At 39.7% G+C, this 119,594-nt stretch overlaps 2 protein-coding genes across 3 annotated transcripts; both read left to right on the plus strand.

Moving 5' to 3' along the window:
* Positions 1 to 16,001: 16,001 nt before the first annotated feature.
* On the plus strand, positions 16,002 to 113,763 carry LOC134640112 (cGMP-dependent protein kinase 1). Of its 2 annotated transcripts, none has more exons than XM_063491719.1 (18): positions 16,002 to 16,463; positions 26,866 to 27,032; positions 54,403 to 54,516; positions 80,344 to 80,449; positions 85,519 to 85,582; positions 90,281 to 90,358; positions 91,957 to 92,051; positions 100,460 to 100,525; positions 103,237 to 103,311; positions 107,722 to 107,818; positions 107,920 to 108,059; positions 109,152 to 109,241; positions 109,454 to 109,595; positions 110,060 to 110,223; positions 110,451 to 110,573; positions 110,662 to 110,724; positions 110,809 to 110,875; positions 110,968 to 113,763. In XM_063491719.1, the coding sequence occupies exons 1-18, from the start codon at positions 16,207 to 16,209 to the stop codon at positions 111,064 to 111,066; spliced, it is 2,007 nt and encodes a 668-aa protein (XP_063347789.1). In that variant the 5' UTR covers positions 16,002 to 16,206; the 3' UTR covers positions 111,067 to 113,763. The 2 variants fall into 2 exon arrangements, with proteins under 2 accessions (XP_063347789.1, XP_063347788.1); XM_063491718.1 differs by lacking the exon at positions 16,002 to 16,463 and adding an exon at positions 19,844 to 20,407.
* A 1,760-nt stretch (positions 113,764 to 115,523) lies between these two features.
* Positions 115,524 to 117,574, plus strand: LOC134640047 (dickkopf-related protein 1-like). Its single transcript, XM_063491621.1, has 4 exons — positions 115,524 to 116,032; positions 116,152 to 116,296; positions 116,475 to 116,609; positions 116,736 to 117,574. The coding sequence occupies exons 1-4, from the start codon at positions 115,817 to 115,819 to the stop codon at positions 116,999 to 117,001; spliced, it is 762 nt and encodes a 253-aa protein (XP_063347691.1). The 5' UTR covers positions 115,524 to 115,816; the 3' UTR covers positions 117,002 to 117,574.
* Positions 117,575 to 119,594: the final 2,020 nt, after the last annotated feature.

Below are 119,594 nucleotides of genomic sequence, written 5' to 3' on the forward strand. Positions count from 1 at the left end.
TTTAGAGCTTCATGACATCTCCATCAAAAAACACCATCTACTATGTTACCCTAACCTCCCTTGATGACATTGAGCCAAGAGAAACAACAGTTTGATTCATGGGTTCACAGGCAAATTCTATTCTATTCTCAGCAGTGCTGTGGTCTTTCACCATAATACCATACTTAGTCTGTGAAGATAATGTTATTGGATTGTAAATAGAGTTTTGTCTATTAATGGATGGCTTGGAAAGTGGGTGGTATGAGAAAAAAAATGATAATAAAACTGCCACGGTAGATATAAAAATATTTAAGACTGCAGTCAACAGGGAGACAGATGCACACACCCCTCTGTTTTTATTTCTCTAGGCCCTAATGTTTTCACACTGCATCTGAATACCAATGCCTGTGCTTTGCACAGTTTGGATTTTCATTTCGAGTTTCAATCTCAGGAATCTAGATGTCATCAATGCCCTTCAGGTCCAGATCAAGCTAGTCATACTTGTAATAACAGTACTTTTCGTCATCACAGACACCATTATCACTGCTGGCGAGATGTAATGTCATTCACTCCACCGTCAGGCCTCCGCTCTTGTCTCAAGAGGCCAAGGTGACCTGTGCTTAAAAAGACGACCTTATCGGACCTCCGCTTCCCTGCTAAGGTTTATCCTCGGTTCAGAGCATGCTCATTTCGCCACGGTCTGTCGGCTCTCCCAACACCCCCCGAAGACTCTGAACACTTGAAATTGCATTTTCAGTTGCTCTGCCATCGGAGAGGTGACTCAGTAACTGGCAGTCATTACGAGCAATATGACAAAGTGGTGATTTTCAGTGGTGAGGCTCCTGCCACTCTCTGTGGAGGTCTGAGGCTGGAAATCCAAATCCTGCTAGACTCTGTTGTTAAGTCGAGATATCCAATGTGACTTTGTTTCCTCTACCTTCTGCAATCTTGGCTGATCTGGAGTTGTCTCAGAGAATGACATACTGTGTTATGTAACAAGTCAAAAGTCAGTTCACACCAACTGAGGACACACACTCATGACTGATGGAAACAGTTTTTGTGCCATCTGTGAACAATCCTCAGCATAGCAGACTGAACAAATACAGACATCCTCAGCCATCTTGCCACTTTACCTGGGAGGCCGATTTTGATGCATCATCCTCGAGCTGACACTTTGATCTCTGGCTGCTGACTAGTTTGTTTTTATTGAGGGATTTTGGAAGTGGGCCATGTATAGCGGACACGTTTGGGTGAGCAGATGGCAGACAGAGTCCTGTCAGGTCCTTTTAGCCATTTAGCCGCTGAGACAGAGATCATACTGCTGTTGGATTGCTGGTGATTCTACTAATGATTATCGATCACTGTCGTTTGGATTTACTGTTTTGTCCTCTTTTAAACACTCTACTGACATGACATCTCACTTTGAACCTGCTTCAAATGATTTTGTTTGACTTATTTTTACCCCATAAATTTGCCACCGTAAATGCGATTGTGTTAGCAAACAGTTGGGCCCTACATATTTTCACACCCAGCAGAGACGGAGCAGTATTATCACACATTTGAAGTTGTTTTTCTGGCCACCTGTTGAATGCAATATCCATTCTCTAGTCCTCTAGGTCAGCCTGTTTTCCACCCTAGGTATAATGTATTTACCAATCACAGGGTTTTTAAGATTGTAGAACATACTAAACACATATTTTTGGACTTCAAAAAATCTAGATCCTATATGAAAGGCATTACTAATCAAAAATGACAATACCATACTGTCCACTATAAGACTACAGTTAATAACAAGATATTATGAGGGCCTAAATAACTATCATACAGTAGTTTGTGTAACTCTGGGATTGTTTGTTGTTTGTTATTTATGCATAAACACATAGAAGGATGGAGGAGCATGTTGCGCTCGATTTAAAAGCTTAGAAAGCTTGAAAGGAGTGTAGTGAAAGCAATGATCACACTGGTTTCCACTGGTAAAACAGTACCATATTTCTTTAATAGTAAACCAAAAAGAGTGCTGGGTTCAGGGTTTAATGGAATTCCAAACATCGTAGTAAAGGCTTACAAAAAAAACCCCACTTCGAACTTTAGAACGTCGAGAGCTTCGGGAGCAGCCAGCAGATCAGTTATTAAGTCACACATTAAGAGTGCTGGCCTCTACACTGAGCACAACATGGCTCAAGGTTCTTCCCAGTGTAGCATTAGTGAAATGAACTCTGTACACCACTTTTTCCTGCACAAAAGCATGTTTACTGTGCAAAGATAATGTGTGTACAAAGAGTCCCACTGATCATCTATGACATCTCCGACGAGATCCAAGGATGATTTTTTTAGGTTTATTTGAAAATGGAGATTTTTTTGAACATTTTTTGTTTGGTAGGTACCAAAAGAAATGATCCTTGGTAAGTAGTCATAGTTCTTGAGAGAAAGTGGCTAATGTATAAAGCGTGGTCTTTTATCCCTCTGTCAAACCAAAAAGTAAAGGTTTACACAGAAGGGAATAAACATTTTACTGGACTCATTGGAGAAAGAGCCTGTAAACTCTTTTAATTTAAACCTGTAACCTTATCACGTGACCAAGTGTTACATTTTGGATCAAATTATTACACTAAAAACCCCTGAGCTCGAATTGTTATGCCACAATGAGAATTCTCATTAGACCCTATGTGCAAAGCTAGACCTCCAGTCCTTTGGTCTTCAGAGCTGGGTCCTGCTAATCCGAACAGATTTATTCCCTCTATATGAAAAGGATAACAGTGTTATGAAGCGTGTTAAAAGAGGACTTCTTAATTGCAATGTGAATATTGTGGAAAATATATAAAACCTTTGGCAACATAATGATTTAATAGGGTTGATGGGCCCCACTAATGATAGGCCCACTGCAAAGACCATCGAAGTTTGTCCTAAGGGTTTTGGGGAGAGTGACCTCTGTGCTGAAAGCAACTTTACGGGTAAATTAGTAGGAAGAAGTGAATCTTCTTCAAAGTTTAGAGTAAAAAATGTGTGTGTTTGCTCAGTTGATGAGTATAACAAGAATTCAGGAGAATGATAAAGTTGCATCAGAGGCATAGTGAAGCAGGATATCTGACTTTACCCATACAAGTCCTTTTGAGTGGCATTACCATCACTAGAGGCTTAATCGGCATAGAAAACATACAAGGAAGCAGCCAAGAAATCAAGAGATATCAGTACCTTTGGGCCTTTTAACTAGTGTGCTCATCTGTTTAATCACTAAAAAAAGCAGGGTGTTGAAATAACCTGTTGGATTTACCAGATGCTACACGCAGGCCATCCTTGAATAGTATCCAGCTCTCCTTAGCACATCCACGCTCGGAGTATTATGAGAAACTAATATTGGCCTTTGTGCAATGTCCTGCTTGCAGGGTCAGGACTTCCTGTAAATGCTCACTGCCAAAAAATTGAATGCATCTAAATCTAGAAAATGTTCCTTTTCCATCAGTTTATGTTGAGTCAGAATTCAATCCCTGCTTTGAAAGGTCCATCAGCAGGAAATCAATACAGAATGATTTTGAAGTATGGCAGCCAACTGCAACATAAACAGAAAGCTGCTACTGTAGCTCCGCTGTTCCTTTCTCCTGATGATTCTCAGCAGGCTGGTGAGTTGTGTATATAAGGAGATTCTTGGCAGTTGCTTTTCATCAAGCCCACATATCAGACTGAATACTACACATGGATCATTTTGAAACACCAAAAAACCCTTAAATAAACCACACACCCAGTAGAGAGGGAGAGAGCTTGCTTTGATCCAAGATGACTGTGACTTTTTAGCTTCAGGATGGCATTTGGACACTATAAAGGAGATGCAGAGCTTTGGTCAGCAGACAGCTAAACGTGGAAATGTCAGCAATAAGCAGAGACTCCACAAAGTCTTATGTAACACTGAATGTGACTGTCATGTTCAGTAAGAAGCATCATTGCAGAGACAATGTAATGCCCATATATAGAGACTGCTGAGGCTTTAAAAGCAACTAAGCATCTGCTGTTTGCGCTTCACGTCATGTGGCTCTGCAGTTTAGAAGAGCACCAAAGCACACGGCTAAGGGAATCTAAACCCAATGTGCACTCTTTAAATCTTCACGTTGTTATGTTAGTTTTAGTAAATCATCTGATATTAAAGACAACACCGTTTTGATGTTTTCTTGCAGCACAACTTGAGGTTTTAAAAATTCCCTCAGGTCCAATGTGTTACCTGTTTTTTGTGGCTGTGGAAACTTTACTTTTTCCTTAGCTACATAAAAATAGTAGAAAGCAGTAGAAACAAGAGCACTCAGAAAGAGCAACTCCCCCGAAGTGCGAGGGCTCGACTAAAACTTTGATGTTTTGTGATATTTTTATTACAAACGGCTGACATCAGGCTCTATTGTCATTTCGTCAATTGACCTTGGGTGCTAACAATGAAGGTCAAGATCAAAAGCTTAGCCAACTTAGGTAGTCATGTCTCTCAAGGTCTAAAGTTTGAAGATGATCCATAAAAACTGAAGATAATATAAACTTTTTGCTCATTTTCACATTGACCTGATTTTCTGAAAGTTAAATCAGCTCGAGCTGTTATTCATGTCTACCATCAGACTGAATTTGGAAGTGATATCTTGAAAACTTTGGGCTCTAAACTGCGAACACAACGTTTATTATTATCTTCAGTTTTTATGGATCATCTTCGAACTTTAGACCTTGAGAAGGAGCTGGCTCATTGCTGATTACGTACAAAATGCAATTTCTGTATTTGCATAACAAAGACAAGAATGATACCACCCTTAGAGGGGAGAAGAACCAAATAATGAAGATCAAACAAAGAAAAATCACGTCGTATGAGGAAATATTAGTAGAAAAAGAGAGAAACACCTATACTACCGTGTGATGCTGTTTGTCTTGATGAGCATATTCGGGGTCATATGGTTGCCAGAATGGAAACCTACACGGTTGATTTGTCGCAGTACACACAAATCACGTTGTCATGTTCCAGGTGATCACGCCTGGAACATGACGACTTGGAAGGTTTCCCAGCAGCCATGTCTGACTTTTAAGTAGAAATGTCCCGGCACTCCATCAGGCTGACTCATCGACCATTTATTTTTTCAGCCATCATTTTCTACTGATAAACGTTGTGTTCACACCAGAGAAACATGGTCAGGTTTTCACTGCGTGTGCGGAGTCATAGACGTCTCTCTCGACTAACGCAGAATGAAGGCACACTGCTATTGGCACCGATTCATCCAAGCACCCATAAAGAGGAAGAAAATGCCCCTGTGTTTCTGTTAATATCACACATCTGAAAAATACATGGCTACTCAGCTTGTGCATGTTACATTAGTGAGGAGTTGCCTCTGGAAGCCTGTCCAGTTATCCTGGGCGAGCTCCTCTGGCGCCATGTGATGTCAATTGGAAATAAAGAGGGTATCGCTGTGGCTACTAGGCAACTGCAGTTCAGGGCAAACAAGCAACAAACTCAAGAGGAGCCTCAGATAAGATCTATCAGTCTTGTCTTTGTTATGCAAATGCAGAAATTGCATTTTGTACGTAATCAGCAATGAGCCAGCTCCTTCTTGATGAAGGATGGGTTTCTTAAATCAGACATCAAAGCAGATCGGTGCATTCAGCCACCAAAGTAAATTGACAATGTTTTTTTAATTAGTCACTCTGTCTTTTCAACAAGAGAACTTTGGAAAACACTCAAACTCCTTATGGCCACGCAATGACTTATGCCAGTCTGAAGATGACAACAATAGGAAGGAAACAAAGCCATGGAGAAAAACAAAAGATGTTCCAGTGCGGTTTTTAGAAAGATGGCGCAGCAGTCGCAGCATGTGGATGAGCCTGAGAGGCACAGTGTGGGCAGTTTTCCCACCACATGCTCACAAGTGACAGCTGAGACAAGACACCATGTCTCTACTTTCCCCACTGTTAACACACAGAGCCACAGGCAAATGTCAAGCAAATCTGTCTGTTGTTTAGAACTTTAACTTGTTATTCATATCTTTAACCTCTTAACACCCACCACGAAGCCAAGCTAATGAGTATTTTTCTTTTGAATGAAATATTTTGACACTTCCAAATGGAAAGCTTTGAGGACAAAATATATGTTATATATGCAAATTACATATAAAATGTGCTTGTTTAACTTGTACCTCTGGTGAATTTTAAGAAGATCATAAAACATCTCTACCTTCACATTTTCTGTAAGCTGTCTTTCTGTTTTTCCAATATATTTCTTAATGCCCCATCAACAAGTCCCGTAAGTAATTTCAGGCACTATTTTTACAGCACCTTCCAGTTAGGGGTGAGAGTAAATGGTTTTAAGGGGGGTGGGGGAGTTGTTAAGTCTGTGTAGTGTGTTGACATGCTGCAGGTGGTGGCCTGCTGAATGTCCAGCTGAGCCAGGAATGTGGAGGCCCTTTGGGCGCAAAGCAGCCATGATTGCCCATGCAGGCTGTGGAGGGGTTCTCTGACTAATAGTAGCACTACAAGACAGCTATGACAAATCATTGTCTAGAGCATCAAAGGACTATAGTCTGCATCAGAGCCTCAGACTGCAAAGCAAAACACTACACAGCCAGGTCTGTAGGTCACAGAACATGTCACAAGAGGGGTTTAACTCAATGACAGACTGAGGATCAACATAATGGAAGCAGGCTAAGCTATACCATCTGAGGACCCTTTCTCATAAAGCCCCCCGGGGGTCTCCTACCGATTTATTGCTGTCAATGCGATCGTCTGTGTCTATCTTTAGCCGCCCTGACTTTTATGAGCATGTTGAAGTGAAGGCATGCCGGGACACTGCTGACTGCCGTCATGATTTCACGTTATCTCCTTCCTTAGGTTAGTCTGAAGTTTGTTTAGTTTTCTGGGTACCCTGCAGAGATAGGCATGCGCCAGAGGAATTTAAGGTTTCAGAAACTGTCTTTAAGACTGCCATAGGCCACAAGTGCTACTATTCTACTCAGTGGAGCAAAATGTACTTATGCCACGTGCTATGTGAGTATTTGTACTTGATTACTTAATTGTACAAATCAAATATATACAAAATTCAAATCAGAAGAGAAATATTGCAAGTGTTACTTCACATTTCTTTGACAGATCTGGTTAATGCAGCTTAAAGACAAGGATATTTCTCACAAGACATGATGAGCTTCTAGTATATTTATTTATTTTTTTGTTGTTGAACTTTTTATCTTGTATTTCATTAAAAGAAACAATAGAATTGTAGTTTGGGTATTTGGTTTGACAAGAAAACAATTTGAAGGTATCACTTTGGCTGTTGTAGATTGGGTGATGGCCATTTTTCACACCACTGACCGCAAACCAAAAATTGAATCAGTAGATTTATCAGTGATTAAATAATAAATAAATCATTAAAAAATATTTGGTATGAAATAGTTCACCAAATCATTATAACATTTTAAAAATGATAACTCTACCGACTACCAAAGGTAGCTACAGACACCTTTGCCTTCTTCACATGTTAATCTAAACATAATACAAGGTATCAACATGCTGATGCAATCCTCTTGTAATCACAGAGGACGTTTGCTTTCAAGCTCATGTCAGGTGAGGATTAATAAATATTCTGAGAAAGTATTCACGCTGCTCTGGAAGCTTTGAAGTAGTGCAGTAATGTTTTCAGAGCAAGAAGGATCTATAGGAGCACACAAAACCTTTTATCTCACTGAAAACGTGTGACACACTCTTTCTGATGCTGTCAGTGGACAGAGATCAGCCTCCTGTTCATATATTAGAAGCAGACTGTATTTATACGCAATCTACTTCTAATACAGTAATATTTCATGCTAATAAATACACAATAAAATATCAATTTAGAAATTATGTAACAGGTAGTCATTTGAATATGGGTAACTAGTAATTTGGCCTTATAGGAACTACATATATCACTTTCTGCATTTTAGATGAGATAAGTACCGCCTCTGTGGTGATTTCTAAAATAGCAACAACACAACAAGAGCGAGGCAGTGCACCAACTCACCATTATACTTGATCTAACTGATCTAATCAAAAGCATGTCCGTGGGCCACTGAACAAAAAAGTCAATGTTTGGATTATGACATTTTTTATGAATTTTGAGGAAAACAAATTCAGTTCAATTCAATTTTATTTAACCTCCTAAGACCCGAACTCTTCCATGGCATGCATTTTTAATTTCTTTTTGATATTTGAGCATATTGGGACCTGATGAATGTAAAAACAAAGAATTACCAGATTTTTTTTTTTTTTACCTGATTTTTGTTTCTGAGAGAAATGAGATCCACATATGAGGACATTCTCTTTAAATTTTGATAGAACCGTGGCAGTATAACGTCCTCGTAATTGGATATCAGGCCCTTGTAGAGCAAAATGTATTATTTTGGTCTAGACATCCCAAAATGTGATGTCCACATATGTGGATGCCAGGTCCTAGGAGGTTAAGTTATGAATACTGCCAAATCACAATAGCGGTCATCAGACAACCCCTTCGAACAAACACTTAACCCTTTTCCTGACTTTAATCTCAGAATTATGACTTTTCCCCCTGGAATTAAATTTTTTGTTAGTAATCTGACTTTTTTTTCTTAAAGTATGATTAGGATCAAAGGAAGAAAAAAATACTGCCTTTTTTCTCAGAAGTGTGATTAAAAAAAAGACACAAAAGAGGAGGAGAATGGGACCTGACACTGCTATGAAGCTTTGCTCTTTTGCCTCCAGATACTATCACATGTGTCATGCTGACATGTGTTTATAAGCAGTAGACTGTTTTTTTTTCTTAATGGAGATGCAGATGACATTTCTTTACAAAGTAGCCTGATTTTTGGGGAGGTTGTGAAATCACAGAATTGTGTAATTATTTTATTATTTTTTATATACAAACATACCGAGTGTTGATTTTTCTGCTGCAGAGATGATCAATCTGGTTAATCTAGGTAAAATGTGCCTCATTTTTCAACAAGCTCTCACAGCTTCAAATATACTCTAAGAAATGGGTGAAAGGACTATTAAGGGGATAAGTCAATGCTTTAAATCTCTGGTATTTCACAGTAAATTCAGCTCAGCGCTTGTGAAAGCTTTGTCCACACAGCTGCAGACTTCTTTCCTGACCCTCGAAGAGGATAACAGAGATGGTTTGGCCCAAAGCCTGACATAAAGCCCCCCATATGTTATGGTTTACACTCTGGGCAGAACGTGCTGTCTCTCAAACTAGTTTCCATTAAGCGCATTCCTTGCAAACAGCCTGATAATGGCACTAGTAGGTCCCAGCTCTCCAGCGTTGTGACTCATCACTCAGGTGTGTTTACAGCTTACTCTACAAGAGAAAGAAGCTTCTCTGGAGACAAACTACTGCGCTTTGTAAAACATGTTTCGAGCTCCAAGGAAAAGTCATAGCAAGTCTACCGCTTAGGCATTCATCAACCTCAAATGTGACACAGGTGACGACATTTCCAAACACATACTCAAACAAACACTCAGAAAGACAGGCAAAGGTAAAGAGAGTGAAGCAGAATTTCTGTATGCGAGCTAAGCCGGGGATGTCAGTAGGGTCATTTCATTTCACACAGAGCCATTCATTACATCCCACCTCTGCAATTATATTAGGTTTTCTTTTTTTTATTTTGCTTTAGTGCGAGGAGAAATGATGGACATTGGTTGTTTTACAGCCAAAGACATAAACAGCAGCTTACGTAATATGTCTCCTTTTACTCACTAACAGGCAAATTCATTGGCCATTACTCTAGATGGATATCAGTAATGTGATGAGTGCATGGATTCAGTCCTTCTGGTTTTATAGCGATGACCTTAAAACAATAATAAATTGTTTCATTTGCTCCACATTAAACAGATAAAACCTGCGTATCTGCTTTCTAAACCACCACATGCCTCGATGCAGACAGAAGAAGAAGAAGAAACTCAAAAGTACACAGTCAGTTTTTCTGTAATGACAAGAACTGTTATCACTGCTGCTTAATGTTAAAGGCAGACTGGCACAAAGAGCAATGTGAGAAAGACGCAATAAAACTAACTCCAGTAGTAAATATCTTTGTTTTATGGTGCTTATATGTCACATTGTATGATTTACTCATGAAAGCAGCTCTTGGCTATACTTAAGGTTCTCATTTACGTTGTATGAGAAAAATGCAAAAGGAGTCTCATGTTTTTTTTCCTTCTTTTTCTTTTCAAATAGAGACATGTTAGTGCTACAAGTGGGAATTATTGGAGAAGCAGAAAATAATCGTGTTTTGACTGAGTTAGCAGAGCAGCACAGCAAAGAGAGGCTGACAAAGGAGTCATTTCAAGTGGATTTGGTGAAATGGACCGGTGACAATAGCTGTCTGTATATTTGTATGTCTTCTCCTCGTACCATGTGCCCACTCTGCTCAAGTGAACACTTTTAGAGTCACTTATTTATCACAAATAGAAAACCTAACAGACAGTAAGAGATTGTAACCAGAAGAAATTATTATTATCTTTAGCTTGATGTTTGCTAGTACCACTTCTCATAGATGATGCTCCACTGTCAAGAGGTTTAGGATAGAATGAGCAATGGTCCCCGAACGCGCTCAACAACAAGAAAGCAAATCTGTGTGTAGCAAAACAGATTTGTTACACGGTAGCTGCTGAGTGTGTTATTTTTGTGGTAACTTTTTTCATTAATGACCTTGAAAACACTACATAGAAGTGCTTTTTGATCTCGCTCCTGCATCGGCAGGATGACAAAACTGTTACAAATCACTGCTGGGAATTGATTTTTTTTTCTTCGCAGCAGCAAAATTGTGTGTTTATCTTCCTGAAATGTTTTGGTACTTTGTTAAGTTTAACTGTCTGTCTGTCTTTGTGATTATAAACATACGTTTATGTTTCAGTGACACATGGGGCCAACATTTAAAAACAAATGAGACTGCCTCTGATTATTTTAGGACCTCAGTGGGTTACTCAGTGTTATGCAGCACGTGTGATTGCTTTTCTCTCTTGTGTTTTACTATTTACAGCTGTTCTTTTCCCTCCTGAGCTTCTTCTCTGCATTATCAAACTGGAAATGATGTTTTCTGTCTGTTTGGACAGTGATTTTAAACTCTTAGAGTCATCGTAAATGTGTCTGGGGTCATCAGTATTTACAGTGTTAGTCACCCAGCACACCTGGTAGATCTTGGGAATGCAGCATTCCAGCCAATAACTCCTGACCTGCTGTTCACCTCTCGTACACATTTTTTTCTGTCTGAACACCACACCCAGCACATTGTGACTGTCTTCATGTCAGCACTACAGTTACCTGTTTTTTTAACAGTTTTCAAACTTTATTGGTAGAGAGAGGGAGTGTTCAGAAACAAACTGACAAGCGTAAGAATGTACAGTACCGTGCAGACGTTTTGAACCACCCCTCGTTGCTTTATTTATGTTAATTACAAGGAGCTAGTCCTTGGATCGTCCATTTTTAGGGGAATGTTTTTTTTCCTTCTGTTGAGTCACTTAGACTGACCTATGAATCATTCAAGCATAAAAAAGACACCTAACTCAAGGGATGAACCGGTGCTGTGTCTACACATAATGAGAAGACAACTTAAACAATTATTTACATTTTAAATTGTATTTTGTTACTAAAAGCTGGTTGCAAAGACAGATGACTTGTTCTCATTTCTTTAGTTGGATATATGAAAAATGTCAAATATAACACATTTTGATGGGCATAAAATTGTATTTTTGCACAAACAAGGTGATTTCCAAAGAGCTATTAACAGAAAGCTTGGCGTATCTTAGCATGGTGTGACAGTCTGTCCTTAATTTGAGGAAAAGTGGAGAACAAAAAAGGTGTTGGCATAAACAAATTAAAAAAAACTATCAGCAGATGAAACGTATGCCAAAGTCATGTCCTTAAGAAATATCTGGGTAAGACCTGACATAGGACCCGAGAGATCCCTCTGGCCCTTCAGTTGATCCATCTATTGTGCACTGACGCCTCATCTCAGTGGAAGGGTGCCTATCCAAAAGCCATTCTGGAAGAAGGGAAATGTCAAATTATACAAGAACTTGGAGTTAACAGTTCTGATGGAGTGATGAAGCCAAATTTGAACATTTTGGTTGTAAAAGTGTAAAAGGGAGGTTAGGGGAGGTACAACAGTGAGTGTCTACAGCCATCTGTAAAACGTGCTGGAAGCTCTGTCATAGTTTGGGCCTGTATTGCAGCCAGTGGTGTTGGTGGTCTTCTCAAAACTGGTTGAGTTATGAAGACAGAAAAGTACTGTTAGATTTTGATCTAAGATGCAATACCATCTGGAAAGCTTCTGATTGGCAACAGCTTCATTTGCCAGGATGACAATGATCCCAAACACACTGCCAGTGCAGTAAAAAGCATACCTGGATTGAAAAGCACACAATTGAGCACCATCAGTCATGGATTCGACATTATTAAAGTGGTGTGGGATCATCTTGACTGAGAATAAATGAAGAAACCACCCACATCTAAAGAAGAGCTTTGAATGTCCTTCGAGAGGTCTGGAGAACTATTCCTGAAGACTACTTAAAGAAAGAAATTTAAGATAGTTCAAGCTGTATTGAACAATAAAGGTGGCATTACCAAATATTGACTTCCAGGCTGGTAAGTGTTTTACAAACTCTGTATTAAATAATATTAAATATTAAGTAGTGAGGAAATTTCACGACTGGACTTGTTGCACAGGTGGCATCCTATCACGGTACCAGGCTGGAATTCTCTGAGCTCCTGAGAGTGACCGCTCTTTCACAAATGTATCCGGAAACAGTCTGCATGCCTGGGTGTTTAATTTTTCAGACCTGTGGCTATATAAGTGATTGGAACATCTGAATTCAATGATTTGGATGGGTGAATGAATACTTTTAGCAATATAGTGTACTTTAAAAGATTAACTACACTATTATTTGACTGACAGGTTGATGTCAGAAGTGATTGGACTACTTAAACAAGTAACTGTTTTTTTTTTTCATCTGTGCACTGAAAAGAAGCTGTAGACACAACATGAACTATCTTTACCTATAAGGCTATTTTCAAACAATGATAAGGCACACTTATTCAACACTAGCACCCCATTATAGTTGTCTCTCTGTACACACACAGAGTATAAGCCTGGCTTTAACTCTCTGTAAACTCTGGCTGGTCATATCTGCCGTTTTGGTTGCTTCCTTTTGTGTTGGAAGCAACTGTAAAATGCTCTTGTCTTGTGCTATTTCTCTGTGGGTCGATCACATACAAGTAGTCATGTGATCCACTGTAAATATCAAGTACTGACTGTAACATCTTTAAGAAGTTCTTAAACAAATCACAGCACCTGACTGAGTATACACTGACACACTGATCAATATTAAAAGTAGTCCTTATTTACAGACCTAACAATGATACAAAACCACACAAGAAACACAACTTCTTCTCACCTATCTGATTTTGACAGTACTAATGCAAGAAGGCAGGAAGGAAGTATCACTATTGTGTTTGCTAAGTCAATTTCCTGCGCTCTGGTTCAGTCCATTTCCAGTGTGAGCCGTGCGATCAATCTGCAGCTATGGACATGATATCATGTTACAATGTGATACTACGTTGAATACAGCATGAAGTTGCCATATTGCTGCTGAAGTGTAGGATTTGGCGGGGTATTTTACAGGCCTGGAGATGCTCAGAGAAAGATTGCTCCAGGCTAGCGCATCTCTCCTGTCCTCGGCCCATGATGTCTCACTGTCTTTTATCCTCTCCCTGAGCCTGTGCCACCTCTCACGGGACCGCAGACCCAGGCAGGCGGCCAGCTGGTGGAGGCTCACTGGGACCACCAGCAGAGACACAAACAGCATAAGGGGCTCAAGGGGGAAGACACTCCATGTAACAACATACTGTGCCTACCATTGCACTTAGTAATCACTTCTAAGGTTTCCATACAGGCTGCTGGCATGATCACTTTTGTGTGTCTGCAGGGATTTTAGCTTTGTGAATAGTTACATCAATCTTTTTGTGCAAACGTGTGTGTGTGGGTGATAATGATGTGCAAGCATATGTCTGGATATACCCAAGATGCCTCTTCTCTCGTATTCTTCAATGTGCAAACTATGTGTGTGTGTGTGCATACGAGTGTATTACAGGAAAACAGTGACTAATGTCTGCCCTCTTCTCTTCCGTAAGCTGATCTGTCCCTGAGGCGGACAAGAGGGCACCGGATTTTCTCTTCCAAGAGACGCTTTAGAAACGCTGCAAAGACAGAAGCACATGAACCCTTTATTACTGCGCAGGCACACTCAGCACTCATGAACTCAGTGACGCCCAAGAGCGGCCGTTCTTGTGTGCCGTAAGAGCATCCATCTCCGAGTGCCTTAAGGTCAACTTGGCCTCCATTACCTAAGCCACAGCATCCAAGAGAGATGACCCATGTAGTGCTCAGACAACACAAGCTGAAACTGGTAATGCAGCATTGCTCCCCTCCGTGTAAACATGGAAAAAGTGGCGTTGGGACAAACAAGAAAACCTACACAGTTCAGGCTGATGATGTTCATACACATTAGGTTATGGTAGCAGTATGAGATCAAAGACACTTTAATTAAAAACTAATTGATGATGCTCTGCATATTTCTTTATTTTCAAATGCATGAATGTCCTTTTTTGTGAATAGGAGGTCAGTAGCAGTCTTTCAGTGCAGTCATATTCTCCATTCAGGGGCACGGAAGGTAACACTTAATTTACCACTGTTATAATGGACACAGTATCTGCTGCATACATAATTAATCGATCACTGTTTTCCACATTGATAACAGCATGACCCTGGTCCTCATCTCGTCTTTGCTGCTCACAATTACTGTGAAACATGCGACACACTCACAGAGCTTCAGAATCAGAAGTGCATCATATGTGCTTCGTGGTTAGAACCACTGCAATCGGCCCCGATAACTCTCAGGATAGTTATCAAGCCAGGCAGGACTTACGCGGTTTATCACAACTCTCATGTGGATACATGAGGGTTTGCAACATGTTAATGTGGTTGTTATTCCGCTCCAAGACTCCTTTGAAGAGCTGCAGCTTAGATGGGAAAGTAATTTTTGAATAATGCGCAATAAAACTCCTCAAAAGGTTCTGCAGAGCCACACTTTCCAGCAACAAGCACTCTGCTATAGCCCCTAAGAGCCGTTTGGAATAATAAGAAGGCAAGCAATAGTCAAGGGTGAGACATGTTGAACTGCGCCGGCAAAGTGAAGATCTGTTCGCGCTATTTTTAACTCAGAATCTTAATGAAACAACCCCCTAGCACCCATGAGCTCCCCTCTTCTTTCCCACTCAATGAATCCATTCAGTTGAAACACGCTCAGGCAGTAAGATGAAAAATGGTGCTTAGAAATGGCTGTCCAGCTTCAGTGATTAATATTAGAGTGAGAGAAGTGATGATCTATTATTGAACTCCCGGTCTTCACAGCACAACGAGGATAAAAGTGATAAGCAGTGGTGCCACAGTGTGTAATTACAGATTACTCTCATCATTAGAGTAACCCACTTTGGAATGTATGTTGTAATTAACTTTATTTTAGGTGCAAACTCTTTAAAAAGCCTTTATTCATATCTAACACTGAATCAATTGCTATTTAGATAGATAGATAGATAGATAGATAGATAGATAGATAGATAGATAGATAGATAGATAGATAGATCATACCGATAATACCGAGTCCACTGCCCCATGAAGCGAGTGTGGGACAATTGATTTTTGAAATAGGTTAGGTCAGGGAGGTGATGTGTGCGCTTTTGTCGCGCAAAGGGAGGGTCGGGGTTGTGCAGACAGATGGTAAACAAATATTTGACAGCAGCCAGCAGCAGCACTGGGCTTCCTCTGTGGTGTGTTTGCAGGGTGAGCGGGCTGAACTATACAGGAGTTGTCTCGGCTCTTCAGTGCCCAGTTCTGCGTCCTCTGAGAGGAAGAGCTGCTGTAATTGGTTTCTCAATGAAGGATCATCAGCAGCTCCCCGGAGGCTTGGCGGACTGTAGCGCAGCGCTGCTCCATCAATCGTCCGCTTCCCGGATTTGAACGCTGCTTTGCTCTTTTCTTCTGAAATAAACAAGTGCGCAGTGAAGGGGACTGTCGGAGCATCATTACCCTGCGCGCTTTAGACGGGGATCTTTTGTGATCTCTTTTTTTCCTCCCCCAAACCTGCTGAACGAGTATTGGGGGTTAATCGTTCTGTCCACCTCGGGGAGAATATCGACAAAGTTTAACGCAGATTTTCGCCATGAGTGATCTGGAGGACGACTTTGCCAAGATCCTGCTGCTAAAGGAGGAGAGAATACGGGACTTGGAGAGGCGGCTTGCCGATCGGGAAGACGAGATTCAAGAACTGAAGAGAAAATTACACAAATGTCAGTCTGTTCTGCCAAGCGCTCAACTTATTGGACCCAGGACCCGCAGGGCGCAGGGCATCTCCGCGGAACCTCAAACGCACCAGGACCTGTCAAGGCAGGCGTTTCGGAAATATGCCAAGTCCGACTGGTAAGACAGTTTACGCAGGCGGTGGTACTTTGTAGCTCTGTTATTGCGCCCATGTGTCTGCTTTGTGTCCCGTCTTAAAACATTTTCTGGGTGTTTTTCTTCTGAATTGATTTTTTCTGGTCATAAAAACTATTCATCAGCATTTCGTTACAGCATTTCGTTACGAGGACATACAACTCTGTTTCCAGAGGAGAATACATGTGGTGACAAAAAACAAAAACTAGAGGCTCAAACACACACGGCTCACCGAGGCTCCTCTGTGCTTTGTCTCCACATAGTGTTTCTGTCTCTTTATGATCTTCCTTTTTTCTAAATGGGAGACTCAGAGTTTTGCCATGAATGGACGAGCACTTCCATTCTTGCGGGCCGATGACGCAGCTCCAAGGCAAGCTTTAGAAAGAGCTCCTAATTGATCAGATCCATCATGGCAGCCCCACGGGACACAGACAGGAGGAAGTGCGATGCATTATTGGCTTTTAGTAGCTGGACGCTGAGGACCCGAAGTGCATGTCTGAGGATATTTAATACTCCATTAGAAAACGCTTTGTTTGGCCATATGCTTCCTTCATCACCTTTAGGTGCTCGTTTTAGGTTCACAATCCTTATTTTGAGGGTTTCATCTGAGGTACGATGTCTGTATAGATAAAAGAAACTGCCTTTTTATTTAGTCCTACTCTGCTTAGTTTGGCTTTGCTGTGTTTACTCGAAGAACCAAAAAGTTAGCCAAAGAACTTTTTCTTTTAATTTATTCTCACCTCATTTTCTATCATCAGAACCCCATCAGAATAAATTACTTATTACACTGACATCACACACACGCAGACATCAGCCTGTTGACTCGCTTAGTGCAAGAGACAATGGGGTTAATAATATTAACATGGCTAGACTATTTCCAATCTTCATTTGCATTAATAAACTGCAGGCAGGAAAGTCCTCATTTGCAGTCATCAACGGATGCTCGCTGTGCTTTCAAAGGCAAACAACCGCAGGGAGAGCCCCCAGACAAACAAACAGAAGACAGCCCAACTTTAGAGGGATGAAAAAGTGGCAAACGAGCTACATTAAAGTTAAAAATAAAGTATATCCATCAAATTGTCAGCCTTCCAGTGGAAGCATGGCTCGTTCTCAAAGTGATCAAATTATGAGTTTATTTTCAGCTGCTGAGTAACAGTAAGTGCCACAGTAAAGCTGCAGGAGTTGACAGACGGGAATGTACCCATGCGCTCTGATGATAAACCGGAAGTAAACCTAGAAAACGTGCAAAACGCCAGTGACATGACGTCTCTGTGCTGCCGGGGTCTGGAGGAAGGCGCCCACATGAGCTGCTGACTGTGAGCCGCAGAGGGGTCAGAGACGGTGTGACCCCCCTCATCCACCACCACACACGCACACCCCACTGAATCAGGACGTGGCACCAGGCGGCGGCCCGCCCCGCTCCTCAGATTACTGCAGCATGGAGCTCCGGATCCTATTTCTATTGATCCGCATAGGAAAGGGGCTCACTTGAATGGCTAGAGAGGTGAAATTCAAAGCGCAGAGGTGCTTTGAAGGACAGTGGGAGGGCTTTTTGTTGATGGGAAGATGCGGGGCTCCAACACTGAACCTGAAATCTCCGGACGTCTGCAGTTTCAGATGTTATGAAGCAAACTTTGCTGCTGCTTAAGCTCTGTGGTCTGTCCCCATCCCTTAACAAAGATAATATAAACCATGATTTTTTTTAATTAGCTCAGAGAATACTGCGCTACATTGGCTTATTTGGATGGTTTTCTTTTGTTGTGGTTCAATGAATGACTTAAACAGAAAGTTAGGTTTGCTGGTTGTTGAGCAGGTCTTCCTCTCATGTTCAACTTTCACAGATTACCTCTGTTGTGCTTTGTAGCTTGCTTGGTTCCTTGCTGTGGTTCAGGTAGGAGAGCAGGAAGAGCAGGGTTCACGGTTCACTCCATGGCTTTTCATATCGAGCATCCAGACGATACTTGGATAAGGCACGAGACCCAAAGTTGCTCTCCATGGCAGACGAGCTTCACAGCCTCTGTTTAGCAATTTAAGCACAGTCTGAAGAACATTTTCCATGCTGCTATGGAGTTTCAATACACTTTCATTTGATCTGTGTAAACCCCCATTACCATTAAAAAAATCACAGACCTACATGTTATTACTTTGAGTGATATTACTAATATCAATTCCTCCGATTAATCGCATACATCCCCCAGATCCTACATTTTAATGCTCTCATGATCCAGTATCGCTCACTACATGCTGATTTAATGTCCACAATCATCCTCAGCCTGGAGAGCAGTGCCATGCCTCATTCTTGATTGTCTGCGTTGATCCTTTAAGCCGCCACAAGAGGGCAGCTGAGATCTTTTTATTAGACCATCTGTCTCCATTTCGGTTTGTTTACATGGTTTTTGTCGGGAAAAATATGTCTTAAACCACCGCACCAAAAACACCTATCTCTGCAGTCCGAGAAATCTCCCTGCTTTTGTCCTCACTGTCAGCCGGTGACGCTTCATCCTCTCAGCACAGTAATTGCGATTTCAGCCTCAGTAAGTCCTCATCCTATCAGATTGTCCTTGGCACTTTATCCTCTTCTGAATTTGTCCAGAGAGCACGAGGCCAAATGCTGTTCGCTGAGCTTCGGATGAGTCATTGGGATAATGTGGACAGGCACCAGCGGCGCTCGGAGTGCATACAACACCAGATTAGATGAGAAACGTGGAGCTGCCGCGAAGGAGTCGTGAGCCTCATTAGCTCTGACATTTTTTTTGTGTCTCTGCTGCTGCTGCTGTTTGACACTTTTTTTAAATATGAAATTTGGCAAACTGACTCCATTTTGCAACAAAATTGAATTCAGAAAAGGGTTTGGGGAAAGTTTAATTCTTCACACCCAACACAACATGAAAAGCAACATTCAGATTTAAATGAAATATTGAAAACATCTTCATACATTGACTAATATTTCCACTTTTGCCCTCGTAGACAAAAAGTACTCCAGCAGAATACACGCGTCCATCCTTAATTGAAAACCTCGGTGTTTATTTTTACACCGAGGTTCATTAAGTTTTCCATCACCTTCAACTTCTATTAAGGCTCCTGTGCTCATCTATTTGTTACACGCAGCCTCAGGGTGAGATGCTGAGGTATGATGACATGGTTCTTAGAGCAGTGGCTTTCTCACTGACTCCATTATTCATGGGAGACGAGCGCATCTCTCTCTCTCTCTCGCTCTCTCTCTCTGGAGTGGCAGACTGCACTGTGCTTCAGATTCCTGTAGGCGCCCTTCTCGCCATGCGCTCTCACCGGGTCGCAGCCTGACGCACTCGGGGAGGACGGTCCTCCGCTGTCACAGCACCGTGGGAGAGAGGGAGGGAGCGAGAGAGAGAGTAAACTTTGCATGATTGTGGCTGAGACGCTTTCTGTGCTCACCTTGACGATCGCGTGCCACGTTCTTTTTAATCCCCAAACATCTGCTTCTGACGGACAGAATCAGCCACAGCAGAGACAGGGGTTCCTTCCTCTCAAGCTTTTCATGACGAATAAAGTTTGTGAGCCGCGTGGCAGAGCAGAAAGGATAAAGACTCGGCTGCATACCTTGCGATAAACTTCCTGGGAAGTCGCTCATTGTCGCCGATTAAAATGGGCACCTTGCGCGACCTCCAGTACGCGCTCCAGGAGAAGATTGAGGAGCTGCGCCAAAGGGATGCCCTCATCGACGAGCTGGAGCTGGAGCTCGACCAGAAAGACGAGCTTATACAGAGACTACAGAACGAGCTGGACAAATACCGCTCGGTCATCAAACCGGCGACCCAGCAGGTCCACAAGCAGAACGACTTGCAAGAGCAGCAGCGAACGAAGAGGCAGGCAATTTCGGCCGAACCCACTGCCTTCGACATCCAGGATCTTAGCCATGTCACCCTACCGTTCTACCCCAAAAGCCAGCAGTAGGTGTTCAAATTCTACCCACAGTCTTTATATTTAATATGCTTGATATTTTTGCATTCACTGTTGTGCTTCCGTCTGAATTGATTCAGTCTTTGTTACCTTTCCGATTCTTGTGCGTAATGATGCGTGTGGCGCAGCAGGTACTTCACCTGTAGCGCACACTGGGATAATGAGGCAGTGCTCTCCACGTACTCATGCGCGCGCACCAAGAGGCCCCCCCCCCCCCACACACACACACAAACACAAACACACAGCGGATGTTCTTGCAATGTGACACGATATCTTCAACTATCAAAATGAGACAAATATTAAAACCTCAAGAATCCGTGAATCCATCAGAAGGATTATAAGCAGCATAACGATCAAAAGTTGACTGTATATAAACTTGATCATAGTCAAATATGAGGGAGAATTTGAATGCCATTCAGGTTTGGAGAACTGGTGGTGGGAGCTCTGTGTAATGTACCAGTGCCTGTTTTATACAAGCTGTGATCCTGTGACAGGCAGTCTTAACAGGCTCTCTGTGCATGTTTACCTTATGATTTCTGTCTTTCTCACTCCCTCTGTCTTTCCAAACTCTTACGCAAACACGGCTCTCCTGCTCGACTTGGTCTGAAACAGGAGGTCTGGATCTTAAACGTAGGCTGGCACTAAATTTGCCTTCTGTTGTGAAGTAATCCATCTCTCTGTTGGTTTAAAGGTTGAGCTATTATGAATCAACACTCCCCTGGTTGACAGGGAGAATATTTACCTAACATTTCTTTAAACATATTAAAAACTGCACATATTGAATTTAATGAAAAGAAAATATTGCTCTAAAATGCTTAGCGGGACACTCGAGTTCCCAAAAATAAATAAAAGTGATCATTCCTATGGAAGTGATTGGAATATCACGAGCCCTAGCGTTAAGTTATCTTTTTCTATTCTCATATTGATGTTTTAAGCCTAAGAGGAAAAAAGATTACAGCCTTCAGATTTTGTGGCGAGATCAGTCACATCAGATACGAATGTCATTATTCCACTGACACGCAAACAAACTCAACAACAAAGATTTCATCAAAGAAGATTCAAAAAATGAAGGGATTTATTTATCTGAGCATCAAAAAGCCATTAGTCTTTGTTATACCTGTCAGCTCCCTGGGTTTGTGAAAACACACAAAACGCTCTTTTCTTATGTGTGTTTTTTTGTTTGTCTGAGATCCTGAACACTGGTTTGGAAGGTTAGCTGAGGAAAACACCAGAGTGACCAAATCTTTTGATAACTGGCATCAGTCTGAGACTTTTAATACATATTTCTACTTTCATTAAGTGATTTTCTTGAGACTCTTGTCAAGACTTTTAGCACTTTACTTCAAGAAAGTGGTTGATTACCCCGTGATTTAAGAAAATATCAATTATGATGGGAAAAGACCATTTTAAGATTTCAAAAGAAAGAAAAGATGAGTGGCAGCGGTTTCTTAAATAATTTCTGATGATGATCCTCAAAGGAAAGCTAAAAATTAACTCATTACAATGAGGCTGTTTGAACTTCCATCAAGCCTCTCTCAGCGACAGCTTCAATTTTCCGTTAAGCGTCTGCCACACCTTTTCACACTCCTCATTTGTTAGAGAATGGCATTTTCTCTAATATTGCTCTTCTAATAAGCATAGAGATGAAAAAAAAATTAATTGAAAAACAGCCAGTGTTGAATGCAAATGACTGGAGTGTGTTTGTGCGCTTGTTCTCTTATTAGTTGAGCACTGTTCTAATCTTACTCAAGCAAAGATGTCCAAACTGGTTGCCTGAGTAATTTGGAGAAGTTTATATTTTTCTGTAGAAAAGCAGCTCATTTAGATTGAGTTTTTTGTTGTTGTTTTTTTGTGCATATTAATTTATACTGTGGGCTAAAACAAGTTCACTAACTCTTTATTTTCCTTTGTTACTGAAATTTACTGATAATACCTGTTAGATCTGGCTAAGTGTTTGTGTTTTTCTTTCATTCTCCCCTCTCTTTATCTTCTTTACAAGGCCCATAGAGCACTCTTTACTCGTATGCTATCCATTCTTTTCCCTCTTTCTGACTTTTATTTCTCCTGGCCTCTCCCACTTTTCTGTCATGCCTTTTCTTTTTTTCCTCCTTAAAGAGCATAGTTTCTCCTTTTAAGGAAGACTGAACTTGCTCAGTCTAAACTTCTGTAGTGGATGAAAGAAAGTATATCGCTCTCACAAAGGAGACGGAGGCAGATGTTTTCATAAGGGTTGGATTTGGAAGATGTTGCTCAAGGATGGCCACGATCATGTCTGCCCTAAATCTCCTGGGTGTAAATCTAACAGAAATAGGGTCAATGAGGCACATTTCCAGTGGGCTGGAGGTCAGCCTTGGAAAAAAAAAGATTTCCAGCTTGTTCCTGTTGAGCCTTTTTCACACATGTACTGCAGGCCTGGACTTTTGTAGATGGTAGATGTAATTGACATACACTACAAGTTAAAAGTTTGGATACACCTTCTCATATAATGGTTCTTTATTTTAATGACGATTTATGGTGTAGATTCTCACTGAAGGCATCAAAACTATGAACGAACACATATGCAATTATGTAGCAAACAAAAAAGTGTGAAATAACTCAAAACATGTTTTATATGTTAGGTTCTTCAAAATAGCCACCCTTTACTTTGATTACTACTTTGCACGTTCTTGGCATTCTCTCGATGAGCTTCATGAGGTAGTCACCTGAAATGGTTTTCCAACAGTCTTGAAGGAGTTCCTTGAGATGCTGAGAACTTGTTGGCCCTTTTGCCTTTACTCTGAGGTCCATCTCATCCTTAACCATCTCGATTGGGTTTAGGTCAGGTTACTGTGGAGGCCAGGTCATCTGGCGCAGCACTCCATCTCTTTCCTTCATCGTCAAATAGCCCTTACACAGCCTGGAGGTGTGTTTGGGGTCACTATCCTGTTGAAAAATAAATGATGGTCCAACTAAAAGCAAACCGAATGGGATGGAATCTCGCTGCAGGATGCTGTGGTAGCCATGCTGGTTCAGTGTGGACTCATCAAACCAAAGCTCAGATTTCCACTTGTCTAATGTCCATTCCTTGTGTTTCTTGGCCCAAACAAATCTCTTCTGCTGTTGCTTTTTCTTAGTCGTGGTTTCCTAGCAGCTATTTGACCATAAAGGCCTGATTCACGCAGTCTCCTCTGAACAGCTGATGTACAGATGTGTCTGCTACTGGAACTTTGTGTGACATTTATCTAGCCTCTCATCTGAGGTGCTGTTAACTTGGTATTTCTGAGGCTGTTGACTCGATGAATTTATCCTCAGCAGCAGAGGTGACTCTTGGGCTTCCTTTCCTGGGGCGGTCCTCGCATGAGTTTCAGCATGGTGCATGATGGTTCTTGCGACTTGGGGACACATTGAAAGTTTTCAGATTGACTGACCTCCAGTTCTTAAAGTAATGATGAACTGTCGTTTGTCTTTACTTAGCTGATTGGTTCTTGCCATAATATGAATTCTAACAGTTGTTAGCTGTGTACTAACCTGACTTCTGCACAACACAACTGATGGTCCCAACCCCATTAAGAAGGAAGGAAATTCCAATAATGAACCCTGACAAGGCTCACCTGCGAAGTGAAAACCATTTCAGATGACTGCACCATGAAGCTCATTGAGAGAAGGCCAAGGGTTTGCAGCGCTGTCAACAAAGCAAAGAGTGGCTATTTTGAGGAATTTAAAATATAAGACATATTTACAATTATTTATCATTTTTTGTATGCCACATAATTCCGTATACTGTATCTTGCCTCATATATTTATGTCTTCAGCATCGATCTACAATGTAGAAAGCAGTAAATGAGAAAGTGTGTCCAAACTTTTGACTGGTAAGTGCAGTTGCATGTGTGAGTGAAAATGTCAGATTTAGACCTTAAGTGGTCTCTACCAGCTCACAAAGGCCATGTAGCGTCTAATTGCTCCCAGGTGAGAATAGCTCAGGTCATAGTGAAACCACTGTCATTTGTCATGTGTCCTGCCACCTGCGCACCCTACTCATGCAGCATCCTCACCTAATACAAAGGAGTGCTGCCAGCTGTGAGAAGCAGATCATCTTCTGTTGCATGCTACACGTGAGCTGGACAATATCCTGGCTCGATTCTCCTAAAATTGTTTAAGTTAGTCTGTGAAAATGCCTCGAGTTAATTATGCGTAAAGTGTGCTGTCTTTTCATAAAATGAAATCTATTATGAAGTATCAGTCCAAAAAAAAAACTGCACTTCACACCATTACTATGCTTTATCCTTTCCAACTAATGAGATCTTCTCTTCCTGCAGACAACTCCCCCCCAAAAAATTACAACTGAAGGAGCAAGGAGTCAAATCTGAACATAGATTGTGGAGTGGGAATTAAAAATAAGTGCAACACCTCAATCCTCCCTGTTTAAAATTCCCACAGCAGCATGTTTAGACTCTCAAGGGCAGAAACAACTTCTGGATAATCCAGGTTGCTCAGTTAGAGCAGCTCCATTTACAATTCAGGTCTATTAAAAAATCCAGTGGATTTGGAAGCTTGTTAGCCCGAAGCCTCTCGCTTTGGTTGGTTGCTCTTGTTATTCTGTAAATGATCTAAAATTTGAGAAGAGATGACACGTATAGGGATCATGGAACATCTATAGGAATGCACATACATGATCTTTGTCTTTAAGATGATAGAAATCCAGAAGCCACATGTGAGAATTAAGGTTCTTTTGTGTGCTTTCAAAAAACCCCCAAAACGTTATTTGGGTTTTCCAGTGGAATACGACACGTAGCTAATGTTGTTCTTTGGTAATTTAATTTCTCACGTTTATATGCGAGTGTGAAAAGCATCGCTGGTCAGGATCCACAGGCTTCAGACCCTAATTTGGTATTCATGGCCATGAATGAAAAGCACAATTTATTAGAGGCCCGCTAATAATTCAGCTGGTGTAAAAACAGTGCAATAAAATGTGCAGATGTTGGTGAAAGCTCAAATGGTAGCTGCTTCTGAGAAGAGACTGGCATCGCTCTTTTAAGTGTTTTGGCATTTAAAAAAAGAAAAGAAATTTGAAACAGCACCACTGTCTCATCCCAGACTCAATAATGTGTTTGAGGATTTATTGAAGAAGCGTTTGAGTGACCTTAAAAGTTCAGCATAAAGAGAAGTAAAACACTCATTGTGCAGTGAAACATTGCTTCATATACACATGAATGTGCAGAGGAGCTTTGTAGAGTTTACTATTTGAAAATAACAGTCAGGTTGAAAAACATAAATCTGAAAGAAGTAAAAAAACCCAAAAAGGGCACTGTTGATGTTGTAATTTGAAGTTTTGTTTATGCACTTTTGTTCCTTGGCGAGGACTTTGCTGCAGGCTGGCAGTGGGGAAGAGAAGCCTGCGTGTTGTGGGAGCACTGCTTCATAAATGCCTTCTAGGTTATTTGCCCTTTTAGCAATGAGCTCTCCAGGTGATCAACAATGCACTAAGAAATCCGTTTCTGAAAAGGGCACTGAGCACAAAAAGGCAAGAGGCAGTTCCCCAGTGCCTTTGAATCCTACTTGCGGGGCATAGTGGGCTGCTTTTGGGGATTTTTTTTATGAATTAGGATCTTGGCCTCCATTCTCAGTGTGAGAGGTCTCTTTAATGGTTTAACCCTGGTACATAACCTCATTCATTTAGCTGCCACAGAAGCACATACACAGCGTGCAGCTGAGCAAATGGAACTGTGGCGATGCTTCGGTGAATGAGTGATCTTGACTCGTTGTTCGCGATCTGGCCCGCGTCAGACTTCTTTCAACACGTCTTCCTTTCTCAGACAGTCACACTGATGCTTGCTTTCAGGTTTCAGATTTGCTATCACCTGTTGAACAAATATCTCTACTCTCCTCTGGCGCTGCATCCACTGCATGCTGCTAGATTTAGAAGATAATTTATCAGGTCTCCTTTCATAATGTCGCCTGCCTCTCCGTTTGCCCTGTGTTTCCTTTCAGCCCACCCGACAAGCACTCTTGCACCTTGACAACCACGCGTTAGCTTTGCACTTTATTACATTTTCTCCCGACAGTTGCATAGTTAATGCAGAAACTATTTACCTGCGGAATGCCCTAATGACTCTGCAAACTGAAAGCCGAGTTGGCTTTCAGAAGTAAACCCCTGAATGGAAACAATCTGCATCCATTAGGCATTGATTTAGCTATTTATTGACTTTCCTCAGAATTTTGAGGGGAGGGAGGTGGGTGAGATGGTTTCACCTTGACATCTTTGAATTGAGGATATGTTTTTGAAAAGGCGCCGAGCCGTTAAAGCTAGAATGAAATAGCCTTGGAAATAAGAGACATGCTGAACAGTTTTTATTTGAGATGTGCGCCTGCAAAACCTCTTATTGTGTCTCATTTTGTCATTCTGCAATGAAGAATGCACAAGTCAGTGCTTGTACAGTGACTGTCTCACATTGCTTCGCTTTGCCTCCAGGTCCAAGGAATTGATAAAGGAGGCCATCTTGGACAATGACTTCATGAAGAACCTGGAGCTGTCGCAGATCCAAGAGATCGTGGACTGCATGTATCCTGTCGAGTACGGGAAGGACAGCTGCATCATTAAGGAGGGCGATGTAGGCTCGCTGGTGTACGTCATGGAAGGTAAACGCACACATGCACGCTGCGAAAATGGGTATTCTTAAAAGATGCAAATCGATCTGTGAAACCACAGGTACAATGATTCTAAAAAGACTGTTATTATAAAACTTTGCCTAATCTATGAAGAAGTGTACATCTTATAAACCTCATTATAGCATTCACAGAGGATAAATGAAAGGGACTTATGTTGCATGATTCACTCATGTCACATCGATGTCATTTTGTGTGCTCTGGTGTGCTTGCTGAGTCTGTTTAATTAGGTTCTTTTTAGTAGTACTGACCAGCATGTGGTTCTTTCTTTCTTTCTTTCTTTCTTTCATAAAACTAAGAGTGCGAAACCCGCGATGACAGCAACAGCAACACAGCGTCCACTGTGGCGCTGATGGGATTTGTGAAAGGGCAAGCGATTCAGCGGTGAAACGTTCAGGGAGCCATCATCCTTTACAATAGATTTGACCTCAGGGAAAACGGCCTCAGTTAGTGCCTGCCCAATCTAATTCATCCCAGTGCAGAGGTAAATCTGGACATTCAAATGCTGAACTATAGAATGAATATATTAGTATTTAACCGCTCGACTCCTTGTAACTTCACTTTAAAACTCGGCTGAGCAGTGAGAAGCGAAGCGGGGCAGTAACCAAGAGGCAGTGAGCTTGAGTCTTGTGGGCTTGTGCGGAGACTGTGGCATTTAAAGGATAATATTTAACTATGAAGAATGAATCTAGAAAATTGATTGTTTGCTCTATTGTGGGCCACCGACTTTTATAATTGTGTTGGAGAAACATTTCCCGGATCCCCATTCGGGCAAACATTGTTAAAAATAGATTTGTGGGAAAGGAGGACTAAAATAAGAAGGCGGTATTTCAAAGAAGGAATTATGGAAAAGAATTAAATTATGCCACAAATCTATAATTCTGCTCGTTTGTCTCAAAACTCAGGCAGGTGGGATTTGTCATATCAGGAAGAAATACCTCAGCTTTTACAGTGCTTTAACTTTCCTTCTGTTTCCCACAAATAAAACCCTACTTATTTCATTCAACCTAAACTAAACTAAACTAAACTGATTCTCTTTGTATATGATTCTGATAATAGCTGTGTACTGTGGGAAGTTTTATATGGTGACTTTAACATAAAATAGAGTATTTTTTCACTGACGCCGAGCTTACTCAAATGATCGGAGTACTTCCTCTATCCTAGTTCACACCCCCGTCATGAGAAAAAAAAACACTTGTTGCCCTTATCTGTATCTCTGATATGTAAAGAGTCATACAAATCATATGCAAAACCCAACAGTGGACTGTGCACTGGTAACCAGAGATAACAGTGGTGCTGGGAAAGGGCTGGGTTGCTGTAACAACATTAGGAATTGTATTTTTTCATCTCTCTTACCTTTAATAAAAGAAACTATATGTGTGATAAACCACCGTGGCCTTGCTGAACACAGGTCTACAAAAGTCTGCGGTCACAGTCAGTAGGTTTCACTCTGTCCCTGACGAATGCTGTGTGCCAAAGGTGTGAGGTCACAAATGAGCAAGTGCTACACTGACTTGATGAATAGGTTCCTCTCGAGCACAACTGAAAAAAAAAGAAAGATACAAATCTGTAAGGGGCTTTGTGGCTTCCTCTTTGACAGCGATAGAGGCAAAAGCTGCGATGTAATTGGTAGTAGGGCTTGAGTTCAGTGGTGGTCACACTAATATTACATATTATTTAATTAATTAATGAAATTATTTTGCATTTTTGAATCCTTAGGGTAGGCTCAAAATATTTATCTTTAGTGAACATTACTGCCTCTCTCTGGCTGCCACTGACTTCCGTTCTGCTCTATGATCTCCTTTCTGTTCCCCTCTCTCGTGTCCCAGCGAGTCCTTTGCCTGCAGCTTTCACCCCGACTGTCCCCGTCCTTGATCTATTTTGCATAAAAGCAAATGTTGAAACCAATAGCTCAAGGCGGACGACTTTGTACCAAGGTCTGTAGAAGCCCGTAACGGTTGGTGACATTTTAATCCACGCTGACGGGATGTCGGTGTCTTATGTCAAACACATAGCTGCATCCACTCAGCGCTGTACGTCATTTTCCTGGCAAATGAAGTGTTCGCCGCTCAGGCAGTTGTGTCATTTATTATTGAAAGTTGGCAGGGTAGTCGTTAATGTTTTGCCACGGGCCTGACATATCCATTATGCATCATATAGGGATATGAGGCACAAGTAAACAACTCTTACACCAATAATAACAATAATAACAGTGGTAATATGAATGATGCATTTAAATGTCACTCCTAGTTTATAGTTCCTTTAACTATGAGGGCGCATAACTTGTTTCCCTTCCTAGTTATAGATTGAAATTACAGACAGTTTCACAGCTTCCCAGTTGAAACAACAACAGGACAGTTATCTATTGTTGCAGATGCACCTGATAATTGGAGATGAGACGAAAATAATAAGAGCTGCAGACACAGAATGAATCCTGGCATTGGCTTGCTGCTATGATGAGTCTGCCTGCTTAGCAATGGCTGCCTTCATGAATGTTTGTTGCGCTCAGCTCACATCTACCGAGCTCTAATTGACATCAGTTCTCTTTTAAAAACAGTGATTGCAACAGAGACAAAAGCTCGTGTTTCCATGGAGATGGGATAGATTTTTGATTGGCTGTGTCACCCGCAAAGACCCACACAGGTGGATCGTAATGATAATAACTCGCACAATCACGCCCAATTACTATGAAGTATTTACTTGAGAGGGGGAAAAAAGCCATTTGAGTTCTTTCATAGATTTCATTCATCTTAATCTAATGACTATGTGTTTGCTGCAGTAGGAAGCAATGTTAAGTAGGTTCTTGCATTGCCGTTTTGTCTGTCTTTTTATTAGGTGGAACCTTTTAAACAGGTGCAGATCAAGGACTTCAAGTATCGCCTAATGCAAAATGTAACAGAGTCTAGTCTCTAGTTTCCAGAATAGAGATTGAATCATTAAAAGCATTTTATTCCCACATTATCAGATACTGTCAGATAGTGGGCGAGGTGACGGCCCTCTTTTAAGGGACTAAGAACACTGTTTCATAGTCTAACTTTGATTGAGACTGGGCACAAAAAAGTCTTGGGTTGTTTTTGCTTTGTTGTGTAATTTTTGGGGTTAAAATGTGGTTCTGGCATACTGACAAATGATGCTTTTGTGGGGCGTATCTAAATATAACTCCAATGGGTCCTTTACAAGGATTGCTAAAAGACAAGATGAAATCTACATCACCAAAAACTTTAAAAAGTGACATTTTGTACAATTTCGAGAATACAATTGTTAAATTAAACAGTTCAATAGTGGGCCACAGCAAAACTAAAGCAAAGACTATTAAGATCACATGACTGGCTTACAATGTGAATATTGATTACTTCAGCTGCCAGGTGAGGGATTCTTCAAAGTGACATAGTAAATGGTTTTGTATTGTTCACCAAAGGTCACACATGAATCACGAGAAGTCGCAAACCTGCCAAATCTGAAGGTTACCTGTGATTTCTAAGATTAAAGATATTTTCAGGGCTGCAAGTAATGATTTTTTTTTTTCATTTATTGACTAACCTGTCGGATCTGGTCTCAATCTGTCATTTGGGCCACAAAAGGTGACATAGAGTCCAATCTCATCACTGGTCCAAAAATCTGCAGACTTGCAAAGAATAGCTAAAACAAGATATTAAATAGCAAATTTGTTGCAGATCTCTGTTGAACAGGTGCGCTAGTTTAGATATAAGTCTTAACATGGTTACATTTAATGGTTTGGTGCTTAATGGAATGGTAAAGAATTGTGTTTTTTTTCTGTGATTGCACATAATTACTATGGGTGCAACAATACTCGTATGGATATTGAACCGTTCGATACAGTGCTTTCGGTTCGGTATGCATATGTATCGAACAATACAAAATTTTTAATTTATTTTATCAACTTTTCTTCTGACGATGCTGTCTGTGTTGAGAGCTCAGTGGATCTGCGTTCGACTTATCCGCCTAGGCTGCACTGTCGAGCGCAGATCCACTGAGCTCAGCGCAAGCTAGCAAGACAGAAGCTTAGCTCGTTGCAACATGGCAAATTGAACCTCCCCCACCCTAATTCAGATCTGGCGTTTGGAACTATTTTGGTCTTCATGTGAAGTATGACCCTGAAGATAAGCGCGTCATGGACAAAAGTAAAACAGTATGTCGGATGTGCCACGCAATGCTCAATTACATTGGTGGGAACTAGTGCGTTAGTGCAGTTAGCTTGTTAACGTGTTGACGCCGTCCAGCCCCACGCACGGGCGATCCGCGGTAGCTCGTTAACGGAGATTTGCCGTGTTGTGGCGTTAACGTCATTTCAACGAGATTAACGCTGACAGCACTAATGGGAACACAACGAATATGACTGCGCATTTACGCCGACATCATCCTAGTGCAAAGACAAGTGGAAGCAGACAAAAACAACAAGCACATGCTACAAACTTTACCCGAGTCATTTAGACAGCCGTTAGCACGTGATTCTCCTTATGGGGACCTGATATGTTTAATATGCTGCTGAGAATATACCCCAGAAGAAGCTATAGTATAGCTTTTATTTTGGAAAGAGCCATTTCTCTGTAATAAACTCTCTTTTTCCAAAGATGAGTGATTTCTCGATCAGATAGATTTATTACTTTGTCGTTTCAGCAACATTAAATTTAAAAACTGTACTTTTGAGTTAAAATATATATTTATAATTTTAATAAATGACAAATTAAAAAGGCATGAACATTTTTTTTGTATCGAAAAATTATCGAACCGTGACACCAAAGTATCGAACCGAACCGTGAATTTTGTGTATCGTTGCACCCCTAATAATTACTATTTGAATTGAATTCAATTACAAACCAGAACAAGTTTCCTCCACTTGGCAGCTTTTATTAAGATAACAAAATATATTCAACCTCTCCTTACTACGTTTCATCTTGCCAACTTTGCATTTATATTTGAATATTACTTAACATTCCTTCTTGGTCTTGCATCTTTCACCCTGTCTGAGAAACAAGCGCATCCAAGGAAAAAAAATGAAAAAAGAGAACGAAGAAACATTGAAACATACGTGGCAAAGAATCTGAATTATGTTTTTTTCCCTCTATCTGTCATCTTTTAGGTACAACTAGATGACTGCCCTTGCTGTATATTTTATTAGTTTTACTGAGTGTTCAGGGATCGCAGACAGAAAAGTGAGGAAAGTGAGGGGAGAGGTAACGTTACAGTAGACTCAGCTCCAAACCCGGAGTGCTCATGGTACGCTGACAGCTACTTTGACAAGCTAACATAGTCAAGGCAGCACTTGATGCACCGTGTGCCATTTTATTCAGGTGGATGTGTTCAGGGGATTTCACAGCACACCCAGGATTTGACATTTTCTCTACACAAATAGGTTAGGCTCCCAATTATTTTATTTGACCTGCTGTTAGGCGAGGCAAGTAGAATATCCTGACAGATCAAGAAAAAAGAATGTGTTTAAAGTTTAAGTGGCATACTTGAAAGCCTGAATAAGACAGAAATGAACAATGTGCTGTTTTGAAGCTTATACCGAACCACTTCTGACAGTCACTTCTTTTTCTTCTGCTTTTACTGAGCTACACCTCAGAATAACAATGAACAGAAATGTTTACTGCTATGGCGAGACACTAGTTTCTCTCTACAGTAGAAGCATCTGATGCTTTATCACTCCTTATGACGTGACACTGGAAATCGATCTGTTTGCATGTAGCGTTAATGAAACATTAGCAGCATAGAAAAATGAGAGGCACAGGTTTCTGTCTGCATTTTAATTTCATGGCATATTTTATCCTAGCTCACATGCTGTGTTTTTGAAACATGACGTGAAAACACATCACTCCAACATCTGTTTTATAACTCATAAAATCATAGCGTCACGTGCGCCTGTTAACCTAATAATCGTCTTTATTTAACTATTTAGCTGACTAATTAACCACAAGTCAAAACGATAATAACTGATCGAAGTGCTTTGGCAGGCCAGCAGAAGAAACAGCATGACCAAACTGAAGCAAAATTGGGCTAAAGGTAAGTTAAACTTAAACAAGAGTAATAATAATGAAAAAAGAAACAAGAAAAAAAGGACATCTGTTGTGAGAAGCAATGTAAGCAAGTCTCCTCAAGCAAGTCAAGCAAAAATGAATGGACCTAAGAAACAACCAGCGTACCAGCTAACCAAGTAACATACTGGCCAATTTCTGTAGGACTCTCAATTAATTATTATTGCTGTCTGAAAGTTAGACAGATGTTACGGTTTAGGTGACTTTATGTTGCGCGATAGCCAGCAGTCCTCAAAGAGATGCTCTCTGTTCTAACTGACCAATGAGGCAGAGTAAAGGGAGATGGACTCCTCTTTCATTTTGAGCAGGGCTTAGAGACGTAATCACCAGGGGCACCTGAGTGTGACTCAGTGTCACAGGTGTGAGAGTACACAAGATGTAGGGCAAATACTTGCAGTATTACCACTGCTTTCAGTGCTTTCCCTACAACTGCCAATACCTTCAGTAATGACTAAAGAGGCTACTTCTGGTCTTTTTAATTATTTGCATATTAATGACGTAATGTGAAAATACCAAATGCATTTGGTCACAGAAACACGAGTGCACAAAGCCATTGCACTGCATTGTTGCCTGGCAACTTAAATAATGCAGACTTCAAATTGTTGCCGCTGTTGCTGTCGGTGCATCTTGAGGGGGGACAGCTCAGCCAAGTAAAATGTGGAGGCGCACAAATTTTGGTTTGATTGCCCCCTGAGAATACAGCATGAAGCCAATATTTGATGCAACAACTGCTACACTGAAAAGCAGCCAGTAGTAGGTTAATAATCAAACATAACACACTGCTGAGGCTCGTGCACAGCCTGAAAAGGCATCTTTCAAAACTCAATATTCAACTATTTGTATGTGCACCCTCCTTTTGTTGCATGGCGTGCAATGCAATCACTGACAGGAGACTGAGTTGCGCATATGAGCTATCAGCTCTCATGATAACTTTAATGAGGCTCTCAGTGGAGGCTTAATAAGGCGTCATCTGGGGAAAAGGTTAGAGATTTGTACTTGCAATGATGTCCAAAAGAACTGTCAGTCCTGTAGCTTTGTACCTGCACATTTAAACCATCCCCCAAATCCCCCCCGCCTATCAATACAGGCATAGAAGTAAGTGTAGTCAAGTATGCTGCACGATATATGTGTAATAACAGTATTCTTTGCGACTGCTGTGTTATTATGTGCTGTGTTATTATGTATTATTCTGTTTCTTCACTTCACGGATGGCATTGCTGATGCAATAGCGAGGCATGAAAAATCAAGTCCTGTGAAAGAGCCTTCAGAAAAGTATTCCTCTTCCAAACATCATTTTATTCATAATTTAAAATCTGAGATTTTAATGGTGAATAAAGCAGATTCAAATCTTGCTATACAGCAGTGCAACACTGTAAATGAAAAGCAGTGAAAGGAGAGGGCAAAGAGGCACGAACGTGGGTTTAAAAAAACTGCACAAAATTCAGATGACTTGTTGATTTTTCAGGACGGTGTACAAACATCTATCTACTAACATACAATAGATTAATGATCTGAAATACATCTATCAAGAAGAGTATAACTCTGGCTAATGTGTAATTTATGTGCAAATAGTGCGAATGAGCGTGTTACAGACTAATAATCTCACCTACGCTGAGCTGAGCACCATCTGCCCTGAACACCAAATGAAAATACTCTTTCTCTGGCAAGTGTCTTTTCTCATTTGCCCTCCCTGCATCTAAGTGGTTCCCTTTGTCACTTTCTTTCATTCTCACGTGTTCTCACAGAGACACAGACACACTGCTACAAGTTATCTATTCAAAATGCTCCTACACGAGACCAGACACATGCGCGTTTCCCTCTATCACTCCTTCTCACATTTTACCAACTTTGACCCCAATCTGTCCACTTGTCACTAAGCCTCTCCACTTGTCCACAGCTTCTTTTTCCTGTACTGTTTTTTCTCCCTGCTACTCTTCACCCCTTCTGTCCATCTTACCTTATTTTCATTCAGCCATTCCCTCTATAGTCTCTGTGTTTTTTGTTATCTTTCCGATTAGTCTGTAAAAGCCTTTGATTTTTTCCCCCGACTTAGAATAGGAATTGATCCCCACTTTAACTCCGCTGAGGACCATGAATCCAGCTCAGAGAAAGAATTAGTGAGTAATTTGTGAATGATCTTTGAGCCTTTATCCCCTTTGTGGCCAATCCCGCTTCGAGTGTTCCTCATCTGGAAAGACGATGAAAGCAGAGTCTGTGTGTGACATAAGAGAAGCAGAGAAGGAACCAGGTGGTACTGACAGAGAGAGGGAGGAAAAAGGGCTTGAAAGCATCCGATGAGATGAATATTATGCAAGTGCTTGAAATTACATTCATGTTGGGAAAAGGAAGGCAGTGTACTGTAAACTTGTTGCTGTAAAAGGATGTCCATGTTTGAGAGTGCATGGGGAGGTGGTGGTCATCAATGATGGAAGAAGCATGTGGAGCTTTAAATAAAAGTGAGAGCAGAAGTACTGCGATTTAAGCAAAAGTATTACCATCAAGTACTTCAAGTAAGACTTTAATAGTTATTTAAACTTTATAAATGTTAATAACCATCTCAATAAAGTTTGAACGTTTGCCTGCATAATCATGGTTTTCTTATAATTTTACCATCTCAATCTAAAAGTTCCAAAACGTTGCAATAAAAAGCAAAAACCTTACTTTATTTAATAGCTGTGGCTCTCTTCCACATTGATAGGAGACATCTGACTAGGATGTTTCCTGGGTGCTTCCTAAATGAGGTCTTCAGGGCATGTTCTACAGTGGCAGACCAGGACATGCTGGAGAGATTTTATTTCAGGTGGCTTGGGAATGCCTCCCAAGGCATCTGAATTCCAGCCATTCAAATAGATAGATGGATGGATGGATGGATGATAGATTGATTGACGGATTGATGGATTGATTGAATAACTGCTACCCCCTTCAGGGCTGTGTCCCTGTGCACCTCTGGACTGCTTCTGGTGCTCCTATGTCTGGATTGTTTCCTGGAAGCTATTTTCTGACTTATTGCAGTAGTTGATTTGCCTTTTTACTACAGATATAAAAGAGCTAACAGAGAGAAATATTAACTTATGTGTCAAACTTTCCCAGACTTGATGTGGAGGGTTTATCACTGGTGATAAGATCCAGGTCTCCCACACAGCAAACAGTAGATCAAACAGCATTCTTCAATATGAAAGCCTGTTTCGTCCCAGCCTAAAGATAGTGCAACAGGAGTGAAATCTGAAGATTACTTGTAGTTGTTGTTGTTGGTTTTTTTTACTTTGGTATTGCACATTATGAATTTGTCTCCAGGGTAAGCTTGGTGAGCTGTCCAAGGTGTATATGACCCCTCACACTGCAAAAGCGGAGACATGCTCCAGTCTTGTTGCAGCCCTGGATAAAAGGTTAAGAAAATGGATTTATAGATTGACAGTGTACAATACTACTGTAATGTTCTTCGGCTTCTCAGAAAGAATATTTGCTGCAAACCTTACTTGTGGTGCAGATTCTTATTCCATTGCATGTGCTCACTCACAGTGAAGTTTTTTGGGCCGACAAAGCAATCATCGATTTCCACCCACTTATTCGAGTTGGCTCTCTCCGACTATCTTCACCAACACAGAATTCAGTTTGTAGGAGTTGCAAGTCCAGAGGTAAACCATAGAGAAAGCAATTCAGATCTAAAATTTACATTTTATGGATGAAATCAATCAACACACCTGTTTTGGATTAGTTCAGTGTTACTGATAGAGCTAATTTTAATTACTATATATACTTATGGGTAGCTTCAATAATAATATTGAGGATTTAGTAAGACGTTTTAGTAGAAGAACACATTGGCATAACGTGGAAAACTTTAAATATGAATACATCAGAGTTTTTATTTATGTACAGTACTCAAGTAAATGTATTTAGTTACATTTCACCGCTGGTGGTCTTGGAGTAATGCTGAGTGTGACAGGATAAGCTGTGTTTGTCGAGGTTCAGAATCAGGATACAAAATGGGGCACCAGTAATCTGCTCTGCTACAGTGACAGAGTAATCCTTCCTTCACCCCGAGACTAATGCATGCACACACATTGGTGTCTATGTGAGTACACACACATCCACACTGAAGCAGTATATAGAAAAAGCACTCACCGACTGTCAACCACATTGCCACCTGTGGATTGTATCACTCTCTAGTCTGTCATTGTTAACTCACCTACATGAAGAAGCCTGTGAGTTTAGGAAAGGCAGTTTCATCAGTCGGTATTGGTGGAGTCAAGGTTTAGAGGACTTAGAGTAAAGGGTTTATTAAAATTTTGGTTCACTGCAAACTTTTTTTTTTTAAATTGATTCCCCTGAGTTCAAATTTATCTCTTTGTTCTCCTTTTGATCTTTGATTGCTTTTGCCAATTACCCTCTGCCTCGACATGGGAATTCTCAGTGGTTTTCTGCAAGGTACAAAGCAGTGTTACAAACCAGCTTTGTGTGTATTCTGTTTGTTTGTGAGCTTTAATGTTGTACACGATAGAAGCAAATGGCAGTTTCTCAAAAAAAAAAAAAAGAGCCTAGTTTTAAACTTGAATACAAAGCAGTTTTGTAGATTATCTAAGAGATTTTTAAAGTATTTTTTGAGCCAAGGAGATTAGACAATTCACAGCTCAAATGCCATTTAATCTTTTAATAACCAGATAAAAATCTGTTCGTCCACCACTTTGGTCAAGAAAAATCTTAGTAAGTGCCACCCAACAGACAACAGGCACCGTCTAAAAATGTAAATACAAAAGAATCCAATGATTTGCAAACCAGCTTAAACCCCACAATCAACCGATTACATCAAATGCTGGCGAATATGTGGCTGTGATATCACTAATTTGTTTGAAGAAACTGGGACTGGGGTGCAAAAGGCTGTTAAAGTTATGTAATGAAAACATAGAATACAAAAAAAGCACTTTAATTCGTAACATGACTGGAGATTAAGAGTAAAAATAGTCTCGTGGAGAGGCTGAGTCTTTACTAGGGACAGAATATGGAGAAATCTCTGCACACAAGGTCCAAAGCTGAAATACAGCACTGAACAGCCATGACCTTCAGGCAGCACTGCAATAAAAACAGAAGTGATTTTGAAGTGAAAATTAATGCATGGGCTCTGGAACACTTCTGAAAACTATTGAACACAATCACTGAATCCACCTGATCAACATCCAGAATTCAAGCCACCTTCACTGGCCCTGACCTGCTTTGAGCTGTAGCAGTAATAAACTGGGCTTTGTTCTGCATATTTAAACTGTTTGACAAATCACAGAGAGCGCCTCCAACTTGGCTAACAAGAGGAGCACATGGGAACACAAGAATGAGTTATCCGCACATCTGCAAAGTCACCATTAATGCTGAACAATGGAGTCACATGTGCTCCTATCTAGAGGTCTCTAGATGGCATCTCCTGTTTGCACAAATTTTAACTGCATTTTTTACTGTAATAAAATACTCTCTGTAAACTGGCCACACAGCAGTCCAGACAGATAAAAGAGGTCTTCATCAGTCTATGCAAAACCAAGAAAGACTAGGTTTGCATAGACTGATAAAGACCAAGATTTGCATTCCCTACAGGTTCCAGGTCAGGCAAAAAAGAAGAAGAAGTGGATTTATTATTTAACCAGTCACAGTTTAAGAACCAGACATTTAGGTTGATTTCAGAAGTGTGCTGCCAGGCAGGAGAAAAAGAGGAAGACCCTAAAGACGATTCATGGATGTAGTGAAGAAGAACATGTGGAGGTTGGTGTGACAGAGGACAATGCTAAGGATAGGGTGAGATGGAGATGATCTGCTGTGGCAAACCCTAAAGGGAACAGCTAAAAGAAAAGGTGTGTATTACTTATGCAGTTTTTTAACAAAAGAGTTAAACAACAGAAGTAGGGGAAGCCTACGTCACAGCCAGGCAGAGTGGAGAAAACTACTTATGTTACACAGGCTGAGTTTTGATTCGACAACTTGTTAATTAACATTAAATTCTGAATAGCAGTGAGCCACGAAATTGATGCCGTTGAGTCAGTTATTTTCTTTCTCTCTCAGTAGTGGTGGTTTTTGGATTTGGACATAAATTTTACAACACATAAAGACCTCCATCTGTTATCCACTGAAAACCTTTGGTGCATCATGGCACCAGAAAAATAGGATCACATAAAGCAGCAATGAGACATTTCGCTTTCAAGGCTACACTGATTGGTCTCCTCAGATTCTAAATGCTGGCAAAAATTTGTTAAAGGAAGAGGTGAGCCCACGTTCCAAATTTTGTGAAACTTCAGGTGTATATTTTGCAAAACAGCAAAGTTTATGTCACGGCTGGAATGGCTGGTGTGTTTGAGGAGCGTGGACCCAAAAGCAGATACACGAGGACTAAAGTTTAGCAAAAAGCGAGCTGTTTATTTAGACTGATAACTAAAACCAAAAACAAAAGCACAGGCAAGCAAAGGTGAAAAACTAAACGATAACCTAAACTGGGAAAAACGCAGGACATGGAAAAACTCTGTTGATAAACCTAAACATGACCAGAACATGAGAAAACTGAGACTAGAATAACATGACATCCATAGAACATCAGGTAAACAGACGACCTGACACTGAACTGAGGGAGACAGAGGACTTAAATACACAGAACGGTAATGAGGGAAGTGGAAACACCTGGGGAAACACAGCTGATACAAATAAACCTTAACACCACAGGGGAAGTACAAGTAAACACACTGAACAAGGAACACAAGACTTTTCAAAATAAAACAGGAAACATAATGGAACGTAGACATGAGAACACAAGATTGACACAAGAGACAGAGAGAGGGAGGGAGAGAGGGAGAGGAACATAGAGGAGAGAGGGACACAAGGGGAACCTACAAAAACAAGGAGGCATAGAAGAAACATAAACCAGACTCAACGAACACAAACTAATAATAATACCAGAACTTAACATTATCACATAAGTAATACAAAATACAAAATAACTCAACTATGCCCTTACCTTAAGAATACCACATGAATTTAACATAATATTAACATGAGAAATCAACAATACAAAATAACACAAAATGCAGCCCCTGACAATTTATCTGTGGCAAAAGACATGGGGTCTTTGTAAAATAAAACATATTCATCTTTGTACCATCACCCATGTCAGATCTCAGGTTTTTTATGCACGTGCACATGTGGTGATGCAGTATGTGTAATTTGGTTAAGCATTTGTGTGTCTAACACCCAAATGAGACTTACAATGAATCCACATAAAATAGCTTGTGTCTCCTGTCTGGTGAAACGGCAAGCTACTGAAATGAGAGCATGCCGTGGAAATGAAAAGGGCCCATTATTGTAGCAGTTTGCATGCCATATTAATCTGTATTCCGCTGTCAGAGCTGTCTAATTAAGTCCAGTCTGCATAAAAGAAATGCTACAGTATATTCACACGGCAAGGATGCTAACTGCTAATTACAAGGCGGTGATTTGGTGTGTGAATATAGAATGATCATTTTCACTAACCCCTGCTTTCAATCAGCTTGTCAACATAGTTGCAATAATCTCAGTTTGATGAGTAGAAGTAGTAGCAGGGATGGAACCAGGGCTATTATGTTTTAATGAAAACACAGAAGGGGGGCTCCAGACAAGTGGATTTAACTGTCATATCTGAGCTCACATTTCCTATTATTGCCGCTGAATAAAAGTAACTTTCAGTGTGAGACTGCAAGATTAAGAAAGTAGACATGTGGTATTACAGTATGTTCTTGCAGAATCTCCGTCTCCAAGGTAAAATGATGTAAAAAGGGTGAAACCAACTGTCCTTCGTGTCCTGCTGGCAACACACTTTTTAGTGGCTTTAGGCCTCTCAGTCTAATATAAAATTGCAGCGTAATTTTCAGCAAAAAATACTAAATGCACTCCAAATTATATTGTAATGTCCTGACATCTACAATGTAATTCCTCTGAATGCTTAAAAGCATCCAACTGGTCCTTAAATGTAGGTAACACGGAACAAGCAGGATCCTACAGGATTCAGCACTGGTGCACAGGGGATCTTCCACTTAGGGTAGAAGGTCTGAAATGTTTTAAAAACTTTTAGGTTCCTGCTCATGTTCAAAGATTTCTGTATGTTCAAAAACATACCTTATGTTTTCATATTTTTAGAGAAAAAACCCCCATCTAGTGCCAGTCTTTCTCCCCTGCTGTGTCTCTGTTTTCTCCTGCTTTCTTTGTGTTTGCCTTCTTACATTCTCAACCAACTCTCTCTGCTCCCCCCTCTCCATTTGTTGTTTCCTTTTGTTCTTCTTGTTGCAAAAATCGTGTAGGTTGTACCCAAATACGATCCAAATAGCAGTGCAAAACTGTTAACTAATGCAGCATGAAGGTGATGAATAAAAATGAAGGTGAACTGAGTGTACTTCAGCCTCAACAGCTGTGAGTTAGTCAGCAGAGCTTTGATTTAACTTTACTTGGAAAATCTTACCTATTTAGCTTATTTCAAGAGAACGGAGAACAAGGAAGTCTTGAAGTAAAACACCTTATGCAACTAGATTTGTGATTTTCAAAGCGTCTCGAATCAGGGCTGATTTTGGCACCTACAACAACAGCATTAGTGGATTGCTATCTGCAATCTCCACCCTCCGCTTCCAAAGCTAAGGCTTCCAAAGCTGCAGAAGGAAACCGCAGCACGAGTTTGCTGAGAGAAGGCTGATAATAATCAACACGCGTCGTTTGTGTCGATGATGTAGTTTCCAAAGAAGGCTGTAGGATTCAGGGCAAGCTTTTTAGACGTGACAGCTGGAGGCAACGACAGAGAGAGGGCAGTTGACAGGCTGTTTAAAGGTGTTGTCAGAGTTGAACTGTATTAAAGATTTACTGGACATTTCTAGCTTACAGCATGGTAGAAAGGAATTCTAGCAATATTTAATAAGCTGTATTCTTCATGTAAGGCGTCATGCTTGACTTTAATATTGCTTTTTGAAATCTGTAGAATAAAATTGGAGAAAAATATACGTCCAAGAGTCAAAATGTTTGAAATGGTGGCACAGTGGTGTGGTGTGATGGCACGTTGGTTCTCATGTGTGGGTTCCCCGCAGATACTCAGAGTTTCTTTCACAGTTCAAACACATGGATTTTAGATTCTTGGTGATTCTAAATTTGTCGCCAGTGTGACCGCCTCTCTATGTTAGCTCTGTGAAATACTGTTGACCTCTTCAGGGTATACCCCACCTCTCGCACTATGACAGCTGGGATAGGTTCGATCCCCACCTTGACCCTGAACAACTATCTTATATAATGCCTCTCTGACCAGCATGAGGAATGAAAGTAGACAAGTGAGCAAGCAAGAAAAAGAAAGGGAAAACCTGATCTCTAAATTGCCCGCAGTTTGTGGTTAAGAAAAAAAAAAAACCCTTTGCCAACATACAACCAAAAGCTGATGGTGTAGCAGGTTTGAAATACTTCCAAAGTGCTGAACATTTCTTCAGCTTATAAGATATATTAGCTGTCCTGATAGCCTTATACTGCCAGCCATTCACAGTTTCTTCAGCTACAACCTCTTTTATTTAGCTTCAGGATGCGATTGGAGTGGATCCCAGCAGCAGCCTGCTCCTCAGGCCACATGTTGGTAAGATCAGGCATAAAGCTTCAGCCAAGCTGCAAAAAACAAGTCATAGAGTCTGGGCCACTGACGTACTATTTATAAATACCACTGAGGATCGCTAAGTGCTTTTCTTCTTCTTTTCTCATTACATACTTATTTTAATATGTTTCCACAGGTGATTGTGATATCATTAGATAAATCCACTCCCTGTCTATGCGATGGCAGTAATATTGAGTACATTTTCATAATTAGGTAAATATTAGGCCCTAAAGAGGGGCATATGTGGGGATGGGACTGGTCTGATTGACATGCCTTTTTTAGAATGATTGGCATGCTTTCATTAGATCAGTTGTGATATAATGACAGTTGTTATCTTTTGTGAGTGGAATAGGCTGGAGCTTTTCCACAGAGAATTTTGATGCTTGTTAGCATGTTTAATGAATTCTCTGTTTACCAAAATTATGTGTTGTACTTTTTAAAGCTGAACTATCAGCTCTTCAGACCATTCTAACATTCCTTTTTTTTTTTTTTTAGTAAATAAATGTTTGTTTATTCTCATACTGGATTCAAACCGATTTCAGTTGAGTTATTTTCCCAATTTAGATTTATTTATGTAGCACCAGATCTCAACAACAAGAAGAGAAACCATACAGTTTGACATTGTTAGCTATTTCCGAGTCCAAAACTCCTATCACTTTTCAAAATCAAACAAACTCTGTGGCACTACTGAGAAATTGTTTCACCTCCAGTACAATGACCAGTGTGGTTGTTATCTCAGGTGTTACAATAAAGTTTAATGTCCAGGCATGCGTGAAAAAAATGATTTACAACATTTAGCAAAGTTACAAATCAGCAGGAAATTAGCTAGTTTAGCTTATTTAGCTAAGATAGTTTTGACTTAAGAATGATAAACCATGTTCTGACTGAAGAATTTGTAAAAAAAACAAAAGCAAAACTAAAATGTACAGCTCTACTACGACTGACATAAACAAAGATAAAAGGCTAATAAACAGCAATGTTTGGAGGGCTGTTGTAGTGAGTAAACTCCTTTCCTGTGGTTAGACTAATATAAATACATTAGCATGTAGGTTTTGATCACAAGCTTAATGTTGAAGTGAAATGTTCTTTTCTGAAGACATCAAATAAATATTCAGTATCCAGGACACTGTGAGTACATGGGCTATAGTCAACGACATAGGCTTTTAAAAACTTCACTTAAGGATGTGTCACAAATGAACAGTGCAGATAAATTCTATTATTATTTATTCTATTAAATAAAACAACTCACAGAGCATTAAAAAAAGATTAAAACATTCTCAATCAATGCAGTATATGTTTGGATCCAGAAACAGGGTTGATGTGTCATCACTTGACAAGTGGCTAGAGAAATAACAATCCACATGTCACCATATGAGCAAGAAGGCCTAGTTGGCAATAATGGAGAGATTTAATTTTTATTTATTTATTTATTTTTACCAGGGTAAAAGATGTAAGAAAAGTAAATACACCCGCGACACATATAGAAACAGTATGAAATGAAACAAATTTGAATACTGTTATTTGCAGTTAAGCTAAGTGCATGAACATAATTATGAAACAGCAGAGTTTTGGACTTTTCATGTGGACTTTGCTTAGATGCATATCTGTATCACAGCCACAGATGGAAGAAAATTACTGGGAAAAATAACAAAGACAATGAGGAGTCCACTAAGATTGTGGTTACTAGCTAAAAATAAGTGAAAACAGGCTTGGGTTGGGAGATATAGAACGAGCCATATTCCAGTAAATCAAAGTCACAGTGGTGTCCTCTTAGAATAAGTCAACACAGTGTGCTACTTTCACAAAACAGCTTTGAAAAACTGACAAGCAAGGGCTTTAGACTAGTTATCAATGGAAATGGAGTTTCTTGGATAACTCAAACAGTGCCAAGGACATGCAGAACGTCAGTTTCTATTGATGGCATCCAAGAAAAAAAACAACAAAAACCTTGCTCTTCGCCACAAAGCTGCAAAAGAACATGAAAGGAAGCAGAATGTTAAGTGGATCATTGCTTTCACATACAGTCAAACATGTTTGGCATAAACCTGGCTGAGACTACCACAGTAAATGCATCGTCTTTAAAGTGAAGCAGGGAGGTTTGTGTGTGATGATACGGGGCTGCATGAGAGGGAAAGGTGCTGGGGAGATGAAATTGATAGAGGGCAGCATGAATGCTTGCGGATGTTCCAAAATACTGGCAAACAAACTGAGTCGCAGTCTCCAGAAGCCTGGCAGGAGAGTAATATTGGAGCATGATAGCGATCCAAAAACACAAGACTGCCAAAATCAAACAAGGAGAAAAAAAAGTGAAAAATAGGACCTGGCAAGTGTGCCGGCTGGCTGAATCTGATAGAGCACTCTTTGGTATTTTAAAAAGAAATAGTAGAGTAACAAACCCCATCCAAAGGAAAGCAGCTGAAAAAAATGGCAGAACATCCTTCCAGAAGTCTGTGGTGTCCTCTGTGCCGAGGAGGTATGAGTCTGTCATCAGAAAAGAAAAAGCTGATCATGCACGGTGTTGAATAATAAAAAAATACCTTTGGAGTGCTGATTTTCTACTGTGAATCATGTGTTTAATATGTCTAAGCTGTTTTAACTGATAAACAGTACTGGAATTTCATTTTTAGGATATATTGTACAGGGGTGTGCGCAGACCTCTTGTACACTCTGTATCTACAGATAAGCCACAGTGTTAAACCCACCTGCCTACCTCCTGCTGCCAAAACAGCTGGCACTGACACAGGATATCTGAGTATGTCCTGTGGTGTCTGGCAACAAGGTGATGGCACTGGTTCTTTTGGGTTCGATGGACTTTGGGCTGAATCAGGATTGAGCTGGTCCATTCTGCAGACTATCAGCTGGATTGGGATCTGATGAATATGATGGAACAGCTGGAACCTTTTATCGTGTTTCTCTAGTCACATTGTCCTGCCGGGTGAGGCTGCTGCCATCGGGAAATGCGTTTGGCATGAGGCTGTTCTGGTATGCAACAAGGCTGACAGGTGGATGTACCTGACAAAGTAGCATCCAAACATTTTCCAGCATTGTGGAACCTGTGGTTGCAGCTTGCTCATTAATCAGAATACAGCACTACAACATCACCAGGTGGAAGGCACGGTAAACCACAAATTTTTTAAAAAACATCTTAACATTTACAATCCGCAATTCAAAAACAGCATCTTTCTTTCTACCTCCTGCATTGTTGTTTTTGGCACTCGCTCTGTATCATCCTGTTGCTTGTATTCTTTCAGCGGCAGTTATACACGCAGCGATTTTCCGAAACAAAGCTTACGCTTGTTATTTCTTTTGAGCGTAAAACTATTTTTTTTTCTTTCTGAGCCTTCCTCTCAAATTAATAACACAGCTCTTGCTCTTCTTTTTCTCTCTGAATCACTTTGTTTGTTTTCGCTCTTGGCTTACATCCATATTTCATTCTATTTTATTTTTTAACTGGGGGAGAAAAATAATGCATGGCTTGACACGACTGCTGCAGAACAGCTAGTCAAAAATGACTGAACCTGACTGCATTATTCAGCTTGGTATTCAGGAGGAATTTACTTTTAATTAGGCCTGCTATTAATTAGCTTTAAAAGCAAACACAATAACTTTAACTTGTAGCCTTTTCTCTTGGAACAGAGCTTTCGTAATGAAGTCCGTTTCTTGCATTTCTCTGTTTTCTGATTGTTTTTTTTGTCTTATTTTTCACAAGAAGGCATTTGGTGGTTTTTTTTTAGATTTCCGGATACGGGCTTAAAGTAAAATAAATAAATAAAAAAAAAACCAAGGTGCTGACGCACTACTAAAGGCTACCATTTCAGGCCGTTTCAGTGAACTGCAATTTATGAACTTTTTCCAAATAAAAAGCAGATGGTGATGTCTTTTAAAAACCTGGAATTTTCTAAACCTCTTTCATTCTCTATTGAATACATCCCACGCTCGACCAAAAAAAGAGAGCGTTTCGCTTTAGTCCTTTTTCTCCCGCGGCTGTTTCTTTACCAGACCATTAAAACCGTCAGGCACATGGTGGCTGCTTTTCATTATTGCCCAGCTGAAGACCGAAGTGACAACTTGAGTGTTGTACCACCTGAAACTTAGTGCTCCTCCATTGCTCTAATGGACAGGCAAGCACTGCGTAATTTGACCCATAAGCAATGCCGGAAGAACAAGGCCCATCATGACAGGATGGTGGTTGTATGCTGTTTTCACTGGGATTTGAACTCCCTCACATCCTGTTTCTTAATGTCCGCTCTGTGTGGCTTGAAAAAATAAAAAGTCAAGCGGTATCCTGTGCCTGACCCCTGAAACTCAACGTTATTTTTGTCCTCGGTGTGAAAAACTCCATGTGAAAATAATCACATGTTCATTTTCTTCAGTGTCCTCGAGTAAATGCTGCAATAGAGAAGTGTGTGCGATGTGTTTTCTGCAGGTGCACAGCCAAGTCAGTTTATTACAGAAATGCATTTATCTTTCGCCAAAAGACAGATTTCTTAATATAAATGGTCTATAATTTAGTCAGATATTTTTGCAGACCACAGGGGACAATTTAAATCACTCCTGTTAGAGGGTTCGTAGGAGCACATTCATGCTGTTTTTTTTTTTTTTTATCTGTGAGGTCTTCATCACCAGAGTGAGATAAAGTCAGTCTAAAAGATGGGGCACCTTTTTAATTTGAAAAGCAGCCAGAATCCCATCTGATCTTGAGCCAGAGGGAAGTGTGCTCCTAGGTCTGTCCTCATGCCCTGCTATGTGGAGCGCACTGCTGTGTGCATTCAAATGAACAACCATTACCACAGCTACAGAGCCTTAAGGGAAGAAGACATGCTGCGATAAATCGATTGTTGTGCTTAAAGTAAGTTTAAAACGATGATCCAAATGCTGATCTGAGACAAGAAGGTAAGAAAAAAAGGGCTGAACTGAAAAATGTCCAGATTTGCCAGAAGAAAGAAGAAAAATATCCACATAAACACCCCAGACTGAATAAACATGTCCAAGCTGAACTGGTTAGGGTTTGGAAAGCAGAGTTTTCGTAAACCGATCAAAAGAAAAATTGCACCCTGGATTCAGCCTTCCCTAATTGCACTGGTCTTTCCAAAATTGGCAGCTTCCAAGCCAAACAAGTCCTCTGCTGCAGAGAGTTTGTTTGTAATAAACATAATTAAGAGCAAGACAAAAAGACAACAAGATATCAATTTGCAGGAAGCTGATTAAACTTGTGCCAAACAGAAACAGAGATCTGTTGAAGAAGACGGGCGAAGCACATATTTGCCACTTTTACACGCCGTGCTGCTCCGATTAATTTCGTTAGCATGCGTAAATGCCAGACCGTATTAAATCAGCTCCCATGTAAACAGCTGACTCGAAGTCTTCAGCTGAATGGTTTCAGTCGCATAGTTCAAGTAAGAAATGTCAAGCAGATGTCCAACAGATGTAAAAACAGCAAAATTAATGATAAAAAAACTTCTGGGATGTGCAAAGGGACACGAAGAGACATGCATGGGAGGAGGCTGAAAAGCAGATTTGCTGACGTCTAACAAGGAAAAAGAGGATATAAATAAAAACACACACACACACGGAAACTGATTAACAAACTCAAACAGGAAGTTACTGTAACAGAGAGAGAGACACAACATAAACACAAATAAATGGAGATGCAGATAAGAAAGCACAGGCGACAGTCGGGGGAAACCTAATGATAGTTAACTCATTGTCCACTCATGCCATATTTGATTGCCTTTCTACACAGCACACTGAATCAATGAATGTCAACATACTCCACATTGATATGATATTGCCAGTCTGGTGGGAGAGTGTATTTGCATGTGGTGTTATTTGAATGAGGTTTGAGTAGCACTTACATGAGAGAGGTGAATTTCAAGTGAATTTGGAGCTAATGTGAAAGAGCAGTGTGATGAGACACGTTTTTATTACGCACAAATGCAGGGAGTTAGCTGGACAGTGTGCTTGTCTCTGCACACTGGGATGCAAGGGGCCCCTTGGAACGAATGGTTTCTTAGAATAAATCATTTGTGTATTTCCAATAAATGAATAATTGAATTACTTAATTTCGTAGCAATTCCCTCACAGCCTGCACTTATTGAGCTGTCCAAAATAAACGCTGTGTTTCACTGCTCATCCTTCTCAGGAATTAATTACATGGTTCTTCACAGGAAATTATTAGATTTATCCTTAGTGGAGGTTTTGCTACCTGACGTATGCTTGTCTTTGTCCTTACATGCACTCCTCAATGAAAGACGTGCACACAGACTGCCCATATTTGCACTTAATAAAGTTCTGTGTCTTACATCCTTTTATTCAGAGCACTAGTTATCTGTACAGGTGCACCTATTACATCATTTTCTCTCTATACACGTCTGCAGACACTTTCTTTGTTTGCACTCCAGCACAGAGTGTCTTCCCACTGAACTCCATTAGCCTCCTCTACTGCTGATGGATCAAAAACCAGCGGATTTTGCTTCACGTATTGTGGTGTGGCAAGGCTCAATAGATACTTTAAAAGGTGTGTGCGGTTAATAACAGACAGATCCCTCCTTCGCTCAGAGACCAAGATAAGCTGTTTCTACATATGATAAGATAGAGGTAACAAACACAGTGTTGCCTTTGGTCTTCCCTTACATTTCTCAAATTTGAAAGACATGGCAGCTGCTGTGAAACTATTAGCAGTTTTCTTCTAAAGTATTCCTCTTCCATTTTCTTATCTGTGACACCCAGGTATAATAAGGGCTTAGGAGTTTTGAGAGGTGACAAGTCATCGTTATCTCAGCACAGTTCACTGATTAGTCTGGCACAGTTTTGTTAAGCTCGGTTGATCCTCAGTGGCTTTATTCCAGACGTAACTCTTATACAGAAACAAGCACATTAATTGTGGTCTTTATAGACTTTGTAGGGCTAGATTGACACTACAAACACTTATTTCAGCCAAATTAAGTTAATAAATGTTTACTGCGAGTTTCTAAGTTCGTGGGATGAATCCTCAGTCACACAGGAAGGGATCATCTGATCATCTTTACATGTATAAAAGCAATAAACATATGCTTTTTAGGAAGAAGCAGCAATAGGAGACATGCAAAGAAAGAAATATGAACTACTATGTAAAGCCTATCCCTTATTTCTTGAGCTTTGCTTCCAAGAAGCCTGACTTTCTTAAAACTAGTGCAATCCTCCAGGCTTTTTTTGAAGGTCTTTCAAAGTTTTTCTTTGGCCATTGGCTGCTTTTGCACTCATTTTTAGCCCAGTCCCTATAAGTGACCATTTTCAGAGGAATGTTTTATGTTTTTCAAGCCACTTAACACCGACCTATGACTCATTCAGGCATTAGAAAGGGACTTAAATTGAGGGTAAACTATTGTTGTGATGACGCATAACAGAAAAAAATGTGTCTTTATGCATTTTCTTTCTAGTTCTTTAGGTTAATTTAAAAAATGCCAAATATAGCACAGTATGACTGACATAAACTATTTTTGTACCAACAAGAGATATTAGACAAAAACTTGGCATGGTGTGCAGTATGTCCTCAACAAATGTAAGGAAATTGGACAAGTGGAGGACAAAAGAAGCAATGGGATGCCTAAACACTACAGACCTAAAACTCTACAACAAATTAAAAGTAGCTGTATTTCATGTCCTTAAGAAATAGGGGGAAAAATTGAGGCTGGTTGTCAGAAAGACGTTCTTAAGGAAAGGAAACAGAGAGAACAGGATGAGGTTTGCCCAGTTACATAAGAACTGGACTGAAATCAGTGGCAGCAGGTCTGATGGAGTGACAAATCCAAATTTGAACATTTTCAGAAGAAAGGTTCAACAGTGAGTGTGTACAGCATCTGTAAAATGCAATGCTGTATGTCAGCTCTGGGCTGCATTTTGTCAAAAATTATCGAGTTGTGCAGAAAAGTAACATCAGAATTTGGATCTGCCATGCAATACTATCTGGAAATGGTTTCATATACCAGTATGACAGTTATCCCAAACACACTGCTCGTGCAGTAATTGCATATCTGGATAGAAAAAACACACACCACAACACTATCAGTCATGGATTGGCTTTCCCAAAGCCCAGACCTCAGTATTATTGAAGATGTGTGGGATCATCTTTATAGGGAACTGAATAAATGGCAGCAAACATCCAAAGAAGAGCTCTGAATGTTGTTCAAGAAGCCTTGAGTACTATTCCTGAAGACTTTGTAAGAAATTTCAAGAACACTTGCCTAGGGGAATTCAGACTGTGTTGAAGAATAAAGGTTGTGATACCAAATACTTTACTTTTGAGCTCGTTAGAATCGCACAAACTCAGATTTTGCCAGTGTTTGAGTAAATTGCTACAGCTATTTCCTGTTTTCCTAGCAAAATATAAAGAAACGAACGGTGGCTCTAGAGTTTTGCACATTACTTTAGAAGCAGTCGTTTTTTTATGTGCGCTAACACAGTTATCACTATCACTGTCACTTCACAACAATCTCACAAAAAGGAGATTCTGGGGTCAAAACACTTTTTTTTTTCATTCTCTCTCTGGGTGCTCCAGTCCAAATACATGCATGCTAGGTTGATTGTCTGTTTCTGTATCTCACCTCTTGCCCCGTGTCAGCTGGAATAAGCGCCAGCCGCTCCGTGACCCTGAATTTAGATAGGTAGCTAAGGAAATGAATAGATGTGTGCTGAGAATCAGATTTCAAAAGTCTGACAGTGAGCAACATTACTTTGACACCATTTGTACAACACATTTTTAAGCAAATCCAAGCAATTTTTTGATCAGGCAGTCGGCTTAATATCAAACATTGTGCCTGCTACTCTCTGTGAAATTCACAGTTTACACATTTAGGAAAATGAGGAGTACAGGAAGTAGATCATGAATTCACTATGAAAAAGAAACTCTGCACATTTGTTTTTCAGTCAGTCTAAGAATCCTCTTATGAATTCTTAAGCTGCTGCTGATGAAGCATTGCACTGTTAAAAAATATAAATGTGGCTTTAAAAGCAAGATGTCATTTTTTCCCCCCATCTTGAGCTGTTTCTTCTTTTGAATGGAAAACAAGGAGGGTGCTACCGCAAGCTCTGACTGAAAAAACAAGGCTGTTAAACAGGGACACTGGAAATAGCAGGGGAGCAGGCATTAAGACGGTGACACATTTTAAGAGCTAAAGATTTTCTCTCCATGTAGTTTCATGCTGGGTGTTAATGGATAATGTATTGTTAGCCATAGTGAAAATGTGTGCTATAGTACCAATAAGACAGAAATAAGTACAAAATGAAAAAAAAGAATGAGCCCTGAAATAATGAGAGGTTTTTTTTTTTTTGAGGCCTTTTGTCAAATGCGGTCATGGCCCGCTAACAAGATAACGTGTCAAATTGTTTTCTTTGTGCTTGCTCTCATCATCATGCTGTATTTCATCAGTTGCCTAGAGCAGACTTTAGATGTTTTCTCTGGGCTTTTGCTCTGTGAATCAGAGTTATGGTCCTGCTGGAATGCTGAGTTTTTTTCAGGAAAACATACATCCTTGATGAGGCTTGTCTAAACACAGAAGCAGGAGCAAACCCTTCTAGTCACAGAGGCAAAGAGGCTCTTACAGTGCGAAAGAAAAATGTGTTCACTTATCTGAAGCTGGTAGTTATGTCTCCTGTTGTCTAGAAATCTTTATTTGATACAGTTAAAGCAATAGGGTGCTATTAATTTTCATGTTAATGTTAGTTTAAAACATGCATTTGTTTTGTAATATACAGGATTTGGCATTTTTTGTAAGTTACTTCCTGTTTTATTTTAAAATGCATGACAATTCAGTCATTGCTCTGTGCATATATACTCCCCTGCTTCTCTTTTTTCCATGTGCAGTTGAATGTTTCAGTTAGCTACAAGTTTATGAGTGTTCTTTGTGGATTAATATATATAGTTTTTGTTTTTCATATTTTCAGACTTTCTTCAAATGTGGACATAAGGTTTGCACTTTTACCTTCCCCAACAACCCTTTTTTTAAATTAAGTGGCTAGAAAAATCTGAAGCTCACTGGTGTCACTTGAACTGGTCTCTTAAACAACTAAGGAGCTACTGAGTGAAGGGGTGGGTCATGGAGTAATGGTGTAGATCAGAGTGCTGACACTTAAATAATGGTGTTTATACACCATGAAAATGTCTTGGGCATTGGAAATGTAGTGTTCCTGGGCTTTGGACCCAATGTTTTGTGGGGTGTTTTCTTGCCTCTGAATTTTGGGTATACTCTATGAGTTAATGTTTGGAATTCCTGTTTTTTAGGGGTGTCTTTTCTTTTGTATACATAATATGCCTCTATGCTTAGCCTTGTTACTTTTGTATCCTGAGTTTTGTTGTTATTTATATTTTTCGTTTTGCTCAGAGTTAATCTAGCCTCCTTGTATCTTGTCACCCACTCTTTGTGTGTTAGGTATAGAAAGTTTCCCTTTTATGTTACTTCTTGTGTTATTTTACCACTCTCTTGTGTCTAGTATTTAGTTTTTCTCCTCCTGTCTTGTTCTTGATTTTTTTCAGCAGTGTCTTGTTACCCTGGTGATTCCACTTCCTTTGATTGCCTCATGTGTGTATTAAATAGCCCCACTTTGCTTTTTTTCTGAGCGACTCTGTCATTCTTGTGCGAACCTGCAATTTCTCTGTTATTTTGCCTTACGATCTTTGTACTCTTTGAACTCTTTTGTTTTTGAGTCCTTGTGTTTTGGTCTTTTTGTCCTGTGAACTGTGATAGTGAAGTGATTTTGTGGGTCTTTCCATGAAGCCTGTGCCACTCATGTAGAAAAGTATATGTGTTCACAAAAAACTACCAAATCCAATTTTTAAAACTGTTTTTGCATGCAGCCAGCAAGCACTTTTCTTTAATCATTATTACTAAAACAAATCAGTGCAAATAGTACTGATTTGTACTAGTAGGAAGCAGAGTTACATTTAGCAAACCTCAGTGTAAACAGATCAAAAGGAATTCAGGAAACTGAAATCAATTTTTATTGCAACAGTTTAGCCAAACCCCTGCATCTGAAATGAACTTGATAGAATGTCAGTTATGTTTATGGTCAATCTTTAACATGCTGGAGAATGAGACAATAGCGTGATTAGCAGTAACATCATGTTTGTTGATTAATTTCCTTTGCTCTGGCAGAACACTTGTTCACAGAAAACAGTACTAAGCAAAACTACAGGATGAGATACAGTATACACCTAAAATTTAATAGAAAAAGAGAAAACTTTGTAGCCAACCATGCAACCATTGTTTAATTAACCATTAATCACATTAAAACTAAATGAAAGGTCAGATTTGGACAATGATCATACTAATCCTTACATACAGGATTCTTTGTGATTCTGTTAGTGGTGGTAACATAAGCTGACAGGTTTGTAGAGTTTTTTGTTTTTGTTCATCCACAGGCTCTGGCATGAGTCCGGGAGTAGTTTGAGATGCATGCACTGCAAAATAATCATATTTTTTTCTAGCCGAGTGAGCATTCAGGCTGGTTGCCCCTAAAAAATGTGACAAAACCCTTAGACATCTATCAGCCACTCCATTTCATCACTGAATCGCTATTTGCAGCACATATTTAATGTAGTATTGGACTTACAGATTTGGGTAGTCAGGCAAGAAAATAAGTGTCAAATTTGAATAGCATTGTTACTAATGGTTTATTTCCATTTCTGTGCATGTTTCAGATGGGAAGGTGGAGGTGACGAAGGAGAGCCTGAAGCTCTGCACCATGGGGCCAGGAAAGGTGTTTGGAGAGCTGGCTATTCTGTACAACTGCACCAGGACTGCTACTGTCAAGAGTGAGTCTCCACAGACACCCGTAAAAACAGCCAAAGTGCTTGAACGTGTCTGTGTTCAGTGTACACCTGTTACCCAGGTGACAGATAATATCCCGTGTTCTCACACAAATACACGCATCTACACACATCCACTGAAATCTGTTTGCTTGTTCTAGAGGATTAGGGGTCTTTCTGCTTCCAGCTGTCATTCCTCTGTTAAAATATAGACAGGTATCACACTGTCACGATATGAATGAATGTTTGGAACACAGCAACAGCATTGTGCCTTGTTTACAGTGAAATATCAGCAGTGGGTTTTTTTTTTCACAATACTCCAGTGAAGTTTCTTGTGAAGGAGGTGAAGTGAAATGTCAGGGTTTACCGAGCCTGCTCTTTCATGTGTCAAAGCTCCAGCTATGAAGGATGCACAGGGGGTGAGTAGGTGGTCTATCAGACTGGTGATTGAAATTTCAGTTTAAAAGAGTAAAGACTGGCGTCTGAGAGAAGACAGGATAGATGGTTTAATCACATTTGAGAATTAGTGTGTTATAAAAGTGTGTCAGGATGAATGAATGAATGTTTAAGTAGGGTAGGAAACGGATTATTATAGATTATTAAAATTTGATTTGAGATCTTGTTATAAGTTGTATTTGAATGATGGACGTAGCCTCCGAGGCTGAAAAATGAACCCATTCCAGGAATGCCTTAAACCTTCATTCTTTCTCATGGCCAGCAGGGGGTGTATCTTCTTGGTACAAAACAAATTCTACAGCCCTGAACTTTTCTAGGCATTTCCCAGTGTGGGTGAATGTAAGAAATGTAAATGCAAATGCAAATGTCCGACACAGTTGACTCAAAGGTTAAAAGGTCTTTAACGTGCGTGCTTCCTAGTACAAAGTCCCTTTGATGACAGATTGCATGCATGGGAGAATAGCTCAGATAACTGTCCAGTGAATCACAGCACATTCAGTCCATGTTTAATAAAACCAGTCTCCTTTTTTGTGCTACACGTGAAAAGGATAACTTTGGATAGTGCCCAAACTTGATTCTCCCAACAATGTGCAGAGCTGAAGTGAAAAAGTACATTCGAAAAAACAACCCATCTGCTCACTTAGTCTATGACCTCAGGAAACGGTTTCCTAATGAGTTTCTCAGAAACCGTTTAAAGACTAGACTAAAACAGGCAATAAAGTAGTGTATGCTGTCAGGCATGTTTTCTTAACTTTGACAAGGTGCTACTACATGAGCATGCAGTGTTCTCAGTTTCTGAGTCACTTCTTCACTTCATACTCATAACGTCTGGTCTAAAAAACAGCCATTTACATTTAGCTGTTCCTATGCACAGTCCTCCAATTTTAGAGGCCCAAAACTAAATCGACTGGCAAGCAGTTTAATGGCCTGGTGAGACCTGTTCCCTCGTTATTACAAGACAAATCAAGAAGATAAAAGATCGGGAGTTTATTCCAAGTGTTGAACTTGTATTTTGTATCTGTCCCCTGGAATTCTTAATTTATATGATATGAGGTCCAATAAGATGTCAGTCCAAGTGAAGGAGACTGAAAACCCCATTATAACAAACAACAAACAAGCTTTATCATTTGTCTTACCACTACTCTATCCAGCTGCTCAGATAAGCCTATCACAGTGAGAGAGTAAAATGTTAGGAGTGGCCAAATCAATATAGTCTTAAAAAGAATAAATGCACCTTGCAGCACAGCTACACTAAAGTCTAGAAGACCCAGAAGACAATTAAAGTGGAGGATCACAGAATTCTTTCTATGGTTAAGGAAATTCACTCAAAACATTGAGCCAAGTGAAGAATATTCTGGAGCATGTAGGTCTTTTAGAGTCAAAGACTACAACTAAAACATGCTCATGAATGGAAATACACAAGGTTTAGAAGAAGACTTCCAGAAAACATCTTAAAGAGCCTGCACAGTTCTGGAACAACTTTGGATAGCTGAAACCATTTTTAACTTTTATTGGGCTGATGGGAAGAAAAAAGGAGAAAGAGAGAAACAACTCCTGATTCAAAGCATATCACGTTTTCTGTCAAAACTGGCGAAGACCATGTTATGGTATGTATGGCTGCTAGTGGAAGCTGATGACTAGCATTTATTGATGATATGACTGAAGTAGCAGGGTAATTTTGAAGTGTACAGGGCTATACTCTCTTTTCAGAATTAGCTGCAAGACTGATCAGACTTTGCTTCACAGCAGATATGGTTAATGACCCAAGGCACATTCTAAAAGCAACCCAAGAGTTTCTCAAGTCAAAGGAAACAGGCTGATAAAGAGCTTAATTTGTCATGGAATAATAAGGGAACAGGCCTCACTTAGCCATGAAACTGCTTGTCAGTCAATTTTGCAATTACCTTTGAGCCTCTGAAAATATGGGACTATGCATAAAAATGTCTGTAATTCTTAAGCGGTTAACGCGACAATTTTATTAAACCCCTTGAATTAAAGCTGAAGGTCTTCACTTCAATCAGATCCTGAAAGTTTGATTTAAAAGCCATAGTGGTGGAAGCAAAATTACAATTTTCCAAATGAACCTAACTGTATGTACAGTTTATGGGCCTGGTAGTTAAAGTTAACGTCCACATAAAGACGGTTTAAATTTAAGTAAATAAATGTAAGATAGTGTATAGTTGCTTTATCTAGCAAAAAGGAATATAGTGTATTATTGCTCAGATACGGTAAATCATTTTATTTACCTTGAAAATGCAGTAATTGCAGTAATTGTAGGTTAGCTGATGTTTCCCTGTTTGGGATGAAAATCTGTGCATTTATTTATGAATGAATGCATGAATACAAGGGTTTACTCAGGCTTGTACTTGAGAGTTCAAGTGTGAAGGAAAGAAGGTTGACGATGGTGGCTACTAGGTTGCACGCCCTGTGCTGACCCCTTGTATGTCCCGTGATCCCCTGTTTCTAACCAGCCAACCTGATGAAACTCCCAGCTCCTGTTGCTATGGGAACAAGTGCCCACAGCAAGATGAGCCAACTCTTACGGGTTAAAATATTCCCCTTCCCGCTGGCGACAGAGTGTCTGCTTTTTTTTCTTTTGTATATATTCTCTTGCCCACCGGCCTGTACTTCCTGCCACGATCTTAAGAGATGTACGTCAGCGCTGCTCAATAAAAACTCACACATGGAACAAATGATGTAATTGTCTACATAGACAGAAGTGTGTTTACAGTCTAACAGGGTCATTGGTACTGTCTCTGAGAGTTGCTGTCTTTGTTTTAACATATGTCGCTACGCATGAATGTACTGAGGAATTCAGCTGCCACACTGGCTATTAGAGCCGACAGACTCGACTGGAAATCATGCACCTGCTAGTGCGCATGGAGATCCCGCTTCCAATCAGCAGATTTAATTTCATCATTGCATGGAACCCAGTAGGAGGATAAATCCTTGAAGTAATTTCAGTTTACGTTGCTTGGTCTCCTAAGTCATATGCATGATTAATTACTTCTTAACAGAATTTATCTGAGGAACCTGTTAATGTTGACTCATGGGAGCTCATCCATGAACTGTCTACACCTCTTTCCTTTTACTGTTACTGCTAACTCACAAAATAATGACACCATTGCCAACTGTGATAATGAAGAGATTCCCAGAGTCTGGCACCTATTAAGAATTTCAGAAACAATTAAGAGCCATTAGGTGCAATGATTCGTTTACAGAAAATGTGTGCAATTATGACAGTTCTTTCATCACAGTCAGACTTGTCAAGATAAACCCAAGGATTGCTTAAGATAGCTGACATAATAAATGATTGCACATGTTTTATTCAGGAATTTGGCTGCATTTAGTTTTGCATGAGTTTCCAATAAAACTGACACGTGTTTAAATTTCACTTGAATTTCAAATCGGAATTGAGAATAAAACTTCAAAATACCTTTTGGGGCTTTTTTCTTAAGCCTATTTACACACACTCATAGGAGCAAATCAGTAATACTCAGTAAAATCAATGGGACAGGTTTTATTCATTGGCTTTTATTTAAAGAAAAAAAAATATATGAGGGGAAGTGACGTTAATTGGCAGCCATTTGTGCAGTTATGGATAATTATATGGATCTATTGCTAAATCTGGACAATATTGTAAGCGTATCCAAGTAATAGCATTGTTTATTTTGTTTTTATTGCTGTATGACCATGATTACATATTCCCGGAAGGGCCAATGAGGACATTTCCATCAGTCCTCCTGCATCTTTAGGTGATTTCATTTCTGATCACTCAGTGGCACTCTCACCCACCCCTGCAAAAAAATAAAAAAATAAAAAATGGATCCTGTAAACTGAGCATTTCAAGTAGCACTTACTCCCAGGCTGTGTAGTGCCCCAATGAACTGCTAAAATCAATATGTTATGTATACTTTCAGGATACAGACACTTAAGTGTGGAGCTATGGCCACATTTGGGGTTTGGCTCTGCCAGTCAGGACAAATGAGGTGGGATTTCACATGCAGCCTGAGAGAAAAAAATGTTGCCTGAGAATTTTTTTATGAAATAGTCCTCTTGCAATCAAATCTATATCACATTTTTTTTTAAATATATAACAGCAGCTGGGCCAAAGCTGGCTGACAAAGAAATAGAGGAAGAAAGGGTTAGGAGTGAGAGAATAGAGAGGTGATGAACGCAGGGCAGCAGTGACAGTAAAATGAGAGAACCACTTCAAGGAGGCGAGACAAATTCTCATCTTGTGTCTGCAGACAGGAGAGAGGAATTGGAAAAAAAATGTTTATAGCATAACAATGTAAGTGTTTCTTGAAGACAGCATAACAGGACACCATTCACCATGGTTTGGCATAAAACAATTGAGAGCAATTTGCAGAGCTCAACAATACAGCACTGAAAAGAAGAGGAGGCAAACTCAGGAGGAAAATTGTTATGATTCTCAGATAAATGAAAATGCATAACTAATCTGTGATATTCAAAACTGGATGTCTGAAAACGATGTCAAAATATTTTGATAATAAGACTGCAACTAAAAGCTATGCTTAGTATTGATTAATATGTCTCAGTCTTTCTCAACTGATTGCAGAGTTCAAGGTGACATCGAATGTTTTGCTGTTTGCAACCCCCAAAATTCAGTTTACGATGATATGAAACCAAAAAAAAAGCTTCAGATTTTCACAGGAGTTTTTACATTCTGTTTAGCATGATTTCAGGAATAGCTTAGTTAAAGTTTATTTGTTGTGTTGTTGATTTTCAGTAGAAAAAAAAGCTAAAAGTGCTCTATATTCAGGCTCTAAAAGACTATTGTGAATCTTGAAATTGATTCAGACCAGTCATCTGAAAGAGTGAGGTCACTGGCAGTCACTACTAACATAATGAGTGTGACTGATTATCTGTATGCTCCATCTTAATGACACTGGTGGAAAAGGCCGTATCAGACGTCATCTCAAAGACTCAGCTGTGCTCTCCACTTACAGTTATAACGCACATGAATGCTTTTGCATAACACTGGATAATATCATTCTTTTCAAATAACAGTTATATAATAACTAATTTTGAGAAGTATCAGGGTGCATTAATCATTTAAAGGGTGCAGAACAATGCATGTGTGCAAGGAACGATACGTACAGTGGTGCGTATTTGCCGCCATAGTATATGTCTTTCTAAAATACCTCATGCAAATATAATTTCATCCATCTCAAACATGGCACTTTCATTTTTACATTGGCTCTGCCTTCCTTTTTGCTTCTTCTTAATGAGAAATAATAATTTAAAGATACAACTAAATAAATTCCATCAATCCATCTTCTTACACTTATCCGGGCCCGGGACGCGGGGGCAGCAGCCTAAACAGAGAAGCCCAGACCTCCCTCTCCCCAGCCACCTCCTCCAGCTTGTCTTGGGGGAACACCAAGGCGTTCCCAGGCCAGCCGAGAGATATAATTTCTTCAGCGTGTCCTGGGTCTGCCCCGGGGCCTGCTCCCGGTGGGACATGCCCGGAGGCGCCCAGGAGGCAGCACCAATCCGCCTGTCGATCTCTCGCTTCCTTCTTCCGTCACACATGAACAAGACCCCGAGATACTTAAACTCCCCCACTTGGGGCAAAAACTCGTCCCCGACCCGGAGTGGGCACACCAACCTTTTTCGGCTGAGGACCATGGCCTCACATTTGGAGGTGCTGATTCTCATTTCCACAGCTTCACACTCGGCTGCGAGCCATTCCAGTGAGAGCTGGAGGCCATCACCTGATGAAGCCAACAGAACCACATCATCCATGAAAAGGAGAGATGAGATTCTGAGACCGCTGAAGTGAAAGCCTTCTGTCACTTGGCTGTGCCTAGAAATTCTGTACATAAAAATTATGAACAGAATCGGTGACAAAGGGCACTCCTGGCAAAGCCCATCACCCACCAGGAACGAGTCCAACTTATTGCTTTCGGCTAGGGCTGGGCCATATCATACCGTTCACGGTAATACCGGTATAATGTCGGGCAACGATAAGAAAATGAAATATCGCAATAGAATATGGGTAAAACGCGCATGCGCAGTGCCTTTGTTTTTATACGCACATGGTGGATAAAGCGTGCCGGCGACAGAGAATGAGAAGGGAGAAAGCGGATCATTGAATGAAACGGATGAACCAGAATTGGTTTGTAAAAATGCTGCAACTTCAGTGGTGTGGAACTGGTTTAGCTTTCATCCGTCAGATACACAACAAAGCACTATTTTTGGTAGCGCATGCTAGCGGGCCATCGTTATTACCATGTTTTTTGGAAAATACGGCACACTTAAAATCAATCCTTTGATTTTTCTGAAAATCGACAGTGCCCCTTATAATCCCGTGTGCCTTATGTATGAATTCTGGTTGTGTTTACTGACCTCGAAACGATTTTATGTGGTATGCGGCGCTCGAAAATCTGTCAAATGTTTTAGTACGACTTTGCTAAGCTACGAACCCGGACCGCTTGATGGATTGTCGGAGCATTACGGCTATCGTAGGCAGAAACCTCGCGGAGTGATATGTACTGTGCTTCAACATAATATTACGGTATTGTGTGTGTATAACCTCTTTTTAAGTTTTGTGTTATACATGGTTATGCTGAGGATATGTCGGCCAATTTCCACTGGAAATGCCTTTTGGTTAAACTGTCAGCAAGGAATTTGCATTTGCACTGTTAAATCTTTATACAACTAATGCACATAAAAAACAATACTTTGATGGTTTTTTTTGCACTAATAAAGTTGTGGAGTATTTTGTCTAGTGTCAATTATGTCGTCAGTTATATTGTTATCGCAAATTTTCAAATGTATATCGTGATAAATATTTTTGGTCATATTGCCCTGCTCTACTTTTGGCTATGCGGACCAAGCTCTTGCAACTGTTGTATAAGGATCGAATGGCCCGTAGCAATGGGCCAAACACCCCATACTCCCGGAGCACCTCTTACAGGACACTCCGAGGGATACGGTCAAATGCCTTCTCCAAGTCCACAAAACACATGTGGACTGTTGGGCAAACTCCCATGCACCCTCAAGTATCCTTGAGAGGGTAAAGAGCTGGTCCAGTATTTCACGACCAGGACAAAATCTGCATTGTTCCTCCTGTATCCGAGGTTCGACTAACGGACGAACTCTTTTTTCCAACACCTTGGCATAGACTTTCCCAGTGAGGCTGAACTAAATAAATTTAAAGACTAAATATATAGGCCTCATGTTTGCCATCAAGCGGGCAACTGTACCCCAGTGGATACTTTCACAGTTACAAGACAGTACTTTAATGCTTAAACTACTGCTTAGAAAATTTAGATATAAACAGAGTAATGTGACTGTATATATATCCACAATAGCAGAGTAACTAGCAGTAGTGGTGTGCGGATCAATATTGAAATATCGATTCTTCCGATACCAGTAATTTATGTTCTAGAATCGATTCTCATATTAAAATATCGATATTTTAGTACTTTGGGGTAAATTTGTAGTTTTTCATTAACAGGAACACCGTGGAAAGAAACTATATCATTCGGATCATCTAAATTGGAAGGAATTACTTCCTCTTACGCCTTTCACAGTCATTTGCGAAATATAAATGTATAAATGTGTCGCAGCCCCTGGCGTGCGCACTCACAACAATGGCTGAGCGTGAACGGAGTCATGTGTGGATGTATTTTACCTCCACAAATGGCCGAGACGTGGTTTGCGATACATGTGGCAAGACAGTGAGGTGTTGTGGCAACACCACTAACCTCGTCAAACACCTCAGAGTAAATCATATCACAGAATGTGACGAGCTTATGTTGAGGCGAACTGAAGAGGAGGAGAGGGACAGGTGCTGCTAGGGGAGACAGATGTCTCTCGCAGAGTCCTTTAGTGCTGCAGGCAGGCAACATGCTCAAATAGCGCAGAACTTCAGTTTTTTTTTTAATTTCTACATGATAATTCTATATTATTAAGCAATATGAACAAGTAGTCTGATGTCCTGTAATCATTATGAAGCTATATTATTCCGATTACATAATACAATTATATATTGTATTATGAAATACAATGAAACATTAAGTTTTTGTACAGAGTATCGGTATCGGATCAGTATCATTGATACCACTCTGAATTTTACTTGGCATCGGATCGGAAAGGAAATCAGTGGTATCGCACATCACTAACTAGCAGTCATGATAAAGTGTCAGAGCTTTGGCTCGATACATCTACATGGTGAACTACATATTAAAATAGGCGTGTAAAAAGTTAAAAATAGACATCCATAAGAAAGAGGATACACTTTTGAAATACTCAACTGCTACCGCTTCAAGTGCTTGTAGTTTAAGCTCTAATTTGAAACAGAGCATGGACATCAGTAACTCCGGGCAGAGTTGTAGCCTGACATTTTTTATAGAGGTGACCAAGCTGAGACATCACTACCTTCGGGGATGACACATGAAACGGATGTGTTGTTATTTTTTTTTCTTTCTGTCTGACAAACCCCTGTAGGTAAAATTGCTGTCTTTTGGTGACTCAATCCTGTCGTTTCAATTTAATTAAACAGCAAGGAGCTTTATATTGTAAGGTAAAGAGCTACAATATTAGAGCGAAAACCCCAACGATAAGTCAATCCCTTATGAGCAAGCACTTAGCTAAACTGTCTTTGAAGAGGAAGAGACCTTAGTTATTATGTGCTTATGTAGGCGTGACTGACATTTAATGTACTGATGTTGGCTATAGTTATTTAAATACTATATAAAGTGCTGTTAAAATGTGCCCACGCAGGGGCAGGTCCAAAAGGGGGGCACAGGGGGTATCAACCCTATAGAAATATAATTGTCCCTCCCGTCCACCGGGTAGAGTACCTTTAAACTTAAAACATGAGTATTTTATTCTGGTTTAATTTATTCATACTTTAAGTATTCCAATGTTATTCCTTTGCTCATCTATATTTTACAAACACCATTACAAGAAAATCCAGCCACTTTAAAATAAGACTGCTTATTATCATTTCAAAAGAACACATAATGAAGACTTATACTGAAAGGCTCATCTGAAGCAGCTGTGGCATTAGACTAAAAGGAGTAAGAACCACTGATGCACTCTGGCTTTCTAATGTATAAATGTATTACATGCATGTGTAGATTATATGCCGGGCCTTAGATATTCATCTCAAAGTGGCATTTCTTTTCACTTAATCTTCATTAGCTGATTTTTTCCTCTTCCCGGCTAATGTGGATATGAAAAAATAAAAGCACAAGTCATAATATGATAAAAGATTTTCATTCCTCATGAATGACAGCCAAACCTGAATCTGTCCTTTAAGATTAAAGGCTCAGTTTTCACATGTCTGTGTGTTGGGTTTGTGGGTCTTTGATTTTTTTTTCTCACCAATAACTTCTGAAAGTAGAACTCCAGTTATCTTACTGCTAGGTGTTTAAGCCTGTTTACATGTCCTTGATCGTTTTATTTTTCAGCAACAAGTGGATGAATTATACTCTGTGGGGTTCATCTCTGTGTGCAGACCTTCTGAAAGCCACTTTAAACACATAAAAAAGCACAGAGTTGCATAACAGTGTACTCAGTGGTGTTCAAATTCTAGTCTGCATTTTGACAGGTGCTGTGTTAGAGGTCAAACTGTCTGCACACAATACAGACGAAACAAGACAGTCAGCAGGGGATTAATAATTAGCAATTTATGTGTACCAGTTTTATGTGTAGTGCTAAAAACAGCACATGATAATGGAATTACATATAAAATATTAGGGAGCATTTTTCTAGAGACTTCTGAGAATCTTGTGAAAGAGTGATAGCTTAGCTGTATAACAGCCCTTCCTTCCGCCTCGGGTGAGCAAACAGTTGTCCTACTAATCAGTCTGCATGTGAGTGTGTGTGTTTATTAGACTGTGCCTGCACAGTCTCAGGAATCACCCTCTCCAAAGTGAGTGATTCTTGTTTTGGCAGAATGAGATAGCTTACAGTGTGTGAGTATTTTGACTTCTTCTGTAATTGTTTCCTGCGTTTTTCGTCTCGTATTTCCACACCATTTCTTCATTTGTGCACCACAGAGAAATGCCAACAATGCTCTTGCTGCATTTAAACATTTCTCACAAAACAGCCTTCCACATGGCAGGGAATATTAAGCGTGGCATCACTTGTTTTCATTTCGTCTTCATTCAGTGTGTTTTCGTTGTGATTAAAATCAACTGGAGGCAGGATTTAAAAGCACTCCTGCAACAGAAATTGTTACTGGTGTGCATTTTGAGAGCAAGAGTGAGAGTGCTTTCACATATGGTAATTTTTCTATAAATCCTGTTTAATTCTAAAACACTGACACAGCTGTGATCAGTCGACTCGGCAAGTATGTTTGCATGCTAATATAGGGATTATGTTGGACCAAGTGTTAGCGTTGGCTTTTCAATAATTCTTACGAATGTTAACAGCATTAGCCATATTTGGCATCTAAGTGAATAGCTTTGTCTTTCTGGGGATATATTACAAGCATAGTCATTAGTTTTTAGAAACACTTAGTAGCACATAGCTCCTCTCTTGTTCCCTTTCCCAAATGTTTATAAGGCAGATGTAAGTGCTACTCTGTTCTCCGTAGTGAGCTAGACAGGTTTCGATGCAGGACAAACTATAACCACATTCATCTATGCGGATGTTTGGACACAGCTAGCTGTTATAGTCTTTGCTATCTTGAGGCTGCCTATTTTTAGTAGTTGCTTGTATCTAGTAACCAGTGAGGTTATGATTCTGTTGTGTGAGATAAAGAAACACAGTTAACTGACAGGGCTAAGTGTTTGTTTTTTGTTTTTTTTACTTAAAATGTTTGTCTTATGTAGCCATGATTTTAAATTTGACATATCATTATGGTTTAAATATAATTTCCAAATATGATAATAGATTAGTTGCAATAAAGCTCAGAAGATGCAAGAAGCAAAGGAAGTGAACGTGGATGAGTTTAAATACCTGGGACAAAACATCCAAAGCAACAGTGTGCAAGAGAGGTGAAGAAGAGAGTGCGGGCAGGGTGGAGATGAGTGTCGGGGGTGATTTGTGACAGAAGGATCACAGCGTGAGTAAAAAGGAAGATGGTGGTGAGACCTGCCTATGATGTGTGGTTTGGGGAGGTTGGCAATAACAAAAAGACAGGAGGCAGAGCTGAAGTTTCTTTGATTTTCATTGGGATGGACAAAATTACACATGAGTGTGACATCAGAGGGACCACTCAGGTTGAGGAGTTTGGGGCCAGAATTAAAAAGACACAAGATTGAGATGGTTTCTGAAATTGAAGGTTTGAACAGCATGTGGGATGGGTTGCATTGCTCATAGCCAAGGCTGGTTCATATGTGCATCAAACAGATCTGAGAGTAGAAAAAAATATTTGGAAGAGAGTGTTTAAAGTGTTTAGTATAAAAATTCAGCTTTTGGCTCATAGGGATTGAGCATGTATAAGCTGACCTCAGTATTTCGGGCTTTGGTTATCTTTAATATAAGCACACACAATATATACACTACACCTCAGCAAGGTTAGGCGATGTTGAGATGCATAGTGTGCAGAGGTCGCCGACTTTCTGCAGAGTCAATCACTACAGACCTCCAAACTTCATGTGGCCTTCAGATTTGCTCAAGAACAGTTCGTATAGAGCTTTATGGAATACGTTTCCATGGCTGAGCAGCTGTATCCAAGCCTTACATCATCAAGTACAATGCAGAGTGCTGAATGCAGTGGTGTAAAGCATGCCGCCACTGGACTCTGGAGCAGACGTGATGGCAATCTGATGGACAAGTCGACACTGTGACAAGTGTAAAGTTTGGTGGAGGTAGGGTTATAGTGTAGGGTCGTTTTTTAGGACTTGGGCTTGGGCCCTTAGTTCCAGTGAAAGGAACTCTTAGTGCTTCAGCATACCAAGACATTTTGGACAATTTCATGCTCCTAACTTTGTGGGAACAGTTTGGGGATGGCCCCTTCCTGTTCCAGCATGACTGTGCACCGCTGCACAAAGCAATGTCCATAAAGACATGGATGAATGAATTTGGTGTGGGAGAAATTGACTGGCTTGCACAGTCCTGACCTCAACCTGAGAAAACAACTTTGGGATGAGTTAGAGTGGAAACTGCAAGCCAGGCCTTCTCATCCAACATCAGTGTTTGACCTCACAAATGCACTTGTAGAAGAACACTGAAAAATCCCATAGACAGAAGAAGAGTTGAAGCTGTTATAACGACAAAGGGTCGGCCAACATCTTATTAAACCCTATGACTTAAGAACGCAGTGTCACTCAAGTTCAAAAGACGACTAAATACTTTTGGCAATATAGTGTATTTGACAGAACACGAGGAGGAGAATATAACACAACTAAATATGACCTGTTATCTTGTTTTGAAGAGACTCTTGGGTTGTTTTTAAATAGATTGTGATTTTTGTTAAAATATGTTGCTCCACATTGTCTTCTGAGGCAGAGTATCGCTTTGAGGTTATGCACCCTATAGTGCACTGAAATATGGGGTAAAATATGGACCTGGTCCACTGCCAAGTTATTTCACACTTTAGTATTTGAAATTGGAAAGTGAGGAGAGACACACATTTGCTGAAGATGCTACACGCTGCGCTGAATACAGAGGTGACCTCAGAGAGCAATAGAAGTATGTTTATATGCATTCAATCTATAACATGAAGAACTGCTACACCTCTTAAGAGGAACAACAAACGGGGAGGGTGTTGAGCCTGAGCACCATCATTAGGCATGGCTGGAAAGAGAAGGATGGATGACAAGGGTCCTTTGAATCAGGAAAGCAAGTGAGCACGTTCTTAACAAGGAACACAGAAGTGCCATCTATTGTGCTGCTGTTTTTCCTGTCTTCTGGGCTTCAGAGTACTAATTAAAGGTGCATCCATTGACAAAGGCATATAAATCAAAATAAAAACGTGAAATGTAAAAAGAAATGGTAAATGACCGGTATAATTTATGCAGGCAGGTGGAAAGCAATTAGACAGGCAGAAAAATGTAACACAAATAATTCTGACTGGCAATTAATAATGAAATGAAGGGGGGAGAAGACTGACATGTTCATAATAACGTCAAGCAAATTATTTTTTCTGTAAAAGTTAAGGCACTATCATCTCATGGCAATGTATGCATGCCACACTGTGCTGGGATAAAGCATTTCATTGGATAAATGAAGGAAAAGGAAGAAACGGGGACACTGAGAAGAAGACGGAAAGAATGGCTTTGGCAGATAAAATTCCTGTGGGACTGTGTGGGGAAAAATCTTCTCTGTTTCCATGGCTGCCATGGTAACACTGTTGCCAGAGTGCAGCAAGAAATGTGATGGTGAAATGGTGAGGCCGGCTGGGAAGTCCCCACCTACCTGTTTGAAATCACAGTTGCTGCGATGGGCGCTGTGTGCAGTTTTGCCTGACGTCTGTATCCAAAACTTGACAGCGTGACTTCTTTCAGTTGAATGAAGCCCTCTGAATTTTGGCGTACAGTGTGTTAATGGACGCCCGGAGTTTGTGGTTGTGTTTATGTGTGTTTTGATTATGGGCCCCTGCTGGTGTTGTTTTCCTGACTCTCTGTTGGAGCGCAGGTGTGAGCCCGGAGCTAGATGCTCTTCTTGGGTTCTAGATGGCTTAAAAGGTTAAAACGCCCAGAGAGGAAACCTCAGACAGCAGCATTTAGTCAGAAAGAAAACAGCTCTGCAGGTGTGACTTCAGACAGCTGCTTTTCTTGAACATTTTTATCCTAATAGTCTCCTGTGACAGTATAGGCAGGCAGCGTCAGTGTTGCTTCCAGTGAATTTTGGCTGATTGAGGACAGCTTCTACTTGTTTTGCATTATCCAGGTCACATTTGCATCACTTCTCTTTATTATACAAATGACAATTTGCTTTACCAAAGAAGTTATTTGCTGCTGAAGTTGTATGACAGTGTAAGTTCTAAAAATGGCACATGGATTATCAGCACAGAAAACAGATCCGATTTATAAGATGCTGCTTTTATTTATCTGCACAAAACTTAGGGAAACCTAAAAGCTAATCGTTCTCAGAGCAAACCAAAGCATATGACTCACGTCCTTGCTTTTGTTATGGACTAAGTAGTTCTATGAGCATGTTGTCTATAGAAAATAAATTTTAAAAGAAATGCTGCAGATAAAAAAAATAATAAATGCGGTCTACAAAATAAAAGCCGAACAGTGTGGAGCAAAAATTCTGCTTTTAAAGGTGATTTAAATGTGAAATGGTAGAAACAGCAGTACCTACTTACAGAGTGAAGAGAGAAGGTAGATCTGACTTTTTATCAGTGATTCAATAAGTAGTTGTTGTTTTGTATGTGGCTTTAGAAAAATCAGGAGAACAGGCGGGGTCATCATAGAACATTTTCCAGCTAATAATGTAAACTTCCTCAGCTTCCACATGCTTAGGTTGTTGTTGATATGAACTGGGTTTTTTTTGGTGTGTGTGTGTGTGTGGGGGGGGGGGGGGGGGGGGGGGGGGGGTTATGCAGAGATGGACAAAGTGAATGACCTAAATTTGAATATGTGTATCTGCCCAGATTAAACACAACCATCAAAAGAGAGGAAGCATCTGTTGCCCCTGTGTGCTGCCAACCTGTGGAGTTAAGCTATATGGGTTTCCCCTGGGTGATGCATTCCCACAGTCCAAAGTCTAACTGATGATTCTTCATTGGGTGTAGGTGTGTCTCTTTCTCTCTGTGTTAACCCTGTGATGGACTGCCAGCTTGTCTGGGATGTTCCCCACCTATCGCCTTCTGGGCTTACACGGGCTGATTCCGCTCCATGATACCCCATGATAGCAGTAAAAAAAATGGATGGACAGTAAAAACATTATTAGGCATTTTTGAATTATTGAACCAAAGTTGAAGTTCTTTATCTATGCGTGAAATTAGTCTCTGGTTGGAAGATATTCAAAAATTTGTAGAAGACAGTTATAAGAGAATTAAATATTAAACTGAAACGTATGTACCGTTTACATTTTTGAAAACAATTCATAGGTTATAATGACAAATGGAAGAAGGGTGAGCGGAGGTTTGTAGCAACTGTACTTGGCAATCATAGAGCCAAACAAATACTAATAGTAATAATACTAAAGGACATGAAGACTATACAGTTCTCCACTCTTAAGCTTAATTTGCTCATTAGATTTTATTCCATGTAAACAGGCATAGCCAACATGTTTTCTCCAGCAAGCTCCAATCAATTTATATTTTAAGGAATTTTATATTTTTTCTAATTAGGCAAATGATTATGTACCCTCAAGCGAGATAATCTTTCATAAGTAATCAACATTTAGTTGGAAATTTGGCTCATTTGGCCCAAATATATTTCATGTGAAAAGTGCTGCTAATAATCCATCCATACGTACATCCATCCATTCTTTACTACTACAGATATCTATCTCTCTATAACAGAGCTTGCTGGTTTTTTCAATGGCAGGTAAACAAGTGCATTTAAAGAGGGCGATTAATCAGAAATACAACAAAACAGTGTAAGAACTAAAGCTGCCCTGGCTGCTACTAGCATCGCAATAAACCTAACCAGAGGGATAATACATCTTATGAGTTTACCAGTATGTTTGAAATAGCAGCGCAAATGGAGTGTGCAAAGGACTGAGGGCAAGATACTTAGATACACAGAGTTGTAGAGAGTAAAGCTGTCATTTAAATGTTTAGATGTTATAACAGTTAAAAAGACGATAATTGTTTTTGTTTTTTCCAGATAGGCTGCCCAAACAGAGAGAGACATTTATAATCTTAAGGCAGCTCATTAGTTTGGCTAATGTTTGTATGATTATACTTTTTCCCCTATAATGAACAACTTCTTCAGAGATTTTACAGGACGTGAGCGGGACTCCTGCAGAGTAAAGACTCTGCTTGTCAAAATAATTGCAGTTTCATCCAGAAAAAAAAGGAGGACGAATGGTTTCACAAATACACAAGGCAGACTGCGCACACACTTTCTGCCATTCAGGCAGTCTCTCACACACAAACACATACAAGTACTCATCACAACATTCAGTCAAAGAAGGAGGGGTGGGGGGATTATCACTTGGTATTTTTTCGATTGATATTTTTGGGTGCAGAGAGTCGATGTTCCTGCCTCAGTGGGATGCAAAACATCAGGCCTGACTGACAGAAAGGCTTGTGAATTGAAGCAATGACACAAAAAGTAATTCCTTGTTGTTGTCAGAGCTGAAGAAAGGAAAAACTCATGTTTGTAATAATTTTTGTGTACATTCTAAAATTGTAACTCATTCAGTGGGAAATTATACTCTATTGTAAAATGACTAAAATAGTTATTGTTATGCGTTTCTCTCAGGATATTTTGCTGCCTGAAAAAAAATTGATATTCCATTGTGCAGTTCAGAGAACTAGCTATATAGAGAAAAGTGTCTGATACAACCTGGACGACTGCCTAAAAATAACTTGCTGATGAATAGCAAACACACTTCATTTCCTCCATTTGATTTTCTGCAGCGGGGCCGGCTGAAATTTATCAGGTTATTCAAACTGATTTCCTCTGCGGCGAATAATTTATGGTTGATTGTCTGTAATGACGAAGGCAACAAACAATTAAAATTTATCTCGCGAACCAACGACAAAGCAATTTACACAGAAAAGGTTGTTTCCTTTTATCGGAGTTCAGAGTGAGGGAATGAAAATAAATATGTATGCAGTGACATCTGCAACTTATGTAACAGCACTTGTGTCATCATGAGAAATCTGTGTAGAAAAGAGGCGATGAAGTTATTTTAAAGAATGTGTATGAGACAGCAGACAGATCTTAAATTTGATGGGGTTTTTCATCTCTTATGTGAGATACTTCATTTTTGCACTTTCTGAAGGCACTCCTTCCTCCTCACTGGAGGCTTAAGGTTACTGCATGTTTGTTCGGCCTCCACCATGCACACCTGCCACCAGTGATGTTTGTCAGCACAGCTCAAGCATATGACTCATATCATCACTTTCATCCCATAGTAAGCTACTCTAAAATCCTCTCACTTTCTGTAGTATATGCAGGTAGCCCTTTAAGTAGTTCCAGCATCTGTCTGTTGGGTTTTCCGTTGATCTGTTTCTTGGTTGTTTGGATTCTTGAGTCTTTCCCAGTTTGGTCTAGATTGAATTGTTTTAATTATTTGCAAAAATAATTGCTGATCTTTTGACTTTGAAAGTTAAGTACCTTATTGGTTCTTATGTGGATTGCAATAGAAAATTCAGCATAAATTCATAGGTACGAACTCACTGACAGATTCACTTTGATGACTTTTCTGATGATCTGACTTCCATCCATCAATCAATTGCCAGTCCATTGCAAGGCTTATACAGAGAGACAGACAACCATTCACATTCACTTTCACCAATTTACGGTGACCAGTTAAACTCACTTGCATGTCTTTGGACTCTGGTTCCGTAGTCACAGAGAAAGTTTCTTCATTAACTTGTTAAATATTTAGAAAATTCAAGAGTCAACCATAAGGAAAGACACAAATTCAGGTATAGCTACTAGCGGATATGTTCCAAAGCCTTCAGTGATCCCTGACCTTTTCCTTATTACAAACATTTATGCATTAATGGAAATATTATCTTGACAGCTTTGGAAGTTGTTCTGCCTTTGTTTCTGACAAGGAAGTAGTAACCTTTTCTCTGAACTTTTTATCTAGAGCTATCACGTGGTTAAGGTTTATATTGGCCAATACTATGCTCTATTACCAAATACCCTCAAAATCAGTGAAACATTATAGCTGCTAGATGGGCAGAACAAAATGCCAAGTGCTCACAGAGCTCTTGGAACAGATATAGACTTCTTTTCCTCTGATTAATCTAAACATGGTTTGAAAATAGTAAGGAATGACAGTGTCATCCATCATGACTGACTGTCCACATATACAGCACAGCCCATCTAGAAGCTGTAATACTTCTATCAAAGAGTATGATGAAGTGATGAGATCACAGGCTTCCAGTTTAAGTTGTCAAAGTTTTTAATGTATGTACCTGAAAGTTTACTGCTTCGCTTCAGGCACGAATACCAAGAAGCCTGCAAAAAGAGAGACAACTTTAAAATGATATAACAGAATACTTAAAGTGAAGAAACGCCAGTCATTTTACTTTAGATGATAAACAAACGTGATCAGTTGTGACTGAGGATTAAAGCTTGGAGGTGAGGTTTGTTATGAAGATGAAGTGGTAAATGTTTTCTCTGTAAAACAGAGAAAGATAAAGTCACGCTTTTAAGAATACTCCTCTTCAATATCATGACTCCCACATGTTTAGGTGCCAGACATACTTTTTATCTTAATAAAAGACAGAGATAGCAGAAAATAAATGTATCGTTCTTTTAAAAAGAACAAAACAAAAAAAAAAGAAAAAAGAAAGAAAAAAAAAGATTTGCTCTCCTCTGGTTTCTATACAGCATGGGGTGAGTGAACATTGTGGGTGGATGGCAGGTGGAATGAGCTCAATATTTCTCAAGCAGCTGCTGCTCCAAGTCTATAGACTCCCACATGAGGCGACTATTGGCAGAATTGGCAGCTGGAGGTCGCCTCTGATTAAGCCAGTCAGTTTTCTGTGTTGAGATTCATTGAAAACACAGTGTCAACCTGCAGTACAGACACGCAGTACTCCTGCTTCTCCTGCACTGCTGTGTTCCTTTAATCCACTGTAGTAATATCTAGGATTTTAACCATAATTATGAGTAGAATTCCTCTAATATTTTCTTATTCCCTAGGCTCAGTGACATTGTCTGGCATAAATGACCTGTCCTGTTTTCTCACGCTCTAAAGAGCTCATCTAGATGTAATCAGACTCGGCTGATGTTATTAATGACTTGGGGGGGAAAGAGATTACACTCTTCCACCCTGAAGCCTTAACAGCATTACTCTCGTAAGACTTGTAGGAAGACATAAGCAGTAGACCTTACGTCATGTTGGGATTTTAACTGTGCCTGTGACTGTGTGTGAGTCAGTGAAAAGAAAATCGTTAATAATCTCATCTTTGGGTACGCAAAGACAGGGAGTTAAGGAGAAAATGTCAATGACAGAAACTGAGGTGTTAGTAGCAGGCAAGTCACAGATTCGAAGGTGGGAAGCATTTTTAGAGTCATGGCGAAAACCAATTCGATTGCCCTCAAACCCAAACATTACCACAGCATTCCTGCGTGGATATTCTTATGGTGGGTGCTCTCGCTAATTAGTTTAGAGACATTGCTTATTCTCTCAGAGTGGTATAACCCCAGGTTGATTATCTACAAATGCTAAAATGATACATCGCAGGCGAGCACGCCCTAATATCCCACATGGAAGCAAAACCACATTATGATTATTATCTCCCAGGTTTTCCGACACAGTTTCTTCGTAGTGTGACAATAACTTGATTACAGGTATGGTAGCGTTGTGAAACTGCGAGAAGGACAAGCAAACAAATCTGTGTCTGTGTATACATGAGCGTTGTGTCAAAATACACATCATCATCATCTGTCCTGATCTTAATATGGCTAGAAAGTGTAGATTATAAATGCAGATTTAACACAAAAAAAGAAAGAAAGAAAGAAAGAAAGCTAATTTTAGCTCTTTTTCTGTCCAGTGCTGTTTACATGGCCATGTACATTCAGCAGTGCTTTCTGCAGATATATTTCTTGTCACACTTCACTGCTTGAAACTCTGGTCTAATCTTTAAGTACCACTTTCTTATAGCCCTGAGGTGCTTTTTGACAGGAATGTGGATTTTCTGCAGTGCCAATAGCTAATGCTTTATACTTTATACTAAAACAATTCAAGACTACATTCACAGAAATGGAGAGTTCTGATTTTCCCAAACGCTAGTCTGTCTGGCTATGGATTGGTCAGATTCATGACCAGATTTCTCATCATATGTTTATGTATAATTTAATGAGGCAAAAAAAAAAAAAAAAAAAAGATTACCCAAACAAACACACATGGAGCATTTGCATAATGCCCCAGGCTGAAATTCAGTTACATTGAATTATGGCTATGCCAAGTGAATGAGTCTCTCCGCTGCTTATGTGCTTTCTCTTCTATCTTACTGGCGGTATCCATACATGTGTTGTTTCTCAGAGTTTTCCATTTCAAGCACAGATCCTCCTTTTTGGGATTATGCATGCCAGAGGAGGTAGTTAGCCAGTTTTGCAAATCTTCACAATCAAAACTGTTCATCTGTTATCACAAATAATTGAAGGGTGTGGGATTACAATCACTCCATCAAAGAACAGGAAGGAAAGGAGGAGCATGACCGGATGACAATGTCCTCAGCTGTGGGCCAGGAGGGGCGTAAATGGTCATCCTTTATTCTGAGGTCGGATTGCATTCAGCTTAGAAGAGCTTTGAAGGGCAAAGGGAGATATGTGTTCAGCAATATTCAACAGTATGTTATACTGAGGTTAGCAGTTTAGTTTAATAATAAAAAATATAGAATCTAAAATCTTTTAATTCAAAAAATGATCAATAGATACAAAAGCCAGCTACTGTGTAATTTTAGATACAGTGCAACACAAATCAGTTGCATATTACATATATGTGACCTGCACCAGCAAATATGTCTTTCCCCCCCCTGTGTAAACCCACACACTGGCAGATTGCAGGTTTGTGCATGTTGAGAGGCCACTTTCACAGTGTTGACAGGACTCAGTTTTTCACAAAAGGAGCAATTTTACCACACTTGATCCCCACATCCGCATATCCTGGAAACTGTGCCTTCACTACCTCCACTGTCTGCATGACAGCATGTGTGCTCTGGGTGTCAATTGACACACATCAAATAGTCCACAAACACTGCCTTTGTGGTGTATTGAAGACAATGTTTTCAGTGCTTTTTTTTGGATGCTTATACACCATATTTTAAACTTCTCAGAACTATATCCACTGCAAACTAGAAGAGAACAGACGGGGATTTCACAGATGTTGATATAATCCAAGACTATGATTACAATAAGTGGGCCAGATGACATAACAGCAATGCATTGACTGTAGCAACAGGCTTTTATGATGTACAGTCTAAATTTACCTATAGGCAGTCATTTTTGTCAGGTCAGAGAACTGAATTGAATTCAGCTGTCCACCTCTTGAATAAACACTGCTGAAGCTATGGTGAGCTGCGGCTAAACTCCTCTAAACATTTCCCAGATATCATCCTTGCATGTCTCCAGTACAGCCTGGGGAGCTTTGTGCATCCAGAAAGCGGTGAAGCTAATGGTCGACAACCCATGAGCATTAAGACATTCATCTTCACCCTGAGTACAGGATAACTAGCTCCCTCAGTCTCACCGCAATTTAGCCAAGCCTTCGAATAATAAGTTTACCTACTGCAGTCTGCTGCGGGCCTCTTACATATCTTATTTCCCAGTGCCCTATACTCCCACTTACTGCAAAACCACTCTATTGCACAGTGGGCAATGATTTCAGACTTCCCACTCTTGCTGCTGCTTATGGGTCAGATTAGAAGGCTATTCTAATAATTTCTCTTTTGACCTATTTCCATATGCCAGATTTGACCCGTTTGCGGTCTGCTTTGGAGGCATTTGTCCCCACCTCATGAGCACATTACCATCTGGATAAGACACAGTTTCTTCAAAATATGGTTAAAATGTTATATAATGACACCTTTCTTCTTACAAGAAGAAAGACAATCGCAGTGCTGTGAAAAAATTCTGTTTATATTTTGCCATCAAGGATTAAATCCACAATGCCAAAAATTTATCGAAGTGTATGTGTTTATGTGAGTGTGTTTGCATCTATGTGAACAGTACTGCATTTGTGTATGTTTATTAATAAATAGACATACCTGTGTGTTTCTTTGAGTATATACATCTTAGGTTTAATCTGTTCTTGCACAGGATGGTTACATAATTATAGACATGTGTTTCTATATATATTTTTATTTCACGCTGTGTGTTTAGGAGGGTTCTACTTGTAGAAACAGTTTCTAAGTCTCGAAGTAAAACAGTGTCAGGCTCTGTAATGAGGGCACCTCTCCTGTGGTTTGGCCCGATTTTAAACGGCTGCTAATCTCCTGGTTTGCAGATTGGTGGTGAATGTGAGAGTTTATACATTTGTGTATATATGGTAAATAATAAATGGACTGATACTTACATATTGATTTGCCTCTCTAGCAGAGCAGTCAAATCACTTTCCATTACACAACTTAGTCGCCCGTTGGCACACAAATGAAGACAGGCTTTTTATTCTATGCCTTTGAGAGCTTTGTGTAACATTCACACTCTGATCTGATGGATGGATCAGGGACAACCTGGGGTTCAGCATCTTGCCGAAGGACATTTTGATATGCAGACTGGATGGGCCAGGGATCAAACCAGTGACCTCTCAATTGGTGTCTAATGTTAATGAGAGAAATTAAGGTGTGAGGAGCAGGCAACTCTCTCTCTCTCTCATGCGCGCACACACACACACACACACACACACACACACACACACACACACACACACACACACACACACATGTCTGGTTTGCTATCCTCGTGGGGACATCCCATTGACATAATGCTTTCCCTAGCCCCTTACCCTAACCCTAACCATTAAAAATGAATGCCTAACCCTAACCCTTACCCTAAACCTAACCATAACCTAATTGTAACCCTGACAGTAAAACCGCATTTTGAGTGTGAAAATTGCTTTCAACCCCGAGGGGACCTGGATTTTGGTCCCCACGGTGCAGAAAGTCCCCACCAGGATAGTAAAAGTCAGATTTTGGTCCCCACCAGGATAGTACGAACCCGTACACACATACACACACACACACACACACACACACACACACACACACACACACACACACACACACACACAAAGAGATGCCCTAACTAAAGTATTATTGATTATTACCCAAATTATTTTTCATCTTTCCCTAATGGTTAATCCACCAGTGAGCTCTTTAATTGAAATTATATTTTTGATGCAAAAACGTCATCATTGTTGTTATTCATTAAAAAAAGCAGAAAAAACAGTTAATACATTATTATTTTTTGATTAATATGTAAATTTACAGTGATTTGCTTGCATTCCTGAACAGAAAAATTAATTTTAGTGGTTAAAGGTTATGTTTTATTAATTTCTAACTTGTTAGAGAAGTCCAGTATGCTAGCTCGAATGTGGGTATAAAAATCTGAATTTGGGTCAGTAAATTCAGTAACTTACATGTTTTTATCACTTACAGTTCAACAGCAGTGCAAAGATTGATGTTGTATTGCTGCAAGTGCATTTGTACTGAAGTCACTTTTTTTCATCATCCTAATAATCTCAGCCATTCTCAGCAGTTCTTGCCTAACTTGTGATGTGTACTCTAGCAATTTCCCTCACATAAAAACACTAAAATCTATAAAATATTCCCCTAAAAAAGCACACTGTTTTGTTGACACAAAAAGTTAGTTTCCTGTGTGTGTGTGTGTGTGTCTGTGTGACTGTGTGTGTGAGTGAATGCATATCACATTTATTAAGTGTCACACATACACTGTACGTGTTAAACTACTCCTGCAGTGACATGTTGATTCCTTATTAGCTTCAGACGCGCTGTTCTGCAGCTAAGCCTGCACACTTACTTCTCTGTTAGTGCCAGTAAGTGAAAAGTATTTTGTCTCTAATCAATAAACACAACACCATTATTAACAAAACTTGATCTTATATCTTTAAATCTCTGCACAGAAGGGTCACACTGCATTTTCAGGCACACACATACACACTGATAAAATACTAAGCCGACTGTTATCTGATGTATTCTTTTCTAATGTTACCACATGTCCCTGTGGCCGGAGGGCTCCCTGGAGATTTACACTATTTCTGGATGGGCCAGATTGTGGATTTCTTTCTCTGTAGTGCTCATAATCAATTGTACGGCTGCACAATTGAAGCACTGAAGTCTTTTGTTGCAGAAGATAATGATACTTGCAATCATGAGAAACCAGTTGTGAAATAATTATCAGGAACTGCTATTTACAAAATGAAGTATTGAATCCTGAGAGTCACTGCACAATGTGGCCAAGCAGATGAAATCTGGGGGTTTTTTGGTTTTTTTTTTAAGTTTTTGTTATTAATTTTCTGGCCCAACAATTCATTTCTTCTGTGAAACGGGTCTGAATGGTAAAATATAATGACATTCATTGGGTTAGAGGTCCATTGCTCTGATGAAATCCCTCATGGCCTGGTTTTCAACAGAGACTCCTCTTCATGACAAGGATCTGTTGAAGTAAAACATATTCAGATGAAAAGTGTCTACAAAGGACTTCAGAGAAAGAAGTGTTGAAGCTCAAAGCACTAAAAATGTCAATGACAGGAATGGTGAAAGACCCAGGCCTCAATCGATCAACGGCCAGGAATAAACATGGAAAAAGTGGAGAAAAATTCAATTTGACGCTACTTTTGCTTTTTGAAGGTCTAGATATTCTGCAAAAGTGCTGTCAGGTTGCATGTATTATTCAAAAAAGTGTCAAAAAGCATTGCATTGTACTGCATTTGTGCCATCTCTTACACTTGCTAAAATCTGCAGTTAACCTAGCCAGCAAACATCAAAGTGCCCATGGAAAGATAAAACAGCTGAAAACACTGCCATCCAAAGACAAATCATTTTAGCTCACCTTATCCTAGTCTCAGAAGAGTTGGATTCTCTGTGAACAGAGCTCTGTGGTCAAATGAGGCATATTTCTAAAGTTTTTAAGAAAAAACTGCATGCCAACACGTCACCTTCACTCCATGCATTGAAGCCTCAGGGCTTGCGCATATTGCAATCATTGCGGAAACAATTAATTGAGTCTAAACTGTTTCGGTAGGAAGGGTATTGGGATAGCTGCTTGTAATTTCAAAGTTGTAACTTTTGTTTTACAGTTTGATAATTGCCCTTAACACAAAGAGCAATCAGTAACTCTTAAAGTAAAAAAAAAAAGAAAAAAAAGAGGGCATTCACATTCCTGACCTTAAACCAATTAAAATCCTGCAGCATGACTTCAAGCAAGCCATGCATGTGAGGTATTCCAAAAATACCAATTAACTCCAAATTGCTGAGTAAAGAGTAATTGTCCAGAATAGCTGCTATTTGCTGTTTCTAGATTAGAGGCTAGATAAAACATTTGGATGAAGATTATTTCCACTAAGGTAACTAAGCTTAACAACCGATAAATTTCTCATTTTCAGGAAGGACTATAGCTAGTTAAAATTCACCAACACATACCTCAACACACCTACATTTCCTTCCTCATTTCAAGTGAATACAACATTCGTGATAATCATGTTGCACGCACAGAGCATGAAGCTGTTGCAGGCCTTGCATTATGTGTGCTGTTTTATTATTCTAATTGCTGGAGGATGAAAACTGTCTGCCACGACATTGCTAATGTTCATTTTAATCATGTGTGTTCTTCTTTCCAGCTCTAACAAATGTGAAATTGTGGGCCATTGACCGACAATGTTTTCAGACGATCATGATGAGGACGGGTTTAATCAAGCACACAGAGTATATGGAGTTTCTGAAAAGGTAAGGAAGCAAGGCAAATTTTCCAGCAGTGGCAGAAGAGTGGAACAGGTCTTTGATCTGAAAAGCAATGAATGAATTACCCAAATGAATTCAGGAAAATATGTGTGAGCTGTTTCTCAGATGATCCCTTACTCCTCCATTTTGCCAATAATTATATAACTCAGCAATTATTTCTAGTGCATCATAGGAAATGTCATTCAACATACTAGAAAAATATCTTGTAACTGTATCACCATCATCGTTTTCAGTACCTTATCTGTATCAGAGGGCCCTGACCAATAATCACTTCTCTATTGCCAAACCTATTAACACTTAAAAGACCTGCACATCCTTTTTCGGGGTCCTGCATGAGGTATAGGATAAAAGGAAGAGGCATCAAAAGACAGCCAATGATCAAAATGCATGAGATGCAATTGCCTTATAAATATCTCTCACTCTCTCTCTGCATTCAGCTTCTTTTTTACTGTCATCCACTTTGAGCTTCATCAACCCAGTTATTAAAATTATATCATACCTTAACTCTGCTGCGTGCACCCCACACTATTTTTTATTTTTTTATCATGACTTTTTTGGCAGAGTCGGTATTTGATCTGTGTCCTCTCATCCATTCACTCTGCCACAATTTTGTATAAATCTTCCAAATCATGAAGGCACATGTTCTGTCTAAAAGACATTTCTCCCGAGGAAACCTCGTGAATCACTGTGATCATGATCAGGTTCTGTCAGTCCTGAGAGAGATGCAGTACGAGCTATTTTTAAGTATTGGGCACAGTGCACAGGAAGGAAGCTTTTTACAAGGTATTTCTAACAAGTGCAAAGCAAGTTGTATGTCAGTATGTTCCAAAACAATCAATTCTGCTGTTGTAGAATTTACTCAACTATGACTGTGCAACTTCACAGTGTACAGTAATGCAAGTATAGTTACTTTAAATATAATTTTTAGCTAAGGCTCAATGTTTTGGATAAAAACAAACAACATTTAAAAAAAGACACTCCAAAAAAAGGTAGAAAATGTTGTCTTTAACAAATTTAATTAGATGCAAATTTTGCAACATAGACACAATGCTGGTATGCATTTAGGTTATTTAAAGCATATTTTCCTCAGTAAATAATTATTTGAAGAAATAAATGTTTGATTTTCTATATTTCTGTTGCATTTTACTCAAAATTTGAAAATCTTTTTCTAAATTTTAGTTTAAAATGTAATTTTTGAACAGGAAGTCTCTTTGATAGCTTCAGTTAAACCAAAAACATTTTGCAGCTTGACTGTAACGACTGCTTTTTTTCCTGCTTAAAATAGGACAGTTAGTATGCCCGCAGTCACAAAGATATTGCCAGTCAGCAAAGCTTTTGAACAGCATGACTTTTTTTCTTTTTTTAAGGACAGTCTCCCGCCGGTCACCCAGAATAAATTCATTTCTGTATCTGGAGTGCATTTCACGATAAAGCCAGACTTTAAGACAAACACAACCAAGAATCTATTTTAACCACATATGGAGCCCTATTAATATTTCATCTAAGATGTAATCTATTTTAGTGATATCGTTTACTAATAAAGACCGCAAACATTTGCAGTCTCTCTGCTGAGTATATTAGCACACACTGTTCAGTATAACAGCTCTTGCCTGTCAGGAGGGCTTACGTAACAGTCCGACTGATAGACTAAGTAAATATTTAATAGGTGTACGTACTGGTTGTTTTGGGATCCCTTGGTGTGTTGGGTTTGTAAAGGGATACCTGGGGGGAGAAATCTGAGATTTATAACAGTGTTTGCAAACTCACAGCACACAGATAATTATGTTCCTGTTTAATTTCCTAGAAACAGATCTAATGAAAGTAATAAACACATATTGGTCCCCGTGAGTTTTGTGCCCACCCGTTTAACTGCTGTGAAATTATAGATTTAAAGAAAAAGAAAGCCCCACGTTGTGCACGGGGGGGAATTGAGCGCGCTTGTGAAGATTGTTTTATTATTTTTTCTTTCCATGTACAGAGAGGTGACAAATGAAAGGAAAAACAAAATGATATGATGATGATGATGAGCCAAAATATTCTGCTGGAAAAGCTTAAATCTGCATTGATAATGATTCAACAACTCTGAATCTCTGGTACTTTACTGAAGGGATGAGCTGCATTTTTTCAGAAGATAATTCCTTTTGATGTTTTAATAATAATGCTATAGAGAGCATTGTCTAACATATTAGTCTCCGTGGATAGTCTGGATAGTCTGGTAACTATGAAGGGCATAGTACATTAATTATATTATTTTTATTCCCATCAAACCATTTAGTGTTTTTGTATTTCTCAACCTAAGTGAGTTTGTCCTTTAATTCATTACCTGCCTGTGTTTTAAGTTTCTTATTGAGTCACTCTAGGAAAAGTAATTTCAAAGCTTAGCTTTTTGAAAAACTCGCCCAGCTTTAGAAAATGCACATTTTTATGAACTGACGTATTGTGGGCTTTTATTGAGATCTCTGTCCCCTTTCACTTCAGATAAAAGTCCAGCTATCAGGAAAATAGTACCTTTTTGCAGGTGTTTACAGGATTCTAATAGAAAATTGTTTAAAATTGTATGCTTTAAACTGCACAGTGCCTAAAGCATGGCAGATCCACGCTTCCCCACAGGCCTTGTGCAATTAGTCAGCTGTAACATAATTAAGCTGTTGAATCAGAAATTTACTGCGACAGACGCCTTTTGTTTGTGTCAACAGCTTCTCAGCTCGGGGGATTGAAACTCTCTCTGTTGCATGTACAGTAAGTGTCATGTGTTCATTGCTGAGCTGGTTAACTAGTGCCTTTGTCGGGGAAGCAGTAACACAAGGATCAGCACAGTGGCCGTGACAAGATGGTTTAGATTACTGTAATAAAGCATGGAAAATTAAGGGGGAGGGGAGATGGAGAAACAGAGAGGCAGAGCGAGAGAGTGAGACGATACGGGGAGATAAGCCCTTTGTTCACCAACACGGGGTTATTTTCTCTCCTCCTTGATAAACATTAGGCTAGTTTTATTTAGCACGGTTGATAGCAGGCAGCATTCATTCAGGCTGCCAGGAAGTAATGGAACAAACACTACAGGCTCATACTGGCGTGTTCAACCGTAGGATGTGATGCCCAGCTGTGTAACTACTCATGCTGCACATTTATGCTGGAAAATTTATATGTATAGTACTAAAATACAGGCCATACAATAGAAAAATACAGATTTTGAGTGTTCCTGCTGCCTATATCTGAATTTGTTTGTTGGTTCTCAGATCAAAGTCATGCTGTGATTGAACAAAGTATGTCTAAAAATAGGATGAAAAAATAATGATACCACACAGGAAGCAATAAAAATCTAAAACTTGACAGTCACATGATAGCATTTAGCCAGTAGAATAAAACATTAAAATATATGCTGACAACTAACAATTTTAGAGCCTTTATTTGAGTGCATGTTTTGTGTTGTGGACCAATGCAGCTGTTTTCTGTTCTGCTTAAAGTGGTGGAAAAACTACCAGAAATAAAAGGAATTCTTTCCAGGAAAACTAACGTCTAGATGATGGCTTGTATAACAAAATGAATTTTTGTTTTTGTTTTTCTAGGTTAAACCGAATCAAACCATGAGAATGAAGACATTTTGATGCTTAGTTGAAAGAGAGTGTCTCTGAGCTCTTTGATTGCTTATGTGTATCCTATCCAAAGGGCACCTCAAACAAAAACAGTCTGAATCCTGGAAGTACTCCTACTCACATCCTCTATTTCTGGTGAACTTTTGTTGATATCCACTATTGAAACAATATGACATATTTGGAGAACAAACATTTGACACGGAGCCTACAGATAAAATGAAATACTTAACACTAATAGAACATTTAGCTTTGGCAACAAGTCATATTTATAATTTGTAATACTGTGGCCAAGGAAGTACACCCTTGGCCTAAGAATTATTACAATATTTTCTTCTTAAACAGAAATAACTCATTTAAGTAGGTGTTTTTTTGTGTGCATGCACCAGAATCGAGACACCCACAATTGATCTTTCACTGAGGCTCTCCATAACTCACCTTTTCTTTGGTGAATATGCTAGCGTGCTTAGGTAATCATCCTCTTGAAAAGGGCAGTTTCAGCTTTAACTTTTGGACAGATGGCCTAGCACATTATCTTAAAGCACTCTTTCATTTGATGCAAAACTGAATCAGTGAATCAATTCCTGGAGCAGCAAAGCAAATCATAACAATTTCAACACTGTGCTTTAAAGATGATAGACAGCTTTTCTCTGTGAACATTCCAGGGCTGCATCACACGTATCCACTGTACCCAAACACCTGCACTCTTTTTCAATCCCCTTACAGCATATGAATGTGTCACCTTCATGTCTGAATGAGCACCCTGGCCACTTTTCTGTAAAAGTCAGGAGAGCAGTTCAACTTTTTCACACTTTGTGTCCCATTCAGCATGTCTGAACAGCACATAATCACCTTAAATGATGAATGTGAGTTGCACAGCTCACTAAAAATGCCATTGTTCAAATTCTTTGTAGCTTGCGATAAAAGTAAGAGATTTTCAAGGCCACAAGTGCAAGTTGTCTTTTGTACATTTAGCAAATAATGCCCTTATAGGAGATCCCAGGTGCTCTTCCTGACTGTGTAGGTATGTCTGAATGAGCCTGAATAAACCTTTCAGGAACATTAAGTTAAAGTGACTTTTCTAATGTTATTTATGTTAATGCAAATTTATGCAGACTCATTGTGATTGTAGGCACATGCAACCAACAAACCTGACAAATGTTTCATGAATTTTTTGAGTTCTTGCTTTTTTTTTTTAAAGACATGTAAAATATGAAAATGACAACTTTATGTTTCAGGGGTTTTTTTCAAAGAGGATCAAGATTTTTCAAATTTATTATTTATTTTTGCTCACAGCTTCCAAAAGGATATGCTTTCTTCCCTCAGCTTTATACTAAGCCTCCAGCTACACTGCTTCCTACATCTTTTTTTATCTAGAAAAAAACAGAGGGCTAATTAGTAATATTCACTATGCATGAAGCTGTGTATTCTCTCATATAAAAGCCCTTCTTTTTTCTTCTGCAGCGTCCCCTCATTCCACGGCCTACAGGAAGATATTCTGAGCAAGCTCGCTGATGTCCTTGAGGAGGTAAGTACCTTGTTGTGTGTGACATCTGCAGCCTACTTCTGACATCTCAAATGATTTTCATACAGTCAGACTCTCTTATTGTGGTGAGGCGGGGAAAATAATTCTAGAGGATGTGCACAGTAGAGATTATTTTGGGTGCTAGGTGGGACAACCTGTACACAGCTGGGACTTCAGAGTAACTGCTGCTCTTTGGTACCTGCTCGGTGTGAGATTACTATCTAAATTTTTCACTTACTAGGGGAGGAATTTCTGGAAATCAGTCCAGTAGAAACCATTTCAGTCTTCTCACAATGAAGCATGTAACATTAATAGCATCATATATATATATATATATATATATATATATATATATATATATATACATATACATATACATACATACATATATATATATATATATATATATATATATATATATATATTTATGAGAAGGATAGGAGGATCGAAGGATCGTTGAGTGCAAGAGGAGCTGACCTGAAAGATAGGATCATGGCCAAGCTTGAAACCTGGATCCCCCGTAGCTGGTTACCAAGACTACGTGAAGTACCCTCAGAAGGTCTGCTAGATGATGTTAATGCAGCACTACGGATGATACCTACAGCCACCATTACCGAGACTAACAAGTTGATCTACAATACGGCAGCAGTGATCAGTGAGATGCTTGGCTACAAGTTGAACAGCCACAAGGGGCAGTACCCTCCATGGAGAAGGAGGCTAGAGGCTAAGATCAAGGTAGTACGGAGGGAGGTTCGCCAACTATTGGAGTTGCAGAAAGGTGCAATGAAGAAGGTGCCTAAGAAGTACAGGAAGCTGTCCATACCTGAGGCCTTGGAAACTACCAAGCAACGACTCATAGTCTTGGCCAGCCGCTTAAAGAGGTACACCAGACAGATAGAAGGCAGGAGAATAAACCAGCTGTTCCCCACAGAACCAGCCAAGGCGTACTCTCAGTGGCAGGGGAACAATATGAGAACAGCACCACCAAGGCTGGAGACGGAACAATATGCAACACATAACGGCAATGCTCAGTGGCTAGTGGATCTGAGGGCAGACCACAGCAACCTCCCTGAACAGGGTCCAGTAACCATCACAGTGGCAGACATCCAAGAAAGGGTCTCCAACATGAAGAGTTGGACAGCACCAGGCCCCGACATGGTTCATGCCTACTGGCTGAAGAAGCTGACTGCACTCCTCGAGCGTCTGGCAGCACAAATGAAACAGCTGCTCGTTGACGAGAGACACCCAGAATGGCTAACCGAAGGCCGGACAGTCCTGATCCTCAAGGACTCCCAGAAGGGACCAGTCCCCTCCAACTACCGACCAATAACCTGCCTCAGCACCACGTGGAAGCTCCTGTCAGGCATCATAGCGGCTAAGATGAACAGGCCACTCAATACATGAGTGGGGCACAGAAAGGGATGGGCAAGAATTTTTTGGAGTTTTTAGTTGGGTAGCATCCAAAAGCTGATAATTATACATTTGTTTATGAAGTCTAGAAATGAGTTCCAATCAACATAAATCAGCTGACAAGCAATCATCCATGTAGCGCTGCACACAGACTAATTTTCGTTTAAACCCGTGTTTAATTGCTGTCAAACACTGAACTACTTTTAATTTCAGTGTCAATTTATTGTTTCGTACCATTTGAAATTCACTAAAAATAACAAACATAACAAATAAAAAGTGCATTGTATTTATTTTGAAGCCTCCACTTCATTTGTAATTATAGTCATTGTTGTTATTACTTAAAATGTAAATGTTTGCAAATATTATGCAGAAACGCAAAATTATCATACAGTAGATAATATGCCTTAATATATGCGACAACAAGCTAAGAATAATTAATATGTTTTTAAATATATAGCAACAATTACGATAATAAAATACAGTATATGACTGTTTGTAGGTATTTAAATGTGTGTTGATAACAGAAATATTAGTTCATACATCTCAGCTGATAGCTGTTCAATAGAAATGATATTTGTTGCTATGGCTGAAACATGAACAACATTGCCTTGCAAAGCAGTTACAAAGCAAATATTAACAGATGGGATAAAATCATTCCAGAATTTATAACCTCTAAACCTAAAACTGACCTCTACAAGTGAGAAATGTAGGAAAATAAAGATGTAGAGACGATGATTTGAGAATGCACCTGCGAGTTAACATTAACATCAGCGATATTTTCCTTCACTTTAATATATCTCATGAATAAAAAAACATAAAATAGATATTCATGTAATAAATAATAAGAACCTTCAGTTTCCAAAATAAAGAAACCGGTGGGATATATGACTCTGAATGGATTGTAGTCCTGACAAAACATTTCTGGAGGTTCGGAAATATGTGGAGAGTAACGGGAAAAGATTCTCCGAAACTATATCAGTAGATGAAAGGCAGGGATAAATTAAACTCTAATAAAGAGTAAAGAGACAGTTTGTCCACGACAGCAAAGTCAATAAAAAATATTGCATGAATTTATAGTTTACAAGAAGAAAACGATGGGAAAACTCAAAATATCAAGGTCCAGTACGGTTTTGAGTTTTCTCACCTTGTGACTGCAGCTGTTGACTTTACAGATGCTTTGCTAATAAAATTTTGGGTTTGGCACTGATTTTTATAGCAGACACCCCTCCTGATGCTATCCATTTATCTGGGCTGCACCAGCAGTCAGAGCACACTGTTTGTGAACTTGGGACCTTTTATGTTTTAAACAAATGTTCTAAACATTCTAAGCCGTAAACTATCAAAATACATTCAACTTTCACGTCTATTTATGCTGCTATATTTTTGTCTAAGGAATGCCGGATAAATAAAATGGTGAGGAAACCTGTGAAAGTTGGCAAAAACATTGTGTGCTTCCATAGTGTAAAAGGTTAGCATGTTCACCTCATAAATAAAAGGTATGATTCACAGCTGGGAGGAAGCACAAAGCCAACTTTGTGCAGGGGGTAACAAGCTAGTGTACAACCCAGGCTGTCCCAAGCCTGGATAAATGGGAGGGTTTCATCTGGTGAAAAAATATGTGCCAAATCAAATATGCAGATCAGCCTGCTGCTGGAAATAAAAGAGCACATGGAAAGACGTTTCTGCTTGTTGATACAGAATTTTATTGCTAACCTCGCAGGAATGTTGTACTTCGGTGAACAATAAAAAGAATCAGGTTCTAAAGTAAAGCTAGCAACAAGTTAAGATAGCTCGAAAATCTATTGAATCATATTAACTTAATATTTTGTGTTTTATTTATTTATTTTTACAGTGTACAGTGTATAAACAGAAAGAAATGATTTGATCAAGAATAACTATTTTGAAATGTAGTTATTTACACCATATTTAAATTGAAAACCAAGCCTATGTGGTGACAGGTGGCAAATCTGTGGTGATCCACACAGCCTTGTCAAACAACCTTTCCATCTCTTTGATCAAATCACAACTATGTAACAGGCACAAACTGTCTTGCTACCATTTTAAATTATGTGTCATATTTCATTTGGCCCATTCAGGCCAAAGCAAATATCATATTTCACTGGGTCACATATTGATTAAATCAATTATCCTGCCCTACCGCTTAGACTATACTAGTTATGAAAGATTGTTTTGGTTCATGACTGAGCTTTGGTTATTTGGATCTATTTCTTTTTTTCATCTGAACAATAATAAATAAACCTGAACTAACCAACGCATAACGACTTCAACATGCTGCGGACTACAAACTGTTTTCAAATGACACACAGCAGACAGGAATGTCTCTTCCTTAAATAATACACAGCAGACAGGAATGTCGCTGCTTAGTGTAAGGCGTTAGGCACCTTTCCTGGGTAAAATTGTGTGAGAATGAAAATCTGGCAAATGTCAGTCCCTCTGTGGAGTCTATTTATGATCTAACAGGAACTATTGAGCTCTGTCTTTTGTCTAGACTTGTGGCCAGATGTGCAGCATTGTGTGTATTTTGCTGGAGAAAAAGTTTGTTGTCCTTGTGTTATTGTTCTGGATCATACAGCAAACATCATAATTTCATATTCAATTATTTCCATGATGCCAACTGTTATATAAAGTATTTAGTATAACCTAAGAAACTGGCCTTGGAGAAGAAGCATTATCTTCCTCTAGAGGTTATTTTCAACACAAGCCATGAATGTGAGTGTGAAAGTCCTTATCTACATGTGTGAGATGGAGCCTACTCAGTTCATGCTGCACCTATTCCAGCACCCACAACCCTGAATAGGATTACCAGGTGTAGAAAAATGTGATTAATGGATGGATATACTGTATTAATTTTTTTCTCAGGAAGGAACTGTGATTTCCCTTCATATTCGCTGCAGCAACATTCATTTATTCATTCATTTTCTTTACCTGCCTATTCATAGTCAAGGTCACAGAGCATATCCAAGCAAGTAGTGGGTGGAAGGAAGCAAAATACCCTGGATAGTTTGCCGATCTGTGATTTTTAACAAGAAAAAAGATATCTAATTGTGATTTATATCACTGCACCCAATTCAGGTTTTCCTCCTCTGAAGAGTACTTTTTGTCTCTGGTGAGAGTGTTTCACTTCCAGTATAAGAAAGGAGACAAATTAATTACAGTGAACCTGAACTTCACTTCTCTTCTCTTCTCTTCTCTTCTCTTCTCTTCTCTTCTCTTCTCTTCTCTTCTCTTCTCTTCTCTTCTCTTCTCTTCTCTTCTCTTCTCTTCTGACAGACACATTATGAAGACGGAGAGTACATCATCAGACAGGGGGCCAGAGGAGACACCTTCTTCATCATCAGTAAAGGAAAGGTAAGGACAGTGCAGTCCAGTCTACCACCAAAACAATCATCAGCTGACATCACAATGCAGGGCATCGTGGTACATGGAGAATAAAAGACCCCTATTTTTTGATAGAATGGGGTGGTATTTTTGGGTGGAAGTTGGCTGTCATCAATCACCATAGGTTAAAGGAGAAGTCAGAAAGAAGCGCTGCCTCTTTCATCATCTCTTTCAGCAGCGACGGGGGTATCTTGGAAGGAGAATGGAGTCATTTTGACTCCACTTTTCAGTAATCAGCACTGACTTTCACACTGAGCACAGTCCTGTCTGGCTTCAACACTGTTGGAGGGCTTTCACATACTTTTTGTGAACATGTTTTGATGCCAGGATGGCTGCAAGTCTCCCTCCTCATTTTCTCTCTGCTTGTTATCTTCATCTTCTCCATTCATTTCCTGTGCTTCCTTCACAGCTTGTTTCCTGTCTGTTACATCCACAAGCTCACATGCTGTTTGTTTTCAGCAGGTATGACCACAAATTGATCAATCAGTGACACCTGACAGGGTTTTATAATGCTTGTCCAACAGTTCGTGTCCTCTAACCCCTCCTATCACCTTGTTTTTTGGTTTGATTAATAATTTGGTAGAATTTGTTTTATCCAATTATGTTTCCTTTATCTGGTCCCTTACATCCACAAAATGTAGATGGTACATGGTTTGTAATCTCACCTATACATCATTTGTATCATTTATAAATTGGGTAATGCTGTAATAAGAATGTGTTAGTAATCTTTTAGTGATTTATAATCCTAGTATTTTCCAATAGTTCACATATGTGAGATGTGAGTGCTTTTGTTACGTCCTGTTTTGTGTCCTTTTTTTTTTTTTTATCTTACTTTGGCAGTAAACAAAAGCTGTAAATTTCACAAGGTCAGTAAAGTCACGTTGCACAACAGTACGGTCATGGATGTGTGGGTGCAGGAATGAACTCACATACATACATACACACCTGACCTTGTCAATGCTTTCTGCTTAGTTATTTCCACATCTCTCACTTTGCCTCTGTGTAGTCTACTTTACCTGTAGGACTTTCATCCAGATTGGACGTCACCCAGCGCGCACACACAATCACACTTTGTACCTCCTGTACTTCCTTTCTTTGTTTTGTGCCTGCTCCCACGTGAATAATTACGCTGTCACTCAGGTGTAGACAGTGCGCCGGTGCAGGATTCGCTGCTACATCTGTGCTGACTAATGGATGAAGACAAGATCCTTCAATTGACGAAACAATCGCCTTCATTCCCTTCCTCTAAAATCTACTCAGCTGCCATCACTTTGATTTGTAAAGTCTTCCGGCCCAGCAGAACCCCATCACTCATGCTTCTTCTGGCTCGTGGCGCTTCCCAGATTCTTCATGGTGATGACAGTTACCTGTTTGAAACAGACTTGCGTTACAGCAGTGCTTCCTTTTTGTTTGTAGCAATGTGATGAACCTGACATTTTAAGACATGATTCCCTGTCTTGGAATGATGTCTTTAAATTAAATGTTATCCATCTTTTTTACTTGCTACACATCTACATGACATACATTATCACTATTCTTCTCCTTAACTTTCCTTTTTGTTTTGCTAGGTTAATGTAACCAGAGAAGACTTGCCCAATGGAGAGCCTGTCTACCTCCGCAGCCTCGGAAAAGGAGACTGGTTTGGAGAGAAAGCACTGCAAGGGTAAGAGTGTTCCTAATAATTCTGCCGCTTCCAATTTATATCTCCCGTCTTCCATTCTTTCACTGCTTTCCTTCTAATTTTCACTCCCAAACTGTCTTTTATATCCTTTGTCTTAGTGCTAACTTGGCACTTAGCCTCCAACTCCTATCAATCTCCTTTCTTTCCGCAACTCACTCTTTTGAACAGCCATGATAACTTGGCAAATGTTTGGAATTGCTTAAAGCTAGGCCATATTATGATAATTGATTTACTCTAGCTGTTCGAGGCAAATTTTCCACGCATGAAACAAGAACTATTTCTCTGGACCGAAGGAAGCTTGTTAAATATGATATGAGAAAGAGTTTAAATCCACATGTCTTTTTTTATGCATTTCAGTCTATATTAAGGCGCGTTTTGATCCACAGTTGCTACTGTGAGCATTCTAATTTGTTTGGTTATGTAATAATTTTCCCATCTGCGTAAACAGCAACAGCTATCTGCAGATGCAACTATTTCACCTCCAGCCCCTTTTTTGAAGACCGTATAAATAAGCGCACATGCAGTGACTGTGGCACATTCATGTTTCTCAAGTTCTATTTTTGCCTAAATTGAGAAGGGGGTATGTTTAAGTGACAGCGGAGATCCCTCACAACAACACCGAGTGACAGCCCGTCTGTGCTATTTTGCACACACTGATGTCACTCAGAAAAACAACAGGGAAAAATCATTTATTGTGAGTAGAGTGGTGTTTGTCACAAAAGTGCGCACTACCAGCCCAAGTCTCATTTCATTTGAACAATATTATCTAGATTCTTTTCCTCTCCATTGTGTTATCAAGGATATCTCCATGATGTCCTTGGCTGTATTAATGAATTTCTGCACTCTTTCGTGAACATTTGCTATTAGCGGCTGTAATTACGTTCCTATAATTCACACAGTGTATATCGACTTGGAACAAACAGATATAAAATGAGATTACACTACTTTGTACGTTATAAATCTGAACCAGCAGTGTGGATTCTAGCTGTGAAGATGTCCCACAGGTCAGTTTTAAGTAACTATACTTAAAAATGATTCATATCTGTTTCTAACATTTGGTTTGCTCAAAGTACTTAAATACTTTCACTGTAGACACTTAGATGTTATAACAGTATTTTATAAACCTGGCGTCAAGACCGTTGTGCTGAAGTGATATTTTTACCCTGCTGTTTGTTCTTCCTTGTCAGGATTGCACCTCTCCATGGACAATGGATTATTTAACATCAGGGAGTGAAGAGATGGAAAATAGTCTGAAGTGCATTATGTCTATGAGGGTCAGGTAGAAACAGAGAAGATATGCACTCATGCATGCACATTTGAGTGTGTCCATACTTAGACAGCAGTGTTAGAAAAATAATGAAGATGTCGCCATCTTGTGGCTGCTGAATGTGAAAGCCGCATAAAAATCAGCGCTCAGACTCATCAGCACTTGAAAACACAGACCGAATCAAAGCAGCGTGCTGTGGAAAAGAGATTTCTGTTTCTGTCAAAACAATAAATATAATGTTTATTATTAAAAGAAATAATTTCAATCAGGTTTTGATGGGTTTTGGAGGGGGGGCTCAAAACCATAAAGTGACTGTTATGTTTTCCTGACTGCACACATTTGTCATTTGTTTCTATCATGGCTAGAACAGAGGAGTTAAAATTGAAGATGCCTTGATCCCGTGCTTTATCAAAGTATCACATGAACTGTGAATAAATTAATGTAAAGTTAAATTTAAATGAAAATGTAAAGCTGTGCAGTCTTTTCTTTTTGACATATAACAGGTTAACAAGGGTTGTCATTGGCCTCCAGGCTGCACTTTGAGAACACTGGCTGCTGGATGATGTTCAGACAGCAGCTTGAATTGCACAGATGGTTGGGCTTTCCCTAAATGTAAAAGCTAATGACTAAAAGATAAAAGATGACAGAGCATTAAAATGCATGTGGGACATGTTAGGCATGGAAAGCTTGATTTCTTAGGGGAGGGGCACGTCTGTTGTTGTTTTTAAGTAGACATTTTTTAATGTTTTACACACATGAATAAGAATCAAACACAAAGCTCTAACTCATCATGAATGTAGCAGCTATTCTGATTTTGCGGAATTCTGTGATTTCTTCTAAATGCTGCTAAAATTATGTAATGGAAAAAAAAGTTTAATCACCCTGATGATTTTCACTTTTGGTGTGCTTACACACCACTTTACACACACCATTTAATAATTAGTTATTATTAATCTCCGGGTCTCTGGCACAGTGTGTCTTTTGTCCTGTCTCCTCGCCTCACCCCCAAACAGTCACAGTCAATGGCTACGCTTGCCTGATCCTGGTTCTGTTGGAGATTTCTTCCTTTTAAAAGGGAGTTTTTCCTTCCCACTGTCACCAAGTGCTTGCTCATAGGGAGCTGTCTGATTGTTGGGGTTTTCTCTCTATTATTATAGGGTCTTTACTTTACAATATAAAACACCTTGAGGTGACTGTTGATGTAACTTTAAATTAATTTAACAGGATTTAATTGAAGTGCAGCATATGCTTAGCATTAATATTATCCATGATTCATTACTCATATCACTCATTTGTTGGGAGTGAGGGTTTTGCACATGGACTATACAGCAGGATAAATAGTCAGTGGTTATCACAATATACTTTGAAATGTTGTGCAGTTTTGAAAGCTCTTCAAAGCATGCTTAAGAGCATCTTGTGCTTTGTTTAATCAAGAGAAACACTTTTGTTCAACAAACTGCTATCTCCGGCTCACTGTCTCTTGTTGTAAACACCTTTTGTCTTAGAGTATCTTGAGCCGGAGAAGCTTATTTGACTATACCTTTGATGGTCAAGGGTGTCTCGCAAATTGAAATGATGGAGATGCTGGCCATCTTGGAACTAGGCTTTTGATCAGAGGGCTCTTCTGCTGGGCTTTCTAATCTTTCTAATTAGGAGTTAACTGTGCATGTCCTTGCTCATGAAACTCAATAGCCTATACTCAAATGCTACTCTGTCCATCTGAAGACGTTGCCTTTGATCTGTGAGAACAACATATTTACAAATCAAAGTCAGTTCCCCTGCCAGCTATAATGGTTTGCGAGAGCTTGTGTGAGTGCTGACGTGAGACGTGTATACGTTAAGGCAGTGGAAGAAATATCAGATTACAAGTTTTCTCTAAGGGGCTTGCACATGTATAGGCCCTGAATGACTACAGTATATATGCCCAGTGATGGATGTTCCGGGAAGAGATGCACTTGGAGGGTGATATGTTGTTTGTACGTAAGGAGAACATATCTGATATCACATTCCTCATGTCACTGTGATGTGTTAACTTTCAGTGGAGGAGTTGGACCATCACCTGCGTAGACAATGTGTGACCTGACCTCCAACTCCTGAGTGTATTTTGTGTGGGTATGTTTGTGGGAATGTTCCAGTTGAAGGTGCTATTTAAAAAAAGAAGTCTGATGTAACTGAGAGAAGTTTGATTGGTATCGGTGTCAGAACACCTTCAGACCAACAATAGCGCTCTGATAATTCACTGTGAGAGTTTGTAATAGTGTGGATATGTTGCCACTATTGCACAAAATCATCACTTTCCCTTCACTCCAAGCCATACCCTCATTCTATTAATAGATTTCCCCTGAGTCACCGCTTTAGCTTCTGTCATTCATTTAGTATTAACTACAATTCTGAATATTTTACATTGCTGTGTCTACATTCTCTCAACTTTTTCACATTTTTGTAACTATAATATAAACTTTTTTTTTAAAGAAATCGTGTAGCTGCTGCTTCAGAAGCACTTTGTCAAAGCAAATCCCATGTTGCTTTTATTTTTTAAATCATTATTCTAGGGGAAAAAGCCCTTTGTTGTGTAGCAGTGCAGTTATGAAGAAAAAAAAAAGAGTACTGCTCCTTTTGTTTTTCCCCACAGGCCACAGATTTTGTTCTGGGTGCAGGTAAGGAAGCACTCAGTTGCTGCTGGAGCCCTGCACTGCACTGCACTGACAACGAAATGACTAAATATTTAAGAATGTGCCAGTCTGGCAGACTGATGTGCCAACTGTGTGTCCAAGCAGAGATTTGACAGTGTGAAATAATAAATAGAAGGCCAACCACAAAAGGTTTATTTTTGCACAGGCCACAAAAATAAATGCTCTGTATGAGAAACACAAGCTCTGAGTGAGTGTGTTTATGGCAAGCTCAGACATCTGAGACTTCCCACATTATCTTTGTTAAAATAATCAAACATGGGGTGTGTGGTCTGTGTTTTTTTTTTTTTTTGGTTTTTTTTTTAATAACAGAATACTGTAGCCCATGACTGAAATATAACTTCAAAGGAGACAATTCATGCACCAATAAGGAAGTGTTTCAGAGAAATATTCTGATTTCAATAACTGAGGAGCAGCTTCCTGGAATACTAGGAAAATATATTCATGAATGTAAAAAAAAGTTGTGACATGCATTGAAAGTGGGTATAGTCTTTGTTACGCAATTTGTACTTAATGGGAAGTAGCTGCACAAATACTGTGGGACTCATTTAGTGTCGAAAAATGAAAATTGCTTTTGGAGTTTCATACGCTATGTTTCAAGAAATCAACATGCAAGTGACTTACAACTTTTTCTTAATCCAGGTTAAATTTAGCACTTTTATGTCATCAAAACAGACACCAGGCATACAACCAGGCATTTGTTCTGCCCAGTATTTGTTGTTGATTTGGAAGCAGACACATTCATATGTATATGTTTCGATTTATTCACAATGGTCTGTTTGACCACTGATACAGGTATTTTGTGTCTCTTTTTAATTTAAATCGGTACAGACAGCTGTTGTGGTAAAGAGGGAGCTGAGCGCAAAGGAAAGGCTGACAATTTATTTATCAATCCACGTTCCTCCCCTCACTTATGGCTATGGACTGCAGGAGGTGACCAAAAGAATAAGATTTAACAATATAATTGGCAGACACCCTTTGGAACTTGCTCCAGGGTGACAAGCTTGATCTTTCGGGTAGAGACACTTTTCACATCAAAAGAACCAACTGAAGTGGTTTAGGCACCTAACTGGGATGCCTCCTGGATGCCTCCAAGGTGATGTGTTTCATGCATGTCAAACCGGGAGGAAGCCCCAGGACCACACCCACCAGGGAACACCCCTGAAAAACTGGAGGTGGTGGCAGGGGAGAGGGCGATCTAGGCATCTCTGCTTAGATTGCTCTTCCCAGATTAGAGGTATGTGGATAAATAGATGCTGTATTTAGTTAAAATGGCCTGCCACTTGTTCTGCCTGACTCTTCTGCAAAAGAAGTTGCTACTTTAATCTCAATGAGACTTTTTATTATTTGAATAAAATCTATTTTTAACTATATACACATATATATAGTTTAAAATATGTCGCCAAAGTGCATGCTCATAGGGAGTCATATGATTGTTGGGTTTTTCTCTGTATCTATTATTGTAGGATCTACTGTACAATATAAAGCGCCTTGAGGTGACTGTTGTTGTGATTTGGTGCTATATAAATAAAATAAAATTGAATTGAATTAAAATAGATATATATAAATATATCTCAAAAATATCTCAGCCACAGAACTGAACCCTGCAAAGCCTGAACCAATAAATAACTGTCAGAAAATTCTCATTTTATGAATCTGGAGTGTTTATTGAACATTCTGACAGTGTTTTTTTTCTTTTAGAGGTGGCATTAAATTTTATTCTGCATGTATGACTTTTAATTTGAATCATTTTTACTACATGCATTTTGTGCAATTTATTGTTTAAACATTTATTCAGGTTTTTCACTAAAAGAAACACACACACACTGATGTTGTAGAGGTCTTACTTACAAGACCTCATGTATCAAATATGGAACATTTCGCATTGCAGGGTTAAGCACAAACCAGTGCCTCCATCCTCCACAGTCACCTCTAATTCTTGACCCAGTCTTAACCTGGCTTTTATTCTCCCCCACCCTGCCCATAGCTACTGCCCCACTCTCTGCCTCCAACCATATATTATTTTCATAACCCCTTTCCCAGGACACCAGATCACTGTCCAATTACCATGTTCATTTCAACTGTCTACTGGAAATCAACACCACAGGCTCCCGTGTAAGTCTAAAGGACATTCCAGACACAGCATGCAGCTGCTTTTAGTGTGACACTGCTTGTGGAAATGTGTGTGTGGCTGTTTTCCAGTGCATTTCTTCTTGTGCCACAATTAACAAGTACTGAGCCATCTTTGGCTTAGGCTCAGCTTAGGCTCAGCAGTGTGCAAATGAATCACACTGACAGATATTGTTTAGGGATTGTGTTTCAAATAGAACATTGCCAGTATCACTGCCATGGCGCACAAAGTTGTTTTCCTCAGCTACAGTCGAGCAGCAGGGGACAGGTGTAAAACGCTTCGCCTAATATGAAACCCTTGAGGTCTCTTAAGGATGATTCATGCTTACATAAACACTTTTTTTTAATATAGCCCGTGGCGTTATGTTGTTTCGTTGTATCACCACGGTTAGTGAATGACGCATACATTGTACACTTCCTTTTATGAGACAAGCCTTTGTAATACATTGTGTACTGTTGCTCGTTATAACTGCTGAATTGTGTGTAATTCTAATGAGTTGACCTCATTTATCTTACCTTGACTTCATCCACTCAGGTTTCTCTTCATTTTTGCTCATGCTCTTGTTAAACTGCATGTGATTGGCTCTTCCTCTCAAACAGAAGGTTTGAACACTAGGTGGGTGGGGCTTTTGTGTTCTAAGGTAGAGCCGTGAGCACTGAGAAAGCCATACTAAGGATACATGTTCAGAAACTGTGTTTAGACAAGTTTGAAGCTGGAGCTTGCTCACAGGGACTACTTGCACAGACGCTGACCTCATTATTTGAAACTTTGGTCATGTTTAATATTAGCATCAATCTTTATAGCACTATGACAGAAAGATCAAATGTTTTAAAGACAAAGTTGGATATAATGGACAAAGTTTGTTGAATGTGGAGGTGCCAGGCAGGAAGAAAACAGGAAATTCATGGATGTGATGAAGGAGGACATGCAGAGGGTTGGTGTGATAGAAGAGGATGCTAGGGATAGGGTGAGGTGGCAGATGATCCACTGCGGTGACCCCTTAAAGGGAGCAGACAGAAGAAGAAGAAGAAAATAATTATACTTTCAAGGTTTTTAAATCATTGGCGGTTTGAGTTACAGACCACTCTTCTTTTACCCATTAAACTGCTTGCTAATACTGCAAGTATGTCTATGTCAATTGTTTTGAAAACTGTTGGGGGCAAGCAGGAGAACAGGTGGAGAAGTGTTGGCCAGGGTATTGCATTAAGAGCATGGATGGAGGTCCTTGGAGCTTATCAGAGGTGAATGAAATTCTGTAACACAGCTAGCTTGAGAGCCTCAGTTCTCATCTGTTAATATATCCCTAGCCTCCCTTCTCCTCTGTAGTCCTCACCTTTCAGTGTTTTTTTTTGTTCTTCCACCAGCTGTGACCTTTATTCAGATGGGTCAGCAGCAAGAGCGAGGCAGAGTGTGTGTGAACATGTGCGTGAGCATGTGTGTTGGGCGAGGGGGGTTGTGGATGTGTGTGTTTGGACGAGGGAAGGCAGCAGAGGGAGTTCACATGGCATGAGGAGGAATTGTCACCTCACTTCATTGAAATAGGTTGCCATATGTCTTCAGACCAGGCACAGGCAGTGTTTGTCCAAGGCTAGCTTCTGTTAGTGCCCCAGCTAAAATGTATCGACTCTTTTTAAATCTAGAAAGTAGACAGTTTTAGCTTTTGATTTGCTCCCTTTTGGGATATTATAACAATCTTATAAACAAATCTTCTTTCTATTTTATTTTATTACTTTTTTTAAAGGATACAGTTTGAAATAATCTGCTTATGGGAAACCACCCGAAGAATTTTTCATCTGTTTTACATTTTTTAGTTTGTACTGAAGTGGATAACACTATCCTCAGATTGGAAACTTATACAGAATTACTACACAGGTGTCCTTTTGTTAGGGGGGTGCCCTGGGCAGTGCACTGGTTCAGATTTAGAGCTAATCCCTGTGGGGCTCTGTGTGGAAAAGAATTTTCACAGTAAAGGATGGAGTCTTGGGATACGGACTCAGAGGATTCGTGCGACTGGGGTGACTCATCCGAAGAAGGACTGTCATCAGAGGAAGATGAGCTTGATGTCAAATATGATAAAGAGTAATGCAAATTCTGCAGTGATGTGTTGCCTGACAGTGAATTTAATGTATTTTTATTATGTGCCAAGCTCGCATATGAAGTGATATGACAGATTTCAATCACCTCCATGATATGGTCTTTAAAATGAATGAAAATATTATTTTATAACACACTTTTTTATGATTTGATCAAAGTTTTAGTTTTGCAGTTGTGCCTGATTGTGTTGTGTGTTCATTTTCTCCAGGGAGGACATAAGGACAGCCAGTGTCATTGCTGCGGGCGCAGTCACCTGTCTAGTCATTGATCGAGAGTGAGTATCAATAAAATTAATCCTCAAGGGAACTAGTGACTTTTCTACACCGTCTGTACTCATTTACATTAAAAAAAATGGATGTTTCAAGTTTTACATTGAATAAATGTTTGTCACAAGCAGCAATGAAACAAACCTACAAATTTTGATTTTGCTGAAACATCAATCTGAGGCCACTTCTCCTCATTTGTGAGTGACCACGGCAGACGTTCGCTTGATTTAGACTTTAGATGCAATGAATCTTTGTAGAGCCAGTGACGTAACCGTAAGTGGCTGACATCGTCATCAGCATTTATGGTTGTGTTTCTGGTGCATTATGCACAAATTCGATAAATTTGAGAAAGAGGTTCTGTATTGGGTCATTACTCAAGTTAACTGGTGTAGCCACCTTTACAAGTGGCCACGGCACATTTAGTTGGCGTTTGGCTCAAAACATCAAGGCTTTCCAAAATTCAATAAATTCAATAAATGTGTAAAAAGGTCCTATACTAGGTCATGATTCAACCTAATTGGTATCTCTTTTATATTTTAGAGCTTAAAAGGTGGATTTAAACGACAAACATTAAACTATACATTTACAAACTTTAATATATTCAGAGGGTGTGCTGTTGCAGCCATATTTGGTCTGGTATGACCAGTTTATGTTAGCTGGTGTTACATAATGTAAGCATTTGTATTCTGTAATACAAATGTTATTGCATAAGATTGCTAACTTCATGAGTCTTCCTTTCTTGTTTTAGCGTTACACTACGATTCAAAATGTATGATTTTAGTCACTACAGGCACTGCATGTCAGCCAATGTTAAATAGTTCTGCTCTACATTAAATTTTAGAGATGATAAAAGTTACAGAAATGTAATCACGCCATCGTCTAAGCCTGTTCAGTTTCTATGTTCAGGGCTCAGCTTGATTGTCATGTAAATATTTTCCACACACAGAACAAAGAAATGAATTTGCATTTGCTTTGTTCAGTTATGCTGGAAAATTAGGTGTAACATGTCCAGAATCCACTTTCAGTAAAGAATTTAAATATATGCTAGATGCAGGAATGACTAACAGCTGCTATTTTCTCCACTGATTTTTAGCACATCACCCCACAGCACAACTATGTTTGTCTGAGCTCAAACATTTGCTATTTTCCCCCAGTTGCAATAATGTAATTTGACATTTAATTACAGTGTTTATAATGTTTAATAGTAAGATTAAGCTATTGTATATCTGAAAAAGTTCATAACCGCTTACTTTGTAAGGAAACAGCCTGTCTAGTAGCATCGCTGTCTCTTGCATTTAAAAGAGACAGGCTGTGTGGGGAGAGGAAATGGTATCAGCTTTCCAAGGGGCTCCCTGTTGCCTTAGGGAACACAGCAGGCACAAATGGGCCATCCTCAAAGCTAGCAGAGGGGATAGTGAGTGAGTCATCCAGTGCAGGTGATTACTGCTGCCTTTCATGCAAGCAGCTAATGCTGTCACGGCCCACAAAAGTGGTTCAGTGTGTGCATTTGTGTCCCTCAATCAGGCTGGTTTTGGTGCAGAATATTTGTTTTTGAATCTTTTGGTATTCTGTGCCCTTCTGTTTATTTTCTTAATAGCCGTGCACGTGTGACGCTTAAAAATCAAACACTGTGCACGCTAAGAGGTAAAATAAGGATAATTACAGGAGCCGTGGGAAAGCGAGAGAGAATAAAAAAAAGAAGCAGCAGGGATTTACTGGCTCAGTCCAATAGACACTGTAAGCAGCCAAACATTTAGAGAAAAGCTCAGCTCAGAAACAGCCCTAGCTAGCAGGCATTATGGTCTCAACAGGAGAAAACACCAGATGCAGTGCATCTTCTAGCTGACAGCTTGATGAGCCCTGCTTGAAAAGTGTCAGCTAGTTGTTCTTCCAGGATGTTTGGAATCTTTATTTTGCGTAGAAACCCATACTTCAGGGAGAAATGAGCCGAAGCACGGGAGGTATTTTTCATGTACCAAATCTCTCAAGAAATTTGGAGGATTTTATTTCAGCAAGTTATTATGCTGTGAAGCTTATTGTTCTGTAGATCCATCTAATATGTTCTAACTTATTCTTTAACTTTCAGAATTTGCACTTTTCTTCTTATCGTAATTAGAAATACAGAGGAATAAAAATATGTTGTTGATCTGCTTCTATCACCTAAATCACTTAACGGACTTTATTTAGTACTGAAAAAGATATAAAATATTGTCATGGGAGGAGTTTTATCTTGCATAATACCGTGATTTCTTTATCACTCAACACAGTGCGTTTTAAATTTTTAATTTATTCGCTAAATATTCATGCAAAGCATCTACTTTTGTCTCAAAAATCTCTCTCACCCACCATCTGCTATCACACTGTTTTACACCTCTTTGGGGTAGCTGTGTCTTCTCATCTGTCTCCTCGTCTGCGATTTTTAGAGGCTTGTCTCTAAAAGCAGACTGATGAATATTTAATACTAACTGGGAGTGTGTATGGCAGACTGGTCATACTGTGTGCCAGCTTCTTATACAGATATAAGGTGCTTTGTTCCCTGTAACATAAGCTAACAGTAACAGATTCATATATTCTCATAGAACGAATCAGAATATATGTATGTTTGTTACTTACACTTATGCTCTGTTAGTTAGACATGCATTGTCTGTAGATTTTCAAGCAAAACAGTGTCAAAATGCTTCACCAGGTGCTGTTTTAACTGTTACTGTCTGTGTTTCAGTTCATTCAAGCACCTGATTGGGAGTTTGGAGGATGTATCCAGCAAAGGCCATGAGGATGCTGATGCCAAAGCCAAGTAAGACAAAGAAAAAATCATTTATATTAGGAGGAGTTGGTTGCTTTAATAATGTAATTCTTAGTTTAAAAAATGCACTCAATGTGACTGCCTAGCACCTGCAGTGTTTTGCGAAGAGACATGCAGGTCAGCTGTTAATGCTTCGTGCCGTTACTTCTGTTATGTAATAATGCAACACTCTGTGGGAAACAGAAAGCATACGTTATAACCTTCACCTCTATTTCTGGAGGAATTAATATGTACTTTATCTTCACTATGGGAATAGGAGAATGACTCTATAGAAGGCACTTTGGCATTGAGGTGGGAATCTAGAGGTTCTTTTAGCCATCTCTTGGCATAATCTGATACCCCACTGATTCAGCGCTATGTTGAGAGTCAAGGTGAGTAGAAACAAGAACCCAGTAATGACAGTTTACAGGGAGCCAGAGAGCAGGAACAGCTTATCCCATATGTAGATAGATTTAGAGAGACAGAGAGAACAAGAGGGTGACAAAACAGACTAGATGTCTGCCCGGTGCTGTGGATTTCTAGCTGAGAGTGCCAGTGATCTTTTGCAAGTCAGCGGCATGTCGTCAGCAGAGCAGTCAAGAGCAAAACATACCACCAGGGTTGGAAAGAGGCAACAAGAAACTGATGGGTATAACAGGGGGCGTATAGTGCCTTACCTCTGGCTTTCGGCCCTGGCCAGATCCACTTTATGGCTCCACTGATGATTGTTTGGCCTGCCAGTAGATCTATGATAATATGATAACATAATATCCAGTTGCTGTCAGCATGAAATGATGATCAACAAAATATTGTTGTGTTGTATTAGCAGAAGCCTTGGTTTTACGATCCAAGCCTTTACAATGACCCACCATGAAGCATACAGCATCTTGTGTGGCAAAATAAAAAGATAGGAGAGAATTACTGTGTTCTATCAAAGCCTACATTATCATTCTACATCCATCCATCCACCTAGATAAGGTACCCGAGTTAATTAGGTCTGTGTCACACAGTGCGACTTGCAGACAGCTTAAAAGATTCCTTAAGCAAGTTAGATTATATGCAAATGAGTAACAAGTTGTACTTTTGCACGACAAATGTTTATAACTTTATCATCGAGCCAAAACTTTAACTCAAATTAGACCCACTCACCTTCTCTGCTCTCTCAAATCTGTCTCATCACCCTGATTAAGGCAGCTTTCCCTGCTGCGTGCTGTGTTGTCTCTTGCTGGCACTCCCCACTCAGCAGAGCACGTTTGCTTCTTGTTGAGGAAAGCCTGAGTCAGAATCCCTCTGTGATGGAAACTGTCTCTAATTGGTCACAGTGGATAAGCATATTTCAGTAGTGCTGTTGCTGTACAGGAAATTATAGCTGCTCTCTGCGGGGCTGACAGGTCTTTTCTTCAAAGACTAGCTCCCTGCCACATGCTACTGTATATGCTCACATTTTGATCAAGGCCTTGCTTCTCTGAGAAGGAGATGCTACATTCTGCACACTGCTACTGCATTCATAAAAACTTTTATATATTCTGAGGTGAGGGGAGAATTTAAAGATAAGACAAAGTAAAAGAAAAAAGCTGATTTTCTCCAGCGATGCAGACTTATCAGAAAATGTTTTATAGAGAAATCTGAAATTATCTTACCTGTATATCCCGAAGCTTTATGTTTACCCTTTATTTTTAAAGGAATAAAATCATCTAAAAAATAATCTTCTGCTTCTTGTTGTTCAAATTATAAACGCCATTTAGATGGCACCAGTTTTATTCCCCACTCTTTATGATTAAAATGTTCTAATTGCCCTTTCAAGCAGCCATTTTCACTTACCTTTAATCAGCAATTTGGGCCCTTCTGGTGAAAAAACCCTTAATAGCTAAAAATGTATGAGAAAATATGACCCACTATGACTCAGCGGGTCCTGTGTCTTTTGGGAGTGTAGAAGTTCAATAAACAGGAATCACCCATAAATAAAAGTGACATTTAAGTCTGGTTTAAGGTCAGAAGTGCTTTCTTCTCCTCTTTCTGCTCCCCTGAGTCAGTCTGATGAAGAAGAACTGGGGCAAAGTAAATGAGGATAATCGTACACACACTCCCACACAAATACTGACACACACTTTAGACACACGGGGATTGCATCATTTTTATGACCTCATTCGTTCAGTGATACAGATTATCACCCGCTGGGGTGCTACTTGACCTGCATAGGAACACTTTGTAATGCTGAGCTTGTAATGGATTTTCATGTTAGCAGTTATAAGTAACATCTTATTGCAACCTCATAATGCATATGCTGTCCAGGAAACTGTGTCAGATGCTGCTAAGCTCTCTGTGTTCACTTTTATTCAAGGTCATGGTTTAGACATCTATTTAAGGTGGATGTATGGTTTCAGTCTCACTGGATCTTCTCTCTGGTATCATATTCCAGTTTCCGGTATATCATGGCTCAGTTATAGCGATAGACGAGTGTAGTTTTCTGCTTATCTGAAAAAACGGTATTGTGTGTCGCTGCCTTAGTGAATATCTCCACCATTCATTGATTCCTACAGAGACTGCGTGTCCTTGATTGAGACATTGTGTTTTGCCAGTGACAAAATTATTCATTACATTGCAAAGTAGCTTAATGGTTTTCTATTGTTACCCGCTTGAAGAAATGTTCATCATCTGTAGAGAATAGAAGACAAATTTATTCTTTCATTGCTTATCTAATAGAAAAGGGGCTCGTTTTGTGCTTCGGCTGTGAATAGCACAGAGTTTTTGTTCGTCAGCGCTTTGATACCGACTCCTTATAATTAAGCAACGCTGCCATCTGCTGGTTGTCCGTTGCTATTACTAGTCAACCGTTTTAGCAAGTGTAAAATTCTAAAGTGTAAAATTATATCCTTACTCTCATTCCTTCTATATCTTGACAGAATTTGCGAAACGCTCCTTAATTAACTGAACCCAGACGCATCCTAGTGTATCATATTTGATACGTGCAGTTTTTTGTGGGTTTTTGAGACGTGTATATCATCAGAGTGATCCCCCCCACCTGAAAAACCTAAATAAATTGCACGTTTTTAAGCAATTTTTCAAAAAGCCAGATAAAAAAGCAACTACAATACAAATTAAAATTCGTATACTGAAATTAAAATGTAATAATTTTTTAAACAAATTTGTGAGATGGTTCAATAAACTCTTCATTTTGAAAAAAATTGAATTTTCCTGCAATTATTTTCTATTTCAGGCTTTAAGGGGTTAACAATACTGCACCACACACACTAAACATGTAATCTTGGTTACTTGTCTCCTTTTCTTAAGCAGCGCTTATTTTAGGATTTGGAGCGTTTTCTGGGCCTGCATCCAGGTCAGGGTCGGGGAGAAAAGATGAAAGGATAACCTGCAAATCTCCCATGATAGTAATAGTGTATACATATACACAAATAAACCATGAGTGTCCTGGTAACCTGATGTGTTTCTGAGAAACATCGTGCTCAGTAACCTGCCAACACGTGCCACCAAAGTGTCCACTGCCGCGTAGCTTAGGGAAAAGGTTTCCAGTGTAACTGATCTCAAACAAGTACAGTTAGGTTGGTTTTTTAACACTTGGAATAGCCAGATAAGCTAGAATGGCGTAAAGCAAACGTAATTTGACATTTTACTGATTACATTCAAACCTGGAACAGTTTTTTCTGAAAGTGTTTAACCTACATTTTTGTAAATAATCTTAATCCCCGCAGCTCTGCGAAAGAAGGCTGCTGACTTATCTAAACACGTCTTCTGTGGAGGTGTTTTTTGATAAGTCGCTGTCTACATAAACATACAGCTGAAATATTTTTGAGAGAGAAGAGGCCTGACGTCGAGGCGATAGTCTGTTATGAGTGACCCAGAAAGGCCTATCCAGGCTTGGATCTGTCCTAAGCCCACTGATCCAGAAACTGAGCTGATGAAACTCTGTCTGGATCAAACAATAACCAAAGAAGACACGGGGCATCTGGGGATAAGGGGTGGACACGTGGAAACAATCTCCACTGCCAGCATGTCGGCATGTTGTGGAGTTCAGTGGCAGAGCCAAGGCATGTCTTCTGAGCCAACTGAGTAGTGAGTAGCCTGTGTGACGGATGTCCCATCTTTGTTCTTTCCTATAAAGAATGGGGACAAGCTGGGGACAGTTAGTCTGTGATCGAAGAGAGGTCAAAGTAATTTGCCAGAAGACTAAACTCAAAAACATCCTGTTCATGTGCTCATATTTATACTCTCCACATCCTCAACAACATCCTTGATAGATTACTATGAGTTAAATCCTCTAAGATTTGCAAACAAATGAGCTCAAGGAGAGACGGATATTTTGTCTCAGGTTGTTGAAAGTGGATTATGTTTTCTTTCATCCTTCATCTCATCTCTAATCCTGTTCCCCTTCGTTCTTTCCTCCCCTTTTTCCTGGCCCCACAGGTATGAAGCAGAGAATGCGTTTTTCTTCAATCTGAACCTAGCTGACTTTAACATCATCGACACTCTGGGGGTTGGTGGCTTTGGACGCGTTGAGCTGGTATGAAGCGCTGCAGTGTGACATTAACATGAATATTCTGGACTTGTCTGACAAGCTGCACACGTTGCTATTTGAATCTCTCTCTTTCCCTATCACTGCAGGTTCAGCTCAAGAGTGATGAGAACAAAACATTTGCCATGAAAATCCTCAAGAAGCGGCACATCGTCGACACGAGACAGCAAGAGCACATTCGCTCAGAAAAGCTCATCATGCAAGAGGCCCACTCTGACTTCATTGTTAGGTAGCTTCTTAACATTAGCTTCCTTCAAATGCTCAATAAAGTTTGCTTATCTTACTAAATGTTTAATTCTGGTGAACAAAGTAAGAGTTATTAAAAATGACATTCCCTATTAAGACTTATATAATGAACGTGGCAACAAAAAGAGCCTGCCATCATCACAGCTTTCTCATTTTGGCTTGGTTTGTATGTAATATGGCGTGGCTTAACAATAATAAAGAACTGCCTGAACAAGAATAAAGATGGGTGATACAAGCATCAGCAGGCTAACAAAACACAGCTGCAGCAGTAGTTAGGAGGTTTAGGGAAACTGTGCTACCAATAACAGATGGTTCAATAGTCACCTTTGAATAATGAGGGCACGCACAATTTGCTTTCTATTAAGTACTTCTGACTTGGCACAGAGATTATCTGTGGAAAACAGTGTTTCAGAAGTCATTTTTCTGATGATATAGCACGAGACTGCACAGTTAAAATGCAACAAGAACATGAAAAGGAGCATGACAAACACCGGCAGGGCAATCTTTAGTTGGATGAAATACATTTATTTATGCCAATTTTGATCCAGCTTCATTGGTGTGCTTGTGGCCAGGAGCACCCTGGTACTGACTATAAAACATGAAGGTGGGAGAGCGCTGATAAGGCGATGCAAACAGTTCAGGAAAGTTTTAATAGAGACGAATGCTAGTTTGTGTGCTGGAATACTGAATGACAAGATAACTCACAGGCTTGAGATGCGTGGCCCGAGAGACGTTTAGCAACATGACAATTTAAAAAACACTTGGTTTGGAGAGGTATGTCCCCTCACTTGAATCCAATTAAACACTTTGGGAGTGTTTTGCTGTACACCGTTTATTGAGGTTTACTAAAATTATTTATGTATATTTTAACAAACGGTTTAAATACTGAATTATATCAAAGGAAATCCCTGGCCAACAACAGACTGCTTTATTTCCGTATTATCATGTGTTCAAAATAGATTATAGGATTTTTGGTTAAGAAGATGAATTCATTGCTTTTTTCTGCCAAATAATAGTTGTGTGGTTATGAATTTTACAGCAGTTTGTCATAACAAACACTTCTGTGTGTTTTCAGACTGTACAGAACCTTCAAGGACAGCAAATACCTCTACATGTTGATGGAAGCATGTTTAGGCGGAGAACTATGGACCATTCTTAGAGACCGGTAAACTCATAAAGGATTAATGTCACACACACACACAATTATATGGCAAAGAAAGGTGTGGCAGTTAAGTTAATTCTGGTAAAATGATATTTGAGTCCCGCTTTGACCAACATATCTAGTGATTTTATAGCTACATTATAGGAAGTGTATCACATTTTACTATTTGATGTAAGTTACAATTTTCATCTTCTTTTGTCCTGCTGTGTTTACAGGGGTTCATTTGAGGACTCGACCACCAGGTTTTACACAGCCTGTGTAGTTGAGGCTTTTGCTTACCTGCATTCCAAAGGCATTATCTACAGAGACCTTAAACCAGAGAACCTTATATTGGACCACAGGGGTTATGCCAAACTGGTAAGAGATCAACATGGAAACACAGAAACCTCTAACTTGGATGTTTGTGTGTTTTTGAGAGATTTACGATGATGCAAAAAAAAGACAAATGCCATCTTTCTCTGATGTATGTGAAATGTCAAAAATCATTTTGAATACTGCCACACATTAAATACAAGAGTAATCACAGTGTGAAGAGAAGTATAACTAAGGCTATGCTAGGTTTTGTTTTTTGAGGTACACCAACATTCCCTTTTCTCATCATGGAGAAACCAGCTTGTCTCTTTTGGCAGAGCAGCCAGCAGCTACTCAGCTCAGCTCCAAAACCAGCAACGCCACTATTTCCACCATTTTCATTCCACCATTAGTATGCATAAGAGTGAACATGATCTGATAGGAACCAAAATACCACGAGAAGGATTTTAAGTCAAATTTTTCTTTGCCTGATTACTACAATCTGACAACAAAATCGTTGTTTTCTTTAGGTGGACTTTGGCTTTGCCAAGAAGATTGGGTTTGGGAAGAAAACGTGGACCTTCTGTGGGACACCAGAGTATGTAGCACCAGAGATCATTCTGAACAAGGGCCACGACATCTCAGCTGACTACTGGTCTCTAGGAATCCTTATGTTTGAGCTCCTAACTGGCAGGTACTCACAGGCCCGGGCTTGTCCTTAACAAACTTGTTTATGAAGTTTTTGCGGTAATGCTATATACGTGCAAAACGTTTTGGAAATGTTGAGTCACCTGGTGAAAATTAAAATGTGTCAGCTCATTGCACAATTTATACAGAACAGTTTGATGGTAGCTGATTACATAATTGTCCACACTTAAGCACTTTTTACTTCAAAGTAATATGTTGGCCTCTGTTGTGTAGTCCTCCATTCTCTGGCCCTGATCCTATGAAAACCTACAACATCATCTTGAGAGGAATTGACATGATTGAGTTTCCAAAGAAAATTACCAAAAATGCTGCCAACCTAATCAAAAAGCTATGCAGGTAAGTGTTTGTGCCTGTAGACATTTATACATAGTAATTCATTTAAGTGGTCTGCGTGCTGAATCATATATTATTTTTTCTACTTCAGGGATAATCCTTCTGAAAGACTGGGAAACTTGAAAAACGGTGTCAAAGACATCCAAAAGCACAAGTGAGAAAACGCATTACTCAGTCCAGACATTTGTATTAATTTGCTCGCTGTACAATGATGAAGTAATGCTATTTTTTCTTTTAGATGGTTTGAGGGCTTTAACTGGGAAGGTTTGAAGAAGGGGACACTGACACCACCTATTATCCCTAATGTAAGTGCACGCTGTGCCCGTTTTGTTTTGTTTTATAGCCACTCAGTTGTTGCTTATTCTTTATGTGAAAGATTATTTTGTGTTTCTACCAGGTCACATCAGCAGTTGACACAAGTAATTTTGACAGCTTCCCAGAGGACAATGAAGACCCACCTCCTGATGACAACTCCGGCTGGGACGTTGATTTTTGAAGTCCTCCTCTTCTCTTGAAACCAGAAGAAACTCTTCTTTTGTTGGCTTTTAATGGTTTGGAGGTCATTAATGGAGGACATGGCTGTGTTGTGAAAAACAAAACTGCATTAAAAATGAAAGAGAAGATATGGAAAAGAAGATAAATAGTTGGATGGCAAACCCTCTGGGTCACCGATATGCCTTTATTTCACTGTGGCTCTGGATCAAGCATTTATAACGGGACTGCTGTAGCACTTCTCCGGTGTTGTTTTACACTTGGAACTAAAAGGCAAAGAAAGTGCAGGGATACAAACACACACATACACACACAAATACAACAGAGGCTGATAACGGAGCCAGGTTTTCCCATGTAACATGAAGAGATGCTTAGTGGATGGATGAATGTTTTAAAGTTTGTCGAAGTTTTGCTTCTACGACTAGAAAAAGGAACTATATGTTGACAACCGCTCAAAAGAGGAAGGGGATGGTTATTTGTTTTGTCTTTTTTTATAGATTCGTTTTTCCGCAATCTTTAGTGAAATATTTGGTGGACTCTGGGAGGGGATATGATGATACTGCAGTTGGTCCCTGGTTATCAACATGCAGCTGCTTTCTGCAATCTGTAATGCTTTGTAGACGTCTACACACTACAGATGGCAAGTGCAACTGGTACCAAGTGCTCACGACTAATCTGAATGTCACAGATTTTTCTTCTTATTGAAAACACAATATGAATGGTACGTAGTATTTGAATTTATGAGATCTATTGTCACACATGAACGTTACTGGGCTGAAATCAAATACTTAGTACAATTTATGTGAGATTAATCTACCTTGAAAAGCACAAACACAGTGCATTCAGTGGAAAGAGATGTGACTCTTAAAGTGCCCTCCTTAAAATTTTAATGAATCACACACCGGCACACATGAAATGTCAGCTAGTATTTCCATGAAGCAATGTGTCCTTATGCACTTAAGACCATTAACTGAGAAAATCCACAGTTATAGCTCATTTTAAGCTTAAGTAGAGGTCACACTTTTCTGTTCTATAATAGGCTTTAAAAAAATTAAAAAATCATGCATAAAAATGCTTCTCTGCCTACATCCGTCTTCAGTTTGTTTTTCAGTCACTTCTTGAATCCACCCAAACCGGACGTCCTCTCCTGTATAGTACTGACATAACTGTGAACATGGTTTTGATGTCTTTGGTGCTGTTGATAAATTATAATAAGCGATGTTGAGATGACAGTACTGGTTCTTTGTTTTTGTATTGTGATTTCTTTTGTGCTTGATTACTTTGTAACGTACTTGACAGCATTCTTTAGAAAAATTGGAGACTTGTATAAATTTGTGAACTTGATCGATGATTTATCACTTGTGGTATTGTCGAGGTTTTTAAACAGGTTTCACCAGTTTGAGTTCAGCCATGAAAAAAAAATCATCCTTCTGTTTATTTGGAACTCAGATTTACCACATTTGCATTATCATAAGACTATCTTGACTTAACATAATCGTGTGGGAATCTTGAAATGTCTCCTAGAGGCAAAAAGAAGCTAAATAAATAAGGTTATATTTTGTGAAATCTCAACTTTGATCACCATGATCTCTCGCCCAGCTCGTCACCTCTTGCGTCCAAAAATCAGAACATGAAGTCAAAAGGAATGTAAGTGCCTTAAGTCAATGGCATACAAAATTTACATCACAAGACCTTTTTAATGCTGCATGAACACATATACACCTCAAAAACGTATGTGTCCTCTTAGATGGCTGCTTTTCATCCTTTCTTATATCTAATAACCACATTAATCACCACAAAGAATTTCTAGTCATTTGATGGCTTACAAAATATATGAAATAAATTTCCTGCTTACGCCTTTGATTTATGTCACGGGAACATTTAAAATGATTAAAAGCTATCCTACCTGATATGGCTGCAATGACATGCTTTTCTCCACATATCTAATGTGATCTTTTGAAGTCAATCACTACTGGCCTGATACAAAACACCAGTGAACATTAATCATGGCTCAGAAAGACCATCCATCACTTGTTTCAGTCAGTAAATTTGAGCTTTTAGAGACGGCAAGAATGATTTGCAGTTAGGAATATTTTGCCAATACAAATATGGAAATATTTTTATCACTGTTGACAGTCTTTGACAGAATGTCAGCATTAATCATATCTCATCACGATTCAAATTCTCTTTTCACTGTTTGGCTCAAAAACTCAAGTCACATTTCACCCCACTAGCAGGAGAAGTTTGCCTTTCAAAAGCTTTCTTATCCGTTGTAGTTTACGGTCATTGTTTGCTTGTGTCTAGGCAGCAAATCTACGTGGTAAAGCTTGAAGAAACAGTTAAAATTCATCCTTTTGACGATATTAATCATGTATTGCAAAGCCTTTCTAGGCAGAAAGTACTGAAGGCAAAATTCTCCTATGTGCATTCACCCCAGGAAGCCAAACATACATATTATATGACTCTATTAATGGAGAACTAAACACAAGAAGAAATCTTAATTCTAAACCATAAGTGTTTTACTGTGTCGGGGGAGGGTGGGGGGTATGTTTTCACAAAGCCTTATGTATGTCATAACTTACCAAACCACTGGTTTTCAGTTTTTATTGACTGCCTTCTGCAAAGTTACCTGATATTTGCCTTGTGTTGTTATTTTTCTGCTGTAACTTATTTTGCAGAGTGCCACGTGTACGATTTTTAAAATTATAGAGTAAAAACAATACTTTTGAGTCGTGTGTGCTGTGTTCTTTCAAACTTGTGCTGTGCAGAGTTCGCTGTAGTTGCCACAAGGGGGAGCTAATGGTAAGACTAAAACGTCCCTTCACGCAAGTGCCTCAGCCTCATGTGAACCGCTTAAAGTTCCCAGATATCTAATAATCACTCCAAGAGTTTAATGTCATCCACTTAGTGGTAAGTGCGGATGATTCAGCTTTTCTGGCCTCCGTGTTGTTCGCACAACAAATCTGTTTGGGGCACAGGGAAATGGCTTCAGCCATAACAACAGGGTGACACTTCTGTGAGATCAAAGGGGATCAAAGTGCATCAAAGGAGCTCACCTTACCAGTACTGACATTCAGTAAAGTGGAGATAAAAGCTCTACTTCAAAAGATATGCAGCAATTCAAATGCGCAAAGTGCTAGTGTGTTTGTCAGGTGTCTATGGCGCATCGCTTATTCTTCTACATACGCAGGCACGTTCTCACACTCAAACTTCGGATAAAGGCTCCGTGACCAGCAGATGACGTCCAAGTGCTAACATATCTACAAGGAGAAACTTAAGTTCTTGTTTTTTATCACACACTTCAGCATCTGAAGGGAGCTCTTCTTGCACAGCGAAAACTGACTGTTCACAGTGCAAAAAGTTTTGAAATCAGTGTCACTAAAGGTTTAAGGTGAATAAATAAATCAGAAGAGCTCACATCTCTCAGGAAAGGGACGATAGATAACAACTTAAGGACAAACACAGAGACAGGTCTACTGCGATGTGGGGTTATCAGCAGATTCACGTGGAAAAACAACATCGAGACTTAATTTGAATATTCTCAAATACATTTCTCCTTCTTGAAGTGGTGGAGCCTAAAGGGTCAAAGAGCAGGGTAGATCAGAGTCGCCTTTAATCTCAAAGTGCCAGTCAACCCTGAAAGGCCTCTCCACGGAAGTCCATTAATTCGGCAAAGTTTTCACACCCCTTAATGGTCTGCATATCCTACACATTGATGTCCGCAACTGGTGTAATCAAGCACACGTTGGGGGATAATTGCCCCCTTTGCAATCAGAGGGATCAAATGAAGTAGTTAATCGACTTAAGTAACTTCAATCGCTGTCTTCACACAGCCAAAGGGCAGCCAAAGGATGTCAAAGAAACTGGAATAAGCAAACGGCTTCTACAAAGATGCGCAGGTAAGTTGTCATCAGAAATACAGTCCTATCAGAGATATAAATCAAAATCAGTCAACAAATCAAATGTGCTACCACATTTAGAAAAACGTCATTGTTTTTATTTTATAAAGTTATACCTATAATAGTTTGAAAAATATACTACCCGCCTATTTTGATAACTTAACAGTAATTGCGAAAATTAAAATAAGTGATCAATAAAATGGAGAAAAAAGCTCTTCCCGATGTGTGATTTATGTGTTTAAAATATAAAATTCTTATTCATAAGAGATCTATCAAAGGAGGAGGGACTCGAGGCATTTTATTCCGTCAAATGTTATTGAGTGATCGTTTAAACAAAGAGTGATGAATTTGTGAGTAATACTTTTAAAACACATTGGAAAAAAATATTAAAGAAAACATTATTTGTCATCTGTATTTTTTATGTTTTTATTTATTTATTTTATACTGACTGGATAGAGTAAGTACTGACTGGTGGTGGGGGGCGTTATTTCCCGTGTACGACACTGTGTGATGGGTATTCAGACAGACTTTGCAGGTCATTATCATCACAAACACTGAAACGTTGTCCTGTGCAGGGAGCAGAGATGGCCATTTCCGTACAGTGGGTCTCTGTTTGAAATTCCACCCCTCCGCCTTTGTAGTGCACAGCGAGGGGCGGGAAGACAAACAGGTCCACATGTATAAAGAGAGATCATCCCAGGACTGCGAGTCAGGAGACTTCCAAACATCGTTCCGAAACTCTCTGGAAACTTTAGGATTCTGGATTCAAGGCCGTTTTGGACTTTGTCACTCTTCTTCTCAAAACAAAAGGGACATTCTTATCGTGTGTTTGCCGGAGAATTTAAGAAAGGAATCATGAAGATGCCTTCAGTCCACCGCTTCTTGGCTGTGTATCTCACGCTGTTTGGATACCTTGGGGACGTTTACGCGGGCACAGTCCTGACGAACTCCAACGCGATCAAAAACCTACCCGGCGCTCCCGTTGTTAAAGATACCGATAGTGTCAGTCCGAGTCCTCGAACATCACCTTCTGGTAGCATGGGACACAAATTACCCGCAGACACCTTGCAGGTAATTAACTCAGCCGTGCGTAAAAGTCGAGTCTGTGCATCACAATAGTGATTCGCTTGTCACAGAAATCATAGCAATATACTTCCTGACATAATATTTTTGTTTTTAATCATATATAGACCTCAGGTGTTTGCACGGATGATGAAGAGTGCGGAGGTGAGGAATTCTGCAACGATGCTCGAGGCGTCTGCCTACCCTGCCGTAAGAACCGAAAGCGTTGCGCAAGGGACTCGATGTGCTGTGCAGGAAACCGCTGCAGCAACGGTGAGCTCATTTTAAATCAGTAATGACTTTTGGTTTTCTTTTAGTCATCTTGTATCTGTATTTTTTTTATTTAAGTTTTTACTTATTATTTATATCTTAATTAACTAAGGGCTTTTTTCTGTAGTGTTAATTGCAAACCCTAAATGCAGTTATTTATTTTCCTCTTTTACCTTTTCAGGTGTTTGCCAGGCAAATGACTTAGATGGCGCAGATGTAGCCCTCACCACTGGCTGGCACACACACAACAGTACCATGGAGCATCGAGCCAAGAAGCCTCCCACTGCCCATAGCAACCAGCCTCATGCTGTCAAAGGTAAGTGTGCTGTTAAAAATCACTGGTCTTATCTGTTGGGTTCAAGTAACAGCAGTAGGAAGTTTTCAGGGAGGTCTGTTCCATGTAACATATTTTCACTTTGTTCTCTCCCCCCCTCATCTCCAGGCCAAGAGGGGGATGCCTGCCTGAGATCTGCAGACTGCTCCGAGGGTCTTTGCTGTGCCAGACACTTCTGGTCTCGCATTTGTAAGCCTGTTCTGACAGAGGGCCAGGTGTGTACGCGCCACCGCAGGAAAGGCAACCATGGCTTGGAGCTGTTCCAGCGTTGTGACTGCGGCGAAGGGCTGGCCTGCCGACCAGAGAAAGGAGAGCGAGATCACACTGTCAGCAGGACTGCAGCCCGGAACCTACACACCTGTCAGAGACGCTGACATGAACGAGTGGATGCACACAGAAAGAGAAACCTGCACACTCACACGCCCAGCAAAACCCACAACTCAGTCACAGACACTGACAAACACTTGCATACACAAGAGATGCTGACACACACGCACACACACATGCACACAGACACCTAAGACATTCTTTCCTGCCAAAGTTGCTGACACAAACACATCAGCCGGAAGGATAGACATGATTCCTGGAAAAGTGATACACCCAAAGGGATACAAGAGTGCAAGATGGACTGATTCAATTCCCTTTCAGCAGATGAGGAGTCGGAAGTTAGGAAGTGACATTTCAGAAGTATTAGGAAGATCAATGCATGTCATTGGTAATGGCAGAGCTGTTTTGTTTCTCTTTTTATGGAACTTCATGCCACGGTTATTGCAGTAAATTACTGTATTGTACATATTTCCCTGGATGTGGCACTTAAATGAGCTATTACATTCTGTCAACACCAGTATTATAAAGACATGGTGCTGCATGCATTGTAAATGTGTTATATATAATGTTTTATAAGAAATGTTATCTATTGAAAATTTGAATATATTTGTTTTATTAAATGTCACGTGATAATCTTAACGCAGTCTTTCTATTCCTCGTTTTTTGTTTTTTTTTTTAATTTGAATCTACTGCAGCAAAAAAAAAAAAAAAGGGGGGGGGGGGGGGGGCTTTACGTAGGATTTATAGAGGTTTCTTGCAAAAGTTAAAAACTAAATGATTTAGTCTTCATATAGTAGCTGGTACACAGAAAAATAACAACTGTCCCCTTCTGAAAAGCAAAAGTTGTTTGAAGGATGTCTGTGGTGCTTAACCTGGCCCAGAATCACTAAACATAGTTGTTACAGGAAGAAATACACAGACCCAAAAAGACTTACAACAAACATACAACTCTAATGAGTTACTACTGGAGCCTCAACACGTCAGGTCCTGCTGTGAAAGCAGAGAATGGTCAATCAAGGCTATATCATCAGATGAAGGCAACCCACTATATCAAATGATGCCTACAAAGAGGTAATAACTAAGTATCTGTGTCCTGACGAATGTGTTTGCCACCTACACCTTTGGTGTTGGCTAGTTTCTAATTATGATGCTCCTGCCTTCATGTGCAGCAGAGCAGATAGCTGGCTATCCAAGTTAAAGCCTTTAATTATTTCATCTTACTCAATCTACACAAGGCTTCATGAAATGAGGTGCACCACAGCACTTTTTCTGTGATGCAACAACAACAAAAAAAGTTCTCAGTCTCTCCAATTGCACAGCACACCCCATTTCCTGGCTGTTGCGCAATAGATGTGCTCTAATATGTAGGCTATGAATCCACTCAAATACACCTTGGTACCTGTAATTAGACATGTTTAGATTAGAAGATGGTGAGGAAATTACTATACTTTTTGTTTGATTCTCTTGTCAGATCAAAAGACGCACAAGACACTCTTGATATCTGACCGAGCCAGATAACCTCTTCATCTGTTTACATCCACAGACATTAGCTTGAAGTTTGTCCAAAGAAGACAAGGTGAGGTTTACTCTGGCTGTCATTGAAGATTAGTGGTGGAAAAACAAAACCATCGGCTCAAATCTTGCACTAAGGTATTTGTGTGGCTCGCTCTAGTTATTTACTTTTATTTTATTTTAGATTTACCTCAACCTTTTGGAAAACAATTTTTTATGTATTTAAAAAAACATCAGAAAACACAAGAAAGCTCTCATTTTGATGGAAATTAATAATAGTAAGATAGTATAACAGAGCCAGAAGCCACTTTCCCAGCATAATGAGTACAGTGTTTATAATCCTACCTACTAACTACACTACTCACATTTTCTATGATTAGGGTATAGTAACTTTGTGGTGCTGCCATTTTGCTGAAGTAAAGGATCTGGGTATTTGTTCCACCACTGCTGAGGATAGGCACATTGACCAAGAGGCAGCCAGACATTCAGAGAGACACACTCCATTTAAATAATTTAGCGTCCATTCTTGAGAGTAATTAAGAATAATGGTAGCATTGTCAGCAGCACAATATACCATGCAGGCTCAGCCAAGTCATGTTTGTGGGGGTCCTGGAATCTGTGAGTATGTGTGTGAGCCTGTCATCATTACACCAACCACAGACTTACACAGGCCACAGGCATGTGCCCTAACTCAAGGAAGGCCAGGTTGTGTGTGTTTGTTTGTGTGTGTGTTCACTTTACACAGGCAGCTAAGGAACATTTAGTGGAGTCCGGAGAAACAAACTCAACGTCAGCAGCGTTGAGACACTGTCACACACAAACACACACGCACACACAGTCATGTCCCCACATGCAGCTGAACAGTTTGTACACATTTACAGCAGCGCACATGTACACACAGACTCGCAAACCCTTGTAGGGGTGAAATTTCGGGTGTGAGACGTTTGGCGTAGCAGCACACTCGCCCACGCCGCGGCATCCTAACCAACAACATTTGCTGTTGTCATACCACAAGAATGAATCAGCACGTCCACTGGCATGCGTTTTCATGCTACTGTATGCTTCCAAAAACTGGAAACAAGTAACTACAGTAAACATTTATCTTAACAGAACAAATCCAGGCTGCAA

Source organism: Pelmatolapia mariae, linkage group LG13 (assembly GCF_036321145.2).
Source record: "Pelmatolapia mariae isolate MD_Pm_ZW linkage group LG13, Pm_UMD_F_2, whole genome shotgun sequence".
Classification (NCBI taxonomy): Eukaryota; Metazoa; Chordata; class Actinopteri; order Cichliformes; family Cichlidae; genus Pelmatolapia; species Pelmatolapia mariae.

Excerpts from the sequence above, each read along its gene's own strand:
- LOC134640112 (XM_063491718.1), top strand. The coding sequence starts at position 20,103 with ATGGGCACCTTGCGCGACCTCCAGTACGCGCTCCAGGAGAAGATTGAG. Across the intron at positions 85,583-90,280 it reads TCGCTGATGTCCTTGAGGAG|ACACATTATGAAGACGGAGA; the intron begins GTAAGTACCTTG and ends CTCTTCTGACAG. Across the intron at positions 110,876-110,967 it reads CACCACCTATTATCCCTAAT|GTCACATCAGCAGTTGACAC; the intron begins GTAAGTGCACGC and ends TGTTTCTACCAG.
- LOC134640047 (XM_063491621.1), top strand. The coding sequence starts at position 115,817 with ATGAAGATGCCTTCAGTCCACCGCTTCTTGGCTGTGTATCTCACGCTG. Across the intron at positions 116,033-116,151 it reads TACCCGCAGACACCTTGCAG|ACCTCAGGTGTTTGCACGGA; the intron begins GTAATTAACTCA and ends AATCATATATAG. Across the intron at positions 116,297-116,474 it reads AGGAAACCGCTGCAGCAACG|GTGTTTGCCAGGCAAATGAC; the intron begins GTGAGCTCATTT and ends TTACCTTTTCAG.